General features: G+C 40.6%; 1 protein-coding gene across 2 annotated transcripts; it reads right to left on the bottom strand.

Moving 5' to 3' along the window:
- Positions 1–42,463: 42,463 nt before the first annotated feature.
- COG6 (component of oligomeric golgi complex 6) lies at positions 42,464–106,674 on the bottom strand. 2 transcript variants are annotated; one of them, XM_064173557.1, is made up of 20 exons: positions 106,494–106,674; positions 105,733–105,876; positions 105,322–105,393; positions 102,980–103,038; positions 91,987–92,098; positions 90,380–90,462; positions 90,089–90,159; positions 89,115–89,208; positions 84,170–84,298; positions 83,965–84,056; positions 77,591–77,655; positions 73,512–73,603; positions 71,737–71,854; positions 56,249–56,380; positions 55,570–55,737; positions 53,619–53,726; positions 52,196–52,249; positions 50,668–50,747; positions 50,449–50,583; positions 44,865–44,938 (listed from the first exon to the last, which is right to left on the bottom strand). In XM_064173557.1, exons 1-19 carry the CDS (start codon positions 106,617–106,619, stop codon positions 50,484–50,486), a joined length of 1,899 nt encoding a protein of 632 aa, XP_064029627.1. In that variant the 5' UTR covers positions 106,620–106,674; the 3' UTR covers positions 44,865–44,938; positions 50,449–50,483. The 2 variants fall into 2 exon arrangements, with proteins under 2 accessions (XP_064029617.1, XP_064029627.1); XM_064173547.1 differs by lacking the exon at positions 50,449–50,583 and having other exon boundaries at positions 42,464–44,938; positions 106,494–106,673.
- Positions 106,675–107,021: the final 347 nt, after the last annotated feature.

The following is a 107,021-nucleotide window of genomic DNA, read 5'->3' as shown; positions in this document are numbered from 1 at the left end:
TGATCTTGGAGGTCTCTTCCAACCTGGGTGATTCTATGATTCATGCATAAGGTCAATGAGAAGACAATAAAATAAATAAAAAGAACATAGAGGCAAAATGAGCAGAATCAAGCTCAAAAGATGGATACAGACAGGTTCACTATACTGTCACTGAGCACAAAAGGATCAGATTATTAATGTCAACATGCTTGATGCAGGTGACTGAAGATCATGCTAATTCTCTGCAGGTCATAAGTTTTCCTGACCTGATAGAAACTCAAGTGTCTAATAGGAAATACTCTCACATACACAGTCCCACTGTGTGGAGTTATTTTAAAGGGAGTCATCCATGAAGTTGCTAAAAAAAAAGGAGGGGGGGGGGGAAATAGCTATACATACTGTAGCAAATGCTTACAATTCTCCTTGAGATGGGCCAGATGGACTGGCAAGCCCATCTCTGGCTCTGCAATGCTGATCTCCTCAGCAGACTTGATGCACAGGGCTACTTGTTACCTGTATCTAAACTCCTTTCTTTCTTTTGGGACAATCTGTACAGAAAATGTTTGTTCATCCTTAAATGCTGGGATTTCTTGGGCAGTTGGATGGCAAAAGAATGCAATGTGAAAAATATGGTTTATGTTCTGAAATACCTATGAAGACTGGAAATCTCCAGCATGTAAAGCCAACTGCTTCTGGCTTGAGTCACATTAGAAATGTTACAGAAGTAGGCCATGTCCCAGTGCTGGAATGGTGGCTGAGAAAGTAGGGGCACAAGCAAAGGCAAAATAAAGACACAAAGGTCACAATAAAAAAACCTAATGCCTAAGCAAACAAATGAAAAACTTTTCTGCTCAATGCACATTTGTGTTTGACACGTTACCAGGAAGTCTATGTAACTGTTAAACAGATTTCCCCAATTTTGCTACTTATTATTTGGTGTGTTACCAAGGGGAGATCTTGCTTGACTAACCTCATAGCCTTCTATGATACCATGACTAAATGGGTAGACAAAGGAAGAGCTGTGGATGTCATATACCTCGACTTCAGCAAGGCTTTTGATACTGTCTCCCACAACATCCTCATAGACAAGCTTAGGAGATGTGGCATAGACAGCTGGTCTGTGAGGCAGATTGAAAACTGGCTCCACAACAGAGTTCAGAGAGATGTCATCCATTGCACAGAAACAAGTTGGAGGCCTGCAGCCAGTGATGTTCCCCAGGGATCAGTACTGAGTCCAGTTTTGTCCAATATCTTTATCAATGACCTGGATGAGGGCATCAAGTGCACCATCAGCAAGTTTATTGATGATACAAAACTGGGGGGAAGGGAGGGGGGAGGGTGACTGAGACCCTGTCAGGCTGTGCTGCCATCCAACAAGATCTGGACAGGCTGGAGAGATGGGTGAAGGTAAACCTTGTGAAGTTCAATAAGGACTGGTTCAAGGTCCTGCATCTGGGAAGGAATAACAACAGGCACCAGTACAGGCTGGGGAGCTGCCCTGCTGGAAAGCAGCTCTGTGGAGAAAGACCTTGGAGTTCTGGTGGACAGCAAGTTCTGCATGGGCCAGCAATGTGCTCTTGTGGCCAAAAAGAGCCAATGGCAGCCTAGGGTGCATCAGGAAACGTGTGTTCAGCAGGTCTAGGAAGGTTCTTCTCTTCCTCTACTCTGCCCTGTTGAGACCACATCTGGAATACTGTGTCCAGTTTGGGGGTCCTCAGTTCAAGACAGACAGGGACCTGCTGGAAAGAGTCCAGCAGAGAACCATAAGTATGACTGGGGGACTTGAGCATCTCCCTTGCAAAAAGAGACTGAGAAACTTGTGGCTGTTTAGTCTGGAGAAGAGAAGACTGAGAGGAGATCTCATCAATGTATGCCAATATCTGAGGGGTGGGTGTCAAGTGGATGGGGTCAATCTTTTTTCACTGGTCAGCAGCAATAAGACAAGGAGCAATGGCTACAAATTGGAACATAAAAGGTTTCACCTCAACATGAGGAGAAACATCTTTACAGTGAGGGTGGCAGAGCACTGGAACAGGCTGCCCAGAGAGGCTGTGGAGTCTCCTTCTCTAGAATCTTTCAAAACCTGCCTGGATGCATTCCTGTGTGAACTACCCCAGGTGATCCTGACTTGGCAGGGAGGTTGGACTCGATGATCTCTGGAGGTCCTTTCCAACCTCTAAAGTTCTGTGATTCTGTGATCTTGGTCATTGCTGAAACACACTGAGTCTGCCTGCTGTGCAGTGCTGTGCACTCTATAGGTCCTGTGGTTTGTTTGGGTCCTTGGTAAGTCTGACCTTTGGGTACAGAGGTACAGCCTGGCTTTGGATGACTGAAACTCTTCTTTCGTTTTCTGCCCTCCCATTGGATACAGGTGAACGGGGAGTTAGATGAATCCTTGGGCTTCCCTGAGAAAAGAAATCCAGCAGGATGACAGAATGGGAGTAACACTGGACATTGACAGCACTATGAGGAGTGTGGTACAAAGCTAAGGTGTGGGGCTGCAAGCTTCCCCATATAGCTTTTGGGATCTGAGCTGTACCAAGTTGGTGTTTCAGTGCAGTAGAGAGGTGCACAGGCCAGGCTATGCTACGCAGGATCAACATATGGCCAGAGGGGTCTTAGTATAGTAAAAATATCAAATTAGCTGATAGTAGTTTGGACCCAGATGATACATCTGGCAGCCGCACAGTTTTAGTTGACACATGCTTGCTTTCAACGATGTGTAAGGCAGCTATGAGCATTAGCCCACAGAGAGAAATTTCAGTGAGGTCTGACTTGACAACATAAGAGGGCTCTGCAGGATGATACAAGTTATGTGGTGAATCAAAGTGTCTGAACTTAAAGGTTGAAGAGGCTGTGATGTCATGAAAATGGGCAGGGGCGGGGAGGTAGCGTTTAACCCAAAAACATGCTCCCCTCTTGTGTGTGTCTATCATCACCCGTAGGAAGAGTGTGTGGGTGCCATCACCCTGTCATGCCAGCAGCTCTGCCACTTTCAAATATATTGAGCCACATTTTCAATCAGGCTGGGATGGGGGGGAAGAGTAGGGAGGGAGACCATCACCAGCACCACGGTGCAGCTGAAGTCCAGCATTATGATCCGATGCATGTCTGCACAACGACAGCAGAAGCTCTTCCTCAGAGAGCTGTCTGCAGTGTGTCCTGGACTATGATCATTGCTGCTGATCCTCTGTAACACGCTTTACTTTTAGTATTTACTCTTGGCACTGTTGTATTTGAACCAAAACCACCCCATAAGTAGATCATATAACACTTTTCCCAGCCCAGAAGCCGATTCCTCTTTGCTGAATGAACTGCTGTAACCTCAGTGTTACTCTGTGTTTCGCCTTGCAAATAATTCACATGGTTTGACACAAAGTTCTAGTCTGTGAGTACTGTATGCAGCATTTGGTACAGTATGTGGCTCCTTGCAAAGCACTATTTCATGTGCACTTCTGGAATCAATTATTTTCATTGAAACAAGAGAAGCAGTGTGATGAGTAAACCCATAAGTACAACGTTTTATTCTGACACTTGGTGAATATATGCAACAAAATATACTGCAAAAAAGAAACACTTTAAAAGCATCCTTAAATGCCAAACATACTAAAGTCTTACTTTGTCTCAGGAAGAGGAACTATGGTAGACAATAATGTCTTTCCCTCAACCCACAATGCTCAAACTTCAGAGGCAAAAAAGATTCCCGATAAAGAACAAACTCTGTTCCCAAAGAGTGACTTCATTGCTGTTATTTTTCTTTTTTAATATTCCAGTGTATTTAAAAGTCTCCATCCAGAGCAGGTTCTCTGTCATGCCAAGCAGTGTGAGGACACAGACTAGAAAAGTACCTTATCCATAAATTTCTACCTTAAAATGCTGGTAATAGGGATCTCTGACAATGTGCCTGTTCCAAGATAAAGGGTGCCAGCAGCAGTAGGGAATTAACCCTTTCAAACAGCCCTCTGGCTGTTTATGCTACCATGATCCCACCTCTATCCCATCTCTCTCATGTGTTCCTAAACTCATGTCCACCAACACCACTGTGCCCCCCAGAAATGTGGGCAAGAGAGTCCCCTCTTGCCCCCAGGCCCAGAGACGATCTGCATACCCACTGAGGATTTTGTGAGGATCCTGTGTCTTGCTGGCTGCATTTGCAAGGCACCCTGATTGGTCCAGAGTGTATTTTTGAAGCTTTAAACCCATAAGAGGCTTAACATGATAAAGTATTAGCATAGGATTCAAGTACATCCGAGCCTTTGAATAGGATCATGCTGTGTGCATGATACCAACAGCCTGCGGAGGCTCATGATCTTATCTCTGTTGCCCTCATTATTATAACTTTTCTCATACTGATAATGTTATAATAAGTGTAATAGGAATAAAGAGAAAGAAATATCATTGCACCAAGGAAGAAGTCTTCTGCTTTATTATATCCATGGCATCTATTAACACATGTATCCAAAGCATTCTCTGAAACATGTTCATGTACACTAATGCACGCTTCGTAGTGCCAACGATGAGCTCCTCACAAGAAACACTGTTATATTACAAACAGTCCCAAAAGCTGGCAATTACTCTATTTTTTACAGTTGAGACACAGAGATACTATGGACCAGTACTTAAAAAAAATATGACCAGCTAATTTGCTCCCATGAACAAAGTTAAGTTTAATATGCTGCTTATTGGCCTGCTCTGTGGTTCTGGGTAGCTCTAGAGCTGGCTACATTTTATACAGCATTAAGCAACACTTCAAACGAATCTGAGATCTACACGCCCCTCATTTTATCTGTCAGTGACAAGCTGACAAGTGACCTCAGATTGATCTTCTCACAAACCAAAGGATGGGCAGACATTTTCTGTTCCCTGTCTGATGTGAGCTGCATCAGCTCCTGCAGTACTCCAACCATGCTGACTACCTTTTGGTTGCTCTTGTCTCACTTGAAGCTGTTCCACTTTGCAGGCATTTGGGTGATCAGAAGTGAGGGTAGCTCTAAGCACATGATGAAGGCACACCTCCAGAAAAGGCTAAACCTGGATTTTAGCCCTTATCTCAGTGAGTACTCAAGTACTACACAAAACGTCCCTCACGGAGCAAACTTTATTGCAGAGTCTTAGTGCTCCTAACCAGGTCTCCTCATGAGAAATCTTTTATTTTCTCTCCCTCCCTCTGAAATAGTGAAATACCAGCTAATGTAGGAAAGGCATTGCTCTTTCCTCTTCCTGTTGTGCTGCATAGGGCAATGAGATGTTCATTTGTTTCCAGAGCTGTGATCCTGTGCATCTTTCAGCATGTTTACAAATAAAAATGCAATAAGTTTCTTGTAACTTGGGACTATTGTGGCTTGAGTGAGACACACCAAGTAAACACAAATCCTAGTGCAGTGGAGAAGCTAATGTGGAGGCCTACAGGGACAAGGAGAAACAGAGAGAGCTTCACATTCAGCTGAAGAAAGAAAGGAAAATAAGTTCCTCTTTATTTTATGCTTAGGAAGAGTAGAAGAGAGCCACTAATGTTGTTAGGGAACATCTCTATGTACCTCAGACCCACGGCAGATGCAGTGAGGCATGTCAGGATTCTCTCATTTACAGAGAGTGTCTCTGCACTTCTAGAGTTTTGGATTTGGCTGAGAGTAGTTCCAGTACTGCCCTAGGAATCCCAGAGATGTAGCTGAAGAAATGAACAAGCAAACACTCTCCAAGGCGCTGGCTGAACATAGTGCACTAGTGCTGTTCTTCAGTTCTCTATTTCTATGGCTGGGCTGCTATTCCAAGCAGTGAGACAAGCAGGTCAAATCCTCACTTTGATTTGCATTTGGATTCACATCAAATTACCCTCTCTTTTAAATTCACCCCGGGCATCTCTCTTGCTAGAGCTAGCAGAAATACATCTCTCCCACTTTAATTTCTCAATAAAGAATAATTTTTCAATGTTTGAGCATTAAGTAAGAGATGAGAACAGAAAAGCCGTAGGAGCAGTAAACTGATGGCTGGGGAGCAGGCTCTGCTACTGTGATTTCTGAAATATTATATACAGAGTAAATTATTCCAAGTGCAGGCACTGGGATCAGCAATGAAAACTAGTCTCCAGCTGATGAATGACTTAATGCTCAAGGAAAGAGCTAAGGCAGGCTGTGGGAACTGGGGTTGTTTATTCTGGAGAACAGGAGGCTGAGGTGAGACCTATTTGCTACCTGAAAGAAGGTGGTAGCGAGGTGGAGGTCAGTCTCTTCCCTCTAATATCAGGTGATAGGACAAGAGGAAATGAGCTAAAATTGTTCCAGAGGATGTTTAGATTGGATATTAGACAAACATTCTTTACAGAAAGAATAGTTATGCATTGGAATAGGTTCATAGGTTCACTGGAATGGATGCATTCCTGGCCTCTAGAATATGACCTGATGGGTGATGAGTTCTGTGAATGAGAGCTTCAGAGGACATGGAAGGCAGCAAAACCACACTTCAGCCACAATTCCCACGTGTACAGGGCTTGCTCCAAAATCTCTTAAAATTAATGGAAAAGATTGTACTCTTATTTACTTGGCAATGAAGGGAAGTTTGATGCAGAGCAGTGAAGTGTTTGTATATCAAGGTAAGCTGGGGTAAAGATTGCAGGAAAGTAGCCAATTATTTGCTATCCTGTCGGTACAAGGGATGTAAATACATTACATCTAGTTCAGTAGTTGCAACTGAGACTTCATTTAAGATAATTAGTTTCTTTTTATAAAGCAGGATTCAGATATTATAGAGAAAAATCTTTCTTACTGAACTTGCAACAAGGAAACGAATTCCTAACTCTTTTAGCGTGCCTCATGGCCAACCTCAGCCATTCACTGAGCCTTCACAAAGGAAACCTGCAAGCCACAAGCAGTGCTTCTAGGCTTCATTTGTGTTTTTTTACCAGGGCATTAGACTTCCCCAGGCCTGAGTAGTGCTGAATTGGCAGTGTGCAGGCAGGAAGAGAAATGCCCTGAGACCCACCTTCCTGTGCCTGCACAGCATGCTGCATCTCTCCCCAGAAGTTGGCAAAGTTCAGTAGATCTGGGCAAAATTATGGCCAAGTCTGTGGAACACTGATGATGAAAGCAGCTGTCACAGACTATGACACCTTATGGCATAATGAGATTCTCAGCTGGGGTTGCTAGGGATAGGCCTCTGATTTTCACTGAGACATTTCCTTAGGTTAATGACACAAATCCATGCCAGTGGACAAGAGAAGACCAACAGATGTCATCTGTCTGGAATTTTGTAAAGCCCTTGATACAATCCCCCACAACATCTTTCTTTGTAAAGTGGAGAGATATGGATTTGATGGGTGGACTGTCCAGCAGATAAAGAATTGGTTGGGTGATCACATCCCTTGGTTGGATGATCACATCCCAGGAGTAGTGGTCAACAGCTTGATGGTGATTGACCACCTCCAGCCTGCACAAAGCATAGTGGGAAAGGACTTCACATGGAGGGAGCATGCGTGGATTTTTTCCTACATTTGCTCTTCACATATGCCCTCATGCTCTTATCTTGCATGACTGAGAAGAAGCTCAATGTGCACTTGACCATTTCACTGAAGTATAGGGAGGTTTCACCTTTGATCTCAATGACATCATGAAGCAGGTAGCTGTGCCATCCACATGTCTGCACTCATCAGAGAGACCAGCAGGTGAATCCTTTGTCTTTTTTGTGGGTGAAGATGCACAACAGGGATTCCTCTTAGCTGATGGTTTCTCAGTAAGCTAGGTTTCTCAGTAAGTACTTCTGATTTCATACATTTGAAGAGTGAGGAATAGCTGCTATACCATTGCAGTTTTCTGGGTGCCACTCCTGGACTGCCTAGTCCCTAGAGAATTTTTCAACTCCATGGTTCTAAAATCTGTAACACTGCTCTAGCAGGTGAATTAGCCTTGCTTCCTAATGTTAATACTTAATGTCAGGAAGCTTGTGGACGTGTGTGTCTGTCCATCTCCATGTGTGAAATCAGGAATTTAATTCACTTTTGAGTGAGAATTATTGTGAAAGGATGCAATGGCTGATAAAGTCATTGTTGTCTGGATGTTGGACAATCCACACAGGAAAGTGGTGCTACTTAATAGGTTTCCTGCTTTGGCAGGGAGGTTGGACTAGATGATCTTCAGTGGTCCCTTCCAACCCCTATTATTCTATGATTCTCTGATGCATATCACTGTTCAAGAACATATGTTTCTGCTTCTGCTGTCCCTGGTTAGTACCTTACATGTATAAGGTGATAAAGGCTATTTTCAGCCTTTTTCTAGGCAACCCTTCTAAATTTGAGAAGATAGCTTAAAATTCATAGGCTATAAAGTGATCTTAAGAACTATTTGTGTTTTGTTGGTTTTTTTTTTGGGGGGAGGAGCATGTGTGTGTGGGGGGGGGTGTGTTTTTCTTTGGTTGATTGGTTTTGTTTGTCTCTTTATTATCTTCTGCTCTGTGCAAGAGGTTTCTGTGTAACCCTGACTGAAATGGATACCTGAAGACTAAGCAATTTAGACATCCCATCCAGCAGCAACAAAGTGTATGTTCATCCAGGGCCAGCTCAGAAATGCCTTAGTTTTCTCTTGCTTCAGTTGTGAAACAAGACCCTCAATCTCTCCCAAAGACTGACAAATAGGACATGTCCAAAGAGCACAGCATCACATGTTTACCTACGTCACCCAGTGCACATGACAGTGAGTGAGGGTCAGCCTCCCAGAGGACCCTGTGGCATGCTGATGTGCACAGATGAGCCAGGCCAGGATGTTTGCTTTCCAGGGAAAGGTCATGCTGAGTCATGGCTTTGGAGGCATCCACTTTAGGGGAATTCATTTGAGAACTCTGTGTCCTAGAAGAGAGACCTATGTCTTTCATCAACTTTGTGGCTCTGTTGGGCAAGTGATGTGTTTTAAGCCATAGTACTGACTTGGAAATATGGGCAAGACAGAGTTTTAGATCAAATTCATCAGTGGTGTGAGAGCTCCTTCAGTCTATTTCTCAACTTCTGCTGCTTGTCTGAACAGTGTACTTTCCAGAAGGCAGCTCTGAAAATAAAGGGCACTCTGGAGTCATATAAATTGGCTCGGCTTCAGCAGCTTCAGGATGCTGTCTGTTTAAAACAGCTGAGGAGGGTGGAATTCAGCTATGAAAATATTGCTAACAGTAGAACCCAGAATGCAGGAACTCCATTATACTTTTCTGGCCTCTTAAATGATCAGAATAGGCACTCTTAAAACCACAAAAAGCAAGTCCCCACTTTGCCATGCTGTTGTTGTCTCTAGCATTTGTTGCTATCTATTTATTAAGGTACATCTCTTAATAAAAACATCTAAGAAATCAGTCTTTGTTTGCTGATTATGCATTCAGGTGTTCCAGATTTGTAGTGCTCATTTACTATAATTGAAGCTGATGATGAGTACAAATTTTCTGATAAAAGAAAAAAGAGAAAACAGCGAAATTGTATGGGGCAGCACTTATATAGAGATAAAGCAACGATTGTGTTATTTGCTTTGGAGGGCGAGTTTGCTATTAAGCTGAAGTCTAAAGTAAGGGACATTGATTTACAGGAAATTGCTCGCTTACACACATATTAGACATTTATAAACCTTACTTCAGAAGCTCCTGAATACTGATAAGCCTTTGTGATTTCAGCCAAGTATGTCATCAATAACATTAGTGTCTGTTTACAAAATTTTTTTTTTTCCTGATTCTGATAGTCAAAGTCCAAGAAAATATTTATCTTTGGTCTCTGCAAATGAACATCTTGAAATTCAGTGACATTGTCCTCTTCAAAGGGAACTGAAGGAACTTGATCCTGTTTCCTAGAAGACCCTCAGAGGAGCAGGAGAGCCAGTGTGCCTTTCCGGAAAAGCAGCACCCTTCTTTTTATTTTTGTCATTTGATGGAAAAATAAAGTGTTTCCTCTTATTGCCCCCTTGCATCTTGGGAATTATGAAAAATGTTTTTTTCATCTCCTGGATTCCTTGTGGAAGAGTTATATATATGACTGGAAAGAATGCACTAACAAGTAAAATGCCTTCCTATAATTTAAGAGAGAAAACTTGGACTTGGACAGCTCCCATCTAATAACTGGCACTGGCACCCCATCCAAAGGTCCTGATTTAACAAATCACTTCAGCACATGCTCTGTAAAGTGGATGTGCTTTAGAGTTGCTCAAGTGCAAGCCTAAATTTTGATCATCCCATGTGTAAAACTGCAGAAAACAATCTGCCTTTTGTCTCTTTTGTGCCCTGAGAGAGAAAGCTTTAGCAAACAGATGGTGTCCCCTATTACATTTCAACACAGAGAACACACGGTAGTAGAACTTGGCACCAAGGTAAAATACAAGTAAGTATCACATGGTGCATCTATCTGTTACTCTAAAGCAAACATTAGGGAATGAATAATCTAAATAGTTATGGACAAGAGGGCAGAGCACAGGCCACAGTGCTACATGCTTCCTCTGCTCAGAGGCAGCCATCAGTGCTGCAATGTTTCCTTGAGAGCTGGCCACTCTCCATCCCTCTCAGAAAGACCTGTTTTCTCCTTAAGTTGTGAAAGGCTCTCTATGGGAAGACTGTTCTCAGAAGGGACAGGATGTTAATTTATTTGCTCTGCTGAATTTCCACACCTGATTCCTGTTGTTCTGTGGTCCCCTTCCAACTGCCAGAGTGGTAAAGCTGCCCCTTCCCCACTCATCCCTCTTGTGCCATTCTCAACAGATTTGGCATGGATTTGACACCTTCCTGAAAAACAGTGTGAATGGCAATAGCCAGTTCTTTTGCTTTGTCTGGAGACAGGTTTTGTGCCACCTAATGCTCTAGAGATGTGACTGCTCCTCAGTGTTGTGGATATGCTGGAGTGTCTCATTAAGGAGGAGAGAAAACATCCTCAAGTTGTACCACAGGAAGTTTAGATTGTATGTTGGAATAAAGTTCTTCACTGGAAGGGTTATCAATCAGTGGAATATATTCCCCAAGAAAGTGATTGAATCCCCATATTTGGAGGTATTCAAAATATGCATAGATATGGTGCTAAGGGGCATGGCTTAGTACCAGTTCTGGCAGTTAGATATTAGCTGGACTTGATATTTAAGGTCTTTTCCATCTGAAATGGTTCTATGAGTCTAAGGCACTGGGATCTCATCCTATACAGAAAAATATAAGGATGGGGTTGACATGGGGCTTCAGGAAGACCTGAATCATGACCTGAAATAAGCCCCAAAGCTGTCCTGTTTATCCAGTAGCTCTGGCACTGTTGAGTGATGTTACTCTGGAGAAGTTATCCTGATGTTTTATTCCCATTGGAAACTCTGAGATGGATGTAGGCATAGAGGAAAAACACTTTAGTCAAAATTAAAAAGTTGTGTGATAGTTTCTCAAGATCAGCCTCCTCACAATGGCCAAGACTGGATGATCTTGGAGGTCTCTTCCAACCTGGTTGATTCTATGATTCTATGAAGTGAGCAGAGTTGTGTCTGGGAGTTTGACAAAGGCACATGGGCTTTGATCCACATAGGTCACCTCCCCACAGCCATGTTGCTCTGGCACCACCAGCTCATGTCCTGCCACAGCAGTACTTGCTTCAGCTGAAAGATAGTGAAACCAGACAGTGCACAACTCTGCAACTTGTGGAGATATTTCTTCTGAACGCCCATAAACCACAAGCTGGGCTGGACCCTGAAGCCTGAACACTGGTGTGGATCAGCTTCTTATCTTGTCTAATTGTGCATTTTCTTATTATCCACTTTAGCGCTTTATCCTCACTGAGTGGTGCAAGCAATTTCCCTCTTGCTACCCAAAAGCAGGTGTGTGGGGGGGAGAAAGTAGGAGAGGATTTTGCTGGGTTTTAGTTTACCCTCCTGTCAATCAATCAGCAGCAATTCTTTCCAAAAGAAAGGGTCTATGCAGATCAGCAACTGCTCATCAGCCACTGGGAGAACCTGCTGGGCTGGAGCTTGAAATCAGTATCTTGAAATACAGCATGTTGCCCGAGCTAATGATCATGTAAAAACAAAAGAGAAGGGGGAAAGAAGAGAGAGTGGGAGAAAGATGGAGAGAGGGAGTGAAGGTTGAAGATCTGATTCCTGCTGAAGCTCCACTGGCAGATGTGTTGCTCACCTAAGCAGCACCTACATCATTCAAATCCCAGAGCCATTAACAGTGGGGAACAGTGGTGGCAGCAGAGCAGGCTTGCAAGAGTGAGTAATGCTCAGGAACTAGTGAAAGCATTTGCATTTACTGTAGCCACAGCATGCCTTCTGAAGCTGCTTATCCCCACAGACTTTCCAAACCTCTTCAGATCATAACTTTGATTCTCAGTGTCTCACTAATGTTCCATGCATAAAGATGTGACTGTCAAAAAAACATAGAATTGCCTGGTTTGAAAAGACCTTAAGACCACTGAATCCAAGCACAGCCTAACATCTCCCTTTAAACAACTGAGTATATATATATATATCTACATATGTCTATATAAATAGATATGTATATATATATATATATATATATATATATATATATATATATATATACATGTTTGTGTGTATATATACATATATGTGTATACACTCCTCAGGTTTAGGTAATTAGAATGGACAGCTTTGATGCAGCAGTGACTTGCAGTTTTACACCCAGTCACTCCTTTATCATCAGCAGATTATTTTTGTGCCATTAGATGTTTACAAAATGTTCATGCTGAGTCCCAGCAATGATTGTGCCATGTGAAATGATGACAGTTCCTCAGAAAACAGAGGCATCATGGGTGCAAGCCCTGCTGTCTGTGGCTGCTCTTTGTAAGAGGGACAGCTGCTTTTTGGAGATCATCACACCTGAAGGTTGTGCTGCTATCCAACTAGATGTGTACAGACCAGAGAGCTGGGCAAAGGTGAACCCCGTGAAGCTCAATCAGGACAAGTGTAGAGTTCTTGTTGAATTGGGTAAAAATACCACTAGGCACCAGCAGAGGTTAGGGGTCATCCTTCTGGAAAGCAGCTTCAAAGAGAAAGACCTTGGAGTCCTAGTGGATAGTAAACTATCTATGGGACAGCAATGTGACCTTGTGGCCAAGAAGGACAGTGGTATCATAGGGTGCATTAATAAAATTGTGTCCACCATGTCAGAGATATTCTCCTCCCCCTCTACTCTGCCCAGGTGAGACCACAGCTGGAATACAGTATACACTTTTGGGGTCCTTAATTCAAGAAAGACAGGGATCTACTGAAGAGAGTCAAATTAAGAGCCATGAAGATGATTAAGGGACTTGAACATCTCTGTTATGAAGAAAGGCAGAGAACTGGGACTGCTTAGTCTGGAGAAGAGAAGGCTGAGAAGTGATCTTATTAATCTGAGGGGTGGGAGTCAAGAGGAAAGGGACAGGCTCTTTTTGGTGGCATCTGGTAATAAGGCAAGGAATAATGGATATAAAGTAGAACACAGGAACAGTGTTCTCAACTGAGAAGAAACTCCTTCACTGTGAGAGTGATGGAGCACTGGAATAGGCTGCCAAGAGAGGTTGTAGAATCTCTGGAGACTTTCAAAGCCAACCTGTGCATGTTCCTGTGTGTCCTGCCATGTGTGATCCTGCCTTTGCAGGGGGATTGGACCTGATGATCTCTGGAGGTTCATTCCAATGCCTAACATTCTATGATTCTATGATCTCCTGATTTTGCAGGCAGCACAGGAGGAACGCAGAGTTTGTTGCTTTCTTGGCTTCATAACAGAGATATCCAGTTCTAAAATTATCAAAGTGAAATGGAGGCTTATGAAATGTGTGTGGGTGTTAATGGAGACAGAACTGCTCTTATAACTGCCTTAAAAGCAATTGCATAAAACAGTTTCATTGTCAGGGACTTTAAACATACACAATTAATACCTTAACTGACTGTGCCTCATTTTGCATTATCTCAAAGGACAAATTTCAAAGATAATACACACTATTTAGTCTTTATAATGCTTGCATCTGTAACTGGCATGCTTTGGGAGAGCTTTACCATCATTGCTAGTTACAGAAACACATTAACTTGCCACAAACAACTGGAAGTAAATTAATCATATTTGCAAATGTGTTAAGGAGTTAGCTGCTATATATAAACTGCCAAAAGCAACCTGAAATCTATATGAAGTGAGGTAAATATAGGCTTAGAGATATTAAACAACACATGTATAAATCAGCCTAATTTCAAGCATCCTCAGAACTACCAATGCTGTTTTGACTTGTATCATAAGTTTGTGTATTTTATAGAAACACTTTTGCTGAAAATATTTAGACTTTAGAAAATGTTACAAATATTTTTTAGATTTCCTATTTTTTGAGTTACTGGTTTGTTGTTTTGTTTTAAACTTTGGGATAGTGTCGTTAGGACATCTATCCATTTCATATGGTAGCCTCAATGCACTAAGAAGGGAAAATTAAAAATGCTAATTATAGGATGACATACATATGACACACTAATTTTTGGAAATGTTACATGCCTTGTAATTGTGTACTTATAGGAATCCTTCTGCTTCTTCAAGCAGAGTCCTCACAGTACAGAATGCCCAAAGGAAAGGAGACCTTTTCTATGAATAAATGGACAGTGAAAGCTGTCAGCTTCCTTAGTTTTATAAATCGAAGACAGAAATTGAATGTGTTTGTTGCCTGTGAATATGTCAGAGTAAAATACCAAACAGCTCTTTCATCTAGTGGAAAATATTGGCATATAGCATATTAAAAAGATGAGAATTGACAGGTTTATGTATAGGAAGAGTAAAAAAACATATCAATTTTAAGCTACCCCAAACACACCTGAAACATTTTGAAATATTACAGGAATCAAGAAGGATATCACAAAGCACTGAGATTAAAGAAGGAATGTGATGTTCCATTTTTCTTGGAAAGGAAAAGTAAGCTATCCTCATCTTCAAAGATCACTCCAGCATCACACACATCTCTCCTCTACTTTCTCTTGACAGCAGTTCTCCAGAGCTTCTGAGGGAAGACCAGACTTCTTTTCTAGTCCAAAAGAGTTGAGCTGTCATGTAGAAAATGCATCAATATTCCCAGTATTAGAAGGCAAAGAAGAAAGAAGATGTGTTCCACAGTGCACCAAATGTTCCCATTAGCTAGGTACCCCCAGAAACCTGTCTGGGACACTGCATTACTCTCAGAGCTCTGAAGACTCTCTTTGGTCTGTAATGCTAGGCCTAGACTTTGATTTCCTCCCCTCTAAGAGGCAAGATACCAGTTCAGAAACTATTTGCAATATATGCCAGGCAGCTGAAATAAACTGCAGTTATGGACGAAACTGAACAAACCTGTTGTGGTAGATGGCTACTGGAAGGGTCCTTTGGAAGACACTTGGATATGTTGCCATGGAAGACTGTATAAACCTTGAGCACTGGAGAGGAGATCAGCTGGGAAACATGGTATCGTCCTACAGCATGCCCCAGCTTCAGACACATCTCCTGTTTCCATGCCAAAGTAACCTTTCTTGCTTTGACTCATCTCTCTGTGGATGAGTCATCCCTTTCCTGCACTATCACTGCTGCCTTCTGTCCTCTTGCAGAGCAGCATCCAGTTTGTCCTATTTAAGTTTAGACATCAGATGAGCTAGCTGATTCAAAGCTGTAGGCACACAATCCATAAAATGGAGACACAACTCCAGGAGATTAGGATGTATGAGATTCTTTCTTCTCTTTTGTGTAGGGTACATTCTCTTACTGTAGGGTACCTTTTAGGGCAATTACACACCTAGTTTATGCACCGCCTGTCCTGGAGTCCTGTGTACCCCTAAGTTCCTCTCCTGCCGTGACTTCAGGAGGAGAAGGAAAGCCGCCTGGTTCCCCCCCGCCTCGCCTGCTTCGCAGCTGTGAAGGTGGTGAGCAAAGGGGTCCTGCCCGCATGAGGAGTGCCCCGTGCAGTGGCCGTGCTGGGATCGGGCTGGGATTGGCTGTGCACTTTCGCGCCTAAGGTGTGGTAACTCTGCCCTTTGTCTAGAGAGGGTATAAACTGGGGGGCTTCCCGCCTTTGGGGGTTCCCGCCTTGGAGTCCATCCCTGCCTGGACGTTGGTGTCTGCCTGAGACTTCTCCCCACCCCTCGCTCACCTAAGCTGAATACAGAAAGCTTCAAAGAATGGCTACAGCCATTGACAACCTTTGTAAGCCTAACGACTCTTAATGGTCCACCTACAGCCGCTGAAAAGGGAACAACAGAGGCAGACCGCACGAGGAAGCCTGATCGTGAGTTATTTTGGCTCAACTTTATTAGTAAGAAAACCGCTATTAATTAATAGCTAAAGCCTTTTCCAACTTCTGACTCCCAAAATAGTCAGATTATTGATGGTATCCCTGTAGATAATTCTCATGCAACTCAATCTGCTAATTAAACTAAATTAATCTTTGTACATATAGTTTTGGGGGTGGGTTTTTTGGAAAATAAAATAACTATTTTTGTATAAAATTCCCGACTCGGCCACACATTAACTCCTGCCTCCACAACACCACCCCTGGGGTATTAGGATGACTCCTGTAAGAGAAAAGATGCTAGCAGCTATCAATTCTCTCTCAAATTTGTGACAACTGTTATAGTTGAGATAGACTCAGGATTTGTGTCCAGGGCTGCTCTCCAGCCTGGTTTGCCAAGGGCTTGCTTAGAGCTTATGATTCCACTCTGCCTCCCCCCTTCTCTTCAATTTTGGTAAGGGCTTAGCTCCACTGAGCTAAGGGAATAACCTCCCTTGTCCTACTGGCCACACTGTTCCTGATGCAAGCAAGGATTCCATTGGCTCTCTTGGCCACCTGGGCACACTGCTGCCTCATCTTCAGCCTACTATCTATCAGTACCCCCAGGTCTCTTTCCTCCTGGCTGCTTTCCAGCCACTCTGTCCCCAGCCTTCCAACAGATCAACACCTGCTTGGTGTCATCTGCAAACTTACTGATGCTGGACTCAATCCCCTCATTTAGATCATCAATAAAGATGTTGAACAAGACTGGGCCCAGCACTGATCCCTGGGGAACACCACTAGAGACTGGCTGCCAACTGGATGTGGCACCATTCACGACAACTCTTTGGGCTCTGCCATCCAGCCAGTTCAGTGAATCTGTCAAAGCCATGAGCTGTCAGCTTGGCTAGGAGCTGGTTGTGGCAGACTGTGTCAAAGGCTTTGCTGAAGTCCAGGTAGACTACATCCACAGCCTTCCTCACATTCACCAGGCAGGTAACCTGATCATAAAAAGAGACCCCATCTGGTCCCATGGACTTGTGAGGATCCAAGTGGCTCATCAGGTCCCTTACTCCTTCCTCGTGAATGTCCACAGCTCTCAACCTTTCATATAGTGATTGATGAATGAAATATAACTACATCTCCTTGCAACAGTCTAGATTGTCTCACTCATAGAAAAAGAATAGAGAAAAATAACAGAATTGTTGACCTTTTCATTGCCACTCGTCCGGCATTTGTTTCATTTGTTCACCTTTTCATATTTCTAAACAGTCTTCAAATCTTTTGTGTTTTATCTCTGAATGTGTATCTACTGGTGTTGCCTGAACTTTGCTTTGAAATCGTAGACTTTCTTGTCCTCTATGCACTGTGCTATTCCTTCACTCTTCTTGTTGGGGAAGTCTGCTCATTCGCACAGATTCATAAATCCTAGCTGTTCTTGAAGGCCAGAGGCAAGAGATTTAAAAAGCAAGCAAACAACTGGCATGTGAATGGATATTTGAGGTTGTATAGTCTGATAGTAGCAATAGCCACTTCAGTCTAAAAATATTCTGTAAGATTACATTAAACTCAAGGACTCTGCGAGAGGGCTATTTTCACTTGAAAACAATGTCTGTGGCTTTCAAGGCAAACATCTTGTTGTTTTGCAAACCCCTTCATCTGGAGAACTATTCTATCTTCTGCTGTTGCCTCCCGCTCACAACTTGCCTCATGTTTTCATTCTTTCCACTATTTAATGTTTATCTTCCTTCGCAAAAATAGTAGTCGGATTGGAATCTGTCTTTACTGGGCATTTCTACAGCATGTATTTGCATTTTTGAGCAGTGTCTCAATAGCATAGAGTTCTTTTGATTGTCTGAAATCACAGAGGCTATGCAGGTAGAAATCACAGTACTATCCACAACTATAATCAGCTATGCCAACTAACATCCCAGAAACAAAACACACCAGCTAAAAGTGCAAAGGCTACCTGGCAACTTTACCCCAGCAAATATGTCCTGACTCTTACAAACTGCAGGTTAAAGGACAATGGCATCCTGGGAAAGACATTTCTTTATCTATTGTTCAACTACAATGAATTTCAGGCTGTGTTTTACAGTGTGGCATGGACCAGAATGCGGAATGGCATCATGTTCCAAGAAAGCCTTTAATCTGAAAACACTTCAAAAGTTTCACAAAACCTTGATCTAATCTGACAAATTGTAGAATTGTAGCACCTCCAGAGGATTCATTCAACTTGTATTTAATTTCCTCTCTCTTTTTTTTTTTTTCTTTTCTTTTTCATCCTCAGTCCTGATGTGAGGAGGTGATAAAAGTGTCTCCCTATTTGCTGAAGTGAAAGGTATCTAGTTTCTCCAGTGCTGATGTTCTGACAGCAGTTCTGGCAGCAAGTACTTGAGTTGTTTTCTGTTTGCTGGCTGTTCAGGTTTTTTCCCTGCTAGCGTGAGCTCTAGAACTGCGTTTTAAAAGCCACCATCTGCTTTAGCCCACAGAAGACCTACAGAAGGAGTGAAGAGGCTAGTTGCTGGGATCAGTCTGGCTCTGAGTATGTCTTAAGTAACACAAGCAGATGAAAGGTTTCTGCTGGAGAGAAAGATGCTAACACAAGCATCTGCAGCAAAGCAGGAGCCAAATGTCCTGTTTTTACAACTTCTGGCTTGTGTCCAGACTTCAACCTCCCCATTCCCTCCTGATGTACTGTTCAGCAATGCTGAGTTCTGGCTGAGCCTCGTCTGGCTTTTGGACAACTTTGTTCATCACCACTGATATCAAAGTATGTTTGAAAGCAAAGATCCCTACGTCAAGGATTTCAGCTGTAACTACTCTTTCTCAGTGTCTCTTTCTTGATAAATTAGAGCTGAGAAAAGAACCACCAAAACAGATTTAAAGAAGCTCCAATATAAACAGGAACATTTTGCTGCTGCAAGACCGAAGATAACTGCCTGCTGAACTGGGTAAATAGGGAACAGGGCAGTATTCACTTTACTCCTTTATCAGGTTTCAAGGCAAATCTTTCCCTCCTCTTTTTCCTATTTAGTGCACATTTCAGAGTTCTTTTTACAAGTTTATTTTTCTGTTTCAGTCTGGGTTTCTGGAAAACAAACTTGCTTAAACTGATTGTGACATTACTTGCAAAAGGTAAACACAAATCAAGCAGAAACACCAACAATAGAAAGAAGTTTTCATTAAAAATAATTGTTTTTAAAAAGATTGGTCTTTTGTTCCAATTATGTACTTGATGTTTTGGCATTCTCTGTGTTATAAGTAAGCACAAGTTGCAAATCTGCCAACATGGACCGGTCCTAAAGCTAAACCAATTTCCCAGCAGTCTGCGAGAAAGGCCAAGTAGAAAGTGTCAGGATATTACAAAGAGGAGCCATCAAAGTCCTCCTTCACACAAGGTCTGCAGCACTGTTACAGGATGGAGATATGTCTAAATGTTAATTATAAATTTTGCACAGCACTTATTCATCATGACAAATGTTTGGTATTGTTGTTCACCTTATACATGCCCAGTGGTGCTCTAAAAGTTGCCGAGACATTGAGTAAGGCCGCCTCTGTCTTTCTAATTTCCAGAGATAAATTACACATAACATGAAAACAGCTATTATCCACAGTTATAATTTCCCCTATTTTTGTCATCAATGGTGTTTTTACTGAATTCCTACACTCTTATGCTATAGCACATCCATTTATGGGAATAAATACTTTTAGAACAGTATTACACATTCAATTAAGATCATATTTCTTGGGTACTAGATACAAGAAGGTGATTGCTGGCTGTAAGTGCTCATAGTTTGGGCAGATAAGGCTAAAGACCAGGGGCAACAGATATAACTGTTTAATAGAACCACACAGTCGGTCTCTCCATTTTTGTCAGCTGCCCAAATCCCTTCATCATCTCTGTGGTCCTTGCCTGGCCTCAATCCAGTATGTCCATGTCTCTCTAGTAGTGGCCTGCACTTGGACCCAATATTCCAGGTGTGGCCCCACCAGTGCTGAACAGAAGGAGGGATCACCTCCCTCGAACTGCTGGCAGTGCTTTCCCTAATGCAGCCTATCATTTGTCACCTGTGCAGGAAGGGACAGCTCATATTCAAACAGTGCCCACTAGGATTTTCAGGTTCTTTTCTCTCAAGCTGCTTTCCAGATGGTCAACTCCAAGCTTGTGCCAGTGCAGGACTTTGCATTCCTTTAACTTAATGAGATTCCTGCCAGTCCTTTTCTCTTGTGCTCTACACAGCAGCACAACCCCCTGGTGTATCAGCCAGTCCTCCCAAGTTTGTATTTTCTGCACTTGGTGGGCAGAGATTTGACATCAAAAGAGGTAAGAAGCCCTCCTCAGAGCATACAGGAAGACTGGGTGAAACAAGGAACTGGCTTTAATCACGAATTATCCTTTTGCATGCAGCAAGGTTTCCCCTTAAAACACAGCAACTCTCTTTATTCATGGGTTTTATGAATACCATATCTATTTCCTTTCTGGATTATTTTCATTGCATTCCACAGCAAGTTGTAACTGGGCAAAACTGTAAATCAATTGTTCCTCTCTTGACATTTTTATTTAACTAGATAGCTGGTATGGAAAGAGGTTAATTTGCTCTCAGCATCCACTGAAGTGAGGCTCTGGTGTCTGGTGTCTTCTGTTGCTGAGCATCCAGGTGCCTCAGTCTTACCTAAGCCCTCCAAAATTTTGTCAACTCCCATTAACTCTGCTGACCTTTGAGCATTCATCCACCCCATACTGTCGCACTTCTGTTCTCCATTCTCTTCTCTGAGCTGTGTGAGTTCAGTTTAATGATCACTAGCAATAAACATGAGAGTGCAGGAAATACTTTCCCAGGTCAGATCACTGTCCATCTGTCCTGGCTTTCTTGGAAGAACACACAAAACTCGGTGCTATTTGAAGCCTGTTGTCTTTGTAGTGCCACATAGAGCAGTTCTAGGATCAGAAATGTTACAGGGTATGCCCTGGCTTCTTTTCTTTAGGATCTGTTTATGGTCCTGTTTTTCAGGAGGTTTGACTCCAGTCATTTCATACTTGATGCCTGTCTCCACAATCTTTAGAGAAAACAAGTTACAAAATCTCTCTGCTTGCCACATCATTTTTTTCTTGCTCCTATCTACTATAACTTCATTCACATTTCCTTGAGTGCTCACACCTCTGCTATTGAAGGATCAGGTAAACAATTGTTTTGCATCGCCTGTACTACTGCCTTCATTTTTGTAAGCCTCTGTCATATCCTTCCTCAGCCTTCCCTAAACTGATGCAATCCAGCCTTTTAAGTCTCTCTTCATAAGCAGTTGTCTCCATTTTCCTCATCATTTTAACTGCCACTTTCTATAGACTTTTTGATTCTACTATGTACTTCTTCAGGTGTGGAGACCAGAGCTACTGTCCTAGTTTTTCTAGGACAAAAACACAGGCCAGCCATGGACTGCAGGCCACCAGCAGCTCTGAGTCAGGAGAGATGACTTGGGTTGGCTCACAGGTGTATGCCATAATGTGAGCAACCCAGTATAAAGGAGGAAGTTTGCAGGGGAGACAGAAGCTTTCTGTTAAGTTTCCTTCTTTGGCTTTTTCTCATTCTGCTTCTCCCCACTCCATTCTTCTCTCTTGCTCTTGAGGACTGCCTTCCTGGAACGTGACTGCTGACTGAGTGTAATTATATAGCTTGTATTGACATTGGTATTAATTTGCTGTTTCATTAAATCAGTTTTCAATTCAACCTCTGCGTCTTCTCTTCCTTTCCTAATTCACCTTCTCTGCTGGGAAGGGGTCATAGGGTGATAGAGTAACTGCTCTAGTTTAGCCCCAGATAGGAACTAAATGTAGACAACCACAAATGATGCTCAAGATCCTCGTGTAAAGTGAAGTTTTACATCATGGCTATTTTCATCAGTATTAAATAAGGTATATGTGTGTATTAAAAACAACCAAACCAACCAAACAAACACTCCCCAAACCATGAACAACAGCAATAAAAATGCCAAACCAAAAAGCACAAACAAAAAAGCCCAGAAAAAACCTCACTCTACTGTCAACCAAACACCAAAACAAAATGGAGGTTGCAACCAGTACAGACAGAATGAGAAGGTATCAATATTCCAAAATGTCTGCAGGTACAAAAAATGACTTATAAGAAATAGGAGAGACAATGACAAATGAATTTAGCACAGGAAAGAACATAATGCTTAGAGTAACTAGAGATTTGATACTGAGACCACAGAGAAGGAAAATCTGTACTACTTGGAGCAGTGTGGTAAAGAAATCACAGGCGTCTCTGTGGGCAAAGAGCCAAGAGATGGAAAACAGGATAAAACGCTTAAAAAACTGCTGGGTGCAGAAACAGAGGGAAAATAATTCAAAACCTTATCTCCTAGGACTCATGGTTGTTAAAATAAAACAAAGCAATGGAGAAGGTTAAAGAAGTGTACAACTTAATGGTCTGCAATGTAAAGAACTCAGAGGAAAATGCACATTGAATCTGATTTTTCACACTGAAAAGTAACTGATTGAAAGGAGTAACAACAAACAATGGAGCTACTTAAATTCAGATTACCACAGGGTAAAATCCCAGTGCTAACCTCTATGATTTTATGAAAGCAATCTAATTAGTCACAAGTGACTAGAACTGAGGAATAAAATCAACCAGTATGGGAGAAGACTAAAAGATAAGATCTTCAGTTTGCAATAGGAGACAAGGCTCCCAGAAAAGAGTGCAAAGGCAAGAAAGCCTTTACAGAGGAAGTGAGGTTTAAGAGGAAAACTGCATAAGCAACAAGAGAGCCAAAGAGACAAGATAAATCAAGTTTGGTAATGCCAATACCGATAAGATAAGGCTAGAAGAGGATAAGAAAAGAGGAAAAAAAAAGTTCAAATGTAGAACAAATCTTTTGTTGGGCAAAAAATCTTCAGGAGTTACAAGGACAAATAAGGTGAAGATAAACACCTGTGTCCCACTGGTATGCCCTATGGCTAGTTTAACAGTGTCCTTGTAGGGTGGACCTTCATTATGGGAAGCTGGAGAAAGCCAGCTCCTTCTCCAATATACAAGAAACAGTTCTTCAGGGGGCTAAACACAGCTTTCAGTTAAAGCCTTTATTTGAATAAGTGGAAAATAAATAAAAAATACCTTTCAGTAAACATAAACAGCAACAGAAAAAGTGAGCAAAGCCTTAAAGTTGTAATTATCTCAGGTGAATGTTTAGTTATGCCTCTCTGAGTGCTTTTATCACTGCAGCCATCCACAAAAGACACACATTTAGGTTTTAGGCCCAAGTTATCTTTTGCATACTTTGATGCTAGGCTTTTCTCCCCCCCACCCCCCTTATTTTTTTCTTTTTTCCTTTTTTTTCCTCCTGGCTTTAGAACTTGTTTCTGTATACAACTGCCATTACCACCTCTACTACCTCATAGGCTTTGCTAAATGGCATTTCAGATGAGGGCAATGATCTGGCACCCATCTATGACAATGTTGGAGAGGAAGACTAAGAAGGACAGATAAGCAGATTTAATCTTCTGCTGAAAGGAGATACAAGGGTATGCATGAAGAGAGCTAAGCAGAGCCTCTTTTTGTCATCCTTCTGCAGGGTGCATCCAGATAAGGTCTCAAAAACAGCATAAAGATTCAGATTAGACCAAGAACATCAGGGCAGTAAAATATTTGCTTATTCAGTGCTGTGGGTTTGGATGGGAAAAGAGAGAAGTGCCCCTTTCCTCACATACGTGCGTGTTCAGCTTCCTCTAACCCCGGGGGGGATGGTGGCTATTCTTGACTGCAATCAAGCTATTCATGACACCCAGGGCAGGGGAACTGAAGCACAGAGATTAAGTGACTTCCCCACCAGTGGTGACAGCCAGGAAAGAAGCCCAGATTTCCTGCTTTGCTGCTCAGCCACAAGCCTTTCCATCTCAGGGCCTGAAAAATCTCACTTTGCATATCCTTCCTGCTCTAGGCAAAATGGTCCTCATTATTAGGAAACAACAGCATTGAGGACTTGGGTCTCAGGCACTGCATTTAGTGCATTTGCTCCTTTCACTTCCCTCTCTCTTCTCACAGTACTTACTTCATGCACTGGCGCTCAAAGCAGAAAGGGTCCTGCTGGCATCGTTTATCCCTACTACCTCTCAAACATCCTCTGAGATTCTCTGGAGACTTCACACCTCCTCCACAGGGGCAAGAGCACAGGCTCCATCTGCCTTAATCACCTGCAGGCTGCATCATATGGCCCATTGCACCGCAGCAGGGCTGAGGATTATGAAAGTTGCATGATTTGAGGCTTACGCAAAGGGGAACACAACTCTGGTGTTTTCTAAATGAAGGGATTTTTTGTTTGCTTGTGCCTGGCATGTAAACACCTGTAATACAGTGCATTGAGGTTTCTGATTTCTGATACAGATGGTCCTGTCTGAAATGTCATTACATGGAACTAGGAAAGCTTTTATTCTTACATACCAAGTTCTATTTTTAATGCATGACATGATCCTTCCCTCAGGAATGGTCACTAGCTCACTGTTAATTTATCATCTCTGTTTCAATGAGCAGCCTCTGATCTTGCAGCTACTCCCCCCAAACCATGAAGAAAGAGTCTCCTGCCATCTGCAGAAACATCCTCCCCTTCTACCTTGTGCCCCAGCAGCTTCAGCACAGTCTCTATCCTCATCACCCGGGCTGCAACTGCCTCCTTTATCTGCACTTACCAGATCTTCCTCTGTCTTTTCACTCAGCCATCAAGGTCTAGAACAGCTTCCTGTAATATTTTCTGTGCCACTCCTATCTTAACTTCTGCCTTGAGTAATCTCTGCCTATGGTGAGCATTTTCCACGTCACATCTTTCTGCAGACCATATATCTTTCTTTGCTGCTGTTCCTCACACATCCTTCTATGTTACTGAATCGTTTCTTTACTGACTTGTAATTTTAGGGTTTCCTGTTCTCAGGAGCCAGGATCTCCAGGCAATGGAATATAAACTGCTTCACTTTTGACCTTCTAATTAAAGTAGTTAAGCTAACTTTTGCTCTTTTACACTCAAATTATGCACTCTGCATGTTGGTTTTTCCTGCAATTTTTCTGTTTCATGCTTTAGGACCAAAATGTGAATTTAACAATTACTGCAGTTTTCACAAGGAATCAGTTACAAGCAAGGTATTTAACAGCCTGACCATTAAATAGCAATGTGTATGGGAGAGTCTAAAAGAAGCTGCAAATGGTCTATATATTGTTTTGAAGCTACAAAGAATAGGCATCATATAAAAAACATGGATCTAAACTCATAGCATTCCATGCAATTCTATTTGTTTAGGGAAAAAAAAAACCAGCCCACTTAGTAAAGTGTTTAAAGTGTTTAAATATACAGACCATTAAAAAGTATGTTTTGGAAAGTAGATACGTGACAAATAACTGAGCACTCCCAAGTTCTTTTCTCCTTTGTTTAGCACTAAGCAGCATCAATATCCAAGTTCATGCAGTTTATTATCACAGTATCACAGTATCATCAGGGTTGGAAGAGACCTCATAGATCATCAAGTCCAACCCTTTACCACAGAGCTCAAGGCTAGACCATGGCACCAAGTGCAACATCCAATCCTGCCTTGAACAGCCCCAGGGATGGCGACTCCACCACCTCCCCGGGCAGCCCATTCCAGTAGCCAGTGACTCTCTCAGTGAAGAACTTTCTCCTCACCTCAAGCCTAAATCTCCCCTGGTGTAGCTTGAGGTTGTGTCCTCTCATTCTGGTGCTGGCCACCTGAGAGAAGAGAGCAACCTCCCCCTGGCCACAACCACCCTTCAGGCAGTTGTAGACAACAATAAGGTCTCCCCTGAGCCTCCTCTTCTCCAGGCAAACAATCCCAGCTCCCTCAGCCTCTCCTCGTAGCGCTTGTGCTCAAGGTGTGATCTAACCAGTGCAGAGTACAGGGGCAGAATGACCTCCCTGCTCCTGCTGACCACACCATTCCTGATGCAGGCCAGGATGCCACTGGCTCTCTTGGCCACCTGGGCACACTGCTGGCTCATGTTCAGGCGGGTATCAATCAGCACCCCCAGATCCCTTTCTGTCTGGCTGCTCTCCAGCCACTCCGACCCCAGCCTGTATCTCTGCATGGGGTTGTTGTGGCCAAAGGGCAGCATCCTGCACTTGGAGCTATTGAACCCCATCCCATTGGACTCTGCCCATCTGTCCAGGCGGTCAAGGTCCCGCTGCAGAGCCCTTCTGCCCTCCAACCCAGTCACATCTGCCCCCAGCTTGGTGTCATCTGCAAACTTGCTGATGACTGACTCCATGCCCTCATCCAGATCATCTACGAAGATGTTAAAGAGGATGGGGCCCAGCACTGATCCCTGAGGGACACTGCTAGTGACCACACTCTGGGTCCGGCCCTCCAGCCAGTTCCTAACCCAGCACAGAGTGTTGCCATCCAAGCCATGGGCTGACAGCTTAGCCAGCAGTTTGCTGTGGGGGACAGTGCCAAAGGCCTTGCTCAAGTCCAGATAGACCACATCCACAGGCCTCCCCACATCCACCAAGCGGGTCACCTGATCATAGAAGGAGATCAGGTTGGAGAGGCAAGATCTGCCCTTCCTAAATTCATGTTGGCTGGACCTGAGCCCTTTGCCATCCCTCAGGTGCACAGTTATTGCCCCCATGATAACCTGCTCCATCAGTTTCCCTGGCACTGAGGTCAGGCTGACGGGTCTGTAGTTCCTGGGTTCCTCCATCCGACCCTTCTTGTGGATGGGGACCACGTTGGCCAGTTTCCAGTCTCCTGGGACCTCTCCGGTCAGCCAGGACTGCTGGAAAATGATGGAGAGCGGCTTGGCCAGCTCAGCTGCCAGCTCTCTCAGCACCCTAGGATGGATCCCATCTGGTCCCATGGACTTGTGGATGTCCAGGTGGCTCAGGAGGTCCTGAACTAATTCCTCATGAATTTCCAGGGGAACACACTGCTCCCTGACCCCATCCCCCAGTTCAAGAGTCCACTTGCCTTGAACTCCTCCCTCCTTACTGTTGAAAATTGAAGCGAAGAAGGCATCCAGGACCTCAGCCTTTTCCTCGTCATCAGTTATAATGTTCCCCTCCTGGTCCAGTAAGGAGTGGAGGCTCTTCTTGCCCTTCTTTTTAGAATTGATAAATTTATAAAAGTGCTTTTTATTATCCTTCACCCCTTTTTACCTTTAATAAGGGATAAAAAATAATGCAATTAATAGATTAATTTTAGTTGGGGTCAATGAGAGATTCTTTAAAATGTAAATAGTGGCTGATCACAGAATCACAGAAATGTTCAGCTTGGATATGACTCACAGGATCACCAAGTCCAACCAATAATCCGACTCTACAAAGTTCACCCCTAAATCACATGCCCAAGCACCTCATCCAAACAACCTTTAAACACATCCAGGGTTAATGACTTAAGCACCAACCCTGATATTCGTGGTAGACACAAATAAAATTTTGCTCCTATTTTCTACACAACTAAATGCAGACCAAAAAAATCTTTTTTTCTCTTGATTTGTTAAGAATTTGATGAGTCAGTAGTCTTCTCCATGGAGACAGCTTGATTGGGAGCTTTCCCCTAAAGACATTTGTTAGATTCACTCCTTGACCAGAAGAATGTTCTTCTTTCATCTTCAGTTGGAGTTAGAAATAACTCAGATGTGATGGGACACTCTTAGAGGCTACACATCCCTGTGTAGTGGGGTTCCCAAGAGTATAAGCATATAGATGTCCCCTTCCTTTGAAATCACCGGCTCAGTCTGAAATATATACAAGCGATAGGATTATTTGTGGGCTGAAATGTGTGCATACATTTCCACAGCATCAGGAACTTACTAAGTTAACTGTCAAAAAATCAGGCACTCCCACCCTTCATTCTCTCCTATCCCACACAAGTCAGAGTCACATGTAACAGAGTTCTCTGAGCTGACTCCAGTTTCCTCTTGGGTAACACTTCCAACAACTTTTCCAGACCAAGACTTTGTAACTCCAGAAAATGCATCCAGAATAAGTATACTTGGGAAGCTAAAATCCTTCTGTTCCTCTCTGTGCGTTGTTAGGACACAAGCAAAGCATTTTAAACACTGCATTTTTGCATTGAGAAAACCAGGAAGCAGCTCAGAAGTGCTGGTGCTGCTCTATTCTCTTCTCAAAGCAGTACCCAGTACAAGAACCACAACTTCAGGGAATGGAAGAAATTATACCTGTTAAATTAATGTTAAGCAGTCTTCGCTCAGGACTTTGGGATTTTCACCAGCTCTCAAGCTTTTCAGATGGAAGTGACAGTGGTAATCAGAGGGTATTAGACTCATTTTTTGCTCTATGTACTTGCGTTGCTGTAGCTGCACTCTGTAGAAACCTGAGCTTCTCAAAGGGCACCTGTTGAACAAGAAGTGTGGAGCAGCAGGCTGCTGACAAGTAGGACTCTACAGCTGGGACTACAAAACTCAAGTTCCGAGTCATCCCAGACATGCCAAGAAAGGTGGTGCTCACAAAGATCTTAGAGAGGTCACAACCTACACTTCCTGTCCAGGAAAACCCAGACAGGAGTGCATGTCTATATCTGCCTGGTTAAGTGCCCACTGAAGAATTTTTTTTTTCTGTTGCAGCTGTGGCATTTAAGGGTATTTTGAGCCATGCTGGGATTTTCAGTTACTCAAGGATATTCCAACCCAAACAAACTCAGTTTCCAGGTGGTTCTGTGAAGAGCCAAGCTTGCTCAATTTACTTTTCTCAGATTCTGCTTGGGCAGATCCAATGCATGCGATCCGGCCACCAGATCATAGGCTGTCCCAGGGGGAGAGAGAAGCACTTTCACAGCACTGTTGATCTCCTCTAAAGCTATTTTCTCTACCTGATCAGAAAAGTATCACTCTGAGCATCTAGCCACATGCCACTGACATCACTGTGAGCTATGCCCTCAACAAGAGCTGTCTTCAGGTCTTAGCTACCTGTTGGATGTAATTTTAAGCAGATGTTTACATTCCCATAAAGTAACTTGACATATGCTGAGGAGCAGTACAGAGTTGATGCCAGAGTGCTAATCATCTAGGCAGGTGGGTAGAGGGAAAGTGGCAACTGTGAAGACCTGCAACAGAGAGTCAGGAAAAACTGAATTGTTCCTGATGTAACTCCTTCATATGCTCCACATAACACTCATATTATGTATCCCTCTATTTAACTTATGAATCTGCCTAATATCTGAAATATTGATTTTCTGTTCTTTCACTTGTGCTCTCCCTGGCTGTTTTCTCTCCTAAAGTTAGCCTGAGTAAATATTTGACATTGTCCCCTAAGCCACTGCATACCATTGCGTAACCTAATAAACCCTTTTATTTCATTAGCACCAGTTTATCCAATGTTCCGGTCTAATTGAGAGTGGATTTCCAGGAAGAAAAAGGAAGAACATGTTCACAACCAGAGATACCTCCTCACTTATTTACAAAGGACAGTATAGCTTCTGCAGGACAGAAAATATAATAGCAAAAAATACCACATCTTGCCTTTCTGCAATTTCCTCAGTTCATATCAGTTCCCTGAATTAAAAGCCACATCTTTTGGTGTTTAACTAAAAACAATAGTTGAAAAAGAAGATTGCCATTTTCTGCACTTACATGTGTGGAGATCACTTCCCTTTCCATGATCTGCCTTATCAATCAGGGAAGTGGGTGGGATGTGAGGACTGCCATCTTGATTAAGCCACATCCTTCATCAGCACCGTGATCTTCGTAAGGAAAAGGGGAATCGGAGGGAAGGGCAAAACACCACAGCAGCAATGAGCCTGCATCCTGAGGCTGTGTCATGCTGCCATCACCTTGATATCCCTGACCTTGCAGAAGCAATAAGGGAATTTGGGCAGCAACCATCCCATGTCTGGTGCAGTAACTGTGCCATACTCACCATGATCTTGCCTCCAAACAGCTCGGCTTTGTCACTGCTGCTCTGTAGACTCTATTTAGTACTCAGTAGGACTTTCAGGGCTACATCAGAAAACATTTGGAATACCATGTTTTATAAAGATATGGAAAATACAGAGCACAGCTCCAAAGAGTTTTGCATCTAGGTGAGGAAAAGACATATAATGAACGGTTACAAACTTTTGGAGATGTGAGAACAACTTGGTAGGCACAAAATCTGCTGTGGCAAAATAACCCCTCCAAACACCTCTGATTTTTCTTGAACAAAACTTGGGGTGGCAGCAGGGCTTGTACCTTGTATAGTTTTCCTCATCGTGTAACCACAGTTTCTCTGATGATACTGGCACCCAAAAAGCAGATTTGTCATCTTTGAGAACACATAATATCACCCTTTTGAGGCCTCCAGGAGCCATCTAGCACTGTGTACTCAGTCAGAGGCCAGGATCCACTCTGTAAGTGCACCGCATTACTCTGAGCCACAGCTTTACATTCAGGTGTTATCATATCTGGGCTGAACACCTAAATCAGGAGAGTCTGACATCTCATTAGAAGAAAAAGGATTAACTGGTGGCACTCTTCATGCAGCAGTTTAGTTCATATACTCTTTGTGAAATAACTTTCAGTCCTTGTGTCATTCTGGATATTAAAAAACCTAACCCGCTCAAGAAAACAAAACAAAACAAAACAAAGTAACAAAACTCAAAACAACACACAACCAAAACCCAAACCAAACCCACAAAATCCCCCACAACAAAGCATAAAACTCTAGGGAAAACAAACAAACAAACAAACAAACCATCCACCAAAAAAAATAAAAATCCAAGGACTTTCCAAGCTGATCCCATTTAATTAAAAATCTGACACATTTTTTACTACTTCTGTGACATGCCTGTGGGCTGCTGAGGTCTTGGGTAAGGGGATCTGAAGGAATTGGTGTATGTCATAAGCAAACCATAGAGTGCGAGAGTATGTTCAACTGTAAATTATTAGTGGAGCTGAAGAGGGAACAACATTGCTACAACAACCATAGATTCAGAGCCCTTTCCAAATCGAAGTGTTGGCAAGCTCATCTTCTCCTGGGATTTGTTTTGGTTGCTGTCTTGCAAGTCCCTGGGACACACAGGCTCAACCTCATAGTATCAGCAGGGCTGATGTGAGAAGATAGGCAGTTAGTTCTGCTGTTGTGGACTGCAGCACCAGGCCCATAGCACAGGTTCCTCTCCGAGCCACAGGTGGGGGTGGATCCTCACAGGGGTATGGTACTGACATAGTTGGTCCCACGGTACTTACATATGGAGCAGCATGACTACCTAACCCAAAGGCAGAATGGTTTGCCATGCCATTCAGATTTCTTAGTGTCTGCTGTATTTCATTGACACAAACCAAGAAGCTTGTCTGGTTACTGGCCTCTTTCTTTTAGACATGAGGGAACAGGACAGCCCTACTCCAAGATCTGAGTTGCACTCAGGACATACACAACAGCAACAGCAGAAGCACTGACCTTTGTGAACAATGACAAGTGCCTTCTACAGAAGTAGGCAGGTGCTCTTAGAGCAAGGTGTAGAAGGCGTGGAGAAGGCAAACCTGCTCCACAATCTCTCTGGTGAAGCCATGAGAGCTGGAAGCAAGACCATGGCTTTTACTCACCACTGCATCCAGGAGATTTGAGAACTTGTGAAACTGCTGGATGCTGCAATTCAGGATTAGACATGTTTTATTTGGACAGTTTCTACAATGGAAAGTACCAGGAGAATTAAGGAACTGGGATGATTGTGCAGAACTGATAAAGACAGTAGGACCAAGACTTCCCTTGTCTTAAGGGACAAGGACTTCCCCATAAATTGGTCTTTCTAACGGGCCCATAAGACTTAGCCAGTCTTTTAAGATCCATCTTCTGAAAATCATTCATAAATTTCTATAAAAGTTCCCAAGGCTGCTAGGCTACAAACAAGAACACCAGAAACAGAAAATAAGATGGTAATAAAATGTGTCCTCTTCTGACTTCTGCCCACTTCTCACTCATCTTTCAAGGTCAACTGCAGATCCAGAGAATGAGCTCACGTCCTGCCTCTGCAGTCAGGCACTGCTGCTGGGGGGCTCAGAAAGAGCCAAGACTCAGCACATGCCCCTGTAAAATCTGCCCTGGCCCAGTAGAAGGTGCATGGCCAGGACCAGCACAGGATGCACTCAAACAGCTTCGTTTTCTGCCCTTTTCTCTTTCTCTGTGACTCCTGGAGGGTGTTTGGTGGAAAAATATGGAAAAAGTGGGGAGAAGCAGCCAGGAATATCACCATCCCTGTTACCCTTCCTGCTGGTGCTCAGCTGTGGGTCTGGTAGGCACGGTGGTTTATACCAGCGTCAGTACCTAGGGAATTCAGGGGAGCTACTAATGCCTGTAGCAGCTGAAACACCCAGAGATGAAACGATTTTTTAAAGGTAACTCATTTCAGAATTACAAAAGGAAAATTTATCATCTGCACAAGCCTGGTTAAGGCAGGCTCACAGTGAAAGAGTTGAAGTCTATTTTGAGGAGAAAACTGGCTCACAAGGAATACAAAATATTTCACAAACTTTTCAACCTGTATTTTCCTCCCTCTTTTCTTTAATGGGCATCTTTTATCCTGTCCTAAGCAACAGCAGCAAGACTAATTAATTTAACAAGCACAACAAATGGTTTTATTGACAAGAAAGAACCCTTTGAAATATACATTACATTCACAAAGGATTAAATTACACCCTATTATCCATTTTCCATAAAATAAAGATTACTTTGATAAATCACGATTAATGTTATCTTTGGCTGATAAGAACTGTGCGCTTATTTGTGTTGCTTCTATAAATAGTGTGCTCTGATTTTTTTTTCCCCTCCTAAATATAGTCAATGATAGAGTCTGCCAGGCATTTGCCTCCAATTTGACAATGCCACATCTGTGAACTAGGCAGCAAATGAAAGCTTCATTGTCCAAATATGAAACATGCAACAGTACCTTTTGCCTTTTTTTTTTCCAGCTGCTCTGCTGTAGTGTATCAAACACCTTTCAGACATATTTTGCTCAAAGTTTCCTCACTGCTAAAGCAAGACTGCGAAAATAAACTTTAAGAAAAGAAGTTGTGCTTCATAGAATTATAGAAGGGTCTGGGTTTGTAAGGGACCATGAAAGGTCATCCAGTGCAACACCCTCTTCGGTAAGCAGGAGCATCCTCAACTAGATCAGGTTGCCTAGAGCTCTGTCAAGTCTCACCTTGAATATTTTCTCTGGAGACTTTCAAGACCTGTCTGGATGTGTTCCTGTGTGACCTGAGCTAGATTCTATGGTCCTGCTCTGGCAGGGGAGTTGGACTCAATGATCTATGGAGGTCCCTTCCAACCCCATATATCCTGTGATCTCCAGGGATAGGGACTCAACCACTTCCCTGGGCAACCTGTTCTATGCAGAACATGTTCCTAACATCCATCTACTCCTCTTCTGTAGTTTGAAGCTATTGCCCCTTGTCCTATCACTACAGGCTTTTGTAAACAGTCTCGCTCCATCCTTCTTGTAGGCCTTTCCAGGTACTAGAAGGTCATTAGGTCTCCCTGAAGCCTTTTCTTCTTAATATATGCAAAGTCTGTGTGATAATCTGGAGCATGAGGAAGTCACACACTCATTTAGGCCTTAATGTGCATAAGATAAAGGATGAGTGAACTTTCTAAGGTGTAAAGGGCTCTTTTGCACTTCATCTTTCCACAGTATTGCATCAGAGGATTCTATAGGTTACTGAAGATTTACCCACACCATCTTTGAGGGGATGAACCAAAGACCAAGTTAGAAAAAATGTCATGGATTTACTTCAGCTCTACACCAGCTCTATGCAAAGTGTGGATCTTTACTCAAGGTTGTAGATAACTGAAGTATTGTAAGAAGACCTTGGTGTGACAAGAGGTTCCCATGTCTTTTGAGAAACTACACATACTGGGCTAGTGTGAATATCACAGAATCACAGAATTAACCAGGTTGGAAAAGACCTCTAGGATCATCGAGTCCAACCTATGACCTAACCATTCTAATTAACTAAACCATGGCACTAAGTGCCTCATCCAGAGTGGAGGCTATCCTTGCCCCTCTTTTTGTTATTAATATATTTATAGAAACACTTCTTGTTATCATTCACAGCAGTGGTCAGTCTAAGTTCTAACAGGGCTTTTGCCTCTCTAATTTTATTCCTACACGACCTAGCAACATCCGTATTTTTTTTCCTGAGTTACCACCCCCTTTCCAAAGGTGACGTGCCCTCTTTTTTCCCCTGAATCCTTCACAAGTCCCTCACACATCCAGGCTGGTCATCTTCCCTGGCGGCTCTGCTTTCGGCACATCGGCACAGCCTGTTCTTGTGCCTTCAAGATCTCTTTCTTGAAGTAGGTCCAGCCTTCCCTAGTGGAGCCTAGCTGGGCAGTGAGCACCTGCTCATTAAGGGCATTGCCTCTCCAAACCTTGAGAACAAATATCCAAGTTCAAGCTGCATTAATTTCCCATTTTTATAAATTCTTCCAAGAAAACCTTCCCCTAGCATTCATGCACTGCTCTTCTATGCCACTGGGGGACACAAACCACCTCATTTTACTCCAAAAAGACCAAGGGTTAGTATTGGTCTACAAGTTGCAGAATTGTCCTGAAGTCTAGTTTGCAAAGTGCTTCAGAGTGATGGGAGAAAAGATGTAGAGGTTCTGGAAACCTTTAACAAGTAAAGCCAACATGTGAAAGCTCAGTTATATGACATATCTTTTACTTCAAATGCCAGTTTCTTCTGACCTGCATCTGGAAAACTCTCCAAACTATTCAAATGTACAACATCTAACCCTGCCATAATTGTTTTGGATGGCTTTTTTTTTTCTGCGTTTTTCCCTCAGAAGCAGGTTGTAGCAGATTTCAAACAAATCCACACCCATGTCTGTGTTGCTTCAGGAGGGTGTGTTTTACCCATGGAAATATGTCTAAACCCTTTGTTTAATTTTCAGAATTTTGTAAGCTTCCCACCCCCTGGGTTGCCTGCAAAATGACCCAGCAAGGTAAGCAAAGGGATCAAAGAACATGAAGAGTTTTTTTTTTTTTTTTTCCTAAGCGAATGGAAAAGTTTAGCTGTTTTGGAAGTATCTTTCTCCAACACATATTTCAAAAACTTTAATAAAAATAATTACAGTTGAGTCTATCAACAGACAAAATGCAGGGCTACAGTCATAAATCTCAGAAAACAGGAACAGAAATCAAACACATCAAAGCATATTATCACCTTTCCAAACCTCCTTAAGCTTCTTTTCCTATAATAGAAAACAAACAAAAAAATCACTCTGGCTGGGTTGCTGTTTGCTTGCTATAATTAAAACAACTTCATCTTTTACTTCCATTGTGGTGTACATATCTACAAAGGAGAAGAATGTTGCACACAGAGGTTTGAAGAGAGGAGCTGGCACCAGTGCAAGTCAACCACCTTGCGTCCAGCTCAGACTCAACTCTGTAGCTTGCCATTTGGTGGATATTCCCTGGATGATGAAGTCCTGATCACAATCCTGTTTTAGGGATGTGGTGGAGGGGCAGCAGCCCCAAAACTGAGGCTTCTCTATGCCTCTACATGCCTGGACATGTTTTTCTGCCAGGACCCACGAGGCAGTAAACAGGTTGTGTAACACACACACGCCCAGTCCGTGTACCCTGGGGGTCCACCCAGGTAATCCCCTATTGTGAGGGTCCAGGCAAGCAGCTACTGCCTATTGAGGTAAGGTTTGGCTTACTGCCAGCCTGATTGGTCACTTTAGATGTCCAAATGAGCCACGAATATCGGCCCAGAGTCTATATAGAGGAGTGCAACGGAGCACCATGTGGTCAGACGGTCAGACTGTTCAGAAGTTCAGAGCATTCAGAACATTCAGACTTAGAGGCTCAAGCTCAGCTGTGATAGCAGCACCCTGCTGCCCTGACCTGCTTGCATGGCCTAGACAGAGGATCAGGCCTTACTCACTTGCAAACATTACTGAGGCTCAGCCCTCTTGCATTGATCTCAAGGCGCAGTTAAGCTGTCTGCGAACCCTTTGAGAAGCAGAGCACATTCATGCCTGCATTTGGTACATATATGGGGAGCCGAGAGCCCCCTGCTTAAGCCCAAAGCAGCCCTACATACTGGCTTGCTGCCTTGCATTTATCTACAGAGCTCGTCTCCCTGCAGCTCGGCATAGACCCTGCTTGCCAGCTGTCTTGTAAGCCTGGAAAATTCTAGGCCCAGCAGACCCCTTTCCAGATAGTCTGTGAACCTACAAACACAGCCTGCTAGCTGTGAGACGATGTTAGAAGCTGCACGGACAGATCCTTCTCCTGCATCGGGAATTCCTGCCAGTTGATCATCCCTGGACACAGCATCCAGAAGAAGCAACAGCTCCAAGGCAGAGACTACTTCACCCCAGGAGAGAAGGTTAGAGAAATCCTATTTACCCCAGAGACTGGGAACACTTATCATCCCCTGCAAGCTGGGACAGATTTCAGCTTCACCAAGACCCGAATATTAGGCACACGCTGTGACAGGATCCTGGGAGGGTGATTATTAATTAGTACTCAGGAGCAACACATTTAAGCAAGCTTTAATTCCTTTGTAATATAAGTCACCTCTACCTTTAGAGCATACACAGTTTCAGCCCCTACTGGGCAAACAGTATAGTTGTTAAGAGGCGTTAAGCCTAAGGGAATCTTTCTCTCTGTCTATAGTTGTTGATAATTTGATATTTCCATTTAATAATCAATCCCTGTAAATGTACCCCAAGCTGTTTTCATAAACTTGCAAACGAACTTGATTTCATAGTGGTTGGGGGTGGTACAAAATTGTAAATATTAATTTTAATAAATAATTTTATAAAAAATCAATATGGCCTCAAATTAATTTCTCTCCCCCCCTAACAGGGGAGGAATAGAGAAAACCCCTCCATGACAAGGGACTTACATATTAGGGGTCAAAAGTAAGGTCCCTATTTAAAAACCTGAGGAAGATCTAGAGCTTGGAGTCCTCAGAAGAGCCCTGAGTCCTCAGTACATGCCACAGGGCCAAAGTTCCACTTGCTTAGTCCATCTCATGCTCCCTACATTTTGCACTGACTTATGCACAGCTGATAAATTCAAAAGAGAAGCTGCCTCATTTCATACTACACAACAGTCAAGGATTTGAATGCTCTCCAGGAAGGCAGAAGATGTTGATTCTGTACTCCTTAGGCCTACAATCAGCTCTTCCACTTCCCATGAAAATGTTCTTTAAATCAGACAATGCAAAAAGAGGCCTTTCACAGGATCATATGATGTCACGGGTTGGAAGGGACCCAAAAAGATCATCGAGTCCAACCTGCTGGCCAGGGCAGGACTTTAATCTAGCTCAGGTCACAGAGGAACATATCCAGATGAGCCCTGAAAGTCTTCAAAGAAAGAGACTCCACAACCTCTCTGGGTAGCCTGGTCTAGTGCTCTGTGACCCTTACAGTAAGAAGTTCCCCTTTGTGTTGAAGTGGAACCTCCTGTGCTGCAGCTTACATCCATTGCTCCTTGTCCTTGTTTTGGAGGGGGTTTCTCAGTGCCTATGCCTATTTGGCAGAAGAGAGAAATTAATTGGGGTGATATAAATTTTATATAAAATATATATTTATTAAATTCAATATTCTGAACTCTCGCCACCCCCAACCCCTGTATATTAACATTCAGTTTGGTAGATGGTTATGAAAACAATTTAAGATAAAATATATACAGGGAATTTGTTAATTAACTAGCAAACATTCAAACTATAAACAGAGAGAGGAGTTTTCTCTGTGGCTTAATGCCGTTTGGGATCTTTATGCTACTTGCCCAGCAGAGTGGGCTGAAACTCTTTCTGCTCTACGGCAGAGATATCTTATATTTACAGAGGTATTAAAGCTTTTACTCACAATTCTTTATCAAATATTAATCACCCTCCGGGGCTGTGTCACAGCCTGTGCCTAATGTCCAATTCTCCAGCCTGTGGACTTGGAGGCTGGAATCCTCCCGGCTTGAGGGGAAAGGATAAATCTTCCCAGTTTGTGGGGAAATACGTTTTCTCTAACCTTTGTTCTCCTGGCGAAGGATGATCTCTGCCTTTGGTGCTGCTGTCTTCTTCTGGATGCTGTGTCCAGGGCTTATCAGCTGACAGGACTTCAGAAGCACGGTTCTTCATGGCTTCAGGCTGCATGTACAGACAATCCAGAGTCTGCTTCCTGGTTATCTCAGTGGCAGTGGCTTTTACCAGGCAATGATAGGCAGCGGGCACGCAAAGTGTGCGTGGCTGCTGGGAGTCTGAGCTCCATAGGTAAATGCAATGCAGGATCTGGTCCTGATAGCATGACAGCGTGCAGATGTGCACAGCTGGCTTAGGAGGCTATAGGCTCCTTATATATATATATATATATATATAGGCAGGCATAAATGAGCTCTGCAAGAAAGGTACGCAGGCAGGTAAGCTGCGAATGAGGGTCAGAGCATGAGGGTCTGAACCTCTGAGCTATCTGAGTGGCTGAGCTATGCAGGGTCTTGTCCTGGAGTCCTGTATACCCCTAAATTCCTCTCTCTGTGGCTTGAATGGGAGAGGAAAAGACGCCTGGTTCCCCACCCCGGGCTTGCCCTGCAGGTGTGAAGGGGGAGAGCAAAGGGTCACAGTATCACAGTATCACCAAGGTTGGAAGAGACCTCACAGATCATCAAGTCCAACCTTTTACCACAGTGCCCGAGGCTAGACCATGGCACCAAGTGCCACATCCAACCTTGCCTTGAACTGCCCCAGGGACAACGACTCCACCACCTCCCCAGGCAGCCCATTCCAGTGCCCAATGACTCTCTCAGTGAAGAACTTTCTCCTCACCTCGAGCCGAAATTTCCCCTGGTGCAGCCTGAGGCTGTGTCCTCTCGTTCTGGAGCTGGCCACCTGAGAGAAGAGAGCAACCTCCCCCTGGCCACAACCACCCCTCAGGTAGTTGTAGACAGCAATAAGGTCACCCCTGAGCCTCCTCTTCTCCAGGCTAAACAACCCCAGCTCCCTAAGCCTCTCCTCGTAGGGCTTGTACTCGAGGCCTCTCACCAGCCTCGTCGCCCTTCTCTGGACACGCTCAAGCATCTCAGTGTCCTTCCTAAACTGGGAGGCCCAGAACTGAACACAGTACTCGAGGTGTGGTCTGACCAGTGCAGAGTACAGGGGCAGAATGACCTCCCTGCTCCTGCTGACCACACCATTCCTGATGCAGGCCAGGATGCCACTGGCTCTCTTGGCCACCTGGGCACACTGCTGGCTCATGTTCAGGCGGGTATCAATCAGTACCCCCAGATCCCTCTCTGTCTGGCTGCTCTCCAGCCACTCCGACCCCAGCCTGTATCTCTGCATGGGGTTGTTGTGGCCAAAGTGCAGCACCCTGCACTTCGTGCTATTGAATGCCATCCCATTGGCCTCTGCCCATCTGTCCAGGCGGTTGAGGTCCCGCTGCAGAGCCCTTCTGCCCTCCAACTCAGTCACATCTTGCCCCCAGCTTGGTGTCATCTGCAAACTTGCTGATGACTGACTCGATGCCCTCATCCAGATCATCTATGAAGATGTTAAAGAGGATGGGGCCCAGCACAGATCCCTGAGGGACACCACTAGTGACTGGCCGCCAGCTGGATGTGGCACCATTCACCACCACTCTCTGGGTCCGGCCCTCCAGCCAGTTCCTAACCCAGCACAGAGTGTTACCATCCAAGCCGCAGGCTGACAGCTTAGCCAGCAGTTTGCTGTGGGGGACAGTGCCAAAGGCCTTGCTCAAGTCCAGATAGACCACATCCACAGGCCTCCCCACATCCACCAAGCGGGTCACCTGATCATAGAAGGAGATCAGGTTAGAAAGGCAGGATCTGCCCTTCCTAAACCCATGCTGGCTGGACCTGAGCTCTTTGCCATCCCTCAGGTGCGCAGTTATTGGCCCCAAGATAACCTGCTCCATCAGTTTCCCTGGCACTGAGGTCAGGCTGACGGGTCTGTAGTTCCTGGGTTCCTCCATCCGACCCTTCTTGTGGATGGGGACCACGTTGGCCAGTTTCCAGTCTCCTGGGACCTCTCTGGTGAGCCAGGACTGCTGGAAAATGATGGAGAGCGGCTTGGCCAGCTCAGCTGCCAGCTCTCTCAGCACCCTAGGATGGATCCCATCTGGTCCCATGGACTTGTGGGTGTCCAGATGACTCAGCAGGTCCTGAACTAATTCTTCATGAATTTCCTGTCCGTGCAGTGCCCGTGCTGGAATCGGGCTGGGGATTGGCTGTGCCCTTCGCGCCTAAGGAAGTGGTAACTCTGCTCTTTGTCTAGAGAGGGTTATAAATATTGGGGGACTTCCCACCTTTGGGGTTCCCGACTTCGACTTCGTTCCTGCCTGAGCATTCGTGCCTGCCTGAGACTTCTCCCCCCGCCTCGCCTGGCCTGGATACAGAAAGAGCTCCTAAGGACTGCTACAGCCATTAAGGTCCTTTATGCAGACCCGAGTACCTCTTAATGACCCTCCTGCAGCTGCTGAAAGAGAGCGAGAGGGACAGGCCCAGGACAAAGTCAGCGTGATCATGAGTTATTTTGGCTCAGCTCAGCTTTATTAGTAAGAAAAACACTATAATTTAACTTCTGACTTCCAAAATAGTCAGATTATCGATGGCATCCTGTAGATCTTCTCAAAGCAACTGAATCTGGTAATTAAAACTAAATTAATTTCTGTATATAGTTTGGGGGCAGGCTTTTGGGAAAATAAAATAACTCCATTTTTGTATAAAATTCCTGACTCGGCCACATTAATTTCCTGCCTCCACAACAGGTCTGTGCCTGCGGGTCTGAGCTGAGCTGTGAGTAGGGTCAGAGCAGTGTCTGAGCCATGCAGGTGAGTCAGAGCAGCAGGGCACTGCAATGGGGTTCGAGCTGAGCACGTTGTTTACCTGTGCACCCCTATTTATTGACTGTGAGCCAAGATTAATGGGCCTTTTGGCCACTAGAATGACCAATCAGGTTGGCAGTTAGCCAAACCTTATCATAATAGGCAGAAGGCTCTTGCCTGGACTTTCCCCAAATATGGGGATCACATGGATTTGTCCCAGGGAGACATGAGCTGGGTGTGTGGGGGCTTACACAACCTGTTTACAATCAGGGGTTCTGGCAGAAAAAACATGTCTGGGCAAGGCAAGGCATAAACAAGCCTCTTTTCGGGCCTACAGGCCCTCCGTGACACCTATCATAGGGAGTGAGCAGAGCCTGTCCCCACCCCAGTCCTGACCCCCAGCCCTCAGATATTTATGGACGTGTATTAAATCCTCTCTCAGTCATCTCTTCCCCACACCAAAAAACCCCAGGTCCCTCAGCCTCTCCTCATAAGGCAGTGCTTCAGTCCCCTAATCATCCTCATAGCCCTCCACTAGACGTTCTCCATGAGATCCCTGTCCCTCTTAAACTGGGGAGCCCAAAACTGAATGCAGTACTCATGATGAGGTTTCACCAGGGGGAGAAGAATCTCCTTTGATCTGCTGGACGCACCCCAGGATCCTACTGGCCTTCTTGGCCATAAGGACACATTGCTATCCCATGGATAACTTCTTGTCCACCAACACTCTCAGGTGCCTCTCTACAGGGCTGCTCTCCAGCAGATCACCTCCCAGCTTGTATTGGTGCAATTTATTATTCCCCCTCAGATGCAGGACTGTGCACTTGTCCTTGTTGAACCTCATTTGGTTCATCTTTGCCCAACTCTCCAGTCTGTCCAGGTCTTGCTGGATGGCTGCACAGCCTTCAGCTGTATCAGCCAAGTTTCCCAATTTGGTGTCATCAGCAAACACGCTCAGCAGACACTCTGTCCCCTCATCAGTGTCATTAATGAAGATGTTTAACAGCACTGATCCCTGGGGAATGCCTTTCAAACACCAGTTGTCACAATTTGGTCCTTGGAGAGCCAAACAGTGAGACTGCTGCCCACTGTATGCAGTATTCAAACACTCCTCATTACCCAGCACAGTGCTACCCAGCTCACCCTTTGAAAGCATGCCCTTCCACATACACCATTTGAAAACAAACAGCAGAAGTGCTAACTCACACCAGCCAGGTCAGCATCTCTTCATGCACGAACCAAACTGATGCTCATATTAGGCCTGCAGTAACCAATGTGAATATGGATCCAGTACCGACACCCAGAATGATTCCAGTTACTGAACACTTATGGTTCATCCATGCAATCAGAGGACTGCAACTTCACTGATCTTTGTGTGGACGTCTTGACAACTCATAAAAGAAAAAAAAAGAAAGTCAAAACTGAATGACCCTTTCTTTCTTCCTCTTAATGAAGGCAAGCAAGAAGAAATAACAACATGGAAGACAAAGGTCAGTAAATCAAATGCTTTTATTTATTTCTTTTCTCATTTCTGACCCTTTGTCATTTACTTTAATTGCACAGACCAAAATTAATTTTATTAAGTTATAGCTTTTATAGTCTTTACATTTTTGTTATGAGAAGATAAAATCATGGGTAAGTCTCTGCATGGACTCAAAGATAGGAAGCAACTTGTTACTAATCCTCATGCAAACTTACTGACATTATTGGACACTGAGGTTGAGCGTAGCTTCAGGAAAAAGTTCATTCTTAGGAGTATGTTACACTAATAATAAGCTAATAATCCTTTCACAGTAGATCTTATTTTCATATAGTATTTAATATTAAGCAATCTTAAGATCATTAAACAACAATGAACAACCTTCTGAATATATACTATGGTAATGCAAAAATCGGAGTGACTCAAAGTGCCTTACCTAGTAAAAGAGTGTAATTTTTCATCAAAGCTTTTCTTAGCTTTTAGACTTTTTTTTTCCTTACAGGGTTGAATTTCTTAAGTAGAATAAATCTAACTTGCATTTACAGAAGAATTTCTGCCAGATTCAAGAACTCCAGGGACATTTTCAATTTTTTTTTCTATTATACCAACAAATTATGCCCATTCGGAAAAGGAGCTATTGCTTTATTGTGGTATTATCAAGGACGCTGATTTCTGAATGTGCTGGATGTATCTTGTGCAATGAGTTTTCTGAGAGACTAAAATACACTGCTGCTGCTCTTTCCTATTTCTTGCTCTTTTGCAAGCATACACTAAGCTGCAGACTTGGCTGCCACTAAGTATATATATTTTATATGATGAGTATTATGAATATGATGAATATTGATAAAAATAAACTATGTAAGTTATTCAATATGAATGACTGCTCATCTCCCCCTTGATGTATATAAATAAGCTACGTCTAATATGAGTGTAAACTCTGGCAATTCTAGTAACTCTGTGGCACCCCTACAACAACAAAGAGATAAAAAACAAAACCCAAATGCTTCCAACAAAACAGTTACCTTAAATTATCCTTTAAAAACAAACTAGCAGAAAAAATACACCCCACAATTCTGCCCCCTGAAACAAAAAACAAATCACCCCATCTTTTTACTAAGATTTTGTTTCCTGACTTTTCTTCCTATAACGAGGCTTTCCAAAAAGAATGTTTAAGGTATTTGCAGAAAACGATCATAAGGCCCAAGAGAAAACAAGTGTTCTAGTTATCTATTTTCCTCTATAACTGGAAGCAAAGGTCCCCTAAATCATAGCTCTCTATACAGCTAGGATTTCTACACAGAGCAGGTTCAGCTTTGCACTGAAGAAGGAAAGAAATTCAACCTTCGCTCTTGGCTTTTTAAACATCAGCTCTGAACAACTACACAATCTGGCTGTCTTGCACAGTCCCCAGGACAACCTGTGGCTGCCACAGTTGAACTTAACTATAATATTTAGGAGTATCACGGCAGACATATAAACCACAAAAATCTTGTGGTGAATTATTAACAGAATAAAAGCTTGTACTAGAGCAGGCGGACTTTTTATGTACTTAAAGCAAAACACAAACCAAGTAAATGTGAATGAGGAATGGCCATACTGCACTTTTCTAACCTCCAATATTAGTGATCCCAGCCTTACCACATTTGCAAGTTTCAACTGTTGGAAGGATTCCTACAGAACCATTGTCATAAACCGAAATCCTTCCAGTAAATCAAAAATATACAAATAATGTAAAGCATTAAGCCACAAATTATGTATAGAAAATGCCCAAACCAGCAACAACAATAATGGATTCCAAAAAAGCACACAAATTTTGCCCCAAAGATTTAACCAACAGCACCAAATATTCTGACTTGATTTGTAAGATGTAAAAGTGATGCACTTGAGACATTTAAAGTATATCAGTTCTATTAAAATTATACTTATCAGCATTTGTTGATGATAAGGCTGAGAAAAAGAGAACAGAGCAAATAGAAATATTGGTGAGGTTGTAAGAGAGACACTATTGCAATTTGCAGTTGGTATGATTATGTACAGCAAGGGAAAAGCTTTTTTCTCCTTTACTCCCTTTTTCAAAGAGATTGCATATTGTCAAGGTCTATTTCCATTAGAGGAACACATTAAAATGACTTTTCATCTATATTCTATTGTACTGGCCTATAGAAGGTATTTGAAGATGCAGGACAGACTAGACTTCTGCTAAGCAGAAAACAGAACACATTCCTACATATTTTAACTACACAGTTAACACATCCAAATTCAAAACAGAAAAATAATTTGATGCAAATACTTAACAAACACATAATTATGGATTCTGATAAATCCTGGGAAAGCAAGACTACAAAAGGAGTGCCTGAACTTGATGAGGAGATCTGTGTAGTATGGTTTCTGGATCCTTATATTCATTTGAAGGATCCATCACAGCTGCATATAACTCACTGTAAGCTCTGCAGACCAGCTCTGTTGACTGTTCTATTATCTGCTCCCTAAAAAAACCAAACAACAAAACACCATAACCAAAACTGTAATTTGCAATTCACAGGGAATACAACTGTACTACACAGAGAATTACAAATATTTGCTAAAAATACATCTTAAAAATCAGTGAGTTACATTAAAAAGCCCTTTCACTTCCACTGTGAAAACAGTTTAAATTTTTACAACAAAAAAGGGACTTCCATCTCTCTGTATCAGGCACAGACAATCTCTTATATATATGATCTGGATGGCCAAGAAATTAACGTTTTATTTCTGCAATCATGAAAAAAATAGAAATACTGAATTTGCATATGTTAGTTTTTCATTAGAACTCCTCTGCATCTTTTAAAAGACTGATAATCTCAGTGATCTACCATCTGCCTCCTGTGGCTTCTTGCTGTCCTCTGTAAATACACCCTTTTTTCCACCTACTTGTTAATATATTCTATTTTTATCTTGACAGCACCTGACTCCATACCCAGTCAAAATGGAAGACCGAAAGCCACTTCACCGAAAGTGACAGTGGCCGGAGATTTAAAACTTGCTGCTGCCTTTTTTTATTCACAATGCTGTGAAGTCTGCATGCTGTTATTATCTGCATCTAAATGAGTGTCGATGCACAAAGACTGGATGCTAAATTTAACTCAAATGTTTAATTTCTTTGAAACACAAACTATTTTTTTTACATTGCCCATTAAATTGTTTTAATCACCATGCTGATGTGCGTACAGTTGCATGTGCATTTCTATCTATCAGAAAAGGTAGTTAAAACTATTTTACAGCCAAACCCATCCAGACCAACACAAGGAGAAGCTGAAGAAACCAAGGTAACCATGAATCCAGATTCAGCCTTGCTGTAATTCGAAGCAAATGAGTAGAGACACCTTAATTCCATCCACTGAAATAAGGGCTGAGTTTTCCTAGCTTTTGGAAACTGAGAAGTTAAAGAAATCTCAAAGACCAAGTAGGTCAAACTTTGTCTTCTCAGGAAATATTAAGAAAGGGAAGTTGTGAGAAAAAAAATTTAAAAGGACAAAATCTTTGCATTTTATTGTGATGTAAAGTAGTTACTTTGTTGATATACAAAATTGCCAGTACGATCAGTTTATTAGCATGCCTGGAAAACAGACTGGCTTTTTAATAGCAAATTTAGAACCACTGCTGTAAGGGAAATATATTCAAGGTGTTCAAATAAAACCAGCCATTTCTTAACACAGTCTGGGATCACTAAGCTACTGCAATGTGAGAATCTCTTGAGAAAGTCTTGTACACAGAATTTGTATAAAATTACCTGTGTTGCACCAAATAATATTAAACAAAAATAGTTCATTGAAACATTCCAGAGGATTGAACAGCATCAAATGAGTTTTTCCATCACATGTCACTGTCATTAATCAATACATTAGGATTTCAGTTGCCATAACAACATGATACATTTATTATTAACACAAATGGCAGCACTGTCTAAAAATAGTGCTGCCAGCTTTCAGTTTCTGTGATTCAACACAAATGAAAAGATCTTTTCAAAACCAGCAACACATAACTAAATAAATAGCTTAAAATTCTGTAAATTACCAAAGGGATTTGGAAGACCAGCGCATTCATTGGCAAATGCTGGAAGGAATGTTTTTCATAACTGCTAAGCTTAAATGATGTTGCCAGTGAGTATACAATACACTGGTCCCTTACTAAAAGCACGTAATCTGTTTTGAGAACCAGTGAACTACTGGAACAATGGGTCACAAATAAGTGGCTTCAAAGAAGACTTCTGCAAAACTGACATCAGGTGTCTGCAAAACTAACTTGAAAATTTCAACTACTATACCCAGAGATTAAAATTATAGTACTGGCTAAATGTTTACTACAGAAAGTAGTGACTGTTAAGACCCTGATTCCCCATGCATGCATCTCTGTAAACAGGTATTAGAATTGCAGAAGTATTGCTTGTGATTGAAGCTGTGTGTTTGAAGGCTAAGTGGCTATCAGACTCTGTATTTTTAATTCAGAGCAGAATGTGACCTGTAGCACTGAGTTACAGCAGATTAATAAACTCCTGTATATCAGCTGAACTACAGCTATTTTCTTCACACAGGCTCACCTCTCAGCTGTCCACTGTTGCAAGGCAACATGAATTTGGCTTAAACTGTACTAAGAAACGTTTAAAAAGCTTATCAGTGGGATAAGGGTGACCAGTTTACTGTGGTTCATCTAACAGAAGAAGTTCTTAAGTCAAAGTAATTTTACTGTGCCCAAGTCTTTACAGTAACATAAAGTCTACCTCTGGAAAATTGCTTCTGTGTTAGCAGTGAAAAATTGAGGCTTTCAAAACATATTCACTGTTATTATGATTTTCAAATAGACCTACATTAAAAGAAAAAGCACCAAGAGCTAAAATCTGGATTTAACAGCTTGACATCTAGAAGCAAAGTCGCAACACATCACTGAGGTTACTGCTCAGCCTACTCTGATCTGTAGTGGAGCAAAACAGTTGTCACATACCAGGGTCAGTTCTGCTGGCTGAGTTTCAGAAGCAGTAACCTCAGCAGAGAGATCCAGTGAAAAGCACCAGTATCCTCCATGTCAAGCCATGCTCCAAGTATAAGGCATGAAACGAAGTCTTTGTGTGAGGAAAACCTGAGCAATACAGCAGGAGATCCTGACAGTTTGTTGCAGGTCCCTTCCAACTCAACTATTCTATTCTAATAAATTTCCAGCAACAAATATTTGTCCCTGTATGTAATCTTTCACTTGCAAGATGCTGTAATGAAATCCTGCTGAGGACAGGTACTAGCAATAAGACTCCAAATACTGTTGCAATACAGAAAATGTGATGTTCCAGTTTCAATTTCTGGAAAGTTCTGCAACCTGCATTCTTCACAAAATAGTGAAAAATAATGTCAAGAAAAGAGTTTTCTGACAGTGTAACGTACCATTCTCTGAGTTTAAGTACGACAAAGTGTCTCCGTATGGTTCACATTTAACTGGACAGAAATTCATGGCATGTCAACTTCTCTCACAGCCTCGCTGAGAACTCTGGGAAGAAGAAAGACTTTTTCTCCATTTTGTCTCTCACTCTTGCTTTTGCCTTAGACCTGGTCACATCTCATTAACCTTGCTCCTACTAACCCTGCTCCCTAACCTCTTGGCTGCACCTCTCTTCTTCCTGAGAACTGGGGTAAGGTTGAGAGGGCCAGGGGGAGGTGTTGGGGTGGTTTGAGAGCCCCTCCTGGGGACTCAGGTTTCTGGGAGGGGAGTTGTGCTTTTGTATTGTTTATCCTTTGTACATTTCTGTATATAATTGTATATAATTGTATATATTGTAAATAGCTGCTTGTAAATTCTGCTAGCTGTAAATAAATTGCTTCATCTATATTCCCAGAGGCCGTCTGAGTTAGCTGGGGCAAATTTAAAAGTGTGGGAGGGGCGGGGTAACCCCCAAACCATCCCCCAAAAGTAAATTCATCACAGTATTCAATGGGATGGAATGCCAATACTCTACAACAGGAGATAACAAAGTTGAAAATTCCAGACCTGACAGAGTAGTGGGGATAAAAAAAATCTTTAGTGGAGAATTATGTTATTTCACCTGCTTTTGGAATGCTCATGAAATAGTTCTAAAACAATTTACAACTGATTTGACAAAAAAATGTGGGCACAGCAGAACACGTTCAGAGTGATGAATGTAATTAATTCTGATAGTGTCTGCTAAATCAAGAGTAACCACTTCAGAGAGTAGCAAAATTACATACTTCTTGAAGCTTTTTCAAAAAAGAGGAGGGACAGAACAAAACTGAATTATGACCTGAAGGACAATGCAAACGTGAGCACAGCTGATAACCAGAATTCTCATCATGATCCACTAAAACCTAATCAAATCATAGAATCATAGAATCAACCAGGTTGGAAGAGACCTCCAAGATCATCCAGTCCAACCTATCACCCAGCCCTAGCCAGTCAAATAGACCATGGCACTAAGTGCCTCATCCAGTCTTCTCTTGAACATCCCCAGGGTGGCACTCCACCACCTCCCTGGGCAGCCCATTCCAATGCCAATCACTCCCTCTGTGAAGAACTTCCTCCTAACATCCAGCCTATACTTCTCCCAGCACAACTTGAGACTGTGTCCTCTTGTTCTATTGCTGGTTACTGGCAGAAGAGACCAACCCCCACCTGGCTACAACCTCCCTTCAGGTAGTTGTAGACAGCCATGAGGTCACCCCTGAGCCTCCTCTTCTCCAGGCTAAACAATCCCAGCTCCCTCCGCCTCTCCTCATAGGGTTTGTGTTCCAGGCCCATCACCAGCTTTGTTGCCCTTCTCTGGACACATTCCAGCACTTCAACATCTCTCTTGAATTGAGGAGCCCAGAACTGGACACAGTACTCAAGGTGTGGCCTGACCAGTGTTGGGTACAGGGGAAGAATAACCTCCCTTGTCCTATTGGCCACACTGTTCCTGATGCAGGCCAGGATGCCATTGGCTCTCTTGGCCACCTGGCCACACTGCTGCCTCATCTTCAGCCTACTTTCTATCAGTACCCCCAGGACCCTTTCCTCCTGGCTGCTCTCCAGCCACTCTGTCCCCAGCCTGTAGCGTTGCTTGGGGTTGTTGGGGCCAAAGTGCAGAACCCTGCACTTGGCCTTGTTAAATCTCATCTCATTGGCCTCTATCCACCCATCCAGCCTGTCCAGATCCCTCTGCAGGGCTCTCCTACCTTCCAACAGATCAACACCTGCTCCTAGCTTGGTGTCATCTGCAAACTTACTGATGCTGGACTCAATCCCCTTGTCCAGATCATCAATAAAGATGTTGAACAGGACTGGGCCCAGCACTGATCCTTGGGGAACACCACTAGTGACTGGCTGCCAACTGGATGTGGCACCATTCACGACAACTCTTTGGGCTTTGCCATCCAGCCAGTTCAGTGAATCTGTCCAAGCCATGAGCTGCCAGCTTGGCTAGGAGCTGGTTGTGGCAGACTGTGTCAAAGGCTTTGCTGAAGTCCAGGTAGACTACATCCACAGCCTTCCCCACATTCACCAGGCAGGTAACCTGATCATAAAAGGAGATCAGGTTGGTGAGACAGGACCTGCTCTTCCTAAACCCATGATGGCTGGGCCTAATCCCTTGGCCATCCTGTAGGTGCTTTGTGATGGCACTCAAGATGACCTGTTCCATCACCTTGCCTGGCACTGACATCAGCCTGACAGGTCTGTAGTTTTCTGGGTCCTCCTTACGACCCTTCTTGTGGATGGGCATCACATTGGCCAGCTTCCTGATCATTATGTAGGCATAACAGAAATTCAAAGGTAAGTTACTGCTGTGGTCTAGGTCCATCCAGTAGCTGAGCCCCATGCAGCTGCTCACTCAAATGTACTCTACACCCTGTGGTGTTATGCGAAGGAAAATTGGGTGACAAAGACACCATGGGTTGAGATGAGAGTTCTAAGTGAGCAGCACAGAACTAAAAACAATCAGGAAATACTGTATAGAGAAAGTGACACACAACACAGTACTGACCACGATGTTGTGCCACACTGTGGTCAGTCACCAGCTCAAAGCACCCACACAGCCCTTCTTTTACATAGCATCGGTATGGTGTGGAATACTCCACTGGCTGGTTCACTTGGCTGTCTTGACTGTAGCCCCTCCCAGCTGCTTGTAGAAGGGGAAAAAATAAGAAAACATTAAAAAAGGCAGCTTAACCCTATCCCAGCCAAAGCCATGGTAGGTACTTACTTTACAGTGGCACTCAGAAGAAAGTTCAGCTGGGACATTAAGAGACTATCTGGTGCAGAGAGGTATCGATCAAACTGAGCCTAAGGTGGGGAAAAGCACATGAGACCAACACGTTAAGAATTTGCTGTTATGCGAAAATAGGCAAAAGCATAGATGTCTTAAAAGTGTTGACATTCAAATGACATTCAAATTTTCTCTTTTTATATATTTAAGACAGAGCCTACAAATGTTTAAGGTAGAACTTAACAGCCAAAGCCAAATGTTTAATTTAGCACCTCTGTCACCAAAACTTTAAGTTTCAGATGCTGAAGAGCACAGATAGAGAGACAAATAATAGAATCCAGCTGTCATTATTATCCATCTAAGTTTCATGTGCAGCTAGTGCATGTATGCACACATCACTGAAAATCACAGAATCATCAAATGGCAGAGGCTGGAAGGAGCCTCCAGAGATCATTGAGTCCAACTCCTCTGACCCCCTGTGTGACCTAGGGTAAGTCACACAGCAAGATATCCAGACAGGTCTTGAATGCCTCTAGAGAAGGAGACTCCATGGTCATTCTGCTCAGCCTCAGTAAAGAAGTTTTTCCTCATCTTGAGGTGCAGCTTCCTGCGATCAGACCTAGTCTATTCAGTGCGGAGGAAATACAGAGGCCTCCAGACAGAAATAGAGTCTGTCCAAGTTACACACTTAATCAGCTTGGAAATCACTGTTTGAAACTTGGTTAGAGGAAAACAGCCTACAATAAGACAATTAGGAGGGATTCAATACACATTTTATAATTTATAATAATTATAAAATTTTACAAGACCTGTCTTTAAAAAAAATCTTTTAAAAAGACCTTTTTTTCATGAGAGTATACATGTGCTGCTGGGTGAAATAGGCTTTATTTACAGTTAAACTTTCAGAATAAAGCTAAACTTGGCTAAGTGACAGATCATATATTATTACCTACTGAACTGTGATATTGCTATCTCTATGTAAAATAACGTTCACAAAGTCTATAAAAAATGTATCAGCTGACAATTTGTTTTAGAATATATTGTAGCTTTCAACTTAAAAAAAATAGTGACTGTGACATATGCCCAGTTCCAAACTTCTGAGTTGGACTGAATTATTTTCATAAAGTCAAAGCCTTAGGACTAAAATTATAAATGATAGCAGAACCTACATTTCAAAGCATACTGGCAAAAAAATCCCAAACAACTCTGGTAATTAAAACTAATTAGAGCTAAGTATTTGCTTTTAGCAATTTCAGATCACTCATGGGATAGCATTCTATTGAGTGAAGTTCTGCTTCTTAAGGCTTAGAAACTAATATTCTGTTACTACTAATTCATAAATAATTTATGTATTTATTACTTCAAGTGACTGAGTTACTACAAATAAAGTATTCCCAGACACATAATTTAGCTATTCCTCAAGAGTATGACTGGTTAGCATAATATTTACTACATTACATAATTAACAGCATTCTTTCCCATGTCACAGTATCACCACCCTAATGTGAAATTGTAAAAAGCTTACCATTGCAACCTTCAGGGACACAGAATCCATACTTGGCAAATTTGAAAGAGGACCCTGAGAATCAGCAGTGAAAACAGGTGATAAAAAAGTCATACTAGCATATTGAAAAAAGATAAGAAATAATAAATTCTACAATCAGTTCAGTATTAAATTATAATCTGGTCCTGCTACAGGATCATAAATGTTTGGAAACTGAACCGCCATTATCAACACTGAAATGCTGTTAATAGTTCATCTGTATTCTATCTCTCTCTTAAATTAAAAACTCTGAACAATTTCTTAATTATGTCCTTTTAAGGCCTTTTCTTCCTTCTCCATCATTAAATGATAAGCCTCCAAAAAATCCTTCCACGAAGTCCAGGATAAAACGTGAACCGCAAATTGCCCATACCTCCTTGATGTTCCAGAATTACAAGACAACTTCCCCTCTCTTTTGAGGCAGTGTGGAATTCAAGCCTGATTCCCAGTAAATCTGTGCCGGCGTTTTATTACAATGCACGCACAATGCCTAACCCCCAAGCAAATCCTATGACATCACCTCTGCAGCCAGGCATCTGGACAAACATAAATTACAATTGCTACATTCCATAAGCAATCTGCCCTGGTCAAATTGAAATTGGTTTTAGAACAGGAGATAGGCTCATGAATAGGAAACCAAGCTGAATTATTAATCAGATTATTTATACACTTATTTATTCATTGTTACACATAAAAAGCTGTTGACTTTGGGCACTTTACATAAAATTACTGGGTGGAGAAACAATCTAGAGCTCTCCAGAGTTCTGCTTTCTCCAGAAGAAAAAACCCTATTCTTCATCTTTACAAAAGATCGCAAAACGACATAGTCACAGCTGAAAGGAAGAGCGTCTGTATTAATACTTCTCACTTAACACATAACTGTGGTTCACAAGAAATTACAAGTATAAACCAAATTTTCATAGAAGAAAAATGCAGTTAATTGTCTAACACTTCCAGAGTATCTGCTCTGGCTATACTGTGCAACAGAAGAACACTGAAAACTGCATACCCTGTAGGTCCACTATGTTCTAGATGTTATGAAGGTGATATACATACCCAGTTTTCTGTTTTGTAGAGCCAGCTTGACTTTGACACTTTCTGAGGCATATTAAATTACCGAAACGGATATTTTCAGAATGTATGGGATATCTGTGGTGTATGGAGATTGGTACCCAGCTAAGCTGCACAAAAGGATTGTTGTGTATCAAACCTGCTAGGCTTGCTGAACATACAGTGTAGGGGAAAACTGTGTGCTTGTAAGGCGCCTTTGTCTAACAGGCCTGGTCCTATGTGAAAAATCAGCAAATATTACTGTATTCTTGCTTAAACAAAAATATTAGTGGCAAAGTGCTTCTAGTTGGCAGGTATGCAGTACTTCTACAATGTGTACGTTATACAAGCTCACCTGTTCTGGTTTGTGCTGCTGCACAGAGTTATATATGTAACTCAGACCAGCTCTTGTTAATACGTAGGAAGCTTGTTCATTTATAAGTGTATCTAAATGAGCTTCAATCTGAAATTTTAAGCATAAGATATTTAGAGAATGTGCATGAGAATATTAAATAAATGAATCTCCGGGGTTAAAGATTACAATACCAATAGTAAAATTATTTAAGAAAGCAAGTATCAACAAACAAGGAAAAGACACAAATACATACAGCATAATTGTTTAATCCATTGTCTTCATTATTATGAAGATTCACGAATAAAAATGTAGATAATCCTTTCATATCTCACTAACAGAAGAACCTAATTCTTTTTGTATTTGTAAATTTAACAGCATCAAAAATACCAGAGCTCTACTTTTACAGTATTATTTTATTTTGCTGTAATTCAATATTGTGATTAAAATTATCCCACACTTATTGCAAAAATTGACAACAGCACAAGTTTTATTTGAAACAATAAACAATCTTTAACAATTTAAATAAGATCAACTCATCATCAATAGTGATTTTAAATTCAATACCGATACACATGCTTATTTGAAGTTATCTGAAAGATCAGACAATGAAATTTTGCTATCAGTTTTGCTTTAATTATCTTTATATGAGAAGAGTCATAAATACATTTTACATTCTTAGGATAATCATCATTTAGCAGAGAAACCTAATCAATAAATCTAGCCACAGCAGTAGCAATCACTTTATAGGTTGAGTAGTCTTGGAAAGAAATATCAGTATATATACATTATGACTTCATTTTTACAGATAACCAGCACACGTTTCTTAAATGTTTTCTTCTAATCCTAACGAAAAGCAAAAAGCTGTAATACACCAAACTCTTGTAAAATATGCCTTCTGTGTGTGATATTTGAAGAGGTTTTTTTACTCCCTAAAATTGTTTAGATAAATGCACTTTTAAGTCAAAGGGAAACTTTAGTATTTCATTTCAAAGATCTCAACTGTCTTAGAGTTCTTTTTTTCTGCCTGTGAAAAATGTCTCTCATATTAAATATGTCATTCTAACTCCACTTTAATAACCTACTTATGTATAATCTTAAAGGCATTTTTCCCCTCTGTTCCTCTATTTGTAAAATGTTTGAAGAAAATAAATGGTATTAAATGCATAACCTTCAGTTCTACTGCTTACTTGAAGAATAAATCAGTTGCCCTAGATAGTTTGGTGAGGTTGTCTGTTTCAGAGGTAAAAGGTGCAGGAAATTCTAATTCAGAGTAGTGAGCCAAAAAAAGGGCTCACAGTCAATCTTCACTGGTGCTTTCAAATACGAAGTTGTGACTTTTTTTTGCAAGCTCCCCATCTCCAAAAGCTCTTCTGTGATATATCATGGAGATGCTCACGCAGCAAAACTATAAATGGGCAGTGCCCGAGTTTCTCTAAGTTAATAGCTTATAAACTACATTTTCATTTCAAAATGGTAAAAGACATGTGCTATCCTGGCATGCCAAGTGAAAGCAAACAAATGAGAAAAGAAAGGCAGAATGAAGGACTGAAGTAGTAACTTCAGCTATACTACAGTACAACCTAGAGGATAAGTATTAACTACATAATGTAATAGAATCAGCCATACAACTGAGCCTTCAGCTTCCATTTGTTTCCTCTCACACAGTTTGCAGGTAACCAATGGAATGATTAGGACAATGAAAATATTCACTGGTACAGGGTTATCTGCACCTAAATCAAACAGAAACACATCTTCTGGTGTTTATCTGCTTAAAATAAAAGATGCTGTGTACCATAAGCTCTGATACCTGCTACTTTGCTTATTGTGATTGGTAAGAGCCCCTATTATCCCATTTCCTTGTTTTAGAATTGACCTAAAGCCAACATTAAGCAAAGGCAAATATACTTCTTTCACAACTTACAGACTGTAAAACTTCAGGAATAAAGCTTACCTGAAACTGTAACATTTCTAGACGTTTGTCAGTGAATTCAAAGAGAGCCAAAGTAGTCTTCATCATATAAAGGGAATTTACCATAAAGGTTGCCATATCAGCTGTGCCCAAATTACTAGCAGACACAGTACACATCTGTAACAACGGATCTAGCACACAAGACAAAACCTAAAATAGAAAATACACAGAAAAGAGAGAGGTGCAGGAGGAAACCATGTCACATGAGGCTTCTAAGCTCATTTTGTCTCTATAGTGTTTATTCCTCAAAGTAGAATAAAGAGAAATGAGAGTCTCCGACAGTGAAAGCAGTTTTCTGCTGGATTTGTCAGCAGGTGATCAGCTACCATAGTGCAGGGGAAAGCATAAACATCAGAGAAGAGATTCTAACCTAGCAGGGGGAAGATTAACATAAATTACATAATTGATAATTGTGCAATCTTGAGGGTATATTTACTTAATGGAGTAGTAATTGGATAACAGAATTTAGATACCATGTTAAGAGCAGCACTCCATACCGTACTGTAATTATCCACTTTGTTAGTCACCATCTTATTCACATTACAAACGCCAGTTTGGAAGAAAGATCAAAAATGGGACCAGACAAAAAAGATTAATGTTTCACCTTTCTTTTGTGTACTGAGACAAATTTACACATCTTGTTCCCCATACATTGTTATACCTGCACAAAGTCAGCTTGTCGGGCATCCAGTGGGACTACAGATGAATCATGAGATGCCAGAACCTCCCGCAGCAAGTTAAGTGTCTGATTTAGTGCAGAGCTTGGGCCAAGATCAGGAGGCGGGAGTTCAACCTGAAGAACAAAATCAACTGTTGTGGGCTTTAAAAAAAAAACATTTGCATCATCCAATCTGTTAGCACAAATGTTGGTAACAGAATTACATGTAGTTGTGCAGAAAAAAACTATAACTGGACAAATTATCATGTTGTAGGTAATATTTGCCTGCAACTTTCAATGTAACCATGCCATTCACTGACAAATAATTGGATTTCTCCTTTCACTCAGACTATGACCATTTTATAATGTAGAGATAGAAACACACGAACACTACCATTTTTATTCATAGTAAAATTTTACACTTGCTAGATAACAAAGAATAAACATAGTATTGGCACCATTATTGTGTTCACTTTGAGTATGACCTCCTATAAACAGACTAGAATCCAGGGCAGGCAGAACTCTGGAATATTGGGGCCACACTGCAGCAGCTGAACAAAATCATCTTGACAAGGCTGCACTGCCCCTATCATGCTGATTACCATATATACAACACAAAGGTGAGCACATCTCTCCTCCCAACCCACATTCCTCAGGCTCCACTCCAAGTGCAGTTGCATATTCTTGTTTTTGATGCTGCCTCAAACTGGCTTCCTGATGCTTTAAAACCCCTGCTACCAGGCTGCTGGCCTCGTTTCCTTCTGCCAACAATCCTCTTCCCACCTTCCTGTCTCCTGCTTATCCAAGGGTAAGCAAAGATCTGGCTGGATCATGTGGGAGTAAGGAGAGACCAGCAATATGGAATAAGACTCCTAATAACATGCATGTTTTGAGTCTTCAAGGTATCAAAAAAAAATACAAAAGGCACAGAGGCTGCTGACCAAAGAAACCAAGGAGAACGTAACAGGCGTTCTCAGAGTGGAGCACTACAGAGCCTTCAGGAAATGAATCTGTACATAATGTACATGCTACCAGAGACAGAAGAAACAAGTGATTCTTAAGCCCAGCTTACCTTTCACACCATCCATGTTCTGAAACATTTCAGATACAATGTATGTCTCCACAGTGTTACCAAACAAGAACTTTTTGCATTCTTCTGAATACAAAGCATTTCTCTGTTCTGACTTTTCATCAAGAGGCAGCATACTGAATTCAAGGAACTAATGGAAAACTAAATCTAATAGGTTCAGAGAACAGTTGTTGCTCAATCTAAACAGTCTTAAAAGCACAAAAATTATTTTCTAGCAATGTAATTCAGAAAAAGGCACTTTTCAGTAGTAGTAAAACTGACTGAAATCTACAGCACCAAGTGACTTTATTCTTTCTGCTTCTTGTTATTACTAGGGTATTGATTGTGCCCTGAACACAGTGTTCTCAGACCTGAACTGGACCGTGTTCAGGGATATTTTGGCATTAATTTGAGACTAGTTTGATGGGTTTTTGCTTCCATCACAGACACAGGTCGTGGCAATGATAACTTCAGGCTTCTCTGCACAGAATTTTTGCTTCCTGAAGTAGCTGATGGTCAGAAACTTATCAATAAGCTTCATCTTCAATTCACTCTGTTCTTCTACTGTCTTGCAAACAGGATCAAGGAACAACATTATGGAAGAAGAAACCACAGCATGGAAAGAATGTTTATACTGTAAGGTTCTCTTTGGGCTAGGTTGAAATTACTGTAGCAGAGGCAGTAAGTGAAAGGAGAAATAAAACAGTGCTATGCTAATTTCAAAAATTCTAACTTCTTGCACAAGAACAGTTTATTTTCAGAATTAAAAGGTAAATCTTAAAACAGATATTAATTTATAGAGGAATATATCAACTTCAATCCATGAGACTTAAATCTGCTACTCTAATAAAAAAAAAAGCCTGAACATTTTAAATGCACTAGAACTGATTCCATTTCCAGAAAAATAGATTTGAAATGTGTGCTGAATTCCACATTTGAAGTACCTGCTTCAGATGCAAAATGGACAGGAGCCAACTAACAGCATTAAAACATACTCTGACACAGTATTGTCTAATCAGCTATAAGCAGCAGTTCAGTGATGCGGAAACAAGGCCAAACAGCTGTTCAGCCTTTCAAAAAAAAACCCCAAAAACAACCCAAGAAGAAACTCTCAATGTTTAAAACCCAATATACAAAACTGAAACTAATTTTTCTAAAATTACAATGTACAAACTTCTAGGTTTAATGTAAAAAAGTTGTATCTTCATTTACAGTTCTGTGTATCAGTCCATGGGGAATAATTACTAAACCAATAATCTTCCTCCAAATACACAACCCAGAGCTGGCTTCTCCAAGAGAGCAAGTAGCTCAAAGGATGTCTTGACATACTTAAGAAACAGTAAAGGAAAATAGAGGAAAAAGAAAAGGCAGTATTAGTGTGGCTGTTTGAGCTGATCCTCTAGCTCAGACATAGGGGAGAGATGAACATTCCAAGGATAGGCCACATAAATGGCAACAATAGATAAATTAATATAATTTCATTGGAGCATCAAGAACTTAATGTCTAGAAGCACAGTTTGTTCTCCCCCTTCTTCCGCTGGCTTCTGCTGCTGCAGCTTTGCCTATCTTCCCCGGCTGCTGTTTTGGCTACTGCTGCTTCTGCTGCTTCGCCGCCGCTTGACCCCCTCCCCATCTCCCTTAAGGTTATTGTATTGTTTTCTTTTTTTCCTTCCTTCCTTCTCTAGTTATTATTTCTCTTTACATTGTTATACTTATATTATAAGAAAATACAATTTCATCTTTCCCTGACTTTCAAAAAAGTAGGAGGGTTTGTGTTGTGAATTTTCTTCCCGGGGGAGGGATCAGCCCAAACCCGGGACAGGACTCTTTTGGCGCCTTAACGTGGGGCACGATCTTGGCTTGTTGTTTTGGTTTTTTTTTCCTTTCCCCCTGTTGATTTATAATCAGAATAAGAACATCAGGGAAAAATGAAGTTGTTTGATATATTCTGGCCTATTATTGCCTCAATTCTGACTCTATCGGTTCAGCAATGTTTTACAGCTATGGTGCACTACCAGGTGTGTTCATTCTTTGCTAAGATGGTCTGGGACTCGGTAAAAGCTGTGCTAAGGAAGGTTGGAGATGTTGTTAGGAATGTTTTAGGGTTTAGGAATGTCGTTGAGGGTGTGCCGTATGTGACATTGGTGTCAGAGATTAGGAGTTATTTGGAAGAGATGAGCTACCCAGTAGCATGCCTAATATGTGTGAACTTGATGTTTTTGGCTGCTATTGTAGGTCTGGTTATAGTGTGGAGACGAGAGAAATGCAGGAATAAACAGGCTGTAAGTGAGGTTTTTACCTTCTCCGGAGGCAATAGCAGGGAGCTAAGGGTTAAAGAAACAGTCTGCAACCGAAGCGGGGGAGGTAGGGCCACGGCACCGGGCAGACGGACTGCTCGCAGAGCAGTGAAATGTCCTGCCTCGGAGCCTTTGAGAGGAGAAAAGATTGTTGGACATGGCCCGTACCCCACTGACCCTGAAGCATGGAGGCAGGAAACAATCTGGTTCCCATTCGTACCTAACAGAACGGAGGAAAGTAAAGGTAGAGGCGATGGAACCCCTGCAGAAGTGCAGTCACAAAGGGCTGCTGCGGCGGCGGCAGATCTGGCTGCAGACGGTGTGGGCTATGGCAAAGTTCCTCGGACAGATAAAGTTGACGAACTGGTTTGTGGAAAATGCGGCTCGAACGTTTTGATCTGTAGGAGGGTCACTGACACCAGAGCCTCTGCCAGCAGAGAGGCTGCTGAGGCAAAGATTCTTTCGCCTGCAACCAGGGGACTGGAAGCGGTCCCAGGGGCGGCGGCGAGGTCCTCGGAAGGCGAACCCACTAACGCCATCAAGCCTGCTAATGCCACTGCTCCCGCCTTAGCCCCGTTTGCCTCTGCTGAGCCGGCTGCTGTTGCTGGTGTGGGGAAGGGTCCTTCTGCCTCAGCCTCAGCCCCACTACCGCGTGTGGAACAGAGCCAGGCAGACAAACAAAACTCAGATGATTCAGTAAAAACCACCTCCCAGAGTAAGACAGAGTTTACCTTAGATAAGGTCGCCCTTGCCCCGGTTAAAATGAGGAGAAAAATGGCAGCTAGCCTTGGGGGTCGAGATAGCTCAGATGACAATGGGGATAAACCAGAGCAGGGTGAACAAAAGGAAGAGGATCCAGGAGAAGGTACATCGGCTGGTGTGAAGGCCAGTACCCTTGTGGGCACAAGGAGTGGAAAGGCTAAAGCAAAGGAAAAACATATTCAGGAGACGGATGATAGTGACGATAGTGATGATGAGGAGGGAGCCCCGTTGCCAAGGAAGGAGGTCAGGCATATTAGGCAAGACTATGCCCGGAAAGAGCGAGAACTGCTGATGAGTTGGCTGAACAGATGCTGGCATGGAGGCATGGACACCATAAAAATAAACCCTCCGACAGTAAGGCAGTTGGGAGTTTTCTCGAGAGACAATGGCATAGATAAGCACTTAGGACATCTCGGTGGCAACTCTAACCTCTGGTCACGCGTATTGACAGCTGTGGTACTGCGGTACCCTAACAGGGATGATTTACCCTGGAGACCCTTACACTGGAACACAATTGAACAGGGGGTTCAGTGCTTGCGAGAGATGGCCATAAGAGAGCTAATCTATGGAGATTATACAACAGAGAACCCTGAGGAGATACCAATGAGCCAAGCTCTCCTAAAGAAACTTATTCAGCTTGCCCCCTCTAGTTATGCCCATACATTGGCAAGTAAGATGGTGGGGAAAGACGATGCAACAACTTCTATGACTGTGGGTGAATTCGCTGATCAAATGAGGCAAATGGAGGATAGCCTTATGGTTAATGCTATGGTGTCAGCCATAAATACTATGACTGAAGAGATTAAAGATAGCATGAAACAACTCAAGGAGGAATTTAAAACCTCCCTATCCCAGTTGGCAAAGGACAGTGAACTTTCTTCTTCACCATCAGAGTGGGTACATGTCTCGGCCATCAGGGATAGGCGTCTTCCTAGAAGACCAATTCAACCTAAGTCACTAAAAAATAGACAACAGTCACGTGGGTCTCTTTGCTTAATCCTACGTGACCAGTTTGGTGAAAACATGGATAAATGGCATGGAAAACCTACCTCTCTTCTCCTAAAAAGAGTAAGAGAGTTACAGAGTGAGAAGCCTAAAAGAGTAGTCACCTCAGTTTCACCACATGACTCAGATGGTTCTGGTGATGATTCAACTAACACCACTAAACACTGTGCCAATTGCAATTGTAATGGCCAACATTAGGGGGGCCCTGCCTCTTACCAGGCGGAGGCCAGAGACCAGGAAGACAACAGAATATACTGGAATGTATATGTTAAATGGCCTGGTACCTTGAAAATTCAGAAATACAGGGCTCTAGTGGACACGGGTGCACAATGCACATTGATGCCTTCAAACTGTAAAGGAATGGAGTCTATTACTATTTCTGGAATTACAGGAGGCTCTCAAGAATTGACAAGGTTAGAGGCAGAGATGAGTTTGACTGGAAGTGATTGGCGAAGGCATGTCATTGTAACAGGTCCAAATGCACCTTGCATCTTGGGAATTGACTTTCTGAGAGAAGGGCGTTCTAAAGATCCCCAGGGTTTTAAGTGGACCTTTGCAATAGCAACTGTAGAAGCTGTTGGAGACAAATTGAAGTTGTCTGCTAGGCCTGAGCTCTCAGATGAGTCTGCAGTTGTTGGGCAGCATAATGTAGAGGATGTGAAGTTGCCAGTTGCCACCCAAATTGTACACCACAGGCAATATAGAACAAACCGTGACTCTTTGGTGCCCATACATGATCTGATTCGTCGTCTGGAGTGCCAGGACGTCATTAAAAAGACCCATTCACCTTTCAATAGTCCTATATGGCCTGTGCGAAAGGGAAATGGAGAGTGGCGACTTACAGTTGATTTCCGTGGCCTAAATGAAGTGACTCCGCCCATGAGTTCTGCTGTGCCGGACATGTTAGAACTCCAATATGAGCTGGAATCCAAGGAGGCCAAATGGTATGCAACCATAGATGTTGCTAATGCTTTCTTTTCTATTCCAATAGCAGAAGAATGCAAGCCTCAATTTGCTTTCACTTGGAGGGGGATTCAGTATACGTTTAATCGTTTGCCCCAGGGGTGGAAGCACAGCTCAACGATCTGTCATGCAGTGATCCATGATGCATTGGAGAAAGGTGGAGCTCCAGAGCACCTGCAGTTCATTGATGACATCATTGTCTGGGGGAACACGGCACAGGAAGTTTTTGAAAAAGGTAACAAAATAATTGACATTCTGCTGAAGGCAAGTTTTGCCATAAAGCGAGACAAGGTGAAAGGACCTGCTAGAGAGATTCAGTTCTTGGGAATTCGTTGGCAAGATGGTCGCCGGCACATTCCAATGGATGTGATAAATAAGGTTTCTGCCATGGCAAATCCCACAAATAAGAGGGACACATTGTCTTTCTTAGGAACAGTTGGATTTTGGAGGCTGCACATCCCTGGGTACAGCCAAATTGTAAAACCTTTATATGATATAACTCGAAAGAGAAACAACTTTCAGTGGGGACCTGAACAACAAGCAGCCTTTGATCAGATAAAACAGGAAGTAGTTCATGCAATGGGCTTGGGGCCTGTTCGAACTGGTCCAGACATTAAGAACATTCTGTATACGGCTGCGAGTGATAATGGTCCAATCTGGTGCCTATGGCAGAGAGCCCCAGGAGAAACACGTGGCCGACCACTTGGTTTCTGGAGTAGAGGATATAGAGGGTCAGAAGTAAACTATACACCAACAGAGAAAGAGATCCTTGCTGCTTATGAAGGTGTGAAAGCTGCTTCAGAAGTAATAGGAACAGACTCTCAGCTTCTTTTGGCTCCCAGATTACCAGTTTTGAACTGGATGTTTAAGGGAAAGGGATCATCGCCACATCATGCAATCAATGTTACCTGGTCTAAGTGGATGGCTCTCATAACACAGCGAGCACGCATGGGGAGCCTTGAATGACCTGGCATAGTGGAGATGATCACCAACTGGCCAGAAGATACAAACTGTATAAATCCTCCACAGGAGCGAATGAGTCGGGCTGAAGAAGCTCCTCCTTACAGTGATTTGTCTGAACAAGAAAGGAACTATGCTCTATTTACTGATGGTTCCTGTCGCCTTGTTGGAAACAAGAGAAAATGGAGAGCTGCAGTTTGGAGCCCTCTACGGGCAGTGGCTGAAACAAAAGCTGGAGAAGGTGAGTCAAGCCAGTTTGCAGAAGTAAAAGCTATCCAACTTGCTCTTGATGTGGCTGAACATGAGAACTGGCCCATGCTTTACCTCTATACTGATTCATGGATGGTGGCTAATGCCTTATGGGGTTGGCTAAAGGACTGGAAAAGAAATAATTGGCAACGGAAAGGAAAGCCAATTTGGGCTGCTGACTTATGGCAGGACATTGCTACCTGTCTAGAGAAAATCCCTGTAAGAGTATGACACATAGACGCTCACATGCCCAAAAGTAAAGCTACTGAGGAACATCAGCACAACCATCAGGCAGATCTAGCTGCCAAGGTGTTTCAGACCGATGTAAATTGTGATTTGGATTTAGATTGGGAACACCGAGGTGAACTGTTCTTAGCCCGGTGGGCCCATGATTCCTCAGGACATCAAGGCAGAGATGCTACCTACCAATGGGCACGGGACAGAGCAATCAACATCTCCATGGACGCTATAACACAAGTTATACATGACTGTGATATTTGTGCTACTATTAAACAAGCCAAGCGTCTGAAGCCCTTGTGGTATGGTGAGCGATGGGCAAAGTACAAATACGGTGAAGCGTGGCAGATTGATTACATCACTCTACCTCGTTCTCGGACTGGAAAGCAATATGTGCTGACCATGGTGGAAGCAAGCACCGGATGGCTGGAAACCTATCCGGTTTCCCGCGCCACTGCACGTAACACCATTTTGGGCTTGGAAAGACAAATCCTGTGGTGACATGGCACTCCAGAAAGAATTGAATCGGATAATGGTACCCACTTTAAAAACAGTCTCATAAAATCTTGGGCCAAAGAGCACGGCATTGAGTGGATCTATCACATCCCCTACTATGCACCCGCCTCAGGCAAAATTGAACGTTACAATGGCTTGTTGAAAACAACTTTAAAGGCAATGGGGGGAGGAACCTTAAAGAACTGGGAGAAACATCTAGCCCAAGCCACTTGGGTAGTGAATAGTAGAGGTTCTACTAACCGAGCTGACCCAGCTCATTCAGAGGTCTTACAAAAGGTAGAAGGTGACAGGGTTCCTGTCATTCGTGAAAAGAATTTGTTGGGCAAGTCTGTTTGGGTATTCTCCCCTTCGGGGGAGGCTACACCTGTTCGAGGGGTGGTTTCTGCTGAAGGACCTGGTCATACATATTGGGTTATGCAGAAAAACGGTAAAATACAACGTGTGCCACAAAAGAATCTGACATTGGCAGAAAGAATGTAGATATGTTGTTATGAGTTCTTTTGCAGATGATTGTGGTGTCCAAGGAAAGCCATGAAGAGCCCGCTACCCATGAGCATGAGCCCTGAGAGTGCCAAGAGTCCTGATCTGTTCCACTCATTGAAAAAAAAAACAAACCATTGAGCTAGCCAATGCCTGAGACAGAAGGAAATAAGAAGATGAATGACCGAAGATTGAAGAAAGATGCTTGAAGCCTGGAAAAAAAAAATGATCATCTATGATACTGATGTTATTCCTAGTTACATAGAATGACTTGATGCTGCAATGGTAAATTATATCAAAGGGGTGGATTGTGGCCGTTTGAGCTGATCCTCTAGCTCAGACATAGGGGAGAGATGAACATTCCAGGGATAGGCCACATAAATGGCAACAATAGATAAATTAATATAATTTCATTGGAGCATCAAGAACTTAATGTCTAGAAGCACAGTTTGTTCTCCCCCTTCTCCCGCTGGCTTCTGCTGCTGCAGCTTCGCCTATCTTCCCCGGCTGCTGTTTTGGCTACTGCTGCTTCTGCTGCTTCGCCGCCGCTTGACCCCCTCCCCATCTCCCTTAAGGTTATTGTATTGTTTTCTTTTTTTCCTTCCTTCCTTCTCTAGTTATTATTTCTCTTTACATTGTTATACTTATAAGAAAATACAATTTCATCTTTCCCTGACTTTCAAAAAAGTAGGGGGGTTTGTGTTGTGAATTTTCTTCCCGGGGGAGGGATCAGCCCAAACCCGGGACAATTAGGAATCGAGAAGACAGTGCATGTATGATGTTTCCCTTTCTCATTTAAGAAGAAGGTTAAATAGGAAAAAGTGTTGGTTTTGTTCCTATTAAATACAGTTAATTCTGTTAAGGACTGGAGTAGATATTAAGGACAGTAGTTTTTGTCAGAAGCTCACAAATGCCCCTGCAAATACTGAAAATACTCTATAGGGAAGCAATCAAACCTATTTATAAACTATCCTACTTGAACATTAGAAAGTTAACAGTAGAGAAAGACATGGACATACTGAAGGAAGTTGAACAAAGGCCCACAAAGCTCATGAAGGGACTGGCCTACCTCCCAGACATGGAGAGGTTGTGTTCAGCCTGGAGAACAGAAGGCTCACGGGGGATGTTATCAATGGGTATAAATACCTCATGGAGGGATAAAGGAGACAGGCTCTTCTCAGTGATACCCAGTGACAGATAGGTCAAGAGGCAGTGGGTACAGATTGAAATACAGAAAAAACACTTTTCACTATGAGGTTGGCCAAACATAGCAGACAGTTGAGGCTGTGGAGTGCCCATTCTTGAAGACATTAAAAACTCAACTGGAACCAGTCTTGAGTTACCTGATACTCTGAGAAAGATGGTTGGACTAAATGACCTCTACAGGTTCCTGGTTAAAATAACCCATTCTGCAATTCTGTGATACTAGTATTAAACAAATCAAGAAGGTAATTTTAAGCACAGAACTCCTCAGAGAAGGCACTGCTTATAGTGACAAACTAGATTTTGGTGGCTTTTTCAAGGACCTAATAAGCTTTTAATAGAGTCATTAAAAATCTTCATTGGCAAGGGGCAGAGACAACATGCTACAGACATGGAACCTTGTAAGCAGGTATCTATGTTTCATCCCATCAGTTATAACTGATTAATATCAACTACAGAAGTTCATTCTAGAAATCTGACAACATTCACCATAGGTAACCAACAGTCTAAGAAACTTTGTGCTTATGTACCAGAGAAGCTGTTTTAATCTCTTTTCAACCCAATCAGGATCCTTCAGAGATTACCAAAATCAAATGTCTAATGGGATACTTTCCAGCTATCAGGTTGTTGAGGAAAATGTAACAGAAAAAAATATCTTGCTAGTTTTGTTTTGTTCACATGGATCCTCTGAAAACCACAAGAGCATTTAGATCACACATCAACCATTTTCATTAACCTGTCCCGTATGCGGTTTCCCAGAAACCTAACAGGTTTCATTCTGACAAGAATCAAATAATGAGGAAGAAATGTACAGTTTTTCCCAGGCAATGTTTTAATACCTCTCCCACTGATAAACTTAACAGGTAATGCAATCATAGCATTTAATTTGCATACATCTCCCTTAAAAAGAGCGGCATTAAGGAATAATAATTCTAAACCTGCTCATGACAAGGTTTCATGGAGTACTGGAGTCAGAGACACCCTTGTGGACTGCCTTTCTTTGATAATGAGAGACTTACTTCCAGGCAATATGCACAGTATTTCCGTTACATAGATTTCTGATCACAAAGAGCTACCTGAGAAGTGTGTAAAAGAACACCATCAAAGAGGTTTCTCAGACTGAAGAGTCTGAAGCTGTGAGAACTGCTGACTACCCTGTTTTCATTTTCAGATTACAGCCATGATGCTTGAGATTTTCTGAAACAATGAAAAAATTGTTCATAGGAAAGCGGTTCTAAGCAAATCAGTCAAGTACGCTAAGGCAACTAGGGATTTCCCTGTATCATTTACACTGATGGCTTAACAACCAAGAGGGAGAATCCTGATGTTAGACTGCCTTTAAGTTTCCATATAGCTCTGTGCTTGTGATACTCCTTATATAATATGAGACTCTTCTCAAAAATAGATGTGAAGAGGAAGTTATTTTCTTGTCCTAAAAAGAAGAGCCTGAAGTCTCAATTTCCCACTGCAGTTCAGAAATTAAATTCCAGGCAGTTTGATGGCAACACTCAACATAGTCAATAACCCAGGGAATTAAACTGTTTGTGGTGATGAGGACATCAGAGTCAAACTACCATCCTGTCATTCATCTACATACAAAGGAAGGGACCTTGAGTTAGTTACATATATAATGAAACATGCTTTGTCTAACTAGCTACAAGACTATAGATATTAAAAAAGCATACTGCAGCAAGACACAGGAATACACTGGTGTTTCTAGGCAGTTGTCCCCATACTACAGCACAAGAGAACTTTCACAGGGTTAAAAAGACTCCTGTCAAGTTACAAATTCATTGGTAATTATGATTAAGACTCCTGTAGCTACATACAGCAATTAAGAAAACATTTAGATTCTCTTTAGTTTAAATGCAAATTGTAGAACTGATTTCCATTCAGAATTTCTTAAGTTTATTAGCAATAACTGATGATACTGAGGAAATACTATCATTAAAATGGTCTTTCACAGCCTAAATTCACCGCTTACCAATTATCTAAACAAAAGAGGTACTTAAATTCATAGATTTTTTAAATTTAAGAACACCCTATTTGCATTTTAATCTATTTCCAAAGTTAATAAAAATGCCTTAAGAATCATATTTCAATCAAATAATGGAAGGTTGATAATCTTTGAAATAGGCTTATCAATGCCTTAAGATACAAAATATAAGCAGAAATAGGGAATCACCGTTTCCAAACTGTCAACGTGAAAAGTAATTTATTCATTTAACCAGTGAGTATTCTCTTTGTGTATAGCAGCAGCAGCAACAAAGCCTTTCCAATCACAAAGCACAAGGGGTCTGTCTCCAGTGTTTTAAGCTCCTCTGAAAATAAAACATCCTAGAAGCAGTTGTAACACATACACAGTTAGCAAATACTAGTAAGAAGGCTGGGATGCGCAGAGAATCCTGCTAGTGATATATACACAATCTTGGTTTGAACACAGTAATAGGAAGGACTGTAACAATCAAGCTTGAGATTCCTCAAAATATAAAGGCATTGTGATGTTCACTGCTAAATTAACAAATCTGTATGAAAAGGCATAAAATCTGGTTACTGTGTATTAACACACAATAAACTAAGTAACAAAATTAAATTTATGGTAAGCCTTTATGTCATAGAAAGTCAAGGTTTTGAGTGCAATTCAGCCTTTTTTTTTTTTTTTGTGAAGTAAAACTATTTTCAGTCATAAGGAAAGAAGACATCATTCTGTCTGCCTAGGGAGGTGGTGGAGTTGCCATCCCTGGAGGTGTTCAAGAAAAGACTGGATGGGGCATTTAGTGCCATGGTCTAGTTGACTGGATAGGGCTGGGTGATAAGTTGGACTGGATGGTCTCTTCCAACCTGGTTGATTCTATCATTCTATGATTCTATCAATTCAGTAGTCACTCATAAAGGGCAATAATCTAAGTTGCTGAAAAGGGCTCTCTAAAACTCTGTTACTAAAACTACACATCAATAGAGTAGGATTCCTTCACAGCCATGGTTACTTTAGTTTTAACTATCGAAGACCAGAGATTAATAAGTAATTGTGGATGCTTTTGTTGATCATTTATCTAATTCGCTTTGATTATCTCTAAGGTTTTGGCCTCAACTATATCCTGAGGAGTGATTTTCATAGGGAATATATGCAATACAAAACTGTCAATATTTCAGATTTAATTTATAAAGTGTGTTTATGAAAAAGAGCAGTATTATGAACTTGTTACATTACATGTCAGGCTTGGCATGCCATTCATTGTTTGCAATATAACACCACTGAAGGTGGCAGTGTGCACTAGTTTGAAGCAAGCTAGAATGTTTCGGTGAGAAAAACTAGATCATAGGCTGTGAAGGGAAAACAGTGGTGGTGTCTCCTTCCCTCAGAGTCTCGCTGAAGAAGAAAGTAAACATTAGATAACACTCTCACCATTTTGTCTTCACTCTCGGGTTGGGCTTTGACTGAGCTACATCTCCCTAACCTCTCCTGCCACTCACCTTTGCTTCTTAACCTCTTGGCTGAACCTCTATTCTTCCTTAGGACTGGGGTAAGGTTGAGAGGGGCAGGGGGAAGGTGCAGGGGTGGTTGTGAGCCCCTCCTGGGTTTCTGGGAGGGGAGTTGTGCTTCTGTATTACTTTTAACTTGTATATTTCTGTATATACTGTAAATAGCTGCTTGTATATTGTGCTAGCTGTAAATAAATAGCTTCATTTATATTCCCAGAACCGACTGAGTCTAGCTGGAGTATTTCTAAAAGTGTGTGTGGGGGGGGGGCGGATAACACCCAAGCCACCACACAGTGCAATCATCAACTTCATTTAATGCCAATAAAACTAAATTTTACTCCTTGATAAAACAATGGCAGCAATTTGGAGTCAGTTACATCAGACTAGGGGGTGCAGGAAGAACTACGAAGGCCCAGAGGATTACACAACCTTCCCATAGTGACAATACAAAGAACACACACATAACAAACCAGGAGATCACTCCTGGTTCTCCATCTGATTTCTATTTGTCTCCAAACTGAGGAGAGCGTATCACCTGAAACAAATGTAGAAAAATGGTGCTGGATCCTCTGTGAGTACAGATGTCAGACACTTTAGAATAAAAACAACAGAGCTAAATACAGAGTTGAATAGAGAGCTGTCTTACAGCTTCAAGCCAAGAAAGTTTCTTACATTAAGTGCTCCTTTGTCTGTGCATTCTTTGTAAATAAAGAGCAATCATATATTTTTGCTAAGGTCCTTCACTGATTTATTTTCATAAAATAAACAAGTATAAGCAGTTTTAATTCTAGCTTACTTATAAGGAAATAAAATGCTACAAGGAATTCATATGTAGCTAATATATTAATATTTGTATGTCTATTGTATGTTTTGTGAAAGGGAACTTTAAATGCCCCTTGAAGAAGCATTAGTAATAGAAGAACTACTGCTCTGGTGACACCACATTCAAATGGAAATACTCCACAAAATGTACTGAGTGCAGTATGGACTGTGGGTGGTAGGAAATAAGGAGTAACCCAATTAACAAAACCACTAAAAGGAGTCACTGGGATATATGGAAGGGAAGAAGCGGAGGCACAATTGTTCCTTTGAGGAAGTAATTTCTCAGGCCTTTCAGAAAGACAGGAAATTGGGACCAGATGTAAGCTGTGCAGAATGAGAAAACTACTTCTGAGACCACAGAACATCACTTACAAAACTCAAAAAATCTCTCTGAATGGTTGGTGGACTAAAACATTTGTCACAAATTATTTGTCTAATTGTATGCATTTCTTGCATTTATCCTGAACATCAAGTACAAATAATTAAGAAATTAATTGTGTGGTTCCATTATAAAACTTTTTCTTTCTTTTTAAAGCTGAAAAAAAAAACACCCAGTACTGTGAGACCTGAGAGAAAAGCAAACTCTGGGGTTATGCAATAACTAGGAATAAAGAAAGGCATTTCTTCTTGATTTTAAGGCCTTGTCTACTCATTGTTTCTCAGACAGGCATGCTGGATGAAGATCAGATCCCTAGGAAATGGAAAAGTACATGTAGCCTAACAATTTTCTTTGACTTTACTTAATATTTTAAAAAGGTGAGATGTAATGGGCAGATACACCAAGAGCAACATGAAATAAACAAAGGAAATTGAGAAAAACTGTGTTAGTTACTCAACGATGGGAAGTTCACTGAAATACAATTCAAAAGGATCACAGGAGAAGAAAAAAAACTAGGAAAGGGATGGTAGTTAGGTAGAGTTTTTTAGGTATAAGAAATGTATATTCTGCTTTTAAGAGCAGCAATGTGGTTGAAACTATTTTTGTAAAAGACAGAAATGCCAAAATTTGTTCTTACTTCGCTTACTTCATATTACTCATAGCTTCAAGAAAGGAATTAGGCACATGAGTAATTAAATATTAATGTAATAATGCATTAATACAATTAATCTAGCTTAAGTAGCAGACTTTTATATATTGCATCTAGAAAATCTTCCTAGATTTTTTGCTTCTCATATGTTTTATAAGTATATAGACTGTTCTATAAACAAATATTGCTGACAACAGTATTTTAGCTGTATTTTCACAAAAATAAAACTACTGGGAGAATTAAAATAGAGACAAGAAGTTTCTTATGTAGTTCCATAGTTAAAATAACAAAACTATAAGACTTAAGTTTTGGGAAAAGCTGACATATAAAACTGCTATTCATTTAATAATCTTATTAGAAAAAAGTGAAATGAAAGTGTGTTTTGAAACATAAAAGCCACATGATTTTGATACAAACCTTGTCCATGAGTTTACTTGCATGAAGACTCAGACTATTGAAGAATATTTTCTTGCTCAACAGATGCATTTCTTCAATTGTTGTTAACAGTGTGGCTGCACTGTTTCCTACAATACCACTGAAAACAAAATTAAGATTAATCAACTAAGGGGATCTGAAGGGGAGGAACATGACCGGGTCAGATACTTTAAATTATTTTCAAAGTTGAAAAACTTACAACAAAATTGCAGGGAACAGTTCTCCTTATCAGTTGAGAGATTCAATCATGACTTTGTGAACAATCACTGTCAGCTATGTCATTAAGCAGGTATTAAGTGCAGGCTAACTAAAGCTTTGAACAAACTTTTTCGTAGAATTCTAAAATATACTGGATTTTTGTTTTGTTAGCCCGTAAATCTGTTATAGGAAAAAGACTGCATTAAAAGGATTGATAACCATTCTGTCACACTGTCCTTTAGAGATAGTATCCCTCTCTTCTTTTCATATTGTCATGTTAGAGTACAAGAATTCATGTCTGGCTACGCCAACTATCAAGCCACTATACTTAAATGAATATTGCATAAAACTTAAATGGCACTACACGAATAGAGGCCTCTCACATATACACCTTCTGTATACAAGAGACAGAAGGTACTTCAATGGTCTTTCAAAAATGGATCATTAGCAAGACAGTAACCAACAGGTATGACTGCCCAAGACCTCCCATTTTAACATCATATTTTAAGTTGCATTAAGCTTTATAACCACTCAAAACCACAAACTTTGGAGACAGAAAAATGACAGCAAAAATATTTCAATTTTTTTTTTACAATAAAATTGGCAATCTGTCTTATATGCATTCTACCACAGACCTGTAGTGCCAACAGAACTCAGGACTTAAGTAGAGAGAGAGGTGTCTCCCCAACATCTAAATGTCTTTTTCAGACAGAAAGAAGCTTAGATTATAATGACAGTAATTCAAATTCTCAGCAATTCAGTCCAGGGCTGTGAAGGAAGATTTTTCCACTACTGCTGTTCCAAACCAGTATGAACTTAGGCTAGATATTAGGAAACATTTCTTCACCAAAAGAGTTATCAAATATTGAAATGGTCTGCCCAGTTCAATGGTGGAATTGCCATCCCTGGGGCGTTCAAGCGGTGTGTGGACCTGGTGCTCAGGGATGTGGTCTAGTGTTGACCCTTCATTGATGGGTTGAGGGTTGGACTGGATGATCTTTGAGATCTCTTCCAACCAGATACAAAAAACAAACGAACAAACCAACCACACCACTGCAAATGCCAGAATGTATAAAAGCATCTGTTCTTGCTTTTCTCCAGCTTCTGTGCTCTTCCACAGCAAGATAAATAAGACGACACCTTCTCAATAGAAAAATGCAAGTGTATAATTAGCAAAAACAAGTATCAAACAAAACATAGTTGTTTAAGGAAGAAAAAGGAAAATTGTATTTCTAGATGCAATTTAATTCTAGAATATGCTGAAGGGGAACTTGAGTTTGTTGTCTTAAAATGTTTTTTGTAGGGGTTTTCTGTATACTACTAGTACCTACACAGAACAATAAACAGTTTCCGTGGCAAACTGATGCAATATTTTGAAGCAGATTCAATATGAATTGAAGAACGTCAACAGAAAAATAGTATCTGCTCAACATCATGCACATCTCTGCAGTGCATAGTACAGAGTGAAAACTAACCCACAAAAATCCTCTTTTTATTATATTAATCCTTATATACACACAATTAAAGACATCGTTAATATACTTTGCAATTTTGCATACCTGATTGTATGATGGTAGAATTTAAGAAGATTAGAAATCTTGTACAGTAAAACTGCTCCTGGCTCAGCCACAATCACCTGCTCAATTCTAACCTGCAAAATAAAGAAACATAAGCATGCTTCAGGTCATACATTCCAAAATCCAATCTCAATGATTTCATGTGCAATATATGTCTGATTTTTGAAAAATAAATTTAACCAGAAACTTAACAGTATCCAGTTAACCAGAATATCCTGAATGTATGAAGTGCTTCTTGGTTGCCAAGATTCTGGATACAACAAAAGTAGGTGTACATATTCTTAAAAAGAAATTTAAAAACTCTACAGATTTTTGGTGCAACTTGTTATAAAATAATGAGATCATGTGATGGATCAATATCAGTACATAGTAGAAGCCTCCCCAACACTGAACAACAAGAACAGCTGCAAAATCTCTAAACTGTAACAGTTGACTGTTATTAGCATCATGCAGCAATTCAGAACATCCAAAGTACTTTGTATTTTATCTAAAAGACAAAATTTCACCTGGAATAATCTCTCCTTCACTTAAAGGAGAGATTATATACCTCCTGCAGGTATGTAATTAGATATATTTATAACTAATGACCAGCTATGCTGACTCTATCTCAACCATCAGACAACAGCTACACAGACCAAAACAGCTCTGACTGTCTTTGTCAGCTGGACAGTTGATGTCTTGTCTTCATGGTACACACAGTGTCAATCTACTCACAAAAGGCTGCCCCAGGGTTAATCTTTGGGCACTCATGAGGCAGTGATAGACAGTGACCTATCACTGCACTGATCTCCCATATGCCTGTGTGCGAAAGGGTGAATCACCAGCTCTCCCAAGTTATTTGTCTGCTGTTCAATGGAGCACAATGTGCACCAATGCATCTTCAGAGGCAGCTGCAGGAGTATTCACTATGATTATGCTTTCTCAATCTTCTCCCTTTGCATGATTTGGTCAAAGACCAAAATCAAAGAGTAATTTTTGACACCATTTTCACAACAGTCAATGCAAGTTTATTTCAGTGCTCAGCTGAATTTTGCTCTTCAATGTCTATAGATAGTTATATATACGAACACCTGTTGTCAGTGTTGCATAAAAGGTCATTTGGGAAGAGATGATGTGCATGCTTTACGCACAGAGCAAAAAGAGTAAGAGGCAGGGGAAAAAGATGATGATCAAAATATTGACACACACACGTCTCATACAAAGCAGTATCTGAAAATAAGAGAATTAAGAAACACGAAACAACAGAACAGGCAGAAGGAGAGGAAAAAACAACCACCAACTAACCAAAAGATTCCAGGGTTAAGAAAAACAAAGCAGTAAAAGAAGAATTGCTGCTTCCCATTATGAAGTCTTCACAGCACAGGAGAACCAAAATTTGAGAGTGACTAAGACTATCTGCTTAGAGAAGTCCAGCACATACACTCTATTTCCTAATCCAATGTATTCTGTTGACCATAAAAGACTACCTGAAGTCTACATAAAAACATTAGTTTTGATGCCATCTTATGTGCTATGGAAACACTTTGAGGAACCTCTATTTCCAATTTCCATTCGTTGTGAGAGACTAGTGGTGATACTTATCAAAAGTGAGTACTCAAGATCCACTTGCACACCTACAACTCAAATGAACTACCATGGACAATTTATACTGCATAAGCAGAATCCTTTCCCAAAAGTAAGGAAACTGTATCATACATACACCCACACAGAGAGGCATAAAGCAGTAAGACAAGTCTACATAATTCTGTACTTAAAAGTGCTTGTGGAAATTCTACGACTAGTCTTTTATCAGGCTATTTGATACTTCAGCATCAACTCAAATCAAAGTGACAGGTCTGCAAACATCAGCGGAAACCCACTAGAAAAGCAGTATACTGTGGTGCCACAGAACTACCAAAAAAAAAAAAAAGACCATTTTCTCTGAAATTAATGCAGTTTGCTTTTTTTTACTGTGGACAATCTTCAAAAAGAACACTGTACTGCAGAAAAGACTCCTCCAAAACGAGTCTGTTTTTGTTGTTCCATGTAACATGATGGCTTGCAATCATCTAACTGCATTATATGAAGGTGTTTTTACTTGGAGGTTTTGGGTTTTTTTTTTATTGCTATGGAAAATTTCTCCAGGGAAACAGTCATACAGCATATTTTACATTGGGAAGTCTAGACTGGCAGTTAACATAAGCTGCATTCTATTAAAATACAATAGGAAGTTTTTTATCATGCTTTTAGCTTTTTTCCCTTTTTATTAGCACAATAACTAACCAGCATTTTGGGTGACACTTCTACAGATAGCAGAAACACACAAGTGTAAAGAATGTAGCAAGCAAAATGCTGTTCTGCACCAACTCTACAAATAGGCCCGAAAAGAGGCTTATTTATGCCTATGCCTTGCCCAGACATGTTTTTCTGCCAGGACCCTGGTTGTAAACAGGTTGTGTAACCCCACACACCCAGCTCATGTCTCCCTGGTGTAAACCCACATGATCCCCATATTTGGGATAGTCCAGACAAGTGCCTCTTGTCTGTTATGGTAAGGTTTGGCTAACTGCCAACCTGATTGGTCATTCTAGTGGCCAAAGAGGCCATTAATCTCAGCCCACAGTCAATAAATAGGGGTGCACAGGTAAACAAGGAGCTCAGACTCGCTTGCACAGCTCTGACCCTTACTTGCACGGCTCAGTTGCTCAGACCCCCATGCTCGGACGCCACTGCATAGCTCCGATGCTCAGAGGCCCAGACCTCATGCTCTGACTCACTCACAGCTCACCTGCCTGTGTACCTTTCTTGCAGAGCCCCTTTAAGCTTGCACATATATATATATATATATATATATATATATATATATATATGTAAGGAGCCTATAGTCTCCAGCCAGCTGTGCACACCTGCACGCCACCATGTTATCAGGACCAGATCCTGCATTACATTTACCGACGGAGCTCAGACTCCCAGCAGCTGTGCACACTCTGCATGCCCACTGCCTATCATCGCCTGGTAAGCGCCGTTGCCGCTGAGGTTACCAGGAAAGCAGAGCCTGGATTGTCTGCACACACACACGGCCTGCTAGCCGTGAAGAACCGTGCCAGAGACAGCACAATATTCTCCTGCTCCTCAAATCCTGCCAGCTGAGAGTTCTTGGACAGAAGCATCCAGAAGAAGTCAGCAGCACCAAAGGCAGAGATTGCCTCTTTGCCAGGAGAAACGGTTAGAGAAAACCTATTTCCCCACAAACCAGGAAGATTTATCCTTTCCCCTCAAGCTGGGAGGATTCCAGCCTCAACGTCCATGGGCAGAAATCCCCAGAAGTCTGGACATTAGACACAGGCTGTGATGCAGCCCCGGAGGGTGATTAATAATTAGTAAGACTTGTGAGTAAAAGCTTTAATACCTCTGTAAATATCTGTTGCCGCTGCCGTAGAGCAGAAAGAGTTTCAGCCTGCTCTGCTGGGCAAAGAGCATTAGAGACCCCAAGTGGCATTAAGCCATGGGGAAAACTCCTCTCTGTTTATAGTTTGACTGTTTGCTAGTTAAATAACAAATTCCTGTACATATTTTATCCTAAATTGTTTTCATAACTGTGTACTGACCTTTAATATACAGTGGTTGGGAGTGGCGAGTGTTCAGAATATTGAGATTCATAAATAAATATTTTTATATAAAATTATCTTGCCCCAATTAATTTCTGCTCTCCACCAAATTGGCATAGGTACCGAGAATCCCCCTCTGCAACAATAACAAATACTCAAACCAACGCCAAAACTCTGACTTACACAAACATTTGATTGTATTCCTAATTACTTTGTTGGAATGCACAGAATTATTGAACTCAAACAAGACAGAGAGTTAGCATCCAAGTATCTCACTTTATGCCCATTTAAACTAGGTATCTATGAACTATGGAATCTTTACTTTTTAAGGGGTTTATGAATCTTAAAGTTGATAACCTAATGCTCAACCATAGGTGATGAAAATACTTTGTAATGACAGAGTCACAGGTTCTGGAAAAACAGAACATAACAATTTTCATATTTAGAATGCTAAGGCAAATAAAAGTACTTCACCTTCAGAGGCCTGCAGACACCTTCTGTGATGTGCCCAACTACTTCTTGAATATTTTCTTCCACACCTACAGTAAATGCAAACACATGCTAAGATTATGCAAATGTAATTCTCTTTTTTTCAAGACTGCAAAACAAATAAACAAATGTAGGAGCTACTCCCCCATAAAAAGCATTATGAACTGCATGTTTTTTTTCTCCAAAAGACTAGTTCACACCTCCACTGAACTTTAAATTTACCCATTAAGAAATAGCTGCATGACAAAATAAGAGCCCCAGAGAGTCATTACCTTATGCTATAAAATTGTTCCCATCACGACATAGTGCCTGGGGATTTGAGGGAGAAGGAGCAAGAGGAAGAATAAATGATCTAGCAAGAAAACAAAAACTAAACAGGAAAAAATGCAAACAGGTCAGTGAGATGATGAAGGAACAGCAGTAGAGACCACTCTGAAAGCGCCAAATCGCAAATGCATATATCTGCCAGCATTCAGCACTGAGGTGCTCATGGCACTGTTGCAAATTAAGTCATGTATGTACCTCCACACTACTATGTGCTGCAGCATTAGCAAACACTTCCTCCCCAGCAGCAATTGAAACTCATCTTTCACAGAACTACACACAAAAGAGAATATTGCCCTATCTTATCATGGAACACAAACGAATTGTTGCATGGCAACCAGTACTGTCACAAATCAATCAAACTGAAAGCAACAGATCTTCAAACTCTCACTTCAGTAGCAACTCAGAATAGATTTACAGAGAAAGCAATGCTTTAATTCTAATTTAAAACTTGTCAACAGGAGTTCATCTTCAGATGGGACCCATGCAATGAACAGTAAACAAACTGACTGTGACATGTGATAGAAATCAGGTGACCTGAAGATATATTTTGCAGATCTTATTTCAGGCTAAAAGAAATTACCTCTGAGAATAAAAATTACAGGAGATCAGAGGTCTGTGCCAATGTATTTTCACATCAAAATACAAGAAAAAGCACAGAAGCAGAAACAACTGAATTCAGTGAGGTGGCTGTAAGAATTCCAGCACACTTAACTGGTAAGGTAATAAAGACATGTTTACAAATTTGAGTATTGATATCAAGAAAGAAAACAAGATTATAAATCACAAGATGCATGGTCTATTATGCAACAGCTAGCTCCCAGATACACCCTAACAATTTACACATCTTTTAGTAAGAATAGTCACACTTTGACTGTTCATCAACATAACAAGCACTAGCACATATTTGCAACAGTATATCTAGGCCAGACTGACTTAACAAGAAGTTGTTGTGCATGAAAGTTTTAGCTATAAAAATATGAAAGTTAAAATACCAAAGCACAAGAAATCACAATCTTGGTATCTCACATGCTGCTCCTTTCAGATGTATTTTCATGTTCAATTAAGAGTATTTTAGACATGGTCCAGCAGAACAGGTTACATGACTCTTGCAAGTACTAGCACATGAGTGACATAAAGCAGTTGTGGAAAAAACAACTCTTAGAGACTCCAAATCACTTTTAGAAAACAGTCCATTACTGAAGATATATTTCTGACTGTGCACTACGCTATTGTATCACTTATTCTCTGGATCCTCCTGTAACAGACAGATCTTTCTTGGACTTTATTGGCCTTTGTTTGACTTCTGCTCTCCAGACAGGTTCCTGAAACTCCATGAAAAATGGGTAACTACTGCATCTCTTAAACTGCTTGCAATTCTCCCTCTCAAGCACAAGATCTCCCCAAAGTGCTTTATCCTTGCCTGCTACAACATCAAACAGCACATTTTCAATTCTTAAAATTTTATCTACTGTTTTGGTGAGATTAATTTACCCAGCTAACATTTGCAAGCTTAAAATGTTAAAAGCTTTATAAAAGCTTGTCGTGGAGGGCCTGTAGGCCCAAAAGCAGGCTTGTTTATGCTTTGCCTTGCCCAGACATGTTTTTCTGCCAGGACCCCTGGTTGTAAACAGGTTGTGTAAGCCCCACACACCCAGCTCGTGTCTCCCTGGGGTAAACCCACATGATCCCCATATTTGAGATAGTCCAGACAAGTGTCTCTTGTCTATTATGGTAAGGTTTGGCTAACTGCCAAACTGATTGGTCATTCTAGTGGCCAAAGAGACCATTAATCTCAGCCCACAGCCAATAAATAGGGGTGCACAGATAAACAAGGAGCTCTGACCCTACTCGCAGTTCAGCCCTGACTCACCTGCATGGCTCAGACATGTACTCTGACACTCACTGGCAGTGCTCAGTTGCTCAGACCCCCATGCTCGGACGCCACTGCATAGCTCTGATGCTCAGAGGCCCAGACCTCATGCTCTGACACACTCACAGCTCACCTGCCTGTGTACCTTTCTTGCAGAGCCCCTTTAAGCTTGCACATATATATATATATATATATATATGTAAGGAGCCTATAGTCTCCAGCCAGCTGTGCACACCTGCACGCCACCATGTTATCAGGACCAGATCCTGCATTACATTTACCGACGGAGCTCAGACTCCCAGCAGCTGTGCACACTCTGCATGCCCACTGCCTATCATCGCCTGGTAAGCGCCGTTGCCGCTGAGGTTACCAGGAAAGCAGAGCCTGGATTGTCTGCACACACACACGGCCTGCTAGCCGTGAAGAACCGTGCCAGAGACAGCACAATATTCTCCTGCTCCTCAAATCCTGCCAGCTGAGAGTTCTTGGACAGAAGCATCCAGAAGAAGTCAGCAGCACCAAAGGCAGAGATTGCCTCTTTGCCAGGAGAAACGGTTAGAGAAAACCTATTTCCCCACAAACCAGGAAGATTTATCCTTTCCCCTCAAGCTGGGAGGATTCCAGCCTCAACGTCCATGGGCAGAAATCCCCAGAAGTCTGGATATTAGACACAGGCTGTGATGCAGCCCCGGAGGGTGATTAATAATTAGTAAGACTTGTGAGTAAAAGCTTTAATACCTCTGTAAATATCTGTTGCCGCTGCCGTAGAGCAGAAAGAGTTTCAGCCTGCTCTGCTGGGCAAAGAGCATTAGAGACCCCAAGTGGCATTAAGCCATGGGGAAAACTCCTCTCTGTTTATAGTTTGACTGTTTGCTAGTTAAATAACAAATTCCTGTACATATTTTATCCTGAATTGTTTTCATAACCATGTACTGAATATTAATATACAGTGGTTGGGAGTGGCAAGTGTTCAGAATATTGAGATTAAATATATTTTTATATAAAATTATCTCACCCCAATTAATTTCTCCCCTCTGCCAAATAGGCGTAGGTACTGAGAAATCCCCATCTGCGACACAGCTGTTCTTAAATAGCTAGTTATGGGCTGTACAGTTTGTTTTTTTCAAAGTAAAAACTGAGATGGGAATGCTCCTCAAAAATGTGGCTTTCAAAAAATTTTACTCTGTCACTGGGGCTAAATCAGCCTGTGTCTCACTCACAGCTATGCATGTGGCTTTCTTTTTGAAAGAGGAGAAGTTTGTGTAACTATGACTGACCATTCCCTTCACAGTCCTGAAACTGTAGAGGTTATAGGAAAATTCACAGAAATCTCTACTCACAAGAGATATGTCTGTAAACAATAAAAATAGTTCAATCTACAAGATACTCAAGCTGAGATTAAAACATGTGACTGACTTAACTTCAGCCCCCTAGTTTTATGTCTTATCTATAGTAGTTGCTTGGGCTCCCTCTATAGGGTACGGAAAAAACTCCAAGTGGTTGTGAAGAAAGTCTATAGAAATGCCTACATCAGAACTAACTTTAGTTGAGAAGACTTGCCTTCTGGAGATGCAAATCTTTGACATTATCTATACCAGCAGATAAACAAGATGTTAATTTTTGTAAAGAACTATGAGATATTAACTCAAGCTCTGTTACACAGCCTGCACAACCTGATGACTGTAAGACTACATGGATCCATTTGATTCTCTTGGTAACATAAACACTGTACTCTCTGATTAACTGCTACCATCTCAGGACCTGTATTTATACAAAACGAATAATCTCAAGGTACTTTGTAAGGCTGCACTTCCCATAAATGATTCTTGTCAAACCCACTGTTTTGTCTTGCAGGTCTTGTGCACATAACCATTCTTGTAATCAAAACAATTTCCCAAAGATGCAGAAGAACGGTTAATGAACAGCACCCTCCCAGGCTCTGGCGCTCCTAGCATGAAGCTAAGAATCCCTCTTTACATTTCCGGAAAGCTGCAAACCAACCGGTAAATCAATTCCTGAAGAGCTTAGGAAACCATATTTTTGCTTCAGACAAATATTGTATCTCATTCATAGTGCTCTCTCGGGAAACATTTTTTGGGCTGGTGACTTTTTGGTAATTTTTCCCCAAAAAACATTTACATTCTCTGTATTCTCAAGCAATTTACTCTCATCTACTGGCCATTAATGTAACAATGGTCAATCGTGGATCAGTGTCAACACAAGCCTTGGGCAAACTATCTGAGTCAGAGTGGACCTGAACATTGTGGAAGAGAATGAGAACTTGCAGATCAGAAGAAGCAAGGAGACAGGTCCTTGCTACCTGATGAATATACCAAGACCGGCCTTCTTATCTGATGAATATGCTGAGACTGTTGCTCCCCGGGAAGCTGATGTGGCCGACAGAATTTAGATTAGATGATTTTGCATGTGATAAAATGACTAATCAATAGGTAAAAGCCTTAAGCCTTCCTGATAGTATATATATCCCTGTATGTTGCCTAATAAAATCAGAACTTAGCTTGCATCAAGCTGTCTCCCCGTCCCTTCGTTGCGGCAATCTACAGCTGAAATGCTCCAAATATACCTAGTTATGAGGTCATAGCATCTCAGCCTTACATGCTACCGGAATGCCAAGAGTTTTATTAGTTAAATAAGGCACTGCATGAAGAGGCAAGAGAATTTCGGAACAGAATGCAGTCCGTGGCAGGAGCAGTAGCCCAGTCTACAGCAGAATCAGATACAGTAACATCCTCCTTGGGGCAGTTCCTCCTGAAGTACTCCTAAAGTACAGCTGATGCATCAGTCAGTTATTTACAAAAAATCACCATGTTTTTTTCTCTACCATAAAACCTTCATGAGGACCACTTTCCTGCCTCCCTGAGATATTGTCAATAAATAATATTAAATTCACTTCTATAGTATGCTGTTTGATTTACAAGAGTTCCTAAACAACCTTCTTGCTAATATACTGTTAAATAGGAACGCAAATTAATACTTCCAGCAGTAAGGAAAATGAGAATGCATATTCACTTTAAATCCCAAGGTGGGCCTCAATTAAGACAGGCAGTCTGAAAAGCTCAGGAGATACACATCAAATATAAGTTCTTACAATGAGTTTGTTACAACTGAGTATACTTGATTCATTTATTAAGCAGGTCTTTGGCTGAAGCTATGGAGGCAAATCACAACCACATCTTCTATAAGATAAAGTAAGGATTCAATGTATTTAAATTGTAGAATCATAGAACTGTCAGAGTTAGAAGGGACCTCAAGGATCATCTAGTTCCAGCATCCCTGCCATGGGCAAGGACACTTCTCACTAGATCAGGCTGTCCTTGGAGGCATTCAAGAAAAGACTGGATGGGGCTCTTAGTGCCATGGTCTAGTTGATTGGATCGGACTGGGTGATAGGTTGGCCTGGATGACCTTGGAGGTCTCTTCCAACCTGGTTGATTCTATGATCCAGCCTGGCCTTAAAGACCTCCAGGGATGGGGCTTCCAACACCTCCCTGGGCAACCTGTTCCAGTGTCTCACCACTCTCATGGTGAAGAATTTCTTCCTAAAATCCAATCTGAATCTACCCATTTCTCGTTTTGCTCCATTCCCCCTAGCCCTATCACTACACAACACCCTAAAGAGGAAAGGGGCTAAAAATCAGGCATGAGAGTCATGTATCTATGAGCGGCCTACTGTAACCTCCATAAACATGTAATGCCACATTACAAGGCAGAATTCTATTTCACTTGTAACACAGAAGGAAGAGAATTCTAAGAAGAGGAAATTACACAAAAAATTATTGAACAAATGAGCAAGGCATAACAGGAATCATATCAATAAGCATCCCTATGACAATGTTCTCAGAGATGCAGGTATTCATATACATTACAGACAATTTTTGAACTCTAAACCACAGCCTAAAATGTCCCTTTCTATAAAATCTGCTGTAAGTACAGCAAAGTGAAGAAAGTGCATTTTTAAATACTCTTCTTTGCTAAGGGCCTTCTTCTGGAACAATGCTACCACCAGCTAGTCCATAATTATTTCCAAGAAAATCTAAGGTCAGACTCTGGCACCCAGCCCAAGAAATTAACCACATGTTATGAATTATCACAGCCCTCCTTTCTAACACTTCCCAATTTATGTTTTAAAATCTAGTACTACCTTGAATGGTTACAAGCTTTAACATAGCTTCCAGGTGTTCTTTTTCAGAAGCTGTAGCTTGATGCAACCAGGCCAACATGTCTCCTACATACCTAAATAAAGGCAAAAAAATTTGTGTAAATCAGTGGTTTATGGTTTCAGGGATTAAAAAGTGTCAACAGGCAAAAAAAGGATTACTTCATAAACATTCTTGTCAGTACTGTACCTCAGAGGATCATGGGAGTGCATTTCAATAGGGCGGGGAGTACCTCCCAGACCTCCTCTTGTAAGAGCATCTATAAAGCCTCGGACTACAGCACTCCTCCTAGCTGTTCCAAACTCATCCAATGTGTACCTGTTATGGAAACATGAAAACGGGTGAAACAAGAGAGTTCATCTCATCGCAGCTTATTAGCCCAACTTTACAGTTAATATAAGTAATCATTTTTGTATTTCTACTATAAAGCATTTGAAATCATCTGATTTTCTTGATTCCTCTAAACAGATACTGAAGGTTACTTTTCCTTGACCCACACATTCCTTCACTGCACACAAATACATGAAAAATCAGTTTTTCCACTTTTGTACATATAAGCATGTATGACAGATCTAGGACTCCTGCTCAAATGTGGTCCAGCTGGCAGAAGCAGCAACTTACTACACTGCAACACAAGGCTTTCTCCTATTTCTAGACTACCATATGACTAATAGTAAAAGAGTTATATTCATTTGATAGTTGTTCACTAGTGGATGGACAATTAGTGTAGCCCAGATTGTATAAATTGAAATGGATTGCTGGTAGTAGAGGAGGTACCATGAAGATACACACAGACCATTCTTAGAGCAGGCTACCTTCTGGTGGGGCTAAAGTGTGACAGCAAGTGAATGATGGGGAATGAACACTGCTAACATGCCTCATATATCTGCTTAGAAACAGGGTTTTCACAAGCCATGCCACAACAAATTTAAGCATTTTGAACAAAACACATAAATTACTAAGGAGAGAAAGAAAATACACATGACAGTTTATTTTTCCAATGTAACTGGAGAAATGCCAACGAGTAAGCATGGTGTCACTTACCAATGACACCAAGCAGCTGAACAGATATAAAAAAATAATAAGAAGCATGTTATGCACTGACTGAAGTAAAATTAGCACTGTATTCAAAAATGGCAGATGTGAAGAACAAAACACAAAAGAAAATAATATGCTGTTTCAAATATGTTCTAAATTCAATTAAACTATAAGAACTCCACGGAAGCCTTCAGGTTTGCACCTTTTAATCTACATTATTAATTGAGGGGATAGGGGAAGAAAAATATCTTTTTCTTCATATACTGTACTTGTTAACTTAGAGAGTACATATATACAATTAAAAAAAAGTCCAAGGAAAAAAAGTGTTTAATAATTACCTATTTACAAAAAGTAAAGCAGAAGAGATGTAAGATCTGCTGACTACCAACAGTGTTTGTAGAAACACTGTAGAAACACTCTCCAATCAACAGCTATACAGTAGATCATTACAAGGTTTTGTGATCTTACTGGTTTTGAAAATTACATTTAATAATGATAATTTTCTTTAGAAAGAAAACTATGAATTTTCCTTTTGCTCTCAGCAGAACAAAGTATTACTATTACAAAATCTTGCATCATAAAAAAAATCTGTAATAACAATTATTACATTAGAACATAGTATTTACTACTATGTTATTGCAGATGCTAGGGCAAGAAAACAACACTTGGATTCTTATCAATTCTGTTTCAATTTTTGAAAAACCCAGTAAAATAATGATCACTGTGGGAAGAGGGAGGATGTAGAGAAAAAGCTTTGAAAACTAGAGGGGATGATGGAAGAGGATTGCTGTTTTGAGCTATGTCTCCGTGCATATTCTGCAAAATAAATTTTAATTTTTCTCTTACAAACAGGAAGTGTAAACTGAAGTGTTTATTTTGGATCCCTGCAGTTCCCAAAAGTCCATATATAGTGTGATCTTTCTGTCACCTTAAGACATAAGTTAATACAAGCAAATAATTCATAGATTTGTTTCTAAACAGCTGCCTTCCACCATCTCAGTTTTACTCAAATTACAATCTTTATCAGATGCAAGGGCAGTGATTTGGAGAAGTGCTTAGTTCACTCAGAAGTTCTTATACACATAAAATCAACAACAATTTAGAATTATTTTCTTCTGTGTTTTGTTACATTTTAAACTCAGCTACTTGTTATGCATAATGGTATACAAAATTTTGTAAAAAGGAATAAACTAAATCTGGAGATTTAAAAGGTAAGGCACTAGTACTGCAATTTTGACAATACTGCTGTGGCAAGCAGTTATGCTTGATAATGCATAATAAGAGATTGGTTGCATCTTCTACAGTAATATTTACTTTTGTCTTGGTCCTACCTAGCAAGTTTTACCTTAGGTAATACTGGTACTGCTGTTTGTGAGAGAAGTGTCAGAAGGCAAATAAAGACTGTTTTGCAGACTTATTTTAAACTAGCCAGCTGTGGATATTATAAAGAAAATGGGATTTTTTTCCATAAATGTTAAGTAAGAAAAACAATAGTATTATGAAGCTTGTATGTAACATAATTTGACAATGTATTTACTACAGAAAATATAAGCTATATCTATAAAGGATCATATAAAATGTTTTGCACACAGGTATGACTCATCCCTTGCAGTTGTCACAGAAGGCCTAGAGGGCCTGTGTCCAGTTCTGGGCATCTGAGTTCAAGAGGGACATAATGCTGTTTAAGAGAGTCCAGTGCAAAGCCACAAAGATGATGAAGGGAACAGAATGTTTCTCTTACAAGGAGAGACTGAGGGAGCTGGGGCTCTTCAGCTTGGAGAAGAGAAGACTAAGAGGTTACCTCATCAATGTTTATAAATATGTAAAGGGCGAGTGCCAGGAGGCTGGAGCCAGGACAAAGGGCAATGGGTGGAAGTTGAGACATAGGAAGTTTCATGTAAATATGAGGAGGAATTTTTTCTCTGTGAGGGTGACAGAACACTGGAATAGGCTGCCCAGGGGAGTTGTGGAGTCTCCGTCTGTGAAGATATTCGAAACCTGCCTGAATGCATTCCTGTGTGATCTGGCATAGGAGATTCTGCTCTGGCATGGGGATTGGACTAGATGACCTTTCGAAGACCCTTCCAGCCCCTGACATTCTGTGATTCTGCAAGACAATGCTAGAAAGGACTCTGCAATTCCCAGCTACATTCTAATGTACAATACATATAATTGCTGTTGAAGTTAAGTGACACCACCTCTCCCTCACATTAAGTAGCAGCACTGACTGAGCATGTCAAGATAATGACAAAACTTTTAGGGTCCACTTGCGTTATGCATTTTCCCAAAGAATTGCTCCGTAGAGACTTACAGTGTCATGTATTTACACCTTCACACATCTGACACTCTTCAAGACAAGGCTAGCCCTTGAAAAAGCAACAGGCACTCTGCTGTCCTGGATGCAATAGTTGCAAAATGTGATGAATGCATTTTTCAAAAAGAACTTGAAAGGCAAAATATAAGAAGTACCTCTTCGAGGTACTGTCACCACAATAAAAACAGTTCTTGCAGTGCCATCTCGTGGCTAAATTGTCTCTGCTCCCTGACATTTCGTCTATGCGAAGAAATCCCTTCAGCAAATTCTGAACAAGAACTATACAGTAGCATACTTTATATATATGGATATATATATAGATACGTCTACATATAAATTTACATAGAAGTACTCCTATGCTTTAGAGGCTCACACACAGTAGATTGCTTTCAACAGATTACTGTATATAATGAAAGACACATTTCAGTAACAGCTAACTAACCTGTATCAATTTTTAACTTTGGAAATTTAAATAATAAAATCACAAGCTTTGGACAGCTTCCTTCTTCCTTCAGAAAAACCCTATAATGAGGGTAGCAGTAATTCATAATTTATTTACAATAAAATAAAAAAGTCTGACATTTTACTTAAATTAGAAACCTGTAAGTTGGAAAAGGTCCCATGACCTTTACTGTACCATAATTATGTCAAAAATACTTCTGAATTTTAAAGAGGTTGAAATTTTACATTTTTAAATTTCTCATAAAATCAGACACAGGACTGTGGTGGAGGGCCACATAGGCCCAAATAGGCTTGTTTACAAGCGTATGCTTGCCTGGACATGTTTTCCTGCCGAAAGGTGTTTTTCTGTCTAAACCAGGGGAAAACAAATTAAGCGGACAAAGGAGCACAATAACCCTTAAAGTCTGGCCTGCCCTGGTTATATGGTTGATGTAAACAGGTTGCATAAGCCCACGCGTTTAGCGTGTGGCCCACCTGTGCTCTTCCCATATTTGGGGGTACTGGACCTGTGGACCCTACCTTATTTGGCATGTTTTGGCCTGCTGCCAGACGCTTATTGGACAGTATTGTGGCCAAAAGACCATCAATCTCGGCCCACATCTCATAAATAGGGCAATTCAGTGCTCCTGCCACCCTCCTCCACCCACCTCTCCTACCCTCTTCGTCGCCTGGGGCCACTACCGCTGTATGACTCCATCCCATGGTACTTAGCACGATCGGCCATGGCGCTCCCGGCCGTCCGCCGCTCCCAGCCCGTCGCCGCTCCAGCTCGCCGTTCCCAGCCCGACTGTGCCCGTGGAACCTTCTCAGACAGCGCGCCCCAATATCCAAACTGAATTGTTCAGATCCACGAGGATCAACCACGTGGCTTTTGCTACACATATTTGGGACCACAGAGACTGTGACTCCAATTAGTGTAACTGAACAATCTCGATTTGAGCAGCTAAGAAATCTCAGTGACTTTACCCGTGGCACTTTACGCCACAAGACTCTCTACCCAAAACCTTTCTAAACCTCTACCAAATTCCTTAATCCTGCTGTAAATAGACATTCTGTAAAACAATTTCACAACCGCATACAAAGAATTTGTGTGACTTAACTGTATATAAGTTTCGGGGGGGGGAAATTCCCTTTGTATATATCATTAAATTATTTAAAACCTTTAAAAAAATTCAGCCTCATACCTTACCCCAAAATGCAGACAAAACCCCTTCACAACAAGGACTAAATTTCTACCATCCCTGGCACAGTAACTCCTGCCCATCTTAAATTTTATAGAGTGGAAATACTAATTTCTGTTAATTGCAAACATTTACTTACTTATACAGGACAGGTCTATCTTGTAAGGCTTCCATGGCTTGAGCAAGAACTGGAGAAATGTCACATGATTCCTGTGTCAAACTTCTGCATTCATCTATAAAATATTAATAGAGATGAAAGCATGTTCTTTACATTTTTACAGCAAGATGTTAAATAAGAAAACTAGTTAAAACAAAGGGTTTGGATTCTGAATTGAAGCCTTCAGAATGTTACCTGGCCTAGTGCACGTTAATGCAATTAAACTCCCCCACTGTAAAACAGATGTCCATCACAAATTTCAACAAATTAGAAGAAACTTAGTATCTGTACTCATGTACAAATATCAAATCATTCAACCATCAGAATTCTATCAGTCTCCTTTTGTAACTGTTTATCAGAATCCAGGTAAACTATTAAGAAAAAAGGGAGAAAGTAATTAAACAAGCTATGGGTTCATTTTGTCATTTGGAGTAATTCTGTTGTGTTTGTTTGTGTTATTTAGTTGTTTGGGTTTTTCTACTTGAATTACACTAACTATATAATCTTGTACATTCCATACAAGAATGTGGAAGCCATATCAACACCAATATATACAAAAGAGAATCACCTACTATCATTCAAAGAGCATACTGACAAAATAAGCTTGGTTTTGTTTTGTTTTTTTATAAAGATAACAAGCCAGTTCTCCAGGTAAACTAGATCTTGCTACCAAATTGTGAAACTCAACTTCCCTGTAACCTGCAATAAAATGAAATGTAATACACTTAACAATTGCTTACACTACCAAAGTGTAGCTGTTCTCAGTGGAAAAACATACCAATACATAATACAGTTCTACAAACAGATGAGACTGGCCCAAATAACTGCTTACTTCCCAACACGACTTTTGTTAAGAAGAAAACCCAAAGCTTGGAAAAGCTTTCTGCAAAGTTCGATTCACACCAAGGAATTAAAGGAATCATCATCATAATATTCATAAACATTCTTAGTCTTACTTTGAGTCCATCTGTAAAGCCGTTCATAAGATGTCTCTTGCAGCAAAGCCATCTGTTCCATAATTTCCAAGCTACAAGACAAAATGATTTTATTTTCAAATACTATTTTAGGCAGCACTACCACAGGCACATACAAATCAAACAACATACACCATTTTTAAAATTATGAAAATGTAAAATCTTTACTGTTCTTTGCAGGTTTTATTGTGAAATAGTCTGCACAGCCACAGGATGTAAAGAATGAGAACTTGCTGTAAATGGTTATCTTGTACTCATGTAAACAGCGCTCACCCTGCCCTTTGCTGATTTGTCCGGAGGAGAATCTTGACATCATCATGGATTTGCTTTACTCTTCCCAATGCCTTGAAAAAATCCTAGATCGATTAAAAATCAAAATAAAATAAAGGCAGTACTTAAAAGCACTAACTTCTTATTCCAATCTCTAGCACTCTATACTTGCCATTGCAGTTCCATATTTACATTCCTTACAGGATTACGTTCCAAGTGCTGCTTTAATACAAGCCCCCCTCTGCCACCTCTCACTTTTCACTCCACCTTAATAGTCTTAGATTTGTTTTTCTTTCCCATTACTTCATATCTCTCTTCCACAAAATAAATACTGAATATCAGCAAAGATGTGGGTTTAAGCTGTCTTTGAGGTAGCATGTGTGTGGGCTATATTGACTAATGTCAATGCTTTGGAGACATTTTTGAGGACATTACTACTCATTCCATGATCTTGCCCCCATTCATGCTAGCAACAAAAGAGTAAACTGAAACAGAGTACAATGGTTACATACCTTAAAAAACCAGCCAAAACAGAAGCCTGACAGAAAACACTTTAGGCACATTGCTTGATTCTATCACAGGGGAAAGGCACTTTTACCATGAGGGAAAACAGCTTTTACTGAAGTCTGCCATCTCAGCACAGCTATGACTATATCTCAGTTTTTTTTGCAAATGTCTTAGACAAAGTATCAAAAAGACTAAGCCTTGTTCCCTTGCAAACCAAGCACTGAATAAATGACACGGTGTAGATGCCATTGTTTCCTGCACCATGTGCTTTTTAGAAACCTGTATGTTTTTCACTTTAATATTTGGCACAAAAGCATACAGCAGTTACTCAAGTGCACAATCATTTAACACATTCCATTTGTGCTTTCATTAGCACTGTTTATGGTTATCTGTTCCATGTCTTTAATAATGCTTTAACTGCAAACAGGATGCCTGTGGAAATGAGATGGTATGTCTCAGCAGGTAGTCTACATTTAAGTGAAGGTTTCTATGCAACGACAATAATAGAAGTCTATTATGTATACTCAATTCACTCATTATTCAGCTTGCTTTTACTACAGAACAATTTGCCTTCTTATGCAAACCACAAAAAATATTCAAAAACTTGATGTGGAAGGTGGCTAAATCACCTAGTATGTTCATCAAGCAAATAATTATGGGGGCAAGACTCAACTTACATTGTTTCAAGTCACTGAACATCTATATACATGTACATGCAAAATGTACACACAGGTGTAACAAGGGGAGTATTACACATTCTTGAAGCACTGCAAATTTCTTGTTTGCTTTGAGTGTGTTGACGTTTTAAAACATCTTTACTGATAATTCAGACTTCATAAAGGTGTTTTTGAAGTGTAGAACCACATGATAGCTCATTTGCCCCTTAAACGTATTACACAAAGTAGGATTCAATGTTGATTTTCTTTGTTACTTTAATCTTTCATCACACATTTTAAGCTCACCAGAAATTCACTATTCTGTTAAAAGGTACATTCCTCCATAAAAATTAAATTATAAACTGCTAAGAAGATCTCATATGCAATTCAGCTAGCATGCTTCTACATTTTAGTTCAGGGCAAAGCTTTTAACGTTCATTGAGCTACCTCAGTAATTGGCTCATCTTTCGTGCCTCGAAGGAGGTTCATTTCATCTGGTGTCAGCTGGAATTTTGCTATGAATGCATCTGCAATTTGTGCTTTCATTTCTAGTCTCTGACTGTAATAAAACAAAGTGAAGAGGACATTACCTTTTTATGCTTATTGCAGATTTATTTTATATATCCATACTTTTGAAAATACAATTAGCATTAGAAATCAATGTTATTAAATTCCAGTACGTTCTGGCCAGTACATTCTAGCCATCAAACACTTGAGTTGCATCTTCATATACAATTTTCTATTTAGCTTACAGAGATTACTGAGTAAAGACAACAAAAACGTTGCTGTTTTTACTCAGTAAAGATAAAATTAGATAGAGGAAGATAAAATTAGCCTGTTTGAAACTAATAGCTCTTTAAAAAAATCCTTTAATGTTTGTATCTAATCCGGATACTCTGTGCTTTTACAGCAGCAATGCTTGCAGTTATTTCCTTTCAAATTCATCAGGGAAAGAATGGGGCTCCAGTTCATGTTTAAAAAAAAAACCAAAAAAAAAATCCACAAAAAGTTGTAGCACCCAAAATGAAAAAAAAACACACAAAAAACTTTAATCAATTTTTCTGCAGGGCAGATCTCATTTTTTTAAAACAACACAGAGTTGGGACATAAATTTACTAATCTCAAAAGCATATAATGGCTATTTCTCTTAGTGATTACCCTCCTTCTCTGAAATAAGCACAAGGAAAAGGTAATATGGAAAACACAATCTCATGGACAGCATCGTTTTGCCACACACCTTACAACTTGAGAAGGACCAAAACTAAAAGAGTTTTATTCCAGAGGAAGGGACTGGAATTCCAGTAGCCAGAGAAAATTTGTCCAAACTGTGGTTTGAGCACATGTAATTCTAGAAAATAAAGATTACTTTTCCAGACAATTGACAATTTGTAGAAGATTAAGGTTCAATTACGTTAAGATTATTTGCGCTTCCTCTGTAATTATTGTAAGATAAATACACTGTTATAATAGGGTGATAAGAAAGGCAAGCACGCTTCTAATACTGACTGCAATATTTTATTTCCTTGCAAGATAAAAGCTTCAAAAGCTTTTATTTATTTACCCCTTCTCTACTATCCAGCTAGTACCTGGACTTCATTCAGCTGAAGAAGCATGGAAATTTTCTATAGAAATGAACGGTCTTCCTATTTTGCAGCTCAGCAAACTATTTTTCAGATCAGGTTACATGTTTTGCAGTTGTTTTAGTGTAATGAAACAGTGTAAAACTAATACTTTAGTGTAATGAACAGTGTTTTAGTGTAATGAAACAGTGTAAAACTAATGCTTTAGTGTAATGAACAGAAGAGGGAGTGGAACATAAAGTCTAAAATTTTTTAACAGTAAAATTTATGAAACTCTGTTCTTACAGAGAAGACACCTAAACAAAAAGAAAAATCAAAACCTTACATACTTTAGTATTGTATTTTTAGTTAATAAGTCAGATTTCCCCAGGGTCCTATGCAGATATGGGTACTTTGCCTTTCTATTGAGAGCTTTGTAATGCCTAAAATCAATCCATTTAATCATCTCTGCATAAACTGTACAATTGCAAATTCACATCTCCATGAAGCTGCGGTGTTTCTCACAGCAGAAACAAAAGTGATGGGGGATCATTTCGGCCAGCTAAACAGGAAATGCCAGCAGATGAATCCAGTAATTTTCAAGCAATCTGGTGCCAGCTCACTGCAAGTGAACACGGAAGAAGTTTAAAATGAGAGGGCTTAGGAGTGCACATATAGCTTAGAAACAAGAAAACGCAGGTACAAGAAGAAAGGGAAGGCACTGGGAAGTGAGGAGAGATTACGAGGCGTCACAATAGGAATGGGGCATTGTATGGGAGCGATTTAAGAGAGAATGGAAAGTACCAAAAGGCTCTGGAGGCACACAGGGGAGACACGTGAAGTGATGAGTATGAAGAGTTTGAAGTTGCCCCATCTCCTCTTTGAGTAAAGTTTTATCTAAATCTCCTGCATTGGGGTGAGGACATACAAGACGATCTTTAAACCTAAACAGGCCTGGTACTGTTTTCCAGCCCCGATATGCCTTTCTGATACAGCAAGTGTGAACGTATCTCAGCACAGTGGAAGAAGAACAGAGGAATACCATTTTGAATAAATTCAGTAAATTTATGGCAGGAAGAGTAGGCAATAAAAATTGAAAGAGGAGACCACTGTGTTAATTCAGATGGAAAGAGACAAAAATATCAGTACAACACTAAAAAAAGAGTAATTTTAACTAAACATTAGGCCCATGATTTTCTGATGATAACTACATAATTCTTAACAACAAAGACTAAAATAGGTCAAGCCTGCTCTGTAGTAATACATTCCATTATCGCAACAAAACCCAAGCCATGCTGCCTAGGCTACCCCAGCCGTACCTTCCCCCTACTGCCCCTTCCACTGTCCCAGAACCTTCATACTATAGTATGTAGTGAATCAGACATGGCACAAGGGTGGCAGGAAAAACACTAAAGTTTTTGGTTTGGTTTAAGAGATAAAGTTGTAAATATTCTGTAATTCAGTTTACCACAGGCCTGTATGATAGGATTGTGGAAGCACCAAGTTTTGCACAGACACACACCCTGTAGTAAGGGGTGTGTAAGCACAGCAAGATGCCAGAGGCAAGGGGGCAACAACTACTTAGTTACCGCTCCGATGAAACTGTTCATAAAAATACCACTTCAGATCTCTTCTGGGATATAAAGAGAGGCAGTTGTAACTAATAATATGACTCTCCCCTCTCAGCCCTCTCAAAAACCTAGAAGCTAATGATATAGCTACTCAAAACCGAAAATCAGGCAGTGACACTTAACATTTCTCTCAATGATGGTGCTTTCAACAGCATGTTCCCATTTCATGCCATTGTTCTGAGGAAGTCTAATCCATCAACATCACCATCATTGGATTTGGTTTAAACAACAGACATTGTAATTTAGTGAATTAACTTTAATAATTGCTGAGTCTCTCTTCTTACAACAGAAATCCCAATTTAATATAAAATCACAAAGCTGAAAATACTCCTTTTAGGGAAAAGCAGGAAGGTAGGAAAGATATTAAAGAAAGCAAATGCCAGACTTTATTTGGTTTCAACTGAAGCAAGATCACCCATAAACACAGGAAGAGATGAATGTTGAGTAACTTTTATGTTCTTTGAACCTGTGTGTCTCCCAAGTGCATAAACTTTAAAGTGCTCTAAGATCTCCATTTACCATTGTCTACTGTTCTCCAGTTGGTTTTTAATATATATTTTCATCAAACGGAGGCATAGGAAAGTCTGACTTTAAGTAGTGCAACGTACTAGGCATAACATTTTTTTTTTAGTTTGTTCATATTTGTCAAGGTTAAAGACTTCCAAAGAACAAGAATCAGAGTTAGGAACTACAATCACTACGTTTGTTAATCCATGCTGGAATTTCGTGCCCCCCTTCACTCCTAGAGTTATAAAAATGAATAATGGCAGATGATCTCACTAGTTAACTCTCTCCACATGAAGTCTTCACTCTGCACAGTCCTCTATCCATTGATTTTTCACTGCTATAGAGAAAAAGATTCAATCAAATACCACGCTTCACAGCCATTCCCATCCCTGGCTGTGTGTCTTTGGCTAATATCTGCCACAACTGCTCACTGTCCCCTTCTGCACTTCCACTAAGTTTTGTAAACAAATACATTAAACTCTAGATTCCTGTCAAGTCAGGTTCACAATGTAAATACAAGATAGCAACCACAAGGTAGCAGCAATGTTCCATCTTTCTCAAGACCGTGATTTGGCAGTATTGAGAAACAACTATCAAAACCTAGAAGTATGTGTCAGAATTTTGATGAAGCTGTTTCTTTTAGGCTCTCTAAAAGAGAGATTGTTGGGATTTCAACAATCTACACTGCTGCAAAACCCAGGTTAGCCACCTCTGCTTACAATAGCTATGGAAATTGTCTTGGTTATCAATCTGCATGAGAGAGAGATCCTATGTCCTAGATGATGGATCAGGAATAGAACTTTTCAAGTGCTGTGTTCTAGCTAGCTGTATACAGCACCAATGAGACTAATACATTTTCAAAGATATTTAAGTATTTTTGTATGTATTTCCTCAGATAGAACCTAACAAATATTTAACTAGAACTTAATTAATCTTTCTAAAGCAGGGACATGGATTAAAGTATCAGTCAAGTCTTCTACAGTTATTTTACTGTAATAAGTGCTGGTAAAACACAAGGCAGGTGACAACAGAAGCTAAAGTAAGGGCATCCTGCATATAAACCACATTAGTCAGTACCTGTGCAGAGACTCAAGACATTTCAAGACTCCTTGGCCTTTCTTTAAATATAGTAATTTCTAAATGGTGCTGTAAGCACACTGTGCTGTTATCAGAAAGTGGAGTTTTTTTCTGTTGTATTTTCTTTAACCAAAGTTATCAGATTATAGGAACACTGCACCAGTGCAAAGGGGAAGTGCCAAGCTCTGGTACGATTTGGAGCTTGGGTGAGGGACAAGACTACAACAAAGCACAATTTCCCCAGTTTTAATCGTTGCCTGGGAGACAGAATTCTTTTGCAAGGAAACTCAAAAGGCTGGGAAAACTATGCACTTTGTGCACTTTTCCCTTGAACCAAATACAAATGCACACTGCATATCGGGATTATCACTGAGACAACTTGAAAGATGGTGTGGAGGCTAAACAGGCTTTCCCAAGTTTATCTTGCCACTAAACGTAGCATAAAACTCTGCTAGCCTCCTTTATTTAGGACGAAGCACAGCACCACATTCTGAAACTACTTTCAATTCGTGGTACTGAGCATTCAACACATTTTTAAAATAAGACTTGGAAAAGTGGAGTATTTCTTGCTCATACAGAAATAGCCATTTTTGACAGACATAGAAATGCCTTTCAGCATCTGCTGGAAAAATAGAGTTTCTGTGATGGTTTTTGTGGAAGGTAAATATACAAGATTATGTAACAAAACGTCTACACACAAGCATTAGGAAACCATTTGTAAGTACCATGTACAAAATGCAATTTTAAATGCTGAGAACAAGTGTTTTTATTATTTACATTCTGTCAAATACACTTTCTTAAGAACTGAAATATTGTGAGAAAGTATTTAGTGGCCAATTCCCATCATAGAATATAATTATGAGATTGTCTCCTTAATTAAAGGAAAGCATAGAAAATCATAGTGAACCCTTGAAAGTTCCCAGGTTACAGGCAAATAATAGTAGTATTAGAGAAGGCTTTAATGACACCTCATCTGGAAAACAAATCACAGTCCTGATGATCTGTGTTCAAGCACAATGGACTTCCATTAGACCACAACTAGTGAGACGACCATGGGAATGAAGAGCCTAATTTATGAGAGGATAGAAACTTTTATGATAAAGCACAAGATGAGAAAAAGAAGCCAATTTATATCCATTAATTAGTTTTAAATTATGGAAAGGCTTTTACCGTAAAGAACAAAATTTTGAGGTAAGTGCTCCAAACTCAGCAACATGTACAAAATGCAGAAATAATTCACTGAGTTGTACGGTGAATAGTTGATGAGTTTATCAAAGTCATCATACAAAAGAAGGGCAAGTGTTGATAAATGACAAATAATAGCTGGCAGCAAAAAAGTGAATGTGAACTTAGGTTTCTCCTATCTGTAATTCCTGAGTAAAGATAGGTAGTCTGCATAATACATACTACTCTAAAAATAAATAGGTGAAAATCAAAAAGACTAAAGCAGAAGTTAAGTGAGGGGATACTAACGGCACTGAAACGATTCAAATCTTGCCAAATAGAGTACTAAACACTAAGAAAAATTGCATATAAGCTATAAACAAAATTCAGTAATTTTCTACTTACATACCGATAAGGCTTCCTATAAACATCACTAGTATGTATGTACAGAACAGTCTGCATAAGCAATTTTCACATGCAAAACCTCAAGCAATTCTGTGATGCATTTACCAGGTAAGTCAGTGTTTAACAATAGTTAAGATACTAGGTATCATTTCTAACTTGTGAACAGAGATTAAGTTAAAAATAGGTCTATTTCCAGGGAATACTTCCTTTTCCATCTTCTGGTGAGAAGACTCATTAACTTCACCATAACTTTTATACAATTTGATATAAAAAACACTTGAAGTCTACCTTCAGATTTGCCATCAAATTAAAAAAATGTTGCCAAAATAACACACTGCTCTCTACATCCACCTGGAATAAGATCATAAAAAATTAGCTTAACCAGAAGCAAAAAGACAACTATATCAGAAAGCAGGAAACCAAAAAACAACCATAATCCACTTCCAGAGAAGACCACGGGTTCTCTGTTCTTGGGTTTTCCATAAGAGCAGATCAAAAAAACATCAGTCAGGAATGGTATCATGTAGCCGATTCTACACTTGAGATGACCATTCGTTGACCTGTAAGACCACATCTTATTTGGTATTGATCAAGAGTACTTCATGCCTCCGAGTACATGGTTGTCAGGTGGAAAGGCTGGCAGAAAATAACACTTTGGGACTTTTTCTCCTGATCATGGCTAGAAAGTTAACAAAACAGGCAGATTTTTTTTTTCAGATCTATTTTAGATGTTTTGTTTTCTGTGCTACGCCCTATCACAGAATCACAGAATTAACCAGGTTGGAAAAGACCTTCAAGATCAAGCCCAACCTTTCACCCAACACCTTCTAATTAACTAAACCACAGCACTAAGTGCCTCATCCAGTCTATGTTTTACTTTGATACAAATATAGAAAGAAAATCAGTCTCAGAATTTCAAACCTTGACCATTTCTCACATCAAATGATTTAATTTAGGCAATCACTACCTATTCTCATGAAGCATATTCACAGAAGTAAACATCATTACAATTTTCAAAAGGTCAAGACAGGAAATAAATCCTAGCAGTGCAAACCACAAAATCACCAGTGTATGCTTCTCTTGGCATACACTGATGGGAGCAAACCCTTCTCTCACCTGCTGCAAATACTGCTGAACCTCCTGCATCATTGCCAAATTGACTATGATGAAAAAGCTACTTCTTAAAAAAAAGGGAAAAACCCTATCAAGAGATTAAGCATAGCAGATATGTAGTACAGCACTACTCAAGCAGCTGTTCACTATAATTTTTTTCTAAGACTTCTGACCTTGTATTGAACACAGAGGTGATACTCAAGCAATTCAATTAATTCCAAGAACTGTTTATTGAATTTAAATAAAGAGTAACTCTGAATGTAATTCAACTAAAGTATACATGGCCGCAATACAAAATGCTTCAGGATTACACCCAACTGTATTTTTAAAATATGAAACAAACCTAGTGCTACAGAAACAGACTTCCAGGATCAATGTAACTGATAAGGATTCTTGAGACCAAAACCCACATTTCATTCTGTTTAAGAACACAACAGAAGCTAGCAAAACTAGGTATTGTGTAAAGGTGATCAAGTACGTAATCGGAATAAAAGCTCTGAAACTTTAGTCTGACAAAAAATATCTGTCCAAGCCCTTTATATTCCCATTCTTTCATACTTTTCAGATTATATCAGTCTTTACCTCCAAAAAAACCTTGTGACACTCAACAATTTTTTTTTATTTCTGCATCTTTATCTCCTGTGATTTCCCTGAGCACATACATGCAGATAATTGCTCTTATTTATTTTTTAAAGAATTAATATTGTAATTACTGCCTTCTGGTCTCTTCAATTGTTAAATCTATGACTATTATTTGTGGCTAACCTCAAAAACAATCTTGCACAATACCTCACCACTAAGTGGATGCTAAAACTACTGTGAAGTCAGGTTTCTAGCATTCTGCATGCAGAATTTTGAAACAGAACTGTTTTTTTGTCTGGTTTGACAACTACTGAACTACTGGACACTTGCAGGAAGGTGAAGAAGTTTTTTACTTTAGAAAACAACAAAATACCTAAACTCAGGTACAAAAAAAAAAGGAAGCTTTTATTAAAACACCACTTTAAGGAACAAGATAATTCTTCTGTCAGGAATGTAAATAAACAAATCCACATCTTTTAAAATGCAGTAGTTATTGTCTAAAAACAGACTAACCTCATTTATATTGTACATAAAAGCCCAATACAACCTGAAAGCGATACTGGTGTGTCCAAGTAAGTGTACAGAAATCTACTGAAGTGGACTTTAACAATTCACAGAAATTGTCCAAAGTAACTACCTCAGTTTTTCTTTATTATCAAAGTTTGTTCTTAAATACATTGAAATAAACATTCTGTTCAAGATTCTACATTACTGATCAGCAAAAAATTATGCTATAAACAGATGGGTTGAATGGCTTAGATTGCTTTATTTCACACTTCATGATTTGATTATGGTGTGATATGTCCCAATTTTAAGGAGAAAAGGGGGGGGGGAACCTTTAGTTCCTATGTTAAGTAAATTCCATAATTTAAATAATGTGAAGGAAAACTGCTCTACTTTTAATTTACAGTAACGTTAAGTAAACTTCTGAGAAAAAATAAATTCAGAACAAGCAGTCTAACAGACCAAAGAAATACACCAATTCTCACATATTCACAAATACAAAAATGCAGTTGTACTGGATTTTAAAAAAAGAATTATCTAAGTAACATACTCTATTTAGCACTAATGTCTAAGGCTCATGAACTACGCTACAAGAAAAACGATGCTGCAAACAGCTGCTAGAGAATGTAGAAGTTTTAAGCTAATGCCCCAACTTTTCAACCAAGACTCTTGAATCACACTTTTTGTCAACATTGCAAGTCCCAAATAGCTCATCCGGATCACTTACAAGATATGTAGGTAGGACAAGTAGACCACTGTATCTTCAAATAACAAACTTGAGAAACTACAGTCACCAAAGAACTCAGGTAAGAAGATTATGAATTTGAAATTAAATTTTGAACTGCACCTAATTATACAGGTGATAACACAACACAAAAACTGCTTCATATATGAAACCTAGTACGTGCACAGAACCACTGGCACAGCCATTCCTTCTCAAGTACCACAGAAGAAAATTACACATCCAAGGGTGCAAGCATGAATGAGCATTCTTATACTCAAGCCTCCATAGCCCTTCTGCACCTTCAGTAAACTATTCTCCACTGCTTTCACGCAGTTCCCGATTAAAAAAAAAAGCAAACATGTATGTTCAAATGTAAAAATTCTTAAGAGATACAAATGTAAAAATTTCTTAATAGATATATATGTCCAATGACAGGATAAAGGGCAATGGGAGCAAGCTGGAATACAAGAGGTTCCACATAAATATAAGGGTAAAAATTTCTTCACTGTAGGGGTGACAGCACTGAAACTCACTGCCCAGAGAGGCTGTGGAGTCTCCTTCACTGGAGGCATTTGAAACTTGCTTGAAAGGTTCCTGTGAGACTTACTCTATGCGCTCCTGCTCTGGCAGAGATGTTAGACTACATAACCTTTCAAAGGCACTTCCAGCACCTAATACACTGTGATTCTGTGACCCACTCTGGCAAGGTCAAAAAATGTTGCATACTGAGTACAGATGGAAGCCTATTTTCTCCCAAAATTTAAAATTCAAAAATTAAACATTTCCTCAAATCTAAAACCCTAATTACCATAAATGCATAAAACCCATCTGAAATTTTACCATCTCACTTGTTTTAGAACATAAAACCAAATCATAACATTTTCTTTCTACAAAAATAAAGTCAGCTTAGTAAATCAGTATAAATTCTAAACAGAAGACTTTTCTTTTTGACCAACAGCTACTATAGCAAATTATTTAGAAAGTATTCTCATTTTGAAGTTATTTAAAAATTGCTAAAAACATGAAAAGAGATGAGTACTGAGTGAGATTGGCAGTCAAGTAACCTTCCCTATGGTTAGTGCTGTAAGCATTTGGTTCAGCAAAATGACAGTACTACTATTTGTCCCATTTCAAAATGCTCAACTACCACTGTGAAGAATAAAACTACTGTTATGCTATTTTTATAATATAGCTTATGTTGTTTTTCAGAGTATTTTTATTTTTGTAACATAACCAATGTTATTTTTCAGAATAGTGTTTCAAAACACACTACCTAGCATCATTTTAGGAATTTAACTCACAGATACTGAGCATGTAACATGGATTTTTAAAAATATTTTTATTAGAAAATCACTCCAAAATTTCTACATTGACACTATTTAAATACAAACTTCTACCTAAGCCACGTTTTCTTGTGAAAAGCCTATCACAAAACAAACAGCTGGAAGAACCACAGAAAGCAGAAATCAAATTTTGGGACTGACATGGAGATGACTTCTGTGCTTTTACAGCCTAAAGCTGTAAAAACAGATACACTAGCCATAAAAACAATGAAGATCACTTAAACCTGCCATAGGCTATTATCCTCTTCCCACGTATAAAAATATCAAGAAGAGCAAAATACAAATCTTTTCCACCAGAGACTGCAGAAGCAAGTGAAAAAGTGGTTTGTGTTAAACTCATTAAACAGCACTTAGGTATTTCACAATTAGTTTTAAACACAGCAGCGCAGGCAACAATTCAACTTTCTGTTGATACATGCAATCCCTGAACAAGGGAGTAATTTCCACTGGCTATGAAGCCTGAACAAGAAGCCTGTGAAACTGATGAGACATTGAATAGATCCACATCTGCTGCAGACCAATATAACTTATGTTATCAACTGACATTAAGTAAAGAATATCCATATTCAGCACTCTCTATCACTGTAACTTAGTTTCCTAAAAGGCTAATTTGTATTGCAACAAGGACTAACATATATTCTTACCTTTTTGTATCGTCTAGTTATAAACTAAGAGTTCAGTATATTTATTCCAACAGAGCTACACACACCAACAGCATTAAAAGCAACGTACAAATACAACAAAACCTCTAGTCATTACTCAAAAATAAAAGTGACAGAATTCCATCATTACTGTCATGTCTTCAAGAAACAAATAAGGTTGTATACATACTTCTCTGCCTGGAGTTTTGTGGTTTTTACTATCAAGTCCTGGGTTTGTTCCTTTGCTGCCTAGAACACAATTAGAATCATTAAGCGTACAAAAAATGATGGGATGTCAAATTTATTACACAACCTTTAAAATGTTTAATACTTTTGAGGCTTTGTGACTATAAGCAGTTTAAAAAGTACACTCTTTGAAACAAAAGGGTTTCTTGAAGTGAGTATATATTAATTCTATCTGGCATGAAAAAATAAATTAATGTCCTTATCTATATATACATTCATCTTCACATAGATTTATATTCACAGTTCATCTGGACTATTGAGTATGAAAATCTATTAATTCCAGATGTTTTCTTTACCCTTTCTTTCAGACTTCTATATTTTAATAAACCAAAAAGAAGATATTTAGTTACTTATCAGCACCTTCTGGACAGGAATATGGTAGTAGTAGGATAGCAGAAAGGAAGGAAAAGCAGTTTTTCTGGATCTAGCTAGATATAACAAACCAGATTTTACTTACATGCATTTCAACACATGCCAGACATTGTTAAAATTCTATGTATGCAATGTAAGAGCTTACAACTAATTAAAAAAAAAAAAGTAACTTACAGAGAAGGGTCAGGCATGCCAGAAAAATCAGAAAGTTGATATTTTACGTTTCTTGGAGATCCAAAATAGAAATATTTTTTCTCTTACTCCTGAACTCAGTATCTAATTAAAGCTTTCACTATCCTTTAATCCCACTTTACTCCATTTCAGCACTTGCATCGTCCTCTCCCTTTCAGCTATTGGATTTACCTAATCACTGTCCTGAAATCTGATCTGATAGTAACTGTTTATCTGGACTAGGTGGTACCATAAAGCTACAAAATAAAAGAGGTAAAAACGGTTTTGGTTTATCAACATATAGTCCTCTTCCTATCTTGTATTCAATCTGCTCCCTTAGCACACTTTCTGCTTGATATGCTATAGGCTCTACTCTTTACATTTTCTATTTGCTCAAGCACATACTTGAAAGTCCTCATGTTCTATTACAGACAAAATACCAGAGTATATGACAACTCAGTGCTAGTTCATGGGCTTATTAACTTACTTTACATTCCTACAGACAAAGAAAACATGGGTTGAATTGAGTCAAGTTAAGAGTTCTACATTGCTCTAAAGGAAATTTCATGTGGGACACAGAACTATCTACTGACTTTAATAGGAAAAGAAATCACTGCAGGGTGGCTCTACTCTGGGAAAAAAAAAAGAAAAAAAAGAGTCCACAGTGGATAGTTACACTTCATGATCTAAAGACAGAAAAGCACAAAAATCTCCATGGGTATTTGACTGATTTCCACACCTAAGAGTTCAATCAAACAGTTCCTGAACTGCACCAGAGAATAAATCCACAGTTCAAAGAGATGTGAGACCTCCAAGATGAATTAGCCATTGTCTTCCACAATTGACAATTAAGCACTTCAGTGGGCTACTGTACTCTCACACTGTTTTGGAACAAGTTCATCAAACTACAAGCATTCCTATGGGAATTACATTGTCATTCTGCAATTCCACGTAATTATATAGATATGTACATTATACAATATTAGGAAAGGATAGGAAAATGTAGTTCTTTTCACAGGGTTTTTTAGTGAAAGATTTTAATTTCTGTGCTATATTCAAAAAGGATGTGGTTTGGCAAAAAATCTACACTTCAGCAACAATAAACCTTTTAAAGTCATCACTGTACTGAACATTGGACATTAAATCCAGTCCAGATTTTGTAACAAACTATAAAACACAGTATTTTTCCCTTTAGAATACTATGTATTCAGAATTAATAAAAAAATAATTAGTTTTGTTGACTATCAGAATTTTCAGATAATGTTATTGAACAAAATCAACAGAATTAAAATAGTACACTAGATTTTGTTTCTCTGGATTACAGGATGCTTTCTTGCAAATGTACTTAAGGTATTTATATGAACATATAACACATACAGGCAATGTAAAAGGCACGTAGATTTTAAATGGAAATACATATATGTAATCAACTCCTTAATTTCACACAAATCTAATATAATAAAATATTTTCTGTCCCCTCACATGCAATTAAGATATCACCTTGCTATTCTCAAACTAAGTATATTGCTGAACTCTGAACTGCAATTTGGAAGAAATTGATTTTCTCAGTATATTTTCGAAATAAGTAAAAGGCAACACATTAATATCCTGAAGCAATACATATACCACAAAAACATCTCTGCATCACTGTTAGTCCCTCAAAATTACTGTTTGTCCTGTTAAAAAGAAAACAGACACATCTCAAAAGGAAAAATACATAAAGCATATCTGTTTATACATTACCTTCAAACGACTGGACATATCTTCACAGCAGCTGCTCATTGCCTGCACATCTTCATTTATACTCTCAAGCTCCTAAACAAGTTCAGATAACAATACCTGTGTTTCAAGAAATATCACACCTAGGCCCAACTTCATCCCCCCGAAATGAGATACCCAAGTTAAAAACAATACAGCTGCTCTAGGCTCTCTATTAACTGCTGGGAAGAATGCACATTCCCTTGGAATTTTTACCTGTCTGAAATATCACTTCTTTCCGCACAGGACTTTCATCAAAAAACCCAACTGATGAAACAATTTTACAGTTAGGTGCATTTGTATCAGATGGTCAAGATCTCTCTTAATCCTTTTTTTCTTTATTTTAAGCTTTATATAGTTCCTGGAAGATAGCTAGTCATACTGTAAAAAAGCTACCTCTTTAACTTGCTTGAATATGTGGACAAATTCCTCATTTATGGCTAAGCTTCGTCGTTCAATGTCTCCACGCAAGTTTCTTCGGGTGCGCAAACTGTTTTCAACAAAGAAAGTCGAGAGAGCCTTGAGTGCCTCCAGCATTTCCTATAGAATAAAAAATATCTTAATTTTCCATGGAGTTACAAGCATGCAGGCTACATCCTGCTTCCATCATAAGCTCATTTCTTATACAAGAAATCTAAATAATACATGGTTCTAGAGAAAAAAATACCTAAACACATTCCAGATCTGATGGTAGCTAACACTATTTCTGAGTCTTTGTTTTGCATATTATAACATGCAACTTCATCTACTATTTTAGAAGAGCTTTAAGAAGTAGAATTACATTCGGTTAGCATGATCTAAAGCATGATCGATTCACAGCTACAAAACATTTAAATCAGAAAAATCTTAGGAGATGCCCTCTGAGTTAAGTGACAAAAACTTTGCTACTATATGAAGGGAACCAATGGGTGCGTGACGTGTCACTGGATAAATAAGAATTCGTTTTACTCCTAATGAACGCTGCAAACATCGGCTTGTGACTCTGCTGCAGACCAGACACTTGAAAGGGCTGGCATCCCAATTTCGGAGCCTGTCGGGGCTCCCAGCCTCTAATCCCGCCGATTCCCCGCAGGGCGCTCCCCGCTGGGCAGGCCACGTCCTCCTCCTAGGCCCGATCCAGAACCCGCCTCCCCCCTTCAAGCCGACACGCGCTCTACCTTGTCGTTGTCCAGGCGAGTCTCCAGGATCTTGTTAAGCTTGCGGGACAAGGGGTTGCTACCGGGGACAGCCGGCAGCCCCGAAGTGGGGGCAGCAGGAGGCGGCGGGGCAGCAGTATCAGCCATGGCTGCGGCCCTCGGCGGCCGCCAGCACCAAGCACTGCGGTAGCGCACTGGCTCCGGCGGAAACGCGCGTCCGAAGCTTTGGTTCCGGCCCGGACCGGAGAGCAGATCCGCCTCGTCTGCTTGTGACGCCGGGCTGTTCCTTCCTGGTACAAACGGCACTCGGGCAGTAAAGAAGGCTCATCTTCTTGAGTTGCTTTGGTTATGAGCATAAGTAAAAAGGGAAAATAACTGGACGCTGTCGCATAAGCTAATAGCAATGGTAGCAAAACTGTGTAAAAGTGAGGAGGGTGTCTTGTGTCAGCTGTACGTTTCTGACAAAGGGATTTACCTGTGAGGTCGCCTTACAGCTCCAGAGCAGCAGAGCTGCCTCTCTACCACAGAGCAAAAGAGACGTGGCTTTGC

The sequence above is a fragment of the Pogoniulus pusillus genome, chromosome 3, assembly GCF_015220805.1.
Source record: "Pogoniulus pusillus isolate bPogPus1 chromosome 3, bPogPus1.pri, whole genome shotgun sequence".
In the NCBI taxonomy this organism is placed as follows: Eukaryota; Metazoa; Chordata; class Aves; order Piciformes; family Lybiidae; genus Pogoniulus; species Pogoniulus pusillus.
This window is presented reverse-complemented; position numbering and strand designations above follow the sequence as displayed.

Coding starts and splice junctions, on each gene's coding strand:
- COG6 (XM_064173547.1), bottom strand. CDS start 106,619: ATGGCTGATACTGCTGCCCCGCCGCCTCCTGCTGCCCCCACTTCGGGG. Junction 90,160..90,379: donor ACAAATCAGCAAAGGGCAGG/GTGAGCGCTGTT, acceptor TTTGTCTTGTAG/CTTGGAAATTATGGAACAGA. Junction 84,299..89,114: donor GATAGACCTGTCCTGTATAA/GTAAGTAAATGT, acceptor TTTCCATAACAG/GTACACATTGGATGAGTTTG.